Source organism: Theropithecus gelada, chromosome 2 (genome assembly GCF_003255815.1).
Source record: "Theropithecus gelada isolate Dixy chromosome 2, Tgel_1.0, whole genome shotgun sequence".
Classification (NCBI taxonomy): Eukaryota; Metazoa; Chordata; class Mammalia; order Primates; family Cercopithecidae; genus Theropithecus; species Theropithecus gelada.
The window spans coordinates 158,210,186-158,332,081 of NC_037669.1; the positions used below are offsets into that span (position 1 = coordinate 158,210,186).

General features: G+C 45.9%; 2 protein-coding genes across 5 annotated transcripts; one reads left to right on the plus strand and one right to left on the minus strand.

Annotated features, from left to right (window-relative positions):
* Positions 1–11,326: 11,326 nt before the first annotated feature.
* Positions 11,327–79,670, plus strand: RAB6B (RAB6B, member RAS oncogene family). Of its 4 annotated transcripts, none has more exons than XM_025374867.1 (9): positions 11,336–11,813; positions 21,554–21,684; positions 42,270–42,328; positions 62,240–62,293; positions 62,513–62,618; positions 64,326–64,437; positions 65,682–65,775; positions 69,241–69,307; positions 75,063–79,670. In XM_025374867.1, exons 2-9 carry the CDS (start codon positions 21,654–21,656, stop codon positions 75,125–75,127), a joined length of 588 nt encoding a protein of 195 aa, XP_025230652.1. In that variant the 5' UTR covers positions 11,336–11,813; positions 21,554–21,653; the 3' UTR covers positions 75,128–79,670. The 4 variants fall into 4 exon arrangements, with proteins under 4 accessions (XP_025230651.1, XP_025230655.1, XP_025230652.1 ...); XM_025374869.1 differs by having other exon boundaries at positions 21,554–21,648; XM_025374866.1 differs by lacking the exon at positions 21,554–21,684 and having other exon boundaries at positions 11,327–11,813.
* A 3,620-nt stretch (positions 79,671–83,290) lies between these two features.
* Positions 83,291–119,049, minus strand: SRPRB (SRP receptor subunit beta). The gene is made up of 8 exons (XM_025374865.1): positions 118,938–119,049; positions 98,563–98,888; positions 97,929–98,023; positions 96,788–96,865; positions 93,486–93,568; positions 89,291–89,427; positions 87,751–87,805; positions 83,291–85,208 (listed from the first exon to the last, which is right to left on the minus strand). Exons 2-8 carry the CDS (start codon positions 98,714–98,716, stop codon positions 84,995–84,997), a joined length of 816 nt encoding a protein of 271 aa, XP_025230650.1. The 5' UTR covers positions 98,717–98,888; positions 118,938–119,049; the 3' UTR covers positions 83,291–84,994.
* Between the last annotated feature and the right edge of the window lie 2,847 nt (positions 119,050–121,896).

The following is a 121,896-nucleotide window of genomic DNA, read 5'->3' on the forward strand; positions in this document are numbered from 1 at the left end:
GGGAGGCTGAGGCAGGAGAATGGCGTGAACCCGGGAGGCGGAGCTTGCAGTGAGCTGAGATCCGGCCATTGCACTCCAGCCTGGGTGGCAGAGCGAGACTCCGTCTCAAAAAAAAAAAAAAAATGCTCAATCCAATAGAAGGTAGAAATTGAGGAAGAAAGGAACAAAGAACAGATTAGACAAATGGGAAAAAAATAGCAATTGATAAATTTAATTAAAGCCAATACTATCAGTAATCACATTAAATGTAAATTTTTTTTTTTTTTTTTTTTTTGAGATGGAGTCTCGCTCTGTAGCCCAGGCTGGAGTGCAGTGGCCGGATCTCAGCTCACTGCAAGCTCCGCCTCCCGGGTTCACGCCATTCTCCTGCCTCAGCCTCCCGAGTAGCTGGGACTACAGGCGCCCGCCACCTTGCCCGGCTAGTTTTTTGTATTTCTTAGTAGAGACGGGGTTTCACCGTGTTAGCCAGGATGGTCTCGATCTCCTGACCTCGTGATCCACCCGTCTCGGCCTCCCAAAGTGCTGGGATTACAGGCTTGAGCCACCGCGCCCGGCCAAATGTAAATTTTTTAACCACTCTAATTGAAGGCAGATATTGTCTGTTTAGACAAAAAAAGCAAGACCCAAATATTCATATATACCACCTGCAAGAAACACGCTTTCAGGAAAAATATATAAATAGCTTAAAAAGGGAAAGATTGGAAAATATACTATACTAAAACTATAAAAAGTTAACTGTAGTGACTATATTTATATCAAAATGAAATTTTAAGGAAATAACATTACCAGAGATAAGAAGGGTCATTTTATAAGGATATTGGGGTCAATTTTAGGTATGAAGTGGGACTCAACTTCAGAGGGCTCAACACCGGACCAGATTGAGGACTAGCTAAAACACAACCCCGGTGAAAGCAGCTTTCAATCAGATCCACCCACCAGTGTGCCATGTCAATTTACTGTTGCCATGGCAACACCCGGGCGTTACCACCCCTTTCCATGGCACCCAGTGATTCAAAAGTTACTACCCCTTCCCTGCATAAACTACCCCTTAATCTGCATGCAATTTGGAATGGGTATAAATATGACTGCAAAACTGCCCTGAGCTGCTACTCTGCCTTTGGGACAGCACTGTTCTGCAGAAGCAATCATGGAGCTCTAACACCACTGGAGCTGTATCACTGCCTGTTCATCAAAGCTGTTTTCTTCTACCTTTGGCTTGCCCTTGAATTCTTTCCCGGGCAAAGCCAAGAACCCTCACGGGCTAAGCTCGCCTTTGGGGCTCTTCTGCCCTGCATCAAATTTATCAAGAGAGCATAAAAGTTCTATACTTTTATGCAGCTAATACCAAAGTTTCAAAGCACACAAAGCCAAAATTGATAGAACGGCAAGGAGAAATAGGCAAGTCCACAATGATAACTGGTGATTTCCAAATCCCTCTCTCAGTAAGTAATAAAAGTGGAAAATCAGTGAGAATATACAAGACTTAAACAATACAGTCAGCCAACTTGATCTAATTTATATTTGTATAACATTTCACCTAACAACAGCAGAATATACAGTCTATTCAAATGTACACAGAATATTTACCAAGATGGACCATATTCAGGGATATAAAACAAGCCTGAATAAATTTAAGGGATATAAATCACAAACTGTGGTGTCTGATCACAATGAAATAAAATCAGAATAACGAACTATTTCTTAACCATCTCCAAATACTTGTAAAATAAATAATACTGTTCTAAAAAGTAACCACCATAGATAGAAGAATAAATCAAAGTGAAATTTAGAAAAGATTGTGAACTGAATTAAAATGAAAACACAACATATTAAAACTGGTGAGATGCAGCTAAGACTTGGAATGCAATTTAGAGCAATAAATGTGTATATCAGAAAAGAAGGAAATTTTAAATCAATAAATCAGCCTCCACTATAAGAAAGTAGAAAAAGAAGAACAAATTAGACCCAGAGTAAAGAGAATAAAGGAAATAATAAAAACAAGAACACAAATCAATAAAAGAGAAAATAATAGAGAAAATCAATAAAACCAAAAGTTTATTCTTTGAGATAATCAGTAAAATCAGTAAACTTTTAGACAGAATGTTGAGGGAAAAAAAGAACAAATACACAACTTACCAATATCTGGAACAAGAGAAGTGATATCACTACAGGTTCTAGACATATTAAAATGATAATAAGGTAATATTTGAACAGCTATACATCAATAAATTATACAGCTTAAATAGACAAATCCCTTGATAGACACAAACTGCCAAGCGTACCTTAAGAAAATAATAGATAGGCCGGGCGCGGTGGCTCAAGCCTGTAATCCCAGCACTTTGGGAGGCCGAGACGGGCGGATCACGAGGTCAGGAGATTGAGACCATCCTGGCTAACACGGTGAAACCCCGTCTCTACTAAAAAATACAAAAAAAAACTAGCCGGGCGAGGTGGCGGGCGCCTGTAGTCCCAGCTACTCGGGAGGCTGAGGCAGGAGAATGGCGTAAACCCGGGAGGCGGAGCTTGCAGTGAGCTGAGATCCGGCCACTGCACTCCAGCCTGGGCGACAGAGCGAGACTCCGTCTCAAAAAAAAAAAAAAAAAAAAAAAAAAAGAAAATAATAGATAACCTAAAGAGTCTAATATCTATTGAAGAAATTTAACATATTTTTAAAAACCTTCCCACAAAGAAAAGAACCAAATAGCTTCCTTGGTCAATCCTACCAAACCTTTAGAAACAGTAATGCCAATTCTACACACTGTTTCAGAAAACTGATGAAACCATAACACTTCCCCGAAATGATTTGTGAGCAGAATATATTAAAGAATTCTCAGCTGGGCACAGTGAGTGGCTCACGCCTGTAATCCCAGCCCTTTGGGAGGCTGAGGTGGGCAGATGGCTGGAGCCCAGGAGTTTGAGACCAGTCTGGGCAACATAGCGAGATGCTGTCTCTACAAAAAATGTAAAAATTACCTCAGCATGGTGGCATGCACCTATAGTCCCAGCTAGTTGGGAGGTTGAGGTGGGGGGAATCACTTGAGCCTGGGAGGCAAAGGCTGTAGTGAGCCCAGATTGCACCACTGCGCTCCAGCTGGGAGACAAAGTGAGCTGGAAAAAAGCTAAAAAAAAAAAAAAAAAAAAAAGAATTTTCAAAACCAAACAATAAGAAAACAAATAACTAAAAAAGAATTGGCAAATGTTTAAACTGTAACTACAATCAAATAAGATATATAGATAGCTAATAAATATATGAAAAGATGCTTAATACCATTACTCATTGGGAAAATGTAATTTAAAAATCACAATAAGATACCACTATACATCTATTAGAATGACTAAAATTTTTAAAACTGATCATATGACATTATTGTATATGTAGAAAATCCAAAAGGAATCTATAGATAACCTACTATAATACATAAGTGAATTTAACATGATACTGGATAAGATCAATAAGATCAATCCATGATAAGGCCTCTACATAAAATTACAAAACATTATTAAAGATACAAATAAGTGGAAGCAAATACTGTGTTCATGGGTTGAGAAACTCAATATTGTAAAGATGTCAACTTTCCCCAATCTGATCCCTAGATTCCATGAAATTTCAATCAAAACCCTCTCAGAGGAGTCTGTAGTATGTGTGTATGTGTGTGACTTTGGAAATTGAGACTCTGTTTCACAAATGTATTTGGAAAATATAAAAAAGAAACAAGACAATTTTCGAAGATTAATTTACACTACTTACAACATAGCTATAGTAATTTAGAGAGTGTGGTGTTGGCCCAATGAAAGTGAAACAGACTTAACGGAAAAGAAGTCTGGAAACAGACCACTTATAGTCACTTGGTTTATGAAAAAGGTATGATTGCAGTACCTTTTGCAGAAAAGGACAATAAAAAGTTGATAAATGTCGCTGCATCAAGTAGATATCCTTATGGTAAAAAGTGGATCAATTTCAGGTGTTCTGTAACCTGAATATGAAAGGTAATACAATGTAACTTCTACTAAATGAAGTATAATATTTGCATGATCTTGGAGTGGGCAAAAGTTTTTTAAACAGGACACAAAAAGTCCTAACAATAAAGAAAACAATACATTTGACTACATTTAAAAAAGGATCTGTTCATGAAAAGATATCATTAAGAAAGTAAAAAGGCAATCCAGATTTAAAAAAGATTCTTGTCATACATATTATTAAAAATACCAGAAAACATAATGTACTCTGCATGCCAATAAGAAAAGACCAGAAAACCCAATAGAAAAATGGGAAAATACTTGAACAAACACTTCCTTACGAGAATATCTAAATGGATAATAAACATAAGATAAGGTGCTCAACACTACTAGTTGTCAGAGATATGCAGATAAGACTACTGTGAGATATCACTATAAATCTACCAAAATATCTAAAATTAAAAGACTGATAAAATAGCAAGTGTTGGGAAGGATATGAAACACTGGAACTCTTACATACAACTAATGCTTTATACGACCACTTTGGAAAGCTGGAAATACCTACTAAATCCGAAAAAATACATGCTTCAGCAACCCCACACTTAGGTGTACCCAGAAGAAACATGTACGTATGCTCACCAAAAACATGTATAAGATTTTCATAACAGCAAAATTTGTAATAACCAAACACTGGAAACAACCTAAATATTTTTCCACAGTAGAATGGACAAACAAACCGTGATGGATTCATACAATACAACACTATGCAGCAGTGAAAATGAATTTATTTTGGCTACATGCAATACTATGGCTGAATCTTACAAACCCAATACTGAACGAAAGAGATTCCAAAGAGAGTACATATTGTTTGACTCAACTCATCTAAAATTCAAATATGGGCAAAACCAATCTATGCTGATGTATCTGAAAAGTTATTTCCTTTGTGGAAAATGCAGTGTAATGACTGGGAGGGGTATGATGTGGAAAATGCAGTGTAATGACTGGGAGGGGTATTCTGGGGTATGGGTAACATTCTTTTTCTTGACGGGAGCAGTGGTTACAAGGATATGTTCTTTCATTCTATTGAAATTCATTAAGCTGTACACTTGTGATTTGTTGACTTCTATGCCTGTATGTTATGTTTAAATGTAAGTTTATATATAAATGTGCACATGGAAAGATGAAGTAGGGATACCCTTCTCTATTCCTCCTGTTAGGTATAACTGAGTACTCTGGATATTGTGAATAAAACAAACATAAGAAAACTCTGAAAGGTGGAGGAAAGAAGGAAGAACCAGTTAGAGACCCTGGGTCCCAAGGGATGAAGCAGTGATGAGCTTTTTGGGTTTTCTTTTTACTTCATATATATTTGGGTCTTGGAGCTGAAGAAGGTGGCAACCCAGACACATCAATAAGCACAGGCCCAAATCAAGCCCCAATAAAAGTTTGATCTCTCTAGTCAAAGGACCAGGAAGGGTTTGTTTTACTCCAGCCAAACACTACAGAAAAAACTGCGCTGTTCCCACCCCACACCTACCTAGTGAGCAAAGTCTATGTGATGAATATAGACTTCTAGCATCACCAGACTATATCAAGATGCCCCAACTCTTTGGCTGGGATGGGGGTATCACAGACGGTCAAAATGGGAGCCAGCACTTTTGCCTCCAGTGGGCAGTACCAAGGCCTCCCACCTGCAATGTCAGCGTAGACCATGTGGGGCGGTTGGACTTCCACCATCACCCCACAGTAATGATGACCAACAAATTTTTGACGAAGGTGCAAGAGAAATTCAATACAGAAAATAGAATCTTTTCAACAAATGGTGCTGTAGCAACTGGACATCCATGGGCAAAAACCCGAAAACAGACAACCAAAAAACCCTCCAGCCTAAGTCTTACACCTCATACAAATTTAACTCAAAATGGACCATGAACATAAATGGAAGACATAAAATTATTTTTAAATTTTTTTTCAAAAAACATAGGAACATATCTTTGGGACTTAGGGCTTAGTAAAGAGTTCTTAGACATGACACCAAAAGGCACAATTCATAAAAGAAAATACCATAAATTAGACTTCATCAAACTCAAAAACTTTTGCTTTGAAAGAGACCTTGTTAAATTGCTCAGAGTGGTGGCTCATGCCTGTAATCCCAGCACTTTGGGAGGCTGAGGTGATAGGGTTGCTTGAGGCCAGGAGTTCAAGACCAGCCTGGGTAACATAGCAAGACCTTGTCTTCATAAAAACAAAATTTAAAAATTAGCTGGGTGTGCTGGCGCACCTCTGTAGTCATAGCTACTTAAGAGGCTGAGGCAGGAGGATCACTTGAGCCTATGAGTTTGAGGTTGCAGGGAGCCATGATTGTGCCACTGCACTCCAGCAGAGTAGGAAAAAATATTTGTAAATCACATATCTGACAAAGAACTAGTATCTAGAATACATAAAGAACTCTCAAAACTTAACAGTAAAGAAAACAATCTAATTTAAAAATGGACAAAAGACATGAACAGACATTTCATTAAGAGGATATACAGATGGCAATTAAGCACATGAAAAGATGTTGAACATCATCAGTCATTGGAAATGTAGATTAAAACCACAGTGAGATATTATTACATTCCTCTCAGAAAGGCTTAAAATATTGACAACAGTAAATGCTGGTGAGGGTGAGAAGAGGCTGGATCACTCATCCATTGCTGGCGGGGAGTGGAAAGCGGTAGAGTCACTCTGGAAAAGTCTGGCAGTTCCTTTAAAAAACACACATGCATAGGACCCAGCAAGTGCACTCCTGGGCATTTATCCTGGAGAAATAAAAACTTCCTTTCACACACAAATCTCTACATAATAGTCCATAACAGCTTTATCTGTAATGGCCCCAAACTGGAAATAATTCAGATGCCTTTCCACAGGTGAGTGGTTAAACAAACTGTACATCCATACTATGGAATGCCATTCAGCAGTAACAGGGAGCTAACTACTGCTACAAACAATAACCTGGGTGAATCTCCATAGAATTATGTGAAAAAAATAGGACAGGCAGTGGAATAGTAACCAGCAGGGAAAATGAAAGAACTGCTGCTATGTGAATCAACAGATGGATCTCAGGAACATAATGTTAAGAAAAATGCAAGTCATAGGACAGAATATACAGTTTGAGACATTATATAAAATTCAAAAGATGTAAAACAAAAAAGTATTGTTGGAGGACACATCCAAATGTGATTAAAAAAACTCAAAGAAAAGCCACGGTTCTGTATTTCCAAGCTGGGGAGAGCGGGAGGGGCAGAAACACCTGAGGGCCTCAAAAGTACCGTAATATTTGAGTTCTCCAGCCAGGTGGAGTGAAAAAAATCACTCCCAAAGGGTGATATACTGTGTAATGCCACTTATATAAGATTCTCGAAATAACACATTTATTGAAATGAAGAGCAGATTAGTGGTTGCCAGAGGTTAGGAAGGGGTTGAGGGTGGGAGGAAAGTGGGCGTGGCTATAAAAGGGGAACATGAGGGCTCTTTGTATGTCAAGGCACAGAACAGAAATGTTCTGTACCTTGACTGTCTTAATGCCAGTATCTAGATTATGATATTGTAGTATATAGTTCTGCAAGATCTTACTCTTGGGGAAAACTAGATAAAGGATACACAGATCTGTCTTTTTTTTTTTTTTTCCTGTTGGTGAATCTACAACGATCTCAAAAAGTTTAATTTAAAAAAAAAAAAATATATATATATATATATATATATAAAACAGCAAAGGGCTGAGGAAAACCAAGATCTTGAAGAAAATGAAAAATATAGGCCGGGCGTGGTGGCTCAAGCCTGTAATCCCAGCACTTTGGGAGGCCGAGACGGGCGGATCACGAGGACAGGAGATCGAGACCATCCTGGCTAACACGGTGAAACCCCATCTCTACTAAAAAATACAAAAAACTAGCCGGGCGAGGTGGCGGGCGCCTGTAGTCCCAGCTACTTGGGAGGCTGAGGCAGGAGAATGGTGTGAACCCGGGAGGCGGAGCTTGCAGTGAGCCGAGATGATGCTGTAGTGCTATATGATCTGACGAATATCTTTGAAAAATGGTTTTGCACAAAATTAAACGTACACTTCTTTTTATACCACAATTTACCTGCTGACACATATCTTAGAAAAACTTCACAGGGGCATCAAGAAACATGGAAAGAATGTTGATAGCAGCATCGTTTGTTAATAGCAGAAACAAAACTGAGTGTATTTTCCAATGTTAATTTCCTGGTTTTACTAATTAATACGGTTATGTAAGATGTTATCACTGGGGTAGCTTGGTGCAGGATACATAGAAACTCCCTGTAGTGCTTTTTATAATCTCTATGTGAGATTATAAAAATTATTAAATACAATTATTTAAAATAAAAATTTTTAAAAAGGCCAGGCGTGGTGGCTCACACCTATAATCCCAGCACTTTGGGAGGCTGATGTGGGCGGATCATGAGGTTAAGAGATTGAGACCATCCTGGCCAACATGGTGAAACCTTGGCTCTACTAAAAATACAAAAATTAGCTGGACATGGTGGTGCATGGCTGTAGTACCAGCTACTCGGGAGGCTGAGGCAGGTGAATCGCTTGAACCCGGGAGGCAAAGGTTGCAGTGAGCCAAGATGGTGCCACTACACTCCAGCCTGGTGACAGATCAACACTCCATCTCAAAAATAATAAAAACACTAATAAAATAAAATAAAAATTTTAAATGACACATTTTACTGAAAATCATTTAAAAATTGGGGCATAAGTAGAATACTAACCAGCAGTGAAAATGAAAGAACTGCTGCTACATGAATTAACAAATGGATCTCAGAAACATGATGTTAATAAACATGCAAGTCAGGACAGAATACACAGTTTGATACCTTACATAAGATTCAAAAGATGCAAAACAAAACAAAGCATTGTGAAGGGCACATCCAAATGTGATAAAACTCAAAGAAAAGCCAAGATTCTGGATTTCCAAGTTGGGGAAGAGGAAGGAGAAGAAAACACCTGGGGACCTGAAAAGTACTGTAATATTTGAGCCTCCAGCTGTGTAGAGGGTAAATGGGCACTCATAGTGATGGGTTTTCTTTGTAACTTACATATACACAGCACATACTAAATAGGAAGATTTAAAGATTTTTTTAAAATGGAACACAAAGATGCTATTTGGAAGAAACTCTTTCTAGTGAGGTTGCCAAGCTGAGGTTCAGTGGCAACATCTTCCACTTGGAGAAAGCCTGTCTGCTCTAGGGCAGGTTAAGGACAAGACCCAAAATCAAGAGAGACAATCAATGATAGTTGGAGGAGAGAGACTTGGAGCAGAGCAAACTTGGAGTCTCTACGGCTCTCATTTCCACAGCATGATGACTGCATTCTGAGACAATGCCATTATCTGCTCCAGCTACATAAGCCAGCCCAGTAGTCGGAGTCGGGTTTTTGTCATTTGAACTGGCAGATTATGACAGAGTCCCCCAAGGTAAGCTGGACCATAGTTAGCCCAGCTGGACCTGGTAAGCATATGGGATGACTTGGAGGCTTAGAGGTGCCCAGAGGGGCCCTGCCCCAAACCTCCCTCCCCTACTGCCATACCACCTTACATATGCAGGACCAGATGATCAGAGGAGGTACAGGACTTGCCAAGGCTTACCCAAAAGATGCTGCCTTTTCTGACACACCTCAGCTGCTTTGTCTTGCCACCGATGATCTCCTCAGGTCAGGATGAGAAGGTACAGGGAGACAGCACCAGATGTTAGGAGAAGGTGCAGGTTGGAGGAGTGTTGCATGGCTGGGTACCTTGGCCAGTAGCTCCCTGGCCCTTCTTTGGAGGGATCACTTACAGAGACAGGACAGGCTGTGACTTGGGAGTCTCCTCTCCTTCTAGAGCTTTCTTCAGCCCTAAGCTGGATATGGTCTCCTAAGAGAGCAAGAGCCCCAAAGAAGTGGGTGGGCATCTGGAGGGTTACCCTGAGCCTGGTGCCAGCCACAATGGGGCAGATACTCTAGGTGATGACTTACAACCCTTGACGTTCCAAACTAAAGGTGATTATGAGAATAGGACAGTTATTTTGATTTGAGTTCTAGATGTTCATTGGAACATTCAACAACTATTTCTTAAAATCTGAGCTATGTCCTCGGGACAACTGCTTTTATGGAACTTGCGGGCAGGTTTTTAACAAGAAATAGAAGAGAGATTCGAGGTGAGCACACCAGGGAGACAGACAGGCTTGCCCAAGCAAGCCCCATCAGTCAAAAAGTGGGTAACAAGTGTCCGAGAAATCTGGAGATGAAGGTTGTGTCTCACTCCTCTTTCTCTTTATATAACACATGCGTGCACACACCATCGTGTTCACCAACATGCAGACTATTATCTCAAATAAATGCTCACTGAACAGCCATAAACCAACAAGACCGCGCTGTGGCAGAAGAGTAAGGGGCAGCTTTGTCAAACCTCAATTAACCAGCATGCCTTAGGCTCGGGCTGTCCTGGGAGTGTTTCTAGCGCTTGGCTTCTGCTCTTTGCTCTCACCCACTCACAGCTTGGTCTGCGTGCCTTGATGCACCAGGCGAGTAGAGGCCAAGGAGAGGTCACCCACGTGTCCTCAGAGAGCTCATTGTCCAGATACACGTAATTGCCAGGGTGGGCAGTGGCGCTGTCAGCCTGGCGACCCCAGGATCAAGAAACGCAGGGCACTGCACTGTCCTGGAGATAGTGGCACTGGCATTCAGAGTGTCACCGTTCCTTCTCTCCCATGGGGCAGGTTATGATTTAGCATAAAATGATCCAAATGAACAGCTGGTTTGAGGTAGGCGCGCCCTATATTGGCAGCTCTTCTCTCGCTGGCCAGGTCTGCGGGGGCACCCACAGACCCCACAAGAGGCCGCCCAAATAAACGGTCTAGGCCTCAAGAGGGGAGGGCGGGCTAGAAGCCACACGGGGCAAGAGTCGAGCTCCATCTGCGCCAAGTACGCCAGGTTTCCCTAGGTCTGCCCGCCCTGAAGCGCCTCGCCACACCCTGGCTCTCCCCCACCTTCGTTCCTTTCCGCCCTGTCGGACGACTGCGCTGTGCATCGGTGTCTCGCGAGGTGGAGGAAGGGACTGGCATCTAGGTTTAAAAGACCAGAAACAAATGTCCCCTGACAATTTCGTGTCATTTTCAGGATTCGAAAGAGGGGTGGAGTGAGAAAGACGCAGCGGGGCAGTGAGAGACTGTCCGACCCGGGGGCCTCTCAGGGGTACAGCGAGGAGGTTCTCTCCTGCCCGGGTGCGGGCTCGGGTGGGCGGGCGCACGCCCCCCAGCCCCGCAGCGCCGCGGGCCCCGCATGACATCAGAGGCTGGGGAGCGCGCAGAGCGCAGGCGCCGGCGGAGGAGGGAGGCGGGAGGGGGCCGACTGGCGCGGCTCTAGAGAGCGCTCCTCCGCCCCGCGCGCCGTCCCTGCGCGCCGTCCCTGCGCCCCGCTCCGCCCGCGCCTCTCTCCCAACGCCGCGCCTCGGGCGTAAAGAGCGCGCCCCTCGCACCGCAGCCAGTGCCGCCCGCAGCAGCCCAGCCCCAGCCTTCCTCCGCCTACTCCTCCCTCTCCTCCTCCGCCGCCGCCGCCACCGCCGCCGCCGGACACGCAGCCGCAGGCCGGGGCCGGGACGCAGCTGGGGAGTCAGGGACGCGCGCAGCCAGCCCTTCCCCCTCCGGCTCCCGCACCGCCGGCCGCCTCCCCTCGCCCTCCTCCTCTCCCCTCCCTGCTCCTTCGCTTTTTCCTCCTCCTCTCCCGGCCCCGGCTGCCAGCACCATGTCCGCAGGGGGAGATTTTGGGAATCCACTGAGAAAATTCAAGTTGGTGTTCCTAGGGGAGCAGAGCGGTAAGTACCCGGCTTAATCTCTTGGCTTGTTGCCGAGTCGACCCCCGCCGCCCAAGCGCCCACCCCATTGGGACCACCGGCCGCGGCTCGGAAAGGCCCCTCCGTGTCAGGATAGAGGAGAGGGACAGGGATGGGGAGGTCGGGGCCGGCTCGGGCGGGGTCGGACTGGGGAGGGGCCAAGGGTGAGGACGGAGGAGGTGCTGGCGCCCGGGGTGGAGGTGAGGGTGGGCTCTGGGTGGGGGGCCCGGGGTGCGGGTGCAGGTGCGGCGCCGCAGGGAGCTCGGAGGGCGGCGGCTGGCTCCGCCGCGCGGACCAGGGCGTGAAGGACCCGGGCTCGCTGGCTAGCTCACACTGCGGCACCGGCTGCGGGCGACCGCGCAGGTGGCTGGGTGCTGCCGGGGGTGGGGAGAGCGACGGGCGCCCCCCTTGGAGAACGAAGCGAAACTGGGGTCTGGCCGACCCCCACTCCGCTGCACTGGAGGGGGGTTCCCTGCGGACCCTGCCGGTAACCATGCGAAAGGGCACGTCCAGGCGCTGGGACAAATAGCCACCGGGGAGAAAAGACCGGCACCTGTCTCTGTTCCAAAGAGCGAGTGCAGGCCATGAGGGAACGGGGCGCCTACCTCCCCTATCTCACGTCCGACTGGGCACAGAAGGTTCTAGACCCGGTGCCCTTCGCCAGCGCTCGGTAGCCTCCTTGCTGTTCAGGGGTCTTGGCAATGACAGTGAAGGCTACCCCAACTCGAGGCGATTTGGGGAATGATACAGGGGCAGCTCACACCAAGAGGCTGTGAAGTCTGGCTCTGGGCAGAGAAAGGCCCAGGCGACACGCCCTGCCTTGCTTCCCAGCACTCCTCCTGAGAGCATCGGTGGATTCTTCCCACCCCCACCTCCCAGCTCACCGCCCTTCTTGGGGGAGGGGAGGTCACCGTGGCAGCCGGCCAGAGCTGGGGGAGGGGGAGACTGCTTCTCTGCTGCCTGGCTCCCTCCCCAGGAAAACATCTCTGAAAACCAGCTTGGTCCCGAGGCGGGAAGCCCAGATTGAAGAGCAGGGACCCCTCTGCCACCTGTAGGAAGGAGTGGCTTTCGGAGCATCCTTCCAGAGGCCTCTCGAATGGGGCTGCAGGGAGACAAACTGAGCTCTGGTCAGCTCTGCTCTGGGAGAAGGCTGTCCTTGCCGAGCAGGACCCCAGAAGGCTGTCCTTGTCGGGCAGGACCCCAGCTCTGGCTCTGCAGACCCTCTCTGACAAGGGGGTCCAAAAGAAAGGCAACTGTGGAAGGACTGGGTGGGCCATGAACAGTGCTACTGTGCTGTGTGTACATGAGGGTTATGGAGGTCATGTGACTGGCCCCTGTCTGCTGATGCTCATTGCCTGAGATGGATGATTCAGAGAAGGACGTTAGAAGGTAGTGTCCAGGCCCAATATGGAGATGGGTTTGGGGGCCAGGCTGGGTGTTTCAGAAGATCCTCTCAGCCAGCCAGCCAGCATTTGCCTTGGATTCTGATTGCCTGTTTTAGTAGATCCCAGTTTCATGGAGCTAACCATTCCCTGTGTCTGGAAGGGATTTTGGTGGTATTCACATCCCAGTGCTAGTCTCACCGGGCCTGGAGCCCTGGGAGATAACCTGTGGGGATCAGGCAGCCTGGGAGTTGAATTCTTAGCTGTGTTGCCTTTAGTAAAATTTGAGGCCTCTCTGTGACTCACTTTCTGTCTCTGAAAAATGGTTGAAGACAATTCTTTTACTTCTTCATGTTTCCTTAGTGCCTCTCAAAGTGCCTGGACCCTGGTAGGTTCTCAACAAACATTGATTGTTCTAAGTCTGCAAAAGCTTTAGAAAGGACTAGGAGTTTGGTGAATAAAGTGTCTCTGGTGAATTTGAGGGAACATCTGGGCTCCCTCAGAATTCCTGATGAACAGAGAGACCCCTGCTGGGCTCCACAGACCCCCTTTGCTCCCAGAAGCACAGAAATGATAGCTGAAGTCTAAGAAATGAACCCACCACTCTCCCACATGTTCAAATGGAAAGTCTGAGCCCCAGGGAACAGGGAGGCCTTGCCCAGAGTCCCATTGTGAGTTGCTAATACTTCTGGGCTGGAGCCTCACCTCTCGTTTCCAGTCCAATATTTTTCACTAGCGTGTCATTGTGAAGTAAGATGACCTTGAATTGGGGAAGCCAACAACTGGGGAGCCTCCCCAAGAGGGAGTTGGGTTGCTTCTGTACGGCCAGGCTTATAGCTGGGGCCTGTGACTGATAGGAATGCTGAGTAGTTGGTCAGGAGCAGGGTTGTGGGCCCTTGGAACATGGTCATTAGAGAATCACTGCTGTCAGCGAGATGGCTACTGGCATCTCACCTGGTGCCTTCTGTCAGGGAGTTCCAAGGCCCCGAAAAGCCTGTTTCCTGTTTCCACTTTGTTGCATCGTTAGTGGGTTGTTTTAGGTTTTACAGAGCTTTTGAGTTAGGTAGGGGACATGTGCGTCTCTAAGCCTCATGGGACGGGGAGTCACCTCCACAGCCGCTTCTTCCACCTTGCCTGCACAGTTTTGCATCTGTTGGTCATTTGTGCCAGCATTCTCTGCAGCCTGTGCAGTGGAGAGAGCCTCCTGAGGGCTGGCCCTCATGCTGGCCCTGGCTCTTTTTATATGACCTCAGAGTTCCTTTACCTTCTGTACATGGGGGACTTGGGCCCGCTGAGCTCAGCAGAATCTTTCAGAGCAACATGGGCTTGCCGATATGAGCCGAGTCCCCTGGAGATGGGCCAGGGGAAGGAGCTAGAGGGATGTGGCTTTATCTTATTTCCTGTGCCTAGCATAATGGTGGCTTTTCTCTAGGCTGGTGGGCAACGGCAGTGGATTTCCAAGAAGAGTGGCGTGCATGGACCAGGGGGTGGAGCACACCCTGGGCCAGATAATCCCGGGTGGACATCAGGTCTTTAAAGATATCAGGGAACTGGTTTAAATGGGAGGCCCTTGAGAAGCCGCTCTGGAGGAAATACCTCAAGCCGGTGAAAGAGCCCCCTCCTGGCAGCTGTCCCCCTGGCCCGTGGAAAATAGGCTGGGATTGTGGGGAGGGTGCTCTGGGTCCAGGGTGAGAGATTTCCTTGTGGCAGGGAGGCTGTGCAGTCCCACTGGTGCCAAATGGTTCTCTGGGCCACTGGATATGCCCTTTTGCTGATGGCAGTGGTAGGAGACATGGGGGGTGACATACATCAATCCCAACTGGGGCATTTGATGGCGTCCGAGAAGACAAGAAGGAGCAGGTGTCTGAGGAAGGAGAGTGGGCCTGTGGGACCCACATCTTCCTCCTAAGCTCTAATGGCATTCTGTCGGCTTTTAGGCCTCACTCGGTACATCTCAGTGTGTGTGGTGGGAAGGGAGGGTCAGGGATGTGTCTGTTATGCACTGTCTTCTGACCTCCCCTTCCCCAAGACTCTTCCAGCGAAAGCAGGAGGATTGGATGGAGATGTAAAAGCTCTCTCTGCTTTCCTAGCTGAGGCCAGCAGGCCAGTTTCTCGCTCTGACCAGCCACCTGCCTGCCCTGCCCCTGGCATTGTGCTGCTGGAGGTGCTGTCCATGTTGAGCATAATGTGAATAGCATTCCTTGGAGCTGTGCAATGAAGCGACCCTGCAGGCAGCTGCCTTTTTGTTGTTCTGTTGTTTAGTCATTTGTTCATGTATCCTTCCCTCCTGCTCCTTCTCTCTTCTGTCCTCCCTCTGTTACCTGTTTATTTATTTATTCTTTGAGCGTATTCCTGCCCTCCTGGAACTTCTAGTCCGCTGGGAACACAGACATTTGTGGATATAATTATAGTAAAGGTCTATGAGAGTCATGATGAGAGAAGAACAGCTGCTACTGGGGCCTAGAGCAGGGGCACCTGACCCGCCTCTGGGGGCTGCTGTCAGAGGCAGCTTCCGTAGGCTAGCAAGGGATGCTTCTATAGGCAGTAGGCTGCTACTACTTCGTCTTTGGGCTGTGTGTAGAAAGTAGGTCTTGGAACGAGCCCACCCTACCTCGAGGGCCTTGCCTGTTCTGTTCTGCTTTGTAGAAAGTACATGAGGTGGAGGTTCAGGAGGACAAGGGTGACTCTCAGGTATCTGGCTTGCTGGTACCGAGTAGGGGCTGTCCCTGCACTTTCAGCCCATTCCTCTGTGGTTAAGGGTTGATGATCATTCAGTGGCCCCCACTGCCTGGAAGGCTCACTCCTCTGCCCACAGCTTGACCCATCCTGACCCCTGCCCTCCCACTGGCCACACCATGGAACACCTGCCCTCCTGCAGGGAGCCCTTCATCGGCCTGGTAGATGTGCCAGCAGCCCCTCCTAGCAAGTTTCCTCCTCCCAGCAATTTCCAGACTTACCCGCTCTTAGGTGCTCACTTCCACTCCTGCTCCCCTGGGCTACCAGCTCGCCTGGCCACACATTGTGGCATAGCTTTGGTTTTCTCTGAACATTTCTTAAATACAATCATATGCTTCGCCATGACCTGTCTTCTGTTGTCTCTGTTAGCTAAGGATTTTAAAATGTTAACTTTTTCAGGTACAAAAACCGTAATTGAATTTTAAGCGTCTTCTGAGGACTATGTCTTAGTCATCATTTCACCCCTCCCCACCTGCAGGTGGTTTGTGCTTATTAAATCTCTTGATTTGAAAATGATGAGATTATCCTCGCTGTGTGAGATTTGCTGATGGCCCATCAGTAGATTAAAAGTGAAGGAAGTTGAGGTGGCTTTGAAATAGGATTCCTATTTCACATTCCTGACACCTGCTGCTTTTCAAGCCAGATTTTTTGACCAGCAATATCTAAGAATCTTTTCTGAAGGATTGACTCATTTAACCTTTTTTTTTTTTTTTTTTGAGATGGAGTCTTGCTCTGTGGCCCAGACTGGAGTGCAGTGGTGCAATCTCGGCTTGCTGCAACCTCTGCCTCCTGGGTTCAAGCGATTCTTGTGCCTCAGCCTCCCAAGTAGCTGGGACTACAGACCCACACCAATATGCCCGGCTAATTTTTGTATTTTTAGTAGAGATGGGGTTTCACCATGTTGGCCAGGCTGGTCTCGAACTTCTGACCTCAAGTGATCTGCCCACAGCCTCCCAGAGTGCTGGGTTTACAGGTGTGAGCCACAGCGCCCAGCTGGATCATTTAACCTTGGTCATGCCCACCTCACAGTTCATCTCAAAAAACCTGAAGTTCTTGGGGGCACTTCCTCATTCCTAGTGTCTGAAAAAATGCATGAGAACAATCAGACCACCAGAGGTGGAAAGGGACACACTAGACCTCAGCTTGCCAGAGCTCACTTTGAGATCTGGAAGAAATCACCCTGTTGCCCTGAGCCTTAGCTTCCTTCTCTTGATTTCTCTCCTCCCAATTTTTCTCCTTTCCTCAGTGGCTGGCGTAAGAAGGGGCACCGTTGTGGATGTTAGGTATAGACCCAGAACCTTTGCTTTTTTATTTGTTTAAAGAGATGTGCGTGAGTAGAGAGTCAGACAGACACCAGGATGAGAATTAACCTGGACTTGGTAGAAGAGGAAGGTGGCGCCTTTAATTTGATGATACATAGCAAGAGAACTTACCAGCAAAGAGAGAAACTCAGAATGTGTTCTGGCTGCATAGATGTAATAATAATTACTGTCTTTTGCATGATCTGATTATCATCATCATTTGCAGCCCCCAGATTATAATGAATCACATTAAATTATAACAAAATAAGGCTGGGCGCGGTGGTTCACGCCTGTAATCCCAGCACTTTGGGAGACCGAGGTGGCAAGGTGGGCAGATCACTTGAGGTCAGGAGTTCCAGACCAGCCTGGCCAACATGGTGAAATCCTGTCTCTACTAAGAAATACAAACATTAGCCGGGCATGGTGGTGCATGCCTATAATCCCAGCTACTTGAGAAGCTGAAGCAGGAGAATCGCTTGAACCTGGGAGGCGGAGGTTTCAGTGAGCCTAGATGGCACCACTGCAATCCACCCTGGGCAACAGAGCGAAACTCCGTCTCAAAATAAATAAATAAATAAATAAATATATATAAAAAAAACAAAACAACCTTATTGCCCTTTTGTTCCTGATTCTATCCCAAAAATCAGTCTATAAATATTTATCTTTATAGGTGTTGCCCCTACATTGCAAACTCACCGGGGACAGGCCCAAGGGTAGTAACATTTGTATCCCATCCAGGCTGTAGATTTCCCCTGTCCTCCCCACCCATGTCGTCCATTGTTGCCAAATGCATTAGCCATTGAATGTGTAGGGCTGTCTGGTTTCAGTGTGGATAATTTTGGGAAATTATTGGACAGAACCACTGGGGAAGGTAAGAGAAGGCTAGGCAGAACAGCAGAATTCGTAAACATTCGGGGTGGACTACCGGGAAAGCTGCCGGGCATTTTCTCTGCGTCTGCCATCCTTTTCCATTTCTCACCACAGGGAAGAGAAGCCAGGGGAGCTCTGGTTGAGGTTGCCAGGGAGAAGTACCAGACACGCCCTGAGATGGACAGCTTTTGTTAGGGCGGAAAGAGAGGCTGCCAGGAAATGGGGCTCCAAGCAGGGCCTGGGGACTGGAAGCCCCTGGGAACTTGGAATGGCAGGCCAGTCTTTGTTTCCTAGAACAAGGGAAGGAAAATGTGAAGACTCACAACTCCTAAGGACTCCTAGGATGTTCTTTACCATACCTTGGGGCTTGAGATTTCAAAATTGTTTTCATTATTTTCATAACTTTTGCCCAAACAAAGTAAGATCTTTTTTAAAAATATTGACTGATATACATAACTTAGCATTTTAATGAAGTGATTTATTTTTAGTAGAAAGACTTATTCTGATCTCTTGGTAACAAGGCCAGAGGGAGCCCAGGTGACCAGATCACATGCTCTGGGCCAGCCATCACCTGTCCCAAGGGGCTGACATACCTAAGGGACAGGTGCAAGTCCTGAGGAGGCAGATGATACCTCACCCCTGAGGGCAGAATAGACCTTTCAAAGCAAAGGTTACTTCCAGGAAACGCATAAAAAGAATGGCAGCCCGTGTCCTTCCTCACGTGAGTTCACTCACGTGGCATTTATTGAACATCCTCTCTGCCGGAGGCTCCACACAGGGCACTTTTTATCTTCCCAGCCACCCTGTGATGGATATGAGATCATCCCTGTTTTGTGGGTCAGGAGGCAGAGGCTCAGAGAGAGCTGGCCCTGCCGAAGGACTGTGAGTGTGGCAGAATTAGAATTCAGACCTAGGTCACTGTGAGAAACACAGTGGACTGTTGGACCTCTTGCCTTAAAGGCAGGCTCTGGCCCAGGACTGGAGTGGAGGAGACAGAAGAACACTGAGGTCTTCTGAACACGAGGTCTGCTGTGCATGACTTGTGGGGAGTGTTTGTGCCAAGCTCTTTGCTAAAGAGGAACCTGCGGGGCCCTAAGCAGGGAGGAGGGAAGCAGGGTCTCTGTGTGGGAGCTGCTGGAGCTGGTCTTGCACAGCAGGCACCCTGTTCTTCCATGGAATGAACTGTTTATTTGGGGTGCTTTGAAGGGAGTTGATAGAGCCTATGGGGGCAGCTAAATCCCCCCCAAGTCAGCCCTCAGCCCACTGCCATGGTTCTAGCTGAGAACTAATTACTAACCAGGGAAGAACCAATTAAACTAAATGGCTGGTTCCCACCTACTCTGGGGTAACCCTTTCCTGGCCACATCCTCCCTCCTGGCTTGGAGATACTAGGGCCCTGGAGACCCTGATTCTATCCCCGGTCTGCCACTGGCTGGCCGTATGTTGGATAAGCCCCAGCCCATCTCTGGCGTTTTCTGTGTATCCCCTCAAGGCTACTGGGCTGGGTGACCCCTTGGGCCAGTGGAGCTCTAACTCTGGTTCTGCAATTCAGTGCCAGCTCTGAGTATGAGGCCAAGCCAGTAACACTCCCAGCCTGGAGACAAGCATGCTGCTGGTGAGAGGGGCTGCAGGAGTGAGGTGTGGGATCAGGGGCTCTGCCGACTGTTGCCCCCAGAACTGCCCTGGGTCCCACATGCAGGATCCTCTCCAACCTACCACCTCCTCTCCTGGGAGGCCTTCCTGGCCCACCTACACCTTAGTGCAACCCGCCCTGGGGGCACAATGTGGGGGAGGGGCATGCTGGCTCCCCTCTCCTGATGATGTGCTTGGCTCTGGTTGCCAAGCAACAGGGATGGGGCTGTCCTGCACTTCTGCTTCCAGGAGGTGTTTCTTCCACACAGAGAGGAACCGTGATGAGGACGACAAGGCAGGTCACACATCCCAGGTGCTCCTAGCCCAGGGGCACCCCTTTCCACAGCCTGGTGGTAGGGGTAAGCTGGGAGGGCAGGGAAAGGGCAGAGCCAAGAGGGGTATATGGTGTCCCCAGCAGACCAAGGAGGGCTTGGAGACCCGGCTGCAGCTCCCACTCCTACCCCATCACCATAATGGTCCTCCTGCATCCTGAGCTTGCCCACCCTTCTGCTGAATGGATAGTGTTGGTATGCAGTGGCACCACCTGTGCTCATTTTCCTCACCTGTGCAGGAGGGTGATCATTACCTAGTTGGGGGTTCCAGGAAGATCAAGTGCATCTATACATGGCATGTGATTAAAGCTCACATGATAAACGCTCAGCTCGTTGTTAATGAAATAGTAACAGCAATCTCCATGTCCTCCCTCCTTGCAGAAGTAGGGTGCAAAGTTTTGAGAATTATTGATCATTTCTATATTGTGAACTGTGGGGTCCACATCCTCATGATCTGGCAGGAAGAGCTGCTCATCCCGTTTTATAAAGAAAGCGAAGGTCTGCCAGGTGAAGGCTTTTACACAGATGGCAGGACCCTTTGACTCCCTGGCCAGTGTTTTCCCCAGCTCCCCATCCCTGCTCAGAGACAGGCTGGCGAAAAGTGGGACAGACTCACCATGCCTGCTCGTCTGGGGCCACGAAAGCTGCTCAGGGGAAGAGCACTTCATCTTCACAGCTCTGTTACTTCCCCTAAGGAGCTCAGCCAGGGTGGACTATAAGGGCAGAGGCTTTGCAGCACTGGAGTTATATGCCTTCAGGCGTGTGAGGTCGGCAGTACTCGGCCCACAATAAGCAGGCAACAAATCTCAGCCAGTATTCAGATTAATATTACATACACAAGCAAGGCTGTGGGTGTGATGTGCTTGGAGGAGTCAGGGAAGGCTTTCCGGAGGAGGTTTTGCATAGTGAGCAGGAACTCACCAGCAAACAAGGGGAGGCATTGAGGGCAGAGGGCCTGGCCGTGCCCAGGCAGTGAAAGGCTTGGGGCTTCTGGGGAATCGGGTGTGGTTCAGGGTGGTGGGATTCTGGTGCAGGTGGGGAAATGGTGGTGGGAGGAGGAGTTGAGCCTAGAGGAGTCATTAGGGTCAGGCCCTGGAGGACCTCCCTGCAGGCAGTGGGGATCCACTGGAGAGTTTTGACCCAGAGGGACATGCCCATGGATTAGAAGGTGAAGGCAGAATGTGGTCTGATTGGAGGCAGCAGATCCAGGTGGCTGAACTATGTCAGAACAGAAACATTCCGAGGATGGAATTTATAGAGAGGGCTTGTAAACCTAAGCTTCCTTCCAGTTCTGAAGCTCAGCTCTACTGCAGATGTATATTTTCTTGATTCTTTCTCTTAGAGTGAGGCCTCAGGAACAATGAAGGATTGTAAGGGAGGGACTGTTGTCTCTCTCTGCAAGGCCACACTGTACCCAGATGGACCAAAGCTAGCCCATTTAAGCTCCCCTGTCCATCCTATCTCCACAGTGCCCTGGGTTCGCAGACAGCTGTGGCCTTCCATGGGTGTTCTGCGGGACTGTTGGCAGCCCTTCTGGACTCCTCCCCCTCTGCTACCTGCTCAGGTTGGATGTGGCATATGACTAGAAACTGGCCACTGGGTGTGTGAGCCCCCCTATCCTCTGGCCATTGGATGTGTGAGCCCCTGTCCTCTGGCTGTTGGGTGTGTGAGTCCCCCATCCTCTGGTAATTGGGTGTATGAGCCCCCGTCCTCTGGTAATTGGGTGTGTGAGCCCCTTGTCCTCTGGTCATTGGTGTGTGAATCCCCCGTTCTCTGGTCATTGGTGTGTGAATCCCCCGTCCTCTGGTTATTGGGATATGTGAGTCCCCCGTCCTCTGGTTATTGGGATATGTGAGCCCCCCGTCCTCTGGTTATTGGGATATATGAGCCCCCCGTCCTTTGGGCACTGGGTATGTGAGCCCCCCCATCCTCCGGTCATTAGTTATATGAGCCCCTCTGGCCCTGTTATGCAGCCTCCTGTCCCTCCCTGTCTCACTGGACTTCTCTTCTCGTGGACACTTGATCACTTCCTTTGCTTTCTTGGATATTTTCCCCTATGCCTGTCTGCTGGATTTCATCACCCCAGCAAGCTCCAGAGTCCCCTAGGACTTGAGAGAGAGCAGCATTGTAGAGGGGAGTGCCCCTTTCCATGCCTTGGAGAACAGAGACCTATCTTAAGCTGGCTGCACAAAAAGCTACGGCTGAAAGCCGGGGGGCCAGAGTGGAGGCAGGGACTGCCGTTTTGAACCCTCCCCTAACCCAGAGAGGGCAGCCTGTTCAGGCCAATTGGTGCAGACCCTTGCTCACGGGTCAGCTCGTGATCTACCCTAAGGCTTGAAACCCCACCTTCCAAAGGCCTGATGACTTTTGCTCCCTAACCTTCCTGTGCTTCTACACAGGCATTGCCCATTGGAGGTTACTGAGCACCACCTGGGTGTTCCTTTGCCAGTGCAGCTGGTGCATGGAGTAATCCTAATTTTGCAGCATCAGTGGTTATAGCATTTTTCAGTTACCACCCTTGGCCTCTTTGAGCAGTGCCAGGTTGTCTGTGAGTTCAGGGTGGGTAAAGAGAACTGCCCCCTCATCTTGGTGCTCAGCAGAGGTGGCTCTTCTGCCTGAAGCAGCTGGCCCAGAGAAAGACTGGTTTGGAAAGCTGGGCCACAAACAACTCAGCCCAGCTTTGACCTGTTCCACCCTCCTCTGGTCCCTCCATTTCTCCCAACCGTGGAGCAGGCAGGAGGAGAACCATTCTGGCTCAGGATTGGAGAGCAGCACCTTTGGCCTGTGCGCCAGAAACAAGTCCCTAGAGATAAGGAAAACCTTTCTCTCTGGGAGTGGCTGTGCTAATTCTGAGAAAGGAAGAGAAAATGTTCTCTTCTGACCTTGTTTGTGAGTGGGAGGAATAAACACTGCATAGACTAAACAGTAAGTGAGGCACTTAGAACGCGTTTCTTGTTTCTTTCCCCTGTCCAGTAAAGGGGGAGGGCTAAGAGGGCAAACAGGGGAAGCAAGGGGCACTGGAGAAGAGAGATCTACAGAAGTGCTGAGACCAAAGGGAGAGGCTCACAGACACTGCTTCCTACCAGACCTAGACGGGGGCTTGTTGGCTATGCACAGGGTCCTTGGGAGCCAGGGTAGGTCAAGCTCCAGGCGGGGTGCTGTCCATCCCAGGGTTCTGACCAAATTTAATTAAAGGTAATTAAAGGCTGGAGGTTCCCGTGGAGCCACTGATGAGTATGGGGGCACAGGACGATGTGACCAGTTCTGTGTTTGCGTGGAAGACAAGATGAGGAGCTCCAGCCCAGCAAAGCAGGGGGAATGAAAAGAGAGAAAGGCTCTTACCTTACCTTGGAGGTTGAGGGAGGGTTTTTTTCCAGCACACTGCCTCTGTGCTGCCAGCACTGGCTTTGAGGAGCAGACTGAGCTTTGTTCTTCCTCCCCAAGGCTGTCTGGCTCTGCCCCACCCTGCCCAGGGTCTGGGAACAGACCCTGAAGTTTCCAGACTGTCTCTGGGCTGCTGCGAGTAGAGTCAGGGCTTGGCACTGGGTAATCTTCGTCTGGTTCTGCACTTCTCAGAACAGAGAAAACCTCCAAGGGTTTCCTTAGGGGGAGAAACCACTCCCAAATTATCTTAGGGATATTAACAAATCCTACTTGTAGCACCAGGATCTGGAAATTCTCCCCTGATTCTGATTCATTAAATGCCCTCTCCGTCCCCTACATTCAACCCAAACACTGCGGCCTGCTGCCCAGATTAGAAGTGAACTGGAGACCTGAAGAGGTACCTAGCCTAGCTGCCTGACCCTGGCTCTCACCCGTCTTTATCAGAAGAGGATAGCATCCCAGATGTTGGGCCAGAAGAACTCAGCTCGTCTCCTGCCTCTGTCATGTAGCAAGAAGTCCACTCTTAGCTGGAGGTGTGGTCTGGGCAGCTGTGTCTGCTGGTCCTTCCACCTCTGCCTGGGGGAGGGCTGGGTGCAATGTGGGAGAACTGGATGGAGCAGCATGCAAATGCCCAGTGAAGTACACAGGCAGGACTCAGCCTCTGCCCCGGCCAGCTAGGAGCGCTTTAGTCTTAAGGCAGAGACCGGTGAGGTTTTCTTCCAGGTGATTAGCCGAGTTTGCCACAGTAGGAGAAAAGGCAGAGGTGTAGTAAAGAGTAAAGGCTGCATCTCTTAGGAACCTGACTGTGAGATGGTGTGGTAGACACAACCTAAGGTGACCCCAGGTGAGTCACACCCTTGCGCAGGCTCCTCTCCTGAGTGCTGATGGAATTTGTGACTTCCTTGTAGCAAATATAGTGTGGCAAAGGTGATGGGTGGCGTTCCTTTCATCAGTTTATGTGGCAGAGGTTCAAAGGTGATGGGATAGTCCCTCCCATGATTATGTTTCTTTATGAGACTCCTCTTGCTGGCCTTGAAGAAGTAAGCAGCTCTGCTGGGAGAGGGCCTGTGAGGGGGTCATGTGGCAGGGGATGTGGGTGGCCTTCAGGTAATAAGAGCAGCCCCTGGGGGAAAGTCCTACAACCACAAGGAACCAAATTCTGTCAACAAGCACACAAGCTTGGAAAATGACTCCCTGATCCAGAAAGAAATGTAGCCCAGCTGACACCTCGATTCCATCCTTGTTACATGCTGAGCAGAGGACCCAGTTAAGTCATGTTCAGACTCCTGACCCATGGAAACTGTGACATAATAAATGTATTAATATATTGTTTTAAGCCACTGAATTGCTGGTATTTGCGAATACAGATAACTAATACAGATGGGATGAAGATTTTAGAGGAAGGTGACACCTGAGATGGTCTCATTTTACACATAAGGAATTGGAGTGTCCAGGAGGAGCTGAGACCTGTCCCAGGTTAAGTAGCCAGCCTGGTCCAACCCATGAAGCACTCACTGGGGTCAGGCCCTGGTTCTTGATCTGCTATTGTTCTTTCTTCCTGTTCTGTCTTTGTGTTCTGAGTAAACCTTCTTTCTAGGCCTCATATTTTTCCTCTGTGGCATGCAGGGCTAGACCAGACATTCTGTAGGCCCTTCTTGTCATGACCTGGTTTTCTGGGGCTACTCTGATCATCTGTGATCCTTCTAGAAGCTGGGCTTCCAGACTTTAGTGTGGTTCACTCTCTGCTGCTCCTTGGCACTTCCCATGTTGTGTGTTTCCATTTGGGCCTCATGACATGGGTACACATTGGTAAGCCTTCTGGGCTCAGATTAGTGGCAAAAGCAGGTGTAAGAAGAGCAGTCTCTGAGATCTGCGCACCAAAAGAGATAGCGTCTGGCCCTGACCCTGGTGCTATAGATCCTGGGCAAGCGGCCCCTCTTCTGTGGCTGCTCTTCGCATCTCCTCTGACAAGATCAGCTACAGTCTCCTCTGTGGCTCGTCTGTGGTGCTGCTTTTGAGAAGGGCTAACCTTAGGGACCGAGAGCTTGCAGCATGGGGACGGGTGAGCCTGGCCACCATCTCCTTGCCCTGGTGCCCAAGCATCCAAGTCCAGGGGGGCATATGTGGACATTGACATAGCTCCCCTTGATCCATCCCCCAGCCTAGCCCTCTGGTGACCCTGATGCCTGACCAGCAGTCTCTGTCCTTAAGGGCTAGAGACACAGTGGGCCCCCTGGCCTGCTGGGTGGTCCTGTGCCTACTCCCAGGCCCAGGGTCCTTGGGATCTAACGTGCATTTTCCACCCCAGAGTCAGTGGTCTTCATCTCTAAACTTCACTGGGAAGGCCATCCCTACTCTCAAATCAATCCTGAGCAGGTGACATTGAGTCCTTCTAGGGACAGGAGGAGGGTTCTTTCTGTTGACTGAATGAGGAGGTCTAGAAATTCACTCTGCGCTTTGTGCTGCCCTCACCACCTGGCTCTGCAGGGGCAGGGGCAGAGGCTGGGCCTGTGCCCTCCTCCTTCTTGGCAAAGCAGAAAGGTTGAGCAGCAGTGAGCAGGCTGTGTGAGGGTGTATGGAAGGACAGGAAGAGAGGCTGGGGCTGCAGAAGTGCAGGGACAGCTCCCTATGTTCATGGAGACCACAGGACCTCCTGGGTTAGCAGGTCAGCACTACGGCTGCCAAGGCCAAGAGTTCTTCTGAGAAGGGGATGGGCATCTGGGATGATGCCTTGCCTACATCAGCCTGCAGTCTGGAGTCCTCCTTCCACTTGCCTGAGCAAGCTTGGTCTCATGGCCAGGCCACAGCTGTGTCATCATTGGTGGGGGTTATGGGCCCGTTGGCCTTGTCACAGGCCTCTGACTGGATCTCAGCTGACAACCTGGGAAACACAAGCTTTGCTCTCAGTACTCTGTCTACTCATTCTCCCTGCCTCAGCCTTCTTTTCCTATTACTGAGTCTTTTAACATCATCACTACCAGCAGTTAAGCCTTGAGTATCAAAGCATGTACATTACTTTGCCAAACTCCGTGCTGGTTGAATGGGCCAAGACTTCCTATCTGTTAAATAAGCTACCAAATTACATTAATACCAGCCTTGTCAAAGATCAGATGGTGGTGGGAATTTAACTTCCTCCTTCTCTACAACATACACATACTCACTATGAATTAATTCTTCACAGCACCCATGCAACTGCTCAAATGCACAGGCAGGATTGGCCTGTGTAGGGTCTGGCCAGAGTTGGGTTGAGCCTCAAACCAATTGAAATAGACTGTATTCTGCCTGCTCCAGTCTAGCTCTCCAGGGAAGCTATGGCAGAGGGTAACTGTGTATGCTAAGGATGTAGACTCCTGTTCTCTGAGCTCTAAGAGGAGGGAGTGTGGCTAGCGCTCAAAGCTAGCTGGTGCTGGTGCTAAGCTCTTAGGTTCAGGTGGAGAGATCCTGCTCCTTTTTGAAATTGCCAAGGGTATGTGAGAAGGCTCAGCAAGGCAGAGAGGATTCAGAACATGAGTGGGCTAACCACAGAGGTATACAGTCTATACAAGCTGTTTGGTCAGATCTCAGGTGGTTTTCAAGTAACCCTGAAGGTATTGCCCTTGACTGTCAGTCCTCATAGCTAAGACACCGGGGGAACTAGAGTTCTTACCCACACCAGGGCCTTTGGTGCCTGCTGAGTTGAGCAAGTACACATGTGTATATATGCGTACTTGCATTCTTGTCTGTGCATGTGCACACATGGTGGTTACACATGGACCCCGGCCACTGAATTGATTGAGCCAGGCTTTCTCTATCTCCTGGCCTGTGATTGGAGGCGCACATAGCCGTTCTGCAGTGCCCAGCTAAGTCCTAGTCCTTCGTGAATCCTGAGTTGATGCCAAGTACAGTTATATTCCAGTTCCTTAGGAAAATTTCATGCTGACCAGAATGTTTAATTAGTCAGAATAAGCCATTTTCTGAATGTGCCAGGAATCTAAGAAACATGGATGTGTGCACGTAATTAAAGTAATTACCATTTTTTCTTAAACTTTTTATTTTGACTGACGTTTAGGATTGGACAAAGACTTTACATATGCCTTTCACCCAGATACCCTGAATTTTAACTTGTTACTGCTTTCATAGAATTCATAACAATTCTGTGAGATAGGCATTTTTGTCCTTATTGGATGTAGGAAGAAAGCTGAGCCTCAGAGAGAATAGGAACTAACCCAAGATCACACAAGAAATGAGTGGCAGAGCCAGGATTAAAACCTAGGTCAGTCAGACTTTAGTGCACATGCTGACCACATGTGATCTAAGTGTGAATGTGCAGGTATACTGCTCCTTCTGCCCAAAGAGCTTTCTTTCTTGTATTATTGATGTGTTAGCAGTGAATTGTCTCAACATATGCCTTTATTTCACCTTCATTTTTGAATGATTTTTGCTAGGTATAGAATTCTATGTTGACAGTGTTTTTCTTTTAGTGTTTCAAAGGTGGTACTTCATTTTCTCCCAGTGTGTGTAGCATCTGACAGTGTAACAGATATTTCTCTATGTTTTCTTAGGTCTGTGATCTAATATATTGTTGTAATTTTGTTTAAATAGTCAGTTATCCTTTAAAGAGACTCAAATAATAAGAGAAAGATCTTACATACCCATGTAGTGACCATTTCCTGTGTTCATCATTCCATTGTATAAATCCGCATTTCCATCTGGTTTCATTTCACTTCTTCCTGAAGGACTTTCTTTAACATTTCTTGTTGAGAGGGTCTGCTGGTGATGAATTCTGTCAGCGTTTGTATGTTTGAAAAAGTCTTCATCTCACCTTTGCTTTCAAAAGATGTTGTCCCTGGACATAGAATTATAGGTTAACAGGTTTTTTTCTTTCAGTACTTTATAGATACTGCACCATTGTCTTCTTGCTTGCATTGTTTCTGAGGAGAAATCTACTGTCCTTTTTTTGTTTGTTTCTCTGTACATAATGTGTCTTTTTTTTCTCTGACTACTTTTATGATTTTTTTCTTTATCACTGACTATGCAATTTGACTATGATGTGCCTTGCTGTAGTTTCCTTTATGTTTCCTGTGCTTGGGGTTTTTGAATCTGTGGATGTCTAGTTTGCTTTAATTTTGGAGTATTTTCAGTCATTTCTTCAAGTATTTTTTCTGTCACTGCCTCTCCCTTCATCCTTTGAAGACTCCAATTACATGGATGTTAGACCACTTGACATTATCATGGAGCTTACTGGTGTTCTGATCATTTATTTTCATTCTTTTTTCACCATGTTTCACTTTAGGTAATTTTTATTACTGTCTTCAGGTTCATTGATCTTTTCTTCTGCAACATCTAAGCTGTCTAATCATGTCAGCCAGTAGTTGTTACCTCTGGAAGTTTGATTTGTGTCTTTGAAAGTCTATTTTTCTCCCCTGTGTAACTTCTTAAACATATTATACTATATGTTGTTATACTAAGATATAGCATATAACATATATACTATATATAATAACTAAGTTATATATAATATATAGTAACTAAGTTGTATATAATATAATATGTAACAGTTATATGTAAGAACTATTTCTTAATATCTTTATCTGCTAATTATAACATCTCTGTCAGTTTAGGGTTGGTTTCAGTTGATTGTTTTTTCTCCTCTTTATGAGTCTGTTTTCTTTTTTACATGCCTGATAATTTTTTATTGGATATCAGACATTGTGATTTTGCCATGTTGTGTGTGGATAGTTTTTCTATTCCCATAAATATTCTTAAGATTTGCTAGCTGTGGCCAGAGTAGGGCTCAGTATATGGCTAATTATTACCCACTATGAGGCCCCGCCCTTCTGAGAACTCTCCCCAGCATCCCGTGAATGATGAGACTTTCTGCTGTGGCTGCTGGGAATGAGCACTGTCTGCAGGCTGGTGTGGATGCCAAGCACTGTTTCCTCTAGTCCATTTGGGCAGTCTTTCCCCAGTCTCAAGTAGTTTCCTCATACACATTTGCTGATCAGTGCTCAGCTGAAGGCTTGAGGGAAACCCTGTGCAGGTCTCCGCAATTCCCTTTCTGCGCCTCCCTCCTCTCTGGTATTCCATCTTCTGAACTCTAGCTGCTGTGTTTTCTCTGAGCCTCAGCCCTATCCTCTCAACCTAGGGTGTCCACTGGGTTTCACCTGGGTCCCCACTCCCTGTGCTGTGGCCTGAAATTTTCTGAGGGCAGTAATCTGTGGGGCTCCCCTCCTTTGTTTCGTGTATCTCAGGGGTCATCATTGCCTAATATCCAATGACTTGAAAATTGTTGTTTCATGTACCTTGTCTGTCTTTTGGTCGTTTCAGGTTAGAGGCTAAATCTGGTCCCTGTTACTCCATTTTGACCAGAGCTAAAGTCTTGGGACTTTTGTTTTATTGTGTATTCATTTGTTTGTAGGGAACATCAGTCTGGGCAGGCAGTGTTGTGTGGTCTGGTTTATCAGCCTTGATTTTCATCTGGGATGTTCATCCAGTTGACTGTATAAATGTGTAGACTTCCCCTTTAAGTGGCAACAAAATTTCTGCACTCCAGACTCTTTTTGAGAACTTTCTGCTGCCCAGCTCTTATAAAAAGCTCAATATTGGCAATTGATGTAGTTTAATCTCCTGAACACTGTGAATCTTACTGTCGGTCGTGCTTCTTTTTTTCCCCTTTGGCTTCCGGAGAGCTTAGACAATTTCTTAGTCTAACTTCAATAATTAGGGAAGATTTTTCAAGATTTTTTTTTGTAAGCAAATTTTTGGTCTAGCTTTCTCTTTTTAGCTTACATAACTTTTGCCTTATATTTTATCTCTCTCGGCATTTGTAGTTGTGAATAAGAGAGAGAAACTGTCTCTATCCAGCAGATTTGAGCAAACAGTGAATGTATTAGAGGAATGATTGGGAAGTTCATAGAATCCGTGGGAGGGTCAGAGGTCTGGGCTTGGAGCAGCAGCCCGAGTCATATAGAACTGGTCCAGGGGAAGACGCAGCTCCTATGATGGGTTCTGGCAGGTGCCATTGTTGAAACGCACATCATGGCTGCCCCTGAATTTAGAATCCAGAGGAATTCTCTGTCTCACCAGATTCATGTCAGTTGAGTCTGGTAGTCTTGCGTGAACATCTGTTGGGAGAAGGCTCAGTTATGTGCCTACAAAATAGCTGTAAAGGAGGCTTCTACACTGGGGAGAATGGTTTTGGACCTCCCCAAACACAGTAGGGGTATTCAGAGGGACTAGGAGGCTATTCATTGTTTTGATATATAGCTACTTTATTCTGATACTATTTTAAATAATTATGTTTTCAAATCTTATTTTCATGAGTCATAAGTACAAGTACTCCTTGTGCACAGTAGTTGCATTCCAGATAGCACTGCCTCTCCCTCCACACCAGTGCATTCGGTTCGCCTCTGCCTGATTTTGAAGCTGGGGTTGACTCTTGGCTCCAACATTTCTTGGGGTAAGGTAATGGGATGCATTCTGTGGGCAGCGTAGCCCAAGTCATTAGTCCTCACAGCAGACTTGACTGTAGCAGGTAGGGAAATGGATTGTCCCTAGTGCCCTGAGCATCTGCTTCAGGCTGGGGGCAAGAGGAAATCTCAAGTCAGGTATGGACTCTCAGTTTAGAAGCCCCAGGACCGGGATGATTTGCAGTGTCCTGAGAGCTCCGGAGGCTCTGCGGGAGGATGGAAGGACTGAGGCCAAGACTGATGTGCAGGCTGGGCCTGGGGGCTTTGGAACGTGAAGAAGAAAAGCTGGAAATTTCAAGTATACATTATTATTAATTGGAGTCACCGTGCTGTATAGTGGGTCTCCAGAACTTACTTCTCTTATAACTGCAAATTTGCACTCTTTAATCAGCATTTCCCCACCTCTGACCCCTGGTAACCACCCTTCTACCCTCTGTTTGTATGAGTTCTACTTTTTTAGTTTCCACATATAAGTGAGATAATGCAGTATTTGTCTTTCTGTATCTTGTCGAGTAGATCTTAAGTATTCTTATCACACACATACCTACAAACATGTAATTATGTGAAGCAATTAATATGTTAATTAGCTTGATTGTGGTGATCATTTCACAATGTATATATAGTCATGTGCTGCATAGCAGTGTTTTGGTTAATGACAGACCACATATATGAAGGTCGTCCCATAAGATTATAATGGAGCTCAAAAATTCCTATTTTTGCCTATTCCTATTCCAAAGATTGCCTATGCTATACTTTATGTTGTTATTTTAGAATGTACACCTTCTACTTGTTTTTTTTGAAAAAGGTAACTGTAACACAGCCTCAGGCAGGTCCTTCAGGAGGAATTCCAGAAAGCAGTATTGTTATCACAGGAAATGACAGTGCCATGTGTGTTACTGCCCCTGAAGACCTTCTGGTGGGAGACGTGGAGGTGGAAGACGGCGATGTTGGTGATCCCGACCCCATGTAGGCCTAGGCTAATGTGTATGCTTGTCTCTTAGTTTTTAACAAAAACGTTTAAAAAGTAAAAAAAAAAAATTTAATAGACAAAAACATATAGAATAAGGATACAAAGAAATAATTTTTGTATAGCTGTACAATGTATGTATTTTAAGCTAAGTGTTATTACAAAAGAGTCAAAATGTTAAAACAAATTAAAAAGTTTATAAAGTAAAAAAGTTGTAGTGAGCTAAGTTTATTATTAAAGAAAGAAAAAATTATTAAATAGATTTAGTGTAGCCTAAATATATAGTATTTATAAAGTCTATTGCTGTGTGATGTCATAGGCCTTCACATTTACTCACCACTCACTGACTTGCTCACCCAGAACAGCTTCCAGTCCTATGGCTCTATTCACTTTTTATGTTTTATACCGTACTTTTACTGTACCTTTGCTGTTTAAATATGTTTGGATACACAAATACCACTGAGTTACAACTGTCTACAGTACTCACTGCGATAATGTGCTGTGCAGGTTTGCAGCCTAGAAGCAGTAGGGTACCATTATAGCCTAGGTGTGTAGTAGGCTGTACCATCTAGGTTTGGGAAGCATACTTTATGATGTTTACACTACGGCAGAATCACCTAATGATGCATTTCTCAGAACTTATCCCTGTCATTAAGCAAAGCATGACTATAGATAGATAGATAGATAGATAGATAGATAGATAGATAAGCCTTGAACAGGATGGGTTTGAACTATGCATATCCACTTAAAGGTAGATATTTTTCAATAAAATTCACACCAGTGTGCCTTCCTGTTCTGCCTCCCTGTCCACCTCTTCACCTCTTCTCTGCCATTTTTGAGACAGCAAGACCAACCCTTTCCCGTCCTCCTTCTCTTCAGCCTATTCAACGTAAAGACGACAAAGATGAAGACCTTTATGATGATCCACTTTCACTTAATGAACAGTAAATCTATTTTCTCTTCCCTATGATTTTCATAACATTCTCTTTTCTCTAACTTGTTTATTATAAGAATATATAATATGTATAACACATAGCTTATTTTAAGAATAGAGTATATAATACATACAACACACAAAATACCTGTTAATCAACGTTTATGTTATCAGGAAGGCTTTGGTCAACAGTAGCCTATTATAATAGTTAATTTTTGGGGGACTCAAAAGTCATATGAGGATTTTTGACTATGCAGGGTATCAGTGCCCAAACTCTTGCCTTCTTCAAGGGTCACCTCTCTATATATTAAAACATCACATTTTACACCTTGAATATATACATTTTTTGTTTATTGATTGTACCTCAATAAACCTTGGGGTGGAGGCAGGAAGAGAGGAAGCTAGAGAGAAAAGAAGAAAACCAAAGATGATAGCACCTTGTGCAGGGCAGGAGAGGGGGCTGAGCCCTCCTCTGTGGCAGCCAGGGCTTTGGTCGGGTCCCTGAGGATGGGGCCTCTCCCAGCCCAGCTGTGCTGGCAGCATGTTTCTCTGGAATTTGCCTCTTTGCATTAAAGGTGGAGCCTCTGGGGGAAAAAAGCAGGAGGAGGTCCAGGGTGTTGGTATAGGAAGGAAAACTGAGACTAATATCTTACATTCTCCAGCCAGTCATCATGTGGAGCCCCAGCAGACTGTCATGTCCCCGGCAACCACAGAGCTGCTGAAGGTGTTCAGGAGGAGCTGGAGGACCAGCCATCCTGGGAACACTCCTGTCTAGAATCTTAGTTTTCCTGATCACAAGGGACCTTTATTTTGCCTTTCCTTTTTCTGCCCTTGTCAATGTACTGTTATGTACATTGACATATGTGGATGGGATCCTTTAGGATGGGATCCCATAACTGTTATGTGGATGGGATCCTTTAGGATGTACTCGCCCTGTTCCTTCTTGCTGTGATGTGCAGGCTTACTGGGCCCCCTGAGCTTGGATAGAGGAGATGGGGTGGGTGCAGGATAGTGAGATGGGGCACTCAGTGGGGAAGTGAGAGGGTCAGGCATCGGTCTGCCTCCTCGCTGGTGCCGGAGAAGGGCCTGGGCCATACCAGCCTGCGCCAGTGTCTGGCTGACCCCTCCCTCCCTCACCTTATTTCGACTCCTCCCTCCCCTCTACCGTCCCCTTTCCATCTTCTCTGGATCCCTGGGTGAGGCCCAGGCGGCTGAGCGTCCTCTAGCAGAGGGAATTAACACACTTAATTAAAGTGTCCAATGAAGAGCTTTACATATTTCTTAATTACCATCTGAGTCTTTTGGGGGATGGTTTGAAATGGGATTTTTCACGTGTTTCCTCATTTAGCCTACGGTGAACCAGCCAGCCCCTCAGGGCTCTAGTAGGAGCTGCCAAAGATGCATGCCCAGTTTGGGGCTGCCTTTTGGAGCCCAGGGTGGCAGGGTGGGGTGTGGAACGGGGAGCCTGGCTCCCAAGCTTACCCACCTTTGAGGAAGAATGGGGCTACACTCTCTGTTTGGTGAAAACAGAGCCAAAGGAAACAAGGTTGACGGATATAGCTGGTGTCTCTAACTGTTTCGCTTGTCACCACAGGGCCTGGGGGCCGCACCTCACAGTCAGGCCAGGAGTGGTAGACTATGAGCAGAGGTTACAAGGATGGTGGAGGCCTCCCCACAAGGGCCCTGTGCAGCAGGGATGTGAGTAGCCTGGCCTCTTTCCCAGCTGCAGGACAAGAGCCAAGTCCCTCTACAGGTCCTTCTCAGCATTTATACCAGCAATTCCCACTTCTGTTCTAGAAACTGAGCTGATGGGATGACTGAGTCAGCCAGGTCTCTGCTAGGACTGGGTTACTGGTCTGCACAATGAGGAAGCAGATTTGCCTTTTCAGCCCTCAGGACCACCTTCTGGCAGCTGCAGACATTATCTGAAATGGGCCTGGCTGCTGGGGGCTGGGGGCCAGGGATGCAGAGGTTCTCTCCCTGGCATAGCGACTGTTTTCCTGAAAACACAGGCATCTGAGAGGTGGGCAGCCCACCAAGGTGGCCTAGAAATGGCAGTGAGTTATGCCACATCTGTCCTGCCTGCCATCTCCTCCCAGAACTCCTGGGGCCCTAGGCCCTGAGCCCAGCTCTGTGAACCCCAGGAGGATCAGGATCCCACTGTTTGGCCAGGAGCTCTGAGGAGCTGGTGTGTGTGGTAAGTGTGGATGCACAGCCAAGAGCAGATTGTGGGCCAGGGTTCTGGCTTGGCTCTGCGAGGGGCTAGCTAGTGGGTGGTGCACCTTCTGCCAGGTCCTGGCAAACCCTCCATGCAGTCTCTGGCTAAAGTCTGTGCTCTGCCTCCCGCTGTTCCCAGTTTCTGGCCCTTACAGCAGCCTCACCACCCACATCCACACCCGCTGTGGAGGCAACAGGGAGGAGAGCTGTCCTTCGTGGAGGGAGGCAGTGTCAGTGGAGGAGTCTGGGGACTTACCGCCCACTCAGCTTTCAGCCTGTGATGTGGGCACAAGACAAGACCAGAAGTCCTCATAGCCACGGACCCCGAAGCCCTGGGTGGATTTGGCATCACGTGGCAGCAGTGGAGAAATGTGGGCAAATGATTTTAAGCAAAGGAATCTCAGCCTCACACGACTGTGGTTTCATTCAGTTCCTCCCCCAGGAATGTCATTCCCTGTGACCCCCTCATCTCCATCAATCAAGGCTCAGCCCAAATGGTACTTCTTTCAAGAGGTTACTGTGATTTTCCCAGCAGAGTGGCCTTTCCTTGTATGGGCCTCTCAGGAGACCCTTCCCATATTGCCTGGCATTTTAGTATTTGGATCTGTGTCTCACTTCACCACTGGATATGGATTGCTTGAGGCCAGAGGTGCATCTGCTTTGTCACTACAAATTCTGTGCCCTGCGCAGGACTGGTACACAATGAGCCCCAGTGGATGTTTGCTGAATGGCTGGAGAGGCCTCACTGGCCTCTGCAACTACCTAGAAACCACCATAATGTACAAGAATCTGTTTACCTGGGACCTGCCAGTGAGATGGGGGCCTGGGGCCCATGGTGGGCACTGATGGAGTGAATGGCCCCCATAGGTGAGGTCCAGGTAGGCAGTGGTAGCTGATTGTGAAGGGCCAGCATGTGGTGCACCCTGCATTGGTGGGATTTCTAGGGTACATGGGACCAAGCTCCTCTGGACATCCCCATGGGTGTGCAAGACCCCTGGGACAGTAGTTCTCACTAGGGTAAGAAAACTGTTTCATGCTGATGCCAATAGTGAAAAATAAGCTTACATCTTTAGCTCAGGAGATTGAGTGATTATTGTTAATTGCTTTTTCTGAATGCAGTGTTGGCATTTGTGCTTTTGATCTGACAATTATGAAGAAGGCTTTTATGAGTGACCTGAATCCAAGGTGATTGCTTGGTGTTTTTCCTTGCCCAGTTGGCTTGGGCTCAGGGACTAGCTCTAGCATCTAATGGCCACGAACCCAGGTTGCAGGGAAGAGTTCTGGGCTCCTCTCTGAATCTGACCAGTCACTGGTCCTGTCCCCTGCTCTCCTCCCCATTTTCTCCAGCCCCACCACCTCTGCATTGTTCACTGAGATCCTCCATCTCTGGCAAGATTTCTGCCCCCAGTTCGGCTTCCGTAGGCCATTCTGTAGCAGAGTGTCCCCACCCAAATCTTACCTTGAATTGTAATCCCCATAATCCCGTCAAGGACGGGACCAGCTGGAGGTGATTGGATCATGGGGGCAGTTTCCCCCATGCCGTTCTTGTGATAGTGAGGTCTCATGAGATCTGATGGTTTTATAAGCATCTGACATTTCCCCTGCTTGCACTCACTCCATCCCGCTGCCCTGTGAAGAAGGTGCCTGTTTCTCCTTTGCCTTCTGCCACGATTGTAAGTTTCCTGAGGCTTTCCCAGCAATGGGGAACTGTGAGTCAATTAAACCTGTTTCCTTTATAAATGACCCAGTCTCGTGTATTTCTTCATAGCAGTGTGAGAATGGACTAACAAGTTTTCTTCTTTTTAAAGCACAAGTCTATTGCTCTGATTACCTAATGCTGTGTAACAAACCACCCCAAAACTTAGTGGCTCAAGACCGTAAGAATATTTACATTGCTCACGAATTTGTAGTTTGAGTAGGACCTGGTAGGGAGGTTGTGGCTTTGTTCCATGCAGCATTGAAGGCGACTTGAAGTCTGCCGGCAGGAGTCACCTGAAGGCTCACTCACTCACAGGTCTACTGGTTGCTGTTGGCCGGGGCCCCAGTTGGTTGCTGCATGCGTGTCTTCCTCCTGTAGGCTTTCTTGGGCTTCCTCACAGCATGGTAGCTGGGTTGCAGGGCTGGCTTCCAGAGTGTGTGAGTGTGAACGCGCTCCAGGCAGAAGCTGTGCTGTTCTTTCTAAGCTAGCCTTGGGATTCCCACAGGGCCATTTCTGCTGTAGTCACAGGCCTGCCCATATTCACCCCATAATGGAATGTCAGAGTTGGATTGTAAGAAGAGCACATGGGGTGGGAATATTTTATGAGCTCACTATGGAAATTATGAACTGCCACACCTGTTCACACCATCCTTCTGCTGAAGATCCTTTCTGAAGCTCCCACTGCCTTTGGGCTAGAATCCGCGCTTCTCCATGTGGCTGACATGGCCTGTGCCGTCTGGCCCCTGCCCCTGCCTTCGTGCTTCTGTCTGCTCCTCCCTCCCTCCACAACTGGCCCCAGAGATGAGTTTGGCTTAAATCAACCTGACAGCCACATGGAGCTTCCATGAACAGTGTTTGCCGCTCACTCCTCCCCACACACTGTGTCTGGCTCCACTTGCCCTGAGATGAACCTCAGGCTGAGGGACCTCCAAGTGTTTCCCCCATAGCAACCTAGCCTGTTGCCTCCTGTGTCTTCTCACGAGCGTTTTCTCTCCCTGCCTCTGTGCCTTTGCGCACACTGTTCCCTCTGTCTGGAATTCCCCTTCACCCCCACCCACAGCCTTCCCCAGCCCCACGGCTGCCCTGCCTCCTCCTTGCAGCCATCCAGACTGCCCGGCCACTTGCACCCCTGCCTTTGGGATCTGCCGCTTTGCTGCTGTCAGACCTTTACATAAACCAGCACAGCAGAGTGGATGAGGCATCGATTCTGGCTCTGTGCTCCTATTCCAGCTCCACCACTTCCCAGCTCTGTGACCTTGGAATAATAACTAACTCATTGGATCGTGATGAGGATTAAATAAGAGAACCTAAATAAAGTTCCAAATTCTCGTCTGCTGCCAAATAGAGGCCCAGTAAGAGTTTGAGTTTCCTCTCCTTCTTTCTAGCATCTCCTGGTAAATGCTCAGTAATGAATTTTCTCACCCTCATTTGGTTGAAAAAGGAGAAATGCATCTCCCTGCTTAATCATGTGGGACTAAACTACCAGAAGATTACAAGAATATTGCTGAGCCATGAGCAGAGAGAAAATAAAAAAGCTCAATAATGATTTGCCTGCTTATTTTTAATAAAACCTGCCAGTGGAGCTGAATCTTTGTCCTCAGGAAAAGCTCCACTTTGCTGCAGTGGTGTCCGAGAACTGCGGTAGAAGCACGGCGGTGTGACCTTGAGAACAGAGCTGGCGGAAGGACAGCTCCCACAGAAGCTCTGGCAGCTGTTGCGAGGCAGGGGGACACAGGAGGAGCTCCTGGCTCTTCCACCTGCCCGCCTGCAGGGCTGCTGGGATGCCCTGTGCTACTGCTCTTCTCAGGCTGAGTGGGAGTACCCGGTCAGGTGGCTAGGGATGGGTACTGCCCACCCTTTATGGTTGGGGGACTGAGAAAGTAGCCAGGTAGATGCAGTGTGCAAGCTCTCCATTTGCAGGTTCCAGCACCTTCCACCCTGGGCAGTTGTTGAGGGCAGATGTGGGCTGAGGGAAGGGGTCTTTGCCCTTTAGAGGGGAGAGGAGCTTAGTGCAGGGCAACCCCTTACCCACTCAGCTCCTTTATGTGATACCATGGGCAGAGGCTGGGCAGAAATGGACAAGAGGAGCTCCTTTTACTAAGCTCTGCCTCAGGTCTGCGGACGCTTCCCCAGAGACAAAGCATGGAGGTCAAGGGTCTTGGATACCACTGCAGGGGTATAACACATTACCCTGGCTGGTGTGATGAGAACATGGGTCGTCTTAGCGGGCTCTGAGGTGGGGAAGAAGGCTTCAGCTCCGAGAAATGAGAAAAACAAGCTTAGAGGAATAGCGTAAAGTCATTGCCTTTTGCATCAAAGCAAGAATGAGTCCCTCATCCGTTTCAAGCCTGAGTTGGGGTGCTGGGCCCCAGATGTTAAAATTCTCACTTTGCGAGCCCTCCTTGTGCCCGACAGAGCACCTCCAGGGCACCTCAGTGACCAGTTTCTGACCTTTCAAATTGGATCAAGCCCCTCCCAAGTAGAGAAAGGCCCCCAGTTCCAGACTTGGCCTGGGACGGGCTGTTCCCTGGAGTGCCACAGCAATGGCAATAATGGCCTGGCAGAATCCTGAACCCAGCATGACCTATCAAGGAGTACCCGGATAAGAACTGAGCACCTGATCAGGCAGCCACATCCCAGCCCCACTCAGCTCTGACCCTGGGGCAGGCGCTGTCACCTTATTGCCCGTTGTGTGAAGTGCGCATGACATTAGTGCCACCCAGAGTTGAGGGCTGGGAGGTGTGGTGCCGGGTGTTGCTGCAAGCTTCGATGGGCAGGTGCCACGTCTCCTCTGTTTACTGTTCTCATGTCAATTCTGTGCCTGACTCAGCTCCTACTGTGTGCCTGGAACATGCTCTGTAAATGCTGGGGTAATGTGTTGCGTATTATGGTCCTATTTTCTGTGCATTCCCCCATAGAAAATATTGGCACTGGCCAGGACCCCACACCTAAAAGCTCCTCCTGCACAGTCCCAGTAAAAAACTTTTGGGGGATGTTTTCCTGCCACCTAGACCTGTGAGCCGGTACTAATTCACTGCCAGTGGCTGGTATCTCAAGGAGGGGCACCTTGGCATTGGACGGTGTTGCAGGGATTTCCAAGTTCTCAGCTACTCCATGAACTTCCTGTGCCCTTAGTGGCTTTTTGGAGATTCTGCTTTCTCTCCTCTCTGTGCTTGGAGGCCCCAGGGAGGAACCTACCGGGAGAAGAGGCTCAGTATCTTCCCGTCCATCTCCCCACCCTGATCCCTGATGCACGCCCCTTTCCCTAAGGTGCAAGATGCAGGGCGTCGCTGCCTAGGGAAGTGACCAGCGCACCCCGGGATGCCTCTCTTCCTGAGGAGGCAGTAACTTTCCACGGCCTCTCAAAAAGGAGGATGCCTTGTTCTCCCCAGTTGCATCTGCCTCTTGCTAGCTCAGGGTTGCCCCACTTTTCCCTCTGTGGTGCTCAGCCAAGTGCCTGTGGCTTCATGGCCTCAGAGCTGATCCTCCAGGTGTGGGAGGCCCCCTACTTCTCACCTTCATGTGAAATTTAAGGGGAGATTGAAAGCAGTCAGAATGCTCTTTATAGCCTCATTTCTATCAGAAGTGTAAAAGACTGCTTCCAGGTATAATTAGAAGAGATCCTGGGCACATTTCTGCTCACCCCAGAAATGTTCTTTTAAAAATGGGGCTGTTCTGACACCAGCTGGTACCCTACAATTCACTTCTGGCACTGACTACCCAGGGTTGGCATGGTGGTCAGTATTCTCCAACAAGGGCAGACTCCTGACCTGGCAGAATCCTGAACCCAGCATGACCTATCAAGGAAGACCTGGATAGGAACTGAGCACCTGGTCAGGCAGCCACATCCCAGCCCCACTCAGCTCCGACCCTGGGCCAGGAGCTGCCACCTAATTGCCCATTGTGTGAAATGGGGATGACTTGAGTGCCGCCCAGAGTTGAGGGCTGGGGTGGTGGTGATACATATATTTTTTCCATCTGATACTCCGGAAACTGCCTTACCTAGCTCAGTTACCTGCTGCCTCCTTCCACTTTAAAACATTTCCCATGTGCCTTGTAATTTTTACCTGATTTAGTTCTTACTACAGCCCCCTCAAGTCTTCATTGTTAATATATCCGTTTTTAAATGAGGAACTGAGGTCCTGGGATGGGGATCACCTCAAGGTGACACAGCTGAAAAGTACCCCAGTAGGATTTCAATCCAGCTAACCAAATTTGGGTTAAAGATGGGGTCTTCCGAGTTCACCCCAAACACAGTGAGTCAGATGCTCCTTCTGAGTAGATGATCATCTTTCCCCTAGCACATGCTGGCGGCTGGGAGCTAACTGCACTTGTCTGTTACGTGGTGCACCGTTGAGGCTTCAAAGCTGGTAAAGGGCCTTTGCCAAGGGGTCCTGTTGGCTTGTCCTGCTCCCTCCAGGGAGTGACCAGCCGCCCCACCAGGCACAGCTTACGAATATCCTGCCAGCCTGGGAAATGGGAGGGCGAGGGCGCTTTTGCTTTGTCTGCCAGCGTTACCTGTCCTCCTGCAGCCCAGTGCAGAGAGGGCTCTGAGCCAGCACAGCTGGACAGATTCCTCACTGAGCCTCCCAGGGCCATGGCGCAGACATGATGGTATAGTACAGAGAAGCACCGTGCAGGGCCTGTCCTAATGAATGTCCCTTGACTGCCCTCTTCTCCCACTCTAGATGGTTAGAAATGCAGCAGCTGACATTTCTGTCACTGCCAGGCCCCAGGGGAGCCGCCCAGGGTGAGGTCAAAAGCCAAATTCTACAGTCTGGGAAATTAGCAGCATTTGTAGGATTCCCAAGAGACATCCTGGTTTCTCTCAGCCTTGCCAGTGGTTCTCAGTTGCGGTGTCACTGCCCCTACAGGGCATTTGCAGATGTGTGAGTGAGTCCACAGTTGTCACAATGACTGCGGATCGATCCTCCTGGCATTTGCCCAGCGGGGTTCCAGGTATACTAACCATCCTGCAATGAGCAGGACGGTCAGGTACACAAAGAATAGTCCTGTCCATGAGAGACACTGGGAAATGACATTTGCCTCCCCGCCCTTGGTTCCTTAGAAAACCACTGTCCCCACCAATCTTCAGGCTGAATTAACAGGAAATAAAGGGCAGGTTTCCATCCCAGTGTATGACCAACAACCAAGTGTACGTGGGCAAGTACGAGAGGAGCCTCCTGTTTCGCGTCACTTACCCTGATTCTTCATAGATGGTTCTTGCATCAGCTGGGTTCTCCTGGGTCAAGGAAGACCTGGATTTGGGTAGTGGAAATTCATGGGGCAGTGGGACACCTCCTCCTTGGCAGCAGCCTGGTGCCTGGCAGGAATAGCTCTCAGCCCACCTGGGATAGAGACTCGGTGGCCACACCACGGGGTCCTTGGCAGGGACCTATCTCCCACTTCTGTATTTCTGCAACTCGGCCTTTCCTCTGTGCTTTTTGGTTTTATCTGTTTTCTTCAAATGCAGTGTGTTTAGAAGAGCCTAGCTCAGATGCCGTGACTGAAAACCTCTCTCCTTGTTGTTTTGCAGTCGGGAAGACGTCTCTGATTACGAGGTTCATGTACGACAGCTTCGACAACACATACCAGGTGAGGTCCTGGGTGCTCACCCTCCATATCACCTGGCAGCAGCCGGCCTCTCTTTGAAACTTGCTGAGCTGGGGTGGGAGTGGAATGGCCCTGGGTTCCCAGGGTGTCATTTCGCTATGGAGGAGCTTCCCACCTCTATACTGGCCCCATCCCTGTAAAGAGCTTGAGCCCTTCTGAAAATCCATACCTTGGTAAAGGAAACATTTTCCAGAGGAAAATTCTAAAAATAGAGAGAGTCTGTGTTCTCTTGTTCCTCACAGGCAGATCCAAACCATGATAGTGTTTGGTTATTCAGGGGAGTCATCATGTGGAAGAGGAACAAGATGAAAATTGAGAGAGGTGAAAATGAGAGTGTTAGGCGAGCTTGCATCTCATGCATGGTTGTAATGGTTGTGTTTGCTGGGACCTCCTCTTCCGCTCCCTGCCCCCTACACGCACACACGCACACACACACAGATGCATGCGCACGCACACACACACGCACACACGCACGCGCACACACACATGCACACACACACGCACACACACATGCATGTGCACGCACACACGTGCACACACGCACGCACACACACATGCGCACACATGCACGCACGCCCACACACGCACACACGTGCGCGCGCATACACACATGGTTGCTGAGGCACTTCCTTCCTTGGAGAGGCTGGTGTGATGAGCTTGCCCTGCCCTACATGGGCAGGAGGCTGGATGCAGTGACCTCTGCAGCTCCTGGCCCTGGAGGGGTAGTCTGGGATCAACCAGAGGCCCAGAGGTGGTTCCAGGTGCCCTGAAGGCCAAGGTCTTGGGGGTTAATACCATGTCACTTTCCTGGCACCCTGGTGAGTAGGGAGGTTTGTGCAAGTAAAGTGAATTTTCCATGCAACTATAGCTTTTTGCAAAAGGCACCAAACGTAATCATTTCAACTCTTTTAAGGAAAAAAGGTGCTGTTTTCTTCCTTAGATAGAGACAAATGATAATGCATTTTTCTACACCAGTGGATTCTGTGAGATACTAATTCCAAGAGGTGTTGGTAGGTGTGGGGCGGGTAGGTTCAGAGCTTGTACAGATTTAGGGAACACTGGGCGAACAAAAGTAAATCTGCTGTGCTGCAGGGCTTCTCAGAGCCTGACTCTATCAGTGGATGGTTTTGATTTATTGAAAGAGAGATATAGTGTGTAGGATCTCCCAGGTGTATTTGATCATGGAATCCCTTGGTCATCGAGTTCTCAAAGGACAAATATTTATAGAACACACCAGGGACTGCTCTTCTAAGATGTCCCTCCGCCTTTCTGGATTTACAGAGTATGTGGAGCACAGCTCACTACAGATTGCAGCTCTGTGTCTACTTTTTAGTCTGTCTGTCTCCCTCTGGACCAATTATCCTCCTTGCCTTAAATACAGCCCCTCTGTCCACCTCTCTCTAATCTTTACTCTTTCTCTCCTGTGGTCTCAATTTTTACTTTACCTCTGCTTCTGCTTTGCTGTGGTCTGAAATACTGGCTAGCCCATGGACTTGGTGGAACTGACCATAGGAATTGACAGAGGCTCTGGGAGAGGGGCCCTGGCTGATGTGCACAGCCTCAGGCATGGACTGTGGGATGTTCACCTTGGTCACACTTTGTCTTTGTTGTATCCTCTCTGGGCCAGGGCTTTGTAGCACCAAGCCTGTCCTCCTAATGAGGGGAGTTCTACTGGATCGGTTTGAATTCAAGATGACAGCTGCAGCATACTTAGTTCTGAAGTCTGACTTGGTATTCATTTATTTTTGTGCATGCATGTGTGTATGTGAATGATCTCATATATTATTTGGATTTTTTACTATTAAGTTACTTATGCCTCTTGTTAGTGTCCCCTTGAAAACAGTGAGACGGTTGGTTGGTTGGTGTTCTTGGCAGTGGTGGGTGACAAAGGCCTCCTCCCAGGCCTGTGCAGTGGGTCCTGTCAGTGTGGATCAAAGCCTCAACTACTCCCCATATCATTCAGGGTCCTCAAAATCATGCCCTACCTCCACGTTCAGTGTCGTCTCCCATTGCCTGCTGCTTGTCCCTCATCCTGTGGTCTAGCCGACTTCCCTGCTCCTGCTGCTCTTGGAGTGACACTGTTATGCTTCCGCATCTTGGCTCATGTCATTGTCTCTGCCGGAATGCCTTTTCCTCTCTTCTCTGCTGCGAGAATTCTCTGGATGCATCAAGGCCCGGAGCACATGTTTGGTCTGAGTGGTGAGGCCCTTTCATCCTCTGTCCCCTCCATGACCGTCTCTCCTATAGCATCATCCTCAGGGCTGGTTTAGCCTCTCAGCTGTGCAGTAGCTCCTGTGTGCTTCTGGCTCTGGGCTGGGCTCTGCGCTTGGCTGAGGCCAGGACCCTCGGACCCACCACTGCATTCATGAGTCTAGCACAGGCCTGACCATACTTGGAGTCACCAGTGCCTGCTGGCACAAAAAAAAAAGCATGGAGAGTTGGCCTCGGGTTTTAGACCCATCAGATCAAGAGGCCCCAAGGACCCAATGTGGTGACAAGACGGAGAGAAACCTCAGAGAGGACTGCCCTCCCCATCCCAGGCTTTCTCTTTTTTTTTTCAGTATTGCAGCAGGTGGAATTCCTTTCCCAGTGCCCTTAAAAATGATAATTAGGCTGGGAGACCAGGGCTCCAATTCTGTGCATACAGAGGCTCATTTCAATGAAATCTGTGGAGATGGAGAGGGGGAAATGTTATTTTGTTTGTTTTTCCTAATGTGGTGGCAGAGGCATTTGAGAAGTAGACAAGATCCCAGGGTCTTTGGGGGCTCAGCAGACCTCACCCCAAGTTGTGCCCCTGCACAGCAATCACTCCTCACCACCCCTTCAGATACCCTTCCAGCTGTACAACCTGGCAGAGCTGCCTTGCCTTGATTGACTGAGGTGCCCAGACAGTTCCTAGAATGGGATCTATCCCTCCTTCCCTCTTTCCCTCCCACGCTGTCTGTCTCTGGCCCCACTACTCCCCTCTCGTCCACTCATTCTGACAAAAGATGTTTGTCAAGTGCCTACTCTATGTTTGGAGAGGCAGAAGAAAGTGGCCTGGCCACAGAATCTGGCCCTGCCTTCAGCCAGGGCATGGAGGGCTGGGAGGGGGGTGTCTAACCCTATCCTCAGTGACAGCTGCTGAGTTCTCCCTCGGTCTAAAGCTGAGCATGCAGGAGACCTTGAGGGGCTGGCATGAGGACCTGGGTGTGTGGCGCTGGGTTCTACAGACCTCTCAAGACTTTTCGTCTACCTGATAGGCCCCGTGAGATGCCCCAGGGGAGCAGGTCTTCCACCTCCTCTTGCCTCACACTTACCTCCTTACCCCCAAACACACACACACACACACACACACACGCATGCACACACATGTTCTCATAACACATGTACTCTCTGGCCTCTCAACACCCTGCCCATCACCCCCCATCTAAATCCACTCACTTGAAGAAGTAAAAAAACAAGAGTCACAGCCGGATGAAATTCATGTCTGCAGTGGTTCTCATATAGAACCCCAACTAAGTAAGTACTTTCCAAATTTATGATAGAAAAAAACCTTCCAGTATGTGCACTGTGATGAGACTTGGCTGTCTTTGGGGCCAGCCCCGCTTCCTCTTCTGCAGGCCAAATGAAACACACCTGCAGGCCTGGTCTGTGAGCCACCTGTGTGAAACCTGCACTCACGCCGCCGTGGAAGGATTCAGTCTCTGCAGGCGGCTGCTAGGGATGGAGGGGGAGGACTTGGTAGCAGCACTCTTCTGGGGTCTCTCATGGGCCCCCATCACTCCTGGCTGCCTGTTAGCATTGCCTTTTGGGAGATTCAAGGGCTGGCTCGGGCATTAGCATGCTTAAAGCCTCAGCAGTGATTGTGAAGCACTTAGAGCCCACTGGCACGTCCCTGGGCCTCACACTATGGCACAAATTAGGAAACCACTGACCTAATGGGCTGTCCCTGGGAGCAGGTCCCTGGCCTGCCAGAGCTCACTCAGCTGCTCTCAGGACACACTGACAGCGTGGAGGAGCATTTCTGGAGGCCTATGAAGCTTTACCTGCGCCGGGTCCCTTCCTAGGTCCCACAGAACCGTTGGGAACAGAGTGGCTGCCTCCTCGCCCTCCCAGGCCAAGGGGTTGCCTGAGATGTTCTGGCCTCACAGGTGATCCTCACTTCATTCCTGCCGCTCTGCCGTGAGGCTTTCTTCTCTCTCCTCCTGGGGCTGCCTTAACAAATTGCGCAGAGGGACCTTAAACAACAGACGTTTATTTTCTTACCATTCTGGAGGCTGAAGTCCAAAATCAAGGCACGGAGGGCCTTGTTCTCTGAAGGCGCTGGGAGAGAATCCTTTTCTCCCAGTGCCTCTGGGCCTTCCTCGGCAAGTGGCTGCATCACTCCACTCTCCGCCTCTGTCTTCAGCAGGCCTCCTGTCTCTTTCTGTCCTCGCCTTATCTTATGAGGACACCCGTCATTGGATTTAAGGACCCACCCTAAATTCTGGATGATTTTTCATCTCAAGATCCTTAACTAATCGCATCTTCAAAACTGCAATTTTCAAATAAGCTCATATTCTGAAGTTCCAAGTGGACATGAATTTGGGGATGGATACCCTTCAACTCACTCCAAAATCCTAGCACCTCCCAGTCTGATCCCAGTGGGGTCTGGACCTTCTGGCCTGTTCCTCAGCTTGAGCGCCTCACCGCATCCCCCAGCATAGCCCCTGCAGGCTCCCAGCCCCTCGGGCCCTTCACGTGCCTTCTGCCCACCATCTTGACCTGGTGAGGCCATTTCCCCCAGGATCCTATCTTGGCAGCATGTCTTTTTATTCTCACAAAGTGTCTCCAGATTATTTCTTTGTGTAACATTTGTAAGTTGATTTAATGAAATAAGTATGAGTGTTTCCTGGGGCCTGGCCATTGTGTCTGCAGGCCACTTATCTGGCTGCTCAGCCCAGAAACCAGCACCTGCCCCTCCCCAGTGATCTTGCCCTTCTAAGAGGAGCCGAGGCACATCCACACGCAGCACATCCCAACTGCTTAGGGAGGGGGCAAACAGGAGAGGTCACGGTGCATGGAAGGCTATGCTTTATTCAACATGGTATTTGGTGCTCTGCCATCTCTTTCCAGGTCAGCGCATTCTCAGGTGGCCCTGCGTGTTGCCAGCCTTGAGCAGCATGACCTTAACAAACAGAGACTCAGGCCTAAAAAGCCCCCGCACTGCCTTTGCTGGTGTGAGTGAGGTAGGGCCCAATGAGGAAAACAGACCTTGAGCGGGGGTCAAGCCAGAGTTCCCTGTGGACAGACACCCACACACTCACAGACACTGGACCCTGACACCCACGCCCAACCCAGGAATAGAAAACGGGCGTGAAAAGAGACACCTGTAGGACTTTGGGCAAGATTCTGAGGTTGCTAAGCACTTTCTTCTTGGTGTAATTTTCCATCATCTAGACTTTAAGACCTATATAAGCTATGGTTTAAATACAAATTTACAGCCGAGGGTGGGGGTTCATATCTGTAATCCCAGCACTTTGGGAGGCCAAGGCCAGAGGATTGCTTGAGGCCAAGAATTCCAGACCAGCCTGGTCAACATAATGAGGCCCCGTTTTTATAATTTTTAAAAAAATTAGTTGTATATAGTGGCATGAGCCTGTGGTTCCAGCTACTCAGGAGGCTGAGATGGGAGGATTGCTTGAGCCTGTGAGGTCAAGGCTGCAGTGAGCCATGATCATGCCACCGCACTCCAGCCTGGGTGACAGAGCAAGACCCTGTTTCAATCAGTCAATCAATTCATAAATATATACATACATATTTGCCACATTTCTGCCTCTAAAGTAGGCCACTGGTCTAGATGATACAGGGGTTAAATTCCATCTGATTAATTTCCAGGATAAAACAATGCAGTACTAAGAGGCTGGAAAGCTCGGTGTGTTGAGGTGGAGGGAGGGCAGTAGTGGGGCCTGTGAGTGGGCTGTTGGCAGGGCTGCATTTTGACTTTCATGAGCCTCAGGCATTTCGCTTCATGGGCCCTAACATGGGCTGAATTGTGTCTCCTCAAAGTTCCTGTGTCGAAGTCCTGGCCCCAAGTATCGCGGAATGGGACTGTAAATCAAGATAGGGTCTCTACAGAAGGAAAATGAGATTATTAGGGTGGCCCTAGTTCAATATGACTGGTGTCCTTAGAAGAAGAGGAAATGAGGACATTGACATTCACAGAGAAAGACAGCGTGAGGACACAGGACGGGACAGCCATCTGTAAGCCAGGGAGGGCCTCGGAAGAAGCCAACTGTGTCTACACCTCAGTCTCGGATTCCAGCCTCCAGAGCTGTGAGGAAATGACTCTGTCGTTGAAGCTATCCAGTCTGCGGTACTTTGTTATGGCAGACCTAGGAAATGAATACAGGTTTCTTCCTTTAAAAAATGTTAAGAATTATATTTTTACAGCTACATTGGTATAGAGATGAATGTAATTCAGACTGGATTCATTATAATTATAGTCATTTCTTCTTCTGATTTTAAGATAAATTAAAATGGAAACATTCTCCTTGGCCCTTACATGTCTTGTGGGCACTGGGCTCTGTGCCCCTCATGCCTGATGGGTGAGTTGGCCCCAGTGACTGGGACTGTGGAAAGCCCAAGAGTGAGTTGGGATCCCTGGGTAGGAAGGGTGCGCCACGGAGGGCTCCTGACCCAGACACTGACGGGATCAAAGATACAGAGTTTGTGGCAGGCAGAGCTGGAGGGACTGGGCCGGGACCAGGGGTGGCAGCTGAGGCGGGACACACAAAGACTCAGATACAGCTGTGTGTGGAAGGGCAGGGAGGGAGGGCAGGGGCGAGGGAGGAACCATGCAGCGCTGTGTGGGAGGTAAGCGAGGGGCCTAGGAGAGACAGCACAGGAAGTGGAAGGGGCCAGCGAACAGTGTGTCTGTGGGTTACATACAGAAGAGGAAGAGGCCTGAATGTGCCCCAGGTTTCTGTCTGGACATGCTGGAAGAATATTGATGCTATTGACACAAAGAAAAAGGAAGAGTCCAGTGGGAAGTAATGATCAAACAGCCAAAATGCTTGAAAATGGCTGTTCTCTGAGGCCAGCCTGTGGGAGACTGGGCAAATCTAGATTCCTAAAGCCCTAAAACTGGGTGTGTTTTTCTCTAACGGAATGTAGAACGGAGGCAGAGTGCCAGAAGAAGGGGCCTTTTACCCACAGAATCTAAAATGCCATGTGTCCCCAGCACCCGGGGGAGATGGGGACAGGATCTTCTACCCTGGTAGAGGTGGTCAGAGTGAGGGCACACGCCGAGGAGAAGGATTCAGCATGTCCCCTATGCCTCAGTCCCTTTTTTTTTCTTTTCCCTTCGAAAAGAGGCCTGGGTTTAAGCCCCATGTTCAAGTCCCACTTCACTGGGAGACCTGGGCCAAGCTTTTCAGTTTCTTAGTATTACTTTTTTTTTTTTTTTAACCTGGAAATTATTCAGATGGAATTTAGGCCCTCTATCACCTAAACCAGTGGCCTTCAACTTTGGAAGTAGGAATGTAATTAATTTGTATTTAAACTATGGCTCACAGAGGTATTAAAGTCGAGGTGGTAGAAAATTATGGGCCAAAACCACTGTTGATACAAATGTGCATTACTCTACAGAAAGAATGATGGCAACCCTGCAACAAACCAAGATGATAATGATAAAGTGAAACAAATGATAACTTTCCGCAGTGTCCTGACCATCCCTGCATGTGCACTTGTGCTGTGCTTTGCTGCTCTGCCAAATGATGCTTGACCCCATTGACTTCGGGCAGAGCGCTGGACTGTAGTCCTCGGTTAACCCTAGCAACATGAGGATATTTTTTGTATTAATAGAGTGGAGTTTCATTTTTTGCAGCCATTATGTTCTGGGGTCACAATATGAGTTGACACTCTTATGTCATGAAATCTGAATGCCAATCACTCTGGCAAGATGACCCTGCCTCAGAAACCCACTGGGGCGCTGCAGGTCATCCAGGTGTTCCCTCTGGACATTGACCTGGCAAAAGATACTCTAGGTGTTGGACTTCTGAGGGCATCTAAGAACTTACTTATGGTAACCTACAAAATGAATTAGGAAAGATGACTAAAGCCTGAAGCAGAGATCTGCATCCTGAGTCCATTCCACTTATTAAATGTATCAGGAGCTAGTGGTGGGCTCACCCAGTACCCATTGGCAACCTCCCACTCCCTCGCTTGACTACTTTAGACTGTAAAAGCTAAACTTGGCTTTCCCAGCCTCTCTAGAGGCGAAGGGTAATGGTGTGACTCCATTCTGGCCAATAAGACACAAGCAGCAGTCTGCTTGGGGGGAAGGATTCCAGGGAAGCTCTTGCTTACTTTTTCTGCCTTGAAAGTGGATGTGATGTCTGGAGCAGCAACAGACAGTCTGCACAAAGATGAGAACCCATGGGCCATGACAGCAGAACAGAATAGGCAGTAGTCCAGGGGCCTGATGTACCACCATTCAGTGTGCCAACCACACTGCCCAGGCTCTAACATCCTTTCTTTCTCTGCCTCCTCTCCTGTGCCCTCCTGTCCACTTCTTTGTCAGCACATGCAAATTAGAAATGTCGCCTTCTAGTATGGAAGGCTGATGAACAGTGGCATAAATGAAGGAGAGTTTTAATTTTGTAGGCGCAAGAGGTCATGTGGTTGGCACACTGAGTGGTGCTACCATCACGCCCCTGGACTATTGCTTTTTCCATTCTGGCGTCATGGCCTGTGGGTTCTCATCTTCGTGCGGGCTGGCTGTTGCTGCTCCAGACATCACATCCACTTTCAAGGCAGAAAACGCAAGAGCTTCCCTGGAATCCCTCCCGCTCCAGCAGACTGTTTCCTGTGTCTTATTGGCCAGAATGGAGTCACACCATTACCCTTCGCCTCTAGAGAGGCTGGGAAAGCCAAGTTTAGCTTTTACAGTCTAAAGTAGTCAAGCGAGGGAGTGGGAGGTTGCCAATGGGTACTGGGTGAGCCCACCACTAGCTCCTGATACATTTAATAAGTGGAATGGACTCAGGATGCAGATCTCTGCTTCAGGCTTTAGTCATCTTTCCCAATTCATTTTGTAGGTTACCATAAGTAAGTTCTTAGATGCCCTCAGAAGTCCAACACCTAGAGTATCTTTTGCTGTAAGATAAAGCAAAAGGGGAGGGGAGGGCTGGCACACATGGATCCGTTTGTCACCCTTTGGGAGGCCTCTCAGGGAGCTTCAGGCCACACAACCTTCACATATGAGTGACTTTTGAAGGGACCCACTGATATTGATGAAATTTAACCTTTTTTAAAGTTTGAAGGTATGTGTTGTTTTCAAACCACAGTCAGGAAATAAAAGAGCAGTCACATATTTAAATTGGGTGGTGACTAAAGTACAAGCCACTCTCCATTGGGTGAAACGTGGCCTCCAGGACCAGACAGACTTTGAAACTGAGGTGTCTGGAAGAATGCAGGTAACTGTACTGTGGCCTTCTGAGCCCAAATCCCCTCCCCCAGGGCGCATTACTGCGCTTCTGGCAAGGACATGCCCAGCCTATTTGCCAGAGACTGCTGTCTCATCTCTCCAAAGCACCCACTTGCCAGTCTGGATGCTGAAGTTTCAGCAGGCTCATTTGCAAGCTAATTTGCATGACTTTACCCTGATACTTTAATCTAATGGTTAGTGGTGCAGAACACAAACAGCAACTTCATTGTCAAAGGCTTGTCATGCCCAGCTGCTTTCTGCCACTTATGGATGCTTCCCCAGCCCTGGGCCCAGGCCTGGCCAAGGCTAAAAGAAGACGCACATACATGCCTTTTCATTATTTCTCTTCCTGAGAAGAGAATCTTGAGTCAATTTATGCAAATTACCATGCAGATTTCCATTGCAGACTTTATTACTGTGTCTTGTCAGAATGTGGATATAAAACTGTATTTCATAATAAATGCACATAGCAAAGAAGACTTCAACAAGTGCCTCCAGAAACCTCTCCTTCCTCCGGGATCAGCTGGGCCAGTGGAAGCTTCTGTGCAGAAGGAAGCGTGTAATGTACTGTCATTCTGCACTGTATGTCTGAACCCCTGTAGATACTGTTTAATACCACGTTCAGAAGAAGATAAATGTGGATGCAGCTATGAAATCCATACTCATAAGGTTCCTCACATTTTGCATAAAATGAAGTGCCTGCCATTTCTCATATACAGTGCTATTTGTAAGCACAAAGATATTAAAGGAATAAATAAGCATTGCCAGGTTTGGAGCCGTCTAATCCCAGCAGCGTGCAGCTCAGCCTTCTCAGAGGACATGGTGCAGTGCAGGAGGTGCACCCAGCACAGCCGAGGAGGTTCATAGGGATTGTGGACTGGCTGGCAGGAGACTCCCCAAGGACAGGCCTGCTGCTCATGTTGTCATGATATCCTGTGCTTACATCCCTGTAAAATAGTTACCAGCAAAAATAATTTGCTTCGTACCTCACAAGAGAAAATGAAGTTCAGAGAAAGAATGCTTTGACCAAGAGACTCCACGGCAAGCTAGAAGAGGGAAGTACTCTCCTTTCGAACCCACCTCTCTGAAGGTCAGCCGTTCCTGAAGCTCTGGGAATACTCAGTTATTGGGATGTTTATAGGGATTGCAACCACAGAGGTTCCTAGGGCAAAGAGTTTTAGTTTCTCTGTTGAGATTTTTAAATCTGTGCCTTTATTATGAGCTTATTTTTATATTTGAGCAGTTATATGAGCTATTTTTAAATACTTACCTGCTATTTTCAACATCTGGTACCTCAGAGTTAGTCTCCATTTAATCTCTTTTTTCTTGAATATGGCTCACATTTTCTTCTTAATTCATATGACTAGTAATTTTGGGTTATACATTATGTTAAAACTGTGGATTCTATTTGGTCCTGTGAAGAGTGTTCTTGGTTTTAGTGGGCAGCTAAATTGTCTGGACCCAGATTCTCAATTCTCCCCACTGTGGTAGGCAGCAACTGAAAGTTATGTTCAGATTTTTTTGTTTGCCTGTTTTGTTTTGTTTTCAGTCTTAGGTAGGCTGTTGCTTAGGGTCTGCTGGGGTCAGTCAGAGATTTGGGTAGCATTTATATGCAGAATTTGGGGTCACCTCTCTGTATCTATGTCACTTCCAGGATTTTCCACACTTTCTGGCTGCTGTAGTAGCTTTGCGGATTGTTCTCAAATTTCTCAACCAGTAAAACTGTCTGTGCCTTATTTGAGGCAATAGATGATGTCAAAGAGCTAGAAATTTTCTGGTAACTGAGGCCCAGCCAAGGCCCTCTTAAAAGTTCTTGTTTTGGCTGGGCACGGTGGCTCAAGCCTGTAATCCCAGCACTTTGGGAGGCCAAGACGGGCGGATCACGAGGTCAGGAGATCGAGACCATCCTGGCTAACCCGGTGAAACCCCATCTCTACTAAGAAATACAAAAAACTAGCCGGGCGAGGTGGCGGGCGCCTGTAGTCCCAGCTACTCTGGAGGCTGAGGCAGGAGAATGGTGTAAACCCAGGAGGCAGAGCTTGCAGTGAGCTGAGATCCGGCCACCGCACTCCAGCCTGGGCAACAGAGTGAGACTCCGTCTCAAAAAAAAAAAAAACGAAAAAAAAAAGTTCTTGTTTCTATTCTGTCCTTAGAGAGCTGACTTTTCTCTTCTGGCAAATGAACTTCATCTTAAGTGGGCGCTGCTGAACTATTATGGCTGATGACCATAAGATTATGACAGTAGGTAGCCAGATAGTATGTGACCCCCAGGAATATTCAGTGACAGCTTCAGGGCACATGACAGGTTCAGAAATGAAGGGATTTCAGGAAGGAGAGGGAGTACAACTGAATAGTCAAGAGCAGGGACTTTGCACTCAGGGAAACTGATACTGACACCACTGACTGTGTGACCTTGGTTCTGAGTAAGCCTTGCTTGCTTCTGTGAATAGCACCTTCTCATGCATAAGCATCTCCCTCTTGTCTCTCACCCCGTACAGGGCATCTGCCACTCCTGGACATCACAACCTTCCCAGACTCTGATTACAACAGAAGGCAGTTTGCAAACTTTACTGCACAAATGAGTTATCTGAGGGCTTGTCTGGAATTCTGATTCCCAGAGATTGTGATTCTGTCTGTCTGAGTGGAGCTCAGGAACCTACATGTTAAACGCTCCTGATGTGATTCTGATGCAAGTGACTCATGGGCTACATACTGAGAATCATTGAATCACTGGCCAGTGGGAGAGATTGATCAGTATGAGATCTTTCCAGTTTAACAGAGAAAGTGTTAAATGAGGGGCCCTGGACCAACCTGAGGGCCCAGAAAATGATTTGTAGAAGAGCTGAATCTTGAATTCCGGATAAGTATAAACCATGTGGAAGAGCATTCCAGAGGAGGGAACAGTATTAGAAAAGGCCCAGATACACAAAGGAACTTGTTTGTGAGGAGTTCTGTATAGAATATTATTTCTAAAGTATAAAGTGCGGGCTGGGCAAGGAGGGAATGAGTCCATAGAATGCCAGGGACAGGCCCTGAACAGCATTATAGGCCAGCTTGAAGTGTTCGAGCTATTTCTTAGAGGCAGTAGAGAGTGATATGATCATATTAATATTTCAGAAAAATAACCCTGTGCAATGGTTTCAATGTCACCATCAAAACTCATATTGAAATTTAATTGCCATTGTGATGGTATTAAGAGGTGATCCTAGAAGGATGCAGCTACTTAAAAAAAAAAAAAAGGTGGAGCCTTTAAGTGGTGATTAGGTAATGAGGGCTTCACCCTCATGAATGGATTAATGCAGTTATTGCAGCAGTGGGTTGATTACCATGGGAGTTTGGGCCCCTTTTTCTCTCTGTGTTCACTTTCCCTTCCACCTTCTGACATGGGGTGGCACAGCACAAAGGCCCTCCCCAGATACCAGTGCCATGTTCTTGGACTTACCAGCTTCCAGAATTGTGATAAGTAAATTTCTTTTTAAAATACATTATCCAGGGAGGCTGAGGCAGGAGAATGATGTGAACCTGGGAAGCGGAGCTTGCAGTGAGCCAAGATCGTGCCACAGCACTCCAGTCTGGGAGACACAGCGAGACTCCGTCTCAAAAAAAAATAATAATAATAATAAAATAAATTATCCAGTCTGTGGTATTCTGTTACAGCAGCAGAAAATGGACTAAGACATCCTGCCTGCTACATGAAAGATTAATTACAGTGGAAAGCATGAGGGATAGTCAGGAAGCTGTTGGTGTTATTTAGGTAAAAGAAGTTCAGTGTCTAAACTAGGGCAGTGGGGTTGGGGATGGAGAAAAAGAGAGCTGAGTGAGAGCCCTTAGGAGGCCAAGTAACCAGTTCAGTATTCATTTGATGTGAGGGAACAGACAGCAAGTAAAGAGGAGCAACTCAGGAGGGCTTTCAAGGTTCCAGAGATATGGGCGCCCTGGGTGGTCAAGGTGCCATTTATTGAAATAGGAAAAATAGCAGAAGCAGGTTTGGAGGAAGATGATAGGCTCTTTTGAGAACATACTATATTTAGTCAACTGTCTAGTGGATAATTAAATGGGATTTGTAGTAAGTAGCTGGATGCATAGATTTGGGGCTCAGAATAGGGGTAAGGCCTGGGTTATAGATTGGGAACTGATCAGTATATCATAGTGAAGCATCGAGAGTAAATGAGTTCCCCCTGAAACAAAACAGTAGGAAATGCCAACATTTTAGGAAAAGAGAGGTAGAAGATCCTACAAGAGAACAATAAGGAACAGCAATTAGAGAGACAGGGAAAGCCAGAAACAAGTAAAGTCATGGAAAGCAAAGAAGAAACAAATGCCATAGAAGAGGAATGGTCAGCAGGGTCAAGTGTGTTGAGTCTGGCCTATACAGTGTCCTCGTGATTTGGTGATGAAATGGCAACTGATGACCATAGCAAGAGCTATGAGCAGAGGGACAGAAACCAGAGTGACCTAGCTGGGAAATGGGTGGGCATAGAGGAAATGGATACAGTGGGTTTGAAGTCCTTTTCCAAGAAGCGCATTGAGAAGAGGTGAGAGATCAGCAGATGACTAGAGAGCAACTTAGTGAAAATGAGGGATTTTTCCACTCAAAGATGTGAGAATCTTGAGAATGTTTTTTTGGATGAAAGGAAAGAGTGAGTAGAGAATGAGACATTGAGATACAGAAGATAAAGGAGATGGCTGAGAAAGCATCATCCAGAGAAGACCAGGGCCAAAAGGGCCTAGGAAGAGGCTTTCTTTAAACAGGAGAAATAACAAATACTCAGAGCCTGGAGGCGTGTGGGGATAAGTCTGGACATACGTAGACAACTTTGCAAATACCTTTTGAGTCTTGACTGCAGTCTCAGCTGTGGACATTTGACAAGTCACTTACCATCTCCTGTATTCTGTTTTCTTAGCAGTGACACAGAATACAGAAGAGCCTAACTCATCACACAGATTTATTGTCCAGATGAAATTAAGTAATGTATCTAAAGCAGTTAGTACAAGAGCTGGGAAATGATGAAGTGCTGAGATGTTTAGTTGTTGTTACTGTGGATGTCATTGTTACTGTGATAGGAAGCAATCAAGGACAAGTAGCATGTTTTTATATTTGCCCATAGATTTGCCATTTCTAGTGCACTTGTATTCCAGCCTTAAAGATTCTAATTTCCGTCTACAAAATTTCTCTTTAGCCTAAAGCATCTCTTACAATGAGTGCATGCTGGTGACAAATTATGTGACTTTCCCTTATGTGAAAATGTTTATGTTTTGTCTTCATTTTTGAAGAAAATTTTCACCAGCTATAGAATTCTAGGCTGACAGGGTTTTTGTGTGTGTGTCTTGTTTTATTTTTTAAGCAGTTTAGAGATGTTATTCCCTTGTCTTCTGTCTTCCATTATTTATGATGATAAATCAACTCTAATTCTTACCATTGTTGCCTTGTATGTAACGTGTTGTTCTGTTTTCTGGCTGCTATTACGGTTTTCTATTTTTTTATTTTCAGCAATTTGACTATGACATACCTTGGTTTAGTTTTTTACAGATTTACCCTGTTTTAGGTTCACTGAACTTCTTGGAACTGTGGGTTGATGTTTCTAATTAACTTGGGGGAAATTGGGGCTATTCTCAAGATGTTTTTTGCTTGCATCTGTTCTGCTGTCCTTCTGAGACTCTAGTTCCATTTTTTATTTTATTATTTTTTGGGGGACAGAGTCTTGCTCTGTTGCCCAGGCTGGAGTGCAGTGGTGCGATGTCAGCTCACTGCAACCTCTGCCTCCCAGATTCAAATGAGTCTCCTGCCTCATCCTCCTAAGTAGCTGGGATTACAGGCGCCCGCCAAGATACCTGGCTAATTTTTATATTTTTAGTAGAGATGGGGTTTCACTGTGTTGGGCAGGCTGGTCTCAAACTCCTGACTTCAGGTGATCTGCTTGCCTCGGCCTCCCAGAGTGCTAGGATTTAGGCATGAGTCACCATGCCCGGCCTCTAATTGCATTTATATCAGCTCACTTCATATTGTCCTAGGAGTGCTTGAAGCTCTCTTTATTTTTATTGCATCATTTTTCTCTCTGTGCTTCAGTTTGAGCAATTTATTTTGGCCTGTCTTCAGGTTCACTGAGCTTTCCTCTGCAGTGTCCTAGCTACTGTTGTTTAAATCCAATACATTTTTATTTCAGATATTATAATTTTTAGTGTTAGAAGTTCCATTTTGTTTTTAGAATTTTCATAAATCTCTTGACAGTCACCCATTGTTTATTTTTAATTTTTTTTACATATTTATAAGACTTTTAAAGTCTTTGTCTACTAATTCAACATTTGGGTCGTGTAGGGGTCTGTTGAGCTTTTTCCCTTGATTATGGCTTGAATTTTCTGTTTCTTCACATTTCTAGTCCTTTTTTATTATACAGTGGACCTCATGAATAATAAGTTATAGTCCTGGATTTTGTTACCTTCCTCTGAAGAGTATTGTTTTATTTTAATAGGCAATTAAATGATGGGCAGTTAATATTTTTTAGGGAATGGTTAGTTATCATGTATGGACCTTGTTAAGACAGATGTCTTCATCCATTCAGCTTGCTATAACAAAATAGACTGGGTAATGTATAAGCAATTGACATTTATTGCTCACAATTCAGGAGTCTGGGATTTCCTTCCAAGATCAAGCCTCCAGCAGATTCTGCATCTGGTGAGGACTTGCTTTCTGCTTCAAAAATGTCACCTTTATGCTGTGTCCTCCGTGGTGGAAGGGACGAACACTGTGTCCTCACACGGCAGAGGGGAGCCAGGGCACTCCCTTAAGCCTCTTTTATAAGGGTTCTAATCCTATTCAAGAAGTCAGAGTCCTCATGACTTAATCATTTCCACAAAGGATGTGCCTTTTAATACTGTCACATTGAGGATTAAGTTTCAGCATTTGAATTTGAGGTTCCAGGGGACACATTCAGACCATAGCAATAGATTTATTTTGGTTTTCTCTTAGTCCTCTGGTGTAACCCTCAGTCCTGAGATGATCTTGTTCCTCCCAAAGCCAGCCTTTCTGGTGTTTCAGTGGAGTCTGAGGTGTTTTTGAAATTCTTTTAATTTGGTGGGACTGGGGAGTTTCTTCAGGAGGCAAATTGATTTAATGTAGAATCTACCTAGTTCTCTTCCATTCCTTCAGCGATTGTAACCTCTGAGTACGTTTTTGTTTTGTTTTGTTTTGTTTTTTTCTTCTGAGCCAGAGTCTTGCTCTGTTGACCAACCTGGAGTACAGTAGTGTCATCATGTCTCACTGCACCCTCAGCCCCACCAGCCTCAAGCAATTCTTCCCCCTCAGCCTCACAAGTAGCTGGGACTACAGGTGGGCACCCCTGCACCTGATTAATTTTTATTTTTTATTTTTTATAGAGGCAGAGTCTCACTATATTACACAGGCTGCTCTCAAACTCCTGGGTTCAAGTGATCCTTATGCCTTGGCCTTTCAAAGTGCTGGGATTATAGGCATGAGCCACTGCACCCTGCCTCGTCCTGCTTTTGATCATTCTTCAGTGCTTGCAAATTGTTATTTCTTGTATTTTTCCAGATATTAAAATAGTTTTCTGTGCGAGGGTTTGTTTGATACAAGCCACTCAGCCATTATTGAAAGCAAAACTTAGGAATATGTTTTTGAGCAGAGCTGAGGGCTCAGTTACACCCAGAGACAATGCCTATGCTTTGGCGCCATCTCCACAACTATGGAAGTTCTTCAGTGGCTCAGTGGCCTGGTCAGATGGAGAGTGTGGCTAGAACAGGTCTGAGAGAGTGGACAGTTAAGGGACCAGAGGTTTCTCTGATGGGGAAGCTGGAAGTGGGAATTAAGAGAGAGCTGGATAAAATGGGATGTTGGCCTCATTCAGTTTCCTCGTTGCTGCCTCTGGTCAAGCTGTTATGGTATGTGAGAGAAAGTATATGGATGTTCAGTAATGGTGTTTATGATTGTGGAGGCCACTGGGTTGAGCTTTGCTGGGACTTCATCCAAGTAGCACAATTCCTTGTTTCATTTGGTGACTTCTCTGCCCTTCATGGAAGCAGAAGTGCCTTGTGACATGTGAGGTGTGATGGGATTGTCATCATTACAGTTATCAGTAGCATTACCATTGGGTGCCTACCTTTGAGGGATACATTTCTCCGTGGTTCTTTGCTTGTCAGTTAGGCTATAGTTAGGCTATGTTAACAGAAACCCAAAATGACAGTGGCTTAAACAAAATAGAACAATTGAGCAGTCCAGCGCTGCTGAAGTAGCTCCTCAGGGTCAGGGAGTCAGGCTTTGTTGATGTCATCACTCCTCTGTCATCCTCATCTGGATGGGCCACTATGACTCATCCCCACCGGACAGTGGGAAAGGGAGCAGCTGTGGGTACTCCTTGCCCACAGAGGACCTGTCCCCAAATATGCCTGCATCACCTTCACATCCCATTAACCAGAACGTAGCCACCCAGCTGCAAAGAAGGCTGGGAAATATGGTCTTTATTTGGGGCAGCCCTGAGTCCATCTGCACACCCAGAATTCTGTTACTATAGAAAGGGAGACTACATACTGGGGACAACCAGCGGTCCCTGCCACCAGACCTAAGCTCATGCACCTGGTTTTCTTTCAAGGGTGACTCTACAAAAGGAGCATGTCACTCCTGGGGAACCTGTTGAGCACTGAGGAGTTGAGAGACTTCTACCTGCTATGCACATTTCTCCATAAGGGAATCAGAAGACAAGGATTGTCAATCTAACATACACCTGTGAAGGAAAAAGTCTGCATCCACAAGCACTGGTCATTGCAGATTTGTCCCTCGGTGGCTACAATATGCGAAGCTGGGCTGGAAAGAGCCCAGGTGCTGCCGAGGTTGCAGCTCTGATCTTCCCAGCCCTGCTCCTGATGAGTGAAGTCACACTAGGCATGTCCTTTAACCCTCTTGGTCTGTTCTTTCATCGCCAAAGTAAGGGATTGATTGGGTTGTATCTAAGGTGCTTGTCTAGTGCCCTCATTCTAGCATCATATGCTCCAGAACATAGAATCACTCTCCATATCTTTGTGTTATGAAGCAAGCTTCCAGGAGGATGCAGCCACCCTCAGTCCTTTGTGGAACGATTTAGGAGTATGACTATGTAAGCATGTACACTTGTACACAGACATTGGTGCACACCTTTGCATTTAGCCTGGGGGGCCTGGAGACATGACCTTTTCTATTTTCTTGGGCTTCCTTGGGCTTCCTTTGTTTTTTGCAGTCGAAAATCATAGCATTCCATACAATTAAACTTATTTATTAAACTTTATTTCAAAGGACTTTTCCTAATTTTAGAACTGTTATATGTTCATTGTGGAAAGTAGAGAAAAGTGTAATGAAGGAAACAAAATGCACTGTCACTATTCAGACTGTGATGCTATTAACGTTTTAGCAGATTCCCTTCACTTCATTGTTGAAGAAAACATGAAAAATACTCATAGATCTACTTGAGTTAATCTAATTGGGATCACTCACCACATGATGTTTTATAACCTGGTTTTTTTTTTAACTGGATGACCATTTCCCCAAAACCTTAAATATGTTTTCAAGAATGTGATTGTTAACAGCTGCCAAGGATTCTAATCACATGGATGTACCACACTATGCTTATTCAGTGCCTTGGACATTTGGGCTGTGTCAAAGTCTTTGTTATTATTGATTACATAGCAATGATATCTCCATCTTACATTGACAGCATCTCAGTCCTACTGACAGGTACTGGGTGCATGTGAGGCCCAGAGAAGTTGGTGGCCTGCCCAAGGACACACAGAATCCTGGCCATCTGGCCACAAGACTGGCTGCCTCTCACAGGTGCCAGGGCAGAAGAGGCATAGGTGTGGCACAGGGGAGCTGGTGACAGCTTCCAACGTTTTGGCTTGAGAAGAAAAGAGCCAGTGGGGCCTCCCAGCGAGAGGTCACTCTGGGTGGTCTGCAGTGCCCGCACCTGAGAAAAGCCATGCTGCTGTTTGCCCCCACACAGCAGCAAGCTGCCTCCTCCCACCCTCCCGAGGCCAGTGTTGAGCCCAGGGCCATGCTTTAGGGCAGCGGGAAGAGGCTTTGGAAGCTGCAGATTAGGCCGTGAGGGGAACAAGGCAGGGAGCCCAGGTGGGGAGGGCAGGATATGTGTGTTGAGTGGCCTGAGTGGCCTTGCTCCTGGGGCGGCCTCCTCACCACGGTGCTTTCACTGCTCCCGAAGCACTTTCCCTCTCCAGAGAGGATCTCGCCCTATAAAGGCCACCCCCATCTTTCCTCAGCTTGATCCCTCAGTAAGAGGGCTGCTGAGTAGTGGGTGGAGGGGCAGGGAGGACAGAGGATGGCCACGTTAGACCTGACATGGACGTCCCCTCTTGCTGGTTACGCCACCACCTGCGGTCACCAGGCTTTTGCCCCTTTGCATGAGACCTTTTGGTTTTGACTGTTCTGTGCTTTTCTCTAACAGGCAACCATTGGGATTGACTTCTTGTCAAAAACCATGTACTTGGAGGACCGCACGGTGAGCACCTAATATTAGGACTGGGAGTGACAGGGAGGGTTCCTTTGGGCTTATCCCCTAGGATCTTTAGCTGGTCACCACTGAGAGCCCCTGCCGACACTGGGGACTGGAGCTGGTGCTGCCAGCATTGCAGAGCCTGGCTCTCCCAGTTCCCCGGACCAGGAGGACCTCACTGCCCCACTGACCTGTCTGCCTGTGGTCCTACCCTCCCTGAGACAGGTGCGACTGCAGCTCTGGGACACAGCTGGTCAGGAGAGGTTCCGCAGCCTGATCCCCAGCTACATCCGGGACTCCACAGTGGCTGTGGTGGTGTACGACATCACAAGTGAGTGAGCGTCTGCGCCTAAGGGAGGGTGGCTCATTGGGGGTTCCAGGGCCCAGGTGTGACTGTGGCCAGGCCTGTGTGTATGCGTGTGTGTGTATGCATGTTTGTGCACATGCATCTGTGTGCACACGTGTGTGCGATTGCTCCCTAAATGGAGAAAGGCAGGGAGCAGTGCTGAGTTGCCTTTGAACACCAACATGTTTTCCACTGCCCCCCACCCTCCTGCAACAGGCAGGGGTTTACAGGGCGAGGTTGGCCCTGCTCAGAGCAGGGGCCAGCATGTGGTATGAGCAGATGCTCACAAGGTTGGCCCTGCTCCAGCCTCTCTGCACCCTCCCTCTCCCTGGCTGTCAGAAAGCTCCCTAAGGAGCTACTTCTGTATGTGTGTCACCATGGGAGAAGACGCTGGTCCCTAGGTCAACCTCGGCCCAGCAGCTGTGGGTGCAGGACTCCCTGGGAAGGTAGGCCAAGGGGGTCTGGAAGCGCAGTAGACTGGTAATCCTTCTCCAGCACCGTGGCTCTTCAGGCCAGAACAGGTGTTCTTAACAGGACTGCACAGCCTCGAGGGCGCACAGAGCCAGAGGTGGGGGTGGGGGCGGGGGCGGGGGCGGGGGCGGGGGTGGGGGCCAATGCAGAAGCCAGACCTGCAAGGCTGCTGTAATGGAAGACACCTGATAAGCCCTCAGGGCTGTGGTTACCGTGAAGTGGGCGGATGCCCTAGGTGCTGTCCACAGCCCTAAAATCACACAAGGAAGCATGTGTGACCTCATGCTGGTGCATGCCCCCACCACCCATCCTGCTGCCCTGGCTCTGCCCGCCCCCTCTGTCCACCCCTCTTCTGACCACAGGCCCCATCCACACCTGAGTGCAGGTGGGAGCTGGGCCCATAAGGGCCTGAGTTCACATGGCCTGAGGCGCATCGGAAGGGATACCAGGCTGTGTGAAACTGAGGCTTCTGAGGACAGCTGCCTCCCCTCCCCTTGGGTGTGCAGGCTGCAGAGTGGTGGGCTTTGCTTTAGAGCTGCTCTGCCCTGCAAGGCTTGTCATGGCAGCTGAGGGAGGTCAGGCTGCCAAGAAGTGGCCTTGTCTCTCCTGGATTTTTGAGTGCACCTGGCTCCCCTGACTAGTCCTGGGGCCACCTTTCCCCTCCTCTCACCTGCAGAGCCTGAGGGTTCTCTTCAGAAATCCCTCTGGCCTTCCCCTAACTATCCTGAGCTCCCCTGGTGGGGAGGCCACTCAGTAGGGTCCTTCCTTCCCTAGAGGCTTCTGTGTCCTCCTCTGCCCACCCCTCACTGTTTCCCAACTTGCCAAGTTGTGTGTGTGTGTGTGTGTGTATATGCACACACGTGTGACCCAGTTCTCACACTCCACTCTGAATCCCCAGAGTCAGGTCTGACTCTCAGGCGGGCCCCTAAAGCCACTATTTCATGTAGCAAATCATGACACCATGATCTTCCAGATGGGGTGATTCCTCCCCCACAAAGGGCGGCTAAACAGTGCAAGCGGCTCCCAGGGCTGCAGGGCAGGGCCCGGTTCCCTCTGAAAGGCCCTACCCGGCTCATCTGTGTTGACTGAGCTCGCACCCCTCCCTAGGTATCTGAGGGCACATGCTCACCCTCCCGCCTGCTCCTGGCTCACACATCCCCTTCCCATCTCCTGCTGGTGGCTGGCCCTGGCTTTCAGTTTTTCCTCACTTTCTGCCTCCAGATCTCAACTCCTTCCAACAGACCTCTAAGTGGATCGACGACGTCAGGACAGAGAGGGGCAGTGATGTTATCATCATGCTGGTGGGCAACAAGACGGACCTGGCTGATAAGAGGTAGGTGCAAAGGGCACACAGGTGCAGGGTACCACCCTCCACTCCTCTCCAGCTGCTCCTGGACAGGGAGCTCTGGGATGCGTGGGTGGTGTGTCTGTGCTTCTGACCATGCATCCGGAAAAGGTCCCTTGAGACACTAGGAGCTTTGAGAACACCTGGTAGACTCTCACCCCTGGGTGTCTCATCTGTGAAGCCCTGTCTTCCACCACCAGGCAGGGGCAGGGCACTCCTCCATGTGCTGTCTACACAGAACCCTGTGCACCTGGCTTGGCCCAGCAGTGCATGGTCTAAGACCCTGCCATGGCCACAGCACTGCCCCAGACACAGCAGTTCCCTAAGCCCCAGTGTGTGTACTGCGAACTGTCTGTGCCTGTGAAGTGTCTGCACCAGTGTGCATGGGGGTGTGAACACCCTGGGCCCTAGGTGTGAGCATGCAGAGCATTCAGACCGCAAACCTATAGCTGTAGCCTGCTTAGCCTGGTTTGTGGCTGCGTCTGGCATGAAGCTTTCTCTGAAGAGTCTCCTCCACGCTGCCCTCCATGCACAGGGAGAACTGAGGTGCCATGTGTGTACGCTGTCCACTTGTTTCACGTGACCCTGACTTGGGCAGATAAAGTGACAGGCCATGGACTCCAGCAAGCAGTGCAGGCTTCCTGCAGTGTCCCTTGACCACCTGAGGAATCATCTGAATTAGAGCCTGCTTTACTAGAGTTCTGTCCTTAAAGTAAGGAAAACTGGGCTCAAATCCCAGTACAAAGGGCACCCAGGCCCTTCATACCCTCACCCACTTCTGCCTGCCCCATCATGGAGCCCTCTCTGCTAAGCAGCTTTGTGGCCCCGGGGGAGACACTTTTAGCATTAGTGTTCTCATACGGAAAATGCGACTAATAGCACCACCCAGAGTGGACTGTGTGGCTTGAATCTCTTCACAAGCACAAGCTCTGCAGTAATTACTACTGGGAAAGGCAGGCGTGGGGCATCCCTACCCCAGGGCCTGCTTTGAAGCTGAGAAGACACGAAGGAAGGAGTGGGGGAAGGGGATAGTGTCCTGCTGTTCCCTGGTGCCCGCTTTGTGCTAGAGACTATGGTTGGTGCCCAGGAGGGACCCCTGGGATCAGAGCCTGTCTTCAGGGCTGACCAAGGGCCTGGTGGGCTCCCTCTGCCATGCTGGGCGGGTCCCTCCTCATCTCTGCCAGGGGCTGCTCCTCTGCTGAACTGATTTCCCCCCTTCCCTTCATCTCTAGGCAGATAACCATCGAGGAGGGGGAGCAGCGCGCCAAAGAACTGAGCGTCATGTTCATTGAGACCAGCGCGAAGACTGGCTACAATGTGAAGCAGGTGAGGACACACCTGGCACCGGGCCTGGCATGGTGTGTTCCTGTGGTCAGCCTCAGGCTCAGACCTGCCTTGCCCTGAGGGGCTGGTGGCAGGGTTGGGGCAGCCAACCAGAACACCCATAGATGCGCCCAGGGCGGGGAGAGCTAATTTCCGGAGCTGGTAAAGCCCAAGAGAGGGAGGGAGCACTCCAGGCATGGCGACTGGAGAATGTAAGTCACCAGCCACCATAGCAGTGGCCAATCACAGCCCGTGTAGCAGTCCCTAAGAGTGTCCAGCCACCAGCTTCCAGGTGGCTGAGGGAAGCAGTGGTTCCCTAGCCCCTCACCCCACCTTGGATGACGCGTGCAGGAAAATTCAATCCGATCAGCATTTGGGGTTCATGCCTTGCTCTTAGCAAGTGCTTAGGGCTGTGGAGGGCAACTCAGGCCTGGAAAAAAGAGCCCACCATGGTGTGGCTGGAACTCACAGGAGGGCGAGGCAGTGGAGTTAGGGCCGAGCCTTGCAGCATGAGGGCCCCTGAGTGGTCCATGGATGGAATTTAGCAGGTCAGCAGACAGGGCTGGAAAACATTGCACCTTTTATCTTCACTAACCACTAACCCGTCCATAGCACTGAAGGATTTCTGTTTGTCCTTCAATGATTAATGTAGGCAATGACGCTCAGTCGTATTAGTGGTGCCTATGGCTTTACCACCAGTAGAAATCACAGATGCCTTCCCATCACCTCATAGTGTTGCAGATATCTTGAACTTTACATGCGTCAGTGTTTCAGTGTCACAGTAGTTATTAGATCTCTTACTAGTTCTCACTGTTCAATGTGTTCATAAGGAAGCACGAATGTCGATGAGGTGTATTCCAGTACTCAGTAGTTCCCTTTATCATCCTATGTCATTGATTTCACATACTTCAAAGGAGTCCATGGGCTTCACCAGAGTGCCAGAGCGGTCCTTGGCTCACAGAAAGGTTGAGAACTCCTGCCACTGGGGATGCGAATAGGACTTGGAGAGGTGGTGAGGAGGGAGGGCATGCCAAGCAGGGGAGCAGCACAGGTGTGGCTGCAGGGTGCCCGAGGTGTGGGGAGGGGACTCTGGATGAGGAGTGTGGTTGGCCTGGCGTTCGCTTCTGCCCTGCCCCCCGCATTGCTGGGAACCCTCGGCAAGCTGTGTATGCAGCACTGGCCTTTTGGATGCAGTGATGGTTTGCCCCGTGCAAACAGTGCTGGTGGCAATGGGGAGGGTGGGCTGGCAGAGCGACAAGAAGAGACAGAGTGGAAGGGACACTGTGTGACACTGGGGGCCCCAAAGCTCCAGGACTCAGCACCCCACCCTAACTGGAGTGCCCTCAGCAGGGCTCCATTCACTCCCATCTGTTCCCAGCCTCCCTTGGTGTGGGGCTGAAGCTGCCATGGTCCTTCCTGCTCCCGGGGGCCGTGGAGGAGAGACTGGGCTGCTGCTCTTTGGGAGCACTAAAGTAATGGGAAGCAGGGAAGCAGAGGGAGGGCAGCACCAGCAGGTCCATAGGGCAGGTAGCATCTGCCTCAGCAGTCAGGTCAGGGAGGCACTGATGCCCCCACCCCCAGAGTACTCTGGAACCCACGCAGTGGTTTAGCAGGAGTTAAATGCGGTCCGTTTCGGACCCTACGTGGCTCAGAGGAGTCTCCATGCAGTGCAGACTCCTGGATTTAAATGTGAGCATATCCACTCACAGAAACCCGTACCTGACCCTAGAGCACCCTTCAAAATCCCTAGTGGCATTTTGGCCACTAGTCGAGGCTGTGACCGTTTTGAGAGCCAGACAGGCAGATAGGAGCCGCCCAGGGCCAATGCCATGAAGGAAAGCTCAGGAAGGATGGCCCAGGTCCTTTGTCCCCTTGCCTACTAATAGCTACCCTACTGCAGAGCCTCCTCTGCAGCCCGCCCACAAGGCTCTCACACCGTGCTGGGCCCACCAGCAGCTTCCCGCCTTGGGCCCTCACAGCCTTTAGCCCCGTCACTCAGCCCGGGTGCTCAGTTGGGGCTGGGCTCTGGGGTGAGGCCATGAATAAGACTCACCCTGTCTTCAGAGAGCTCATGCAGTGGAGGGCATGAGCCCAGAGCCCACCCAGCTCCTGTAATTTGTATTTGTGAGGAGAGCAGGGAGTGCTCCTGGGTTAGTCCTATCAGGCTACTGTAACAAATCACTATAGGTGGGGTAGCGTATAAACAACAGAAATGTATTGCTCACAGCTCTGGAGGCTGGGAACTCCACAGTCAAGGTGCAGGCAGATTCAAAGTCTGGTGAGGGCCCATTTCCTCCTAGATGGCACCTTCCTGCTGCATCCTCACAATGTGGAAGCGGCAGACAGGCTCCCTCGGCCTCTTTCCTAAGGGTGCTCATCCCGTTCATGAGGGCTCTACCCTGCTGACTGAGCACCTCCTAAAGCCCCACCTCTTTATACTGTCACATTGGAGATTCTGTTTCAACATGGGAATTTGCAGGGGGACCAGCATTTAGAGCATAGCAGTTCAGAGTCTTCTGTGCCTCATACTTCTGCCTTGTACTTGTCACCTCCAAGATTCCATCTCTGCCCTCACCCTACCTGTCCCCTGCAACCCACGCCTGCCCCAACACACGCGCGCGCGCGCACACACACACACACACAGAAAACCCACATGTACGCAGACACGCACCTTACCAAGGAGACACTATAGACACATTCCCCCCACATTTACACAAACAAGCACACAAAGGTACCACACATTCACACACACCACACATTCTCCTGTATGTTTACACAGACACACATGCACCTACCCACACCCATCACTCACAACACACACATTCTCCACGCAGTCCTACAGATAAAACCCATACACTGTACACACACTCCCACACACAATCAACAACTCACACTCCACATCCAAACAAGCCCACAAGATTGTGTTCACACTCCTGCATCCCTCGCGCTCTCAGAGAAGCCTCACCGCTGTGCCCATGTGGCCCGGGCCCTGCTGTTCGCTGCCGTGGCGCTGGACCTGCAGGCCTCCCTGAGCAGAGTCATTCGTCTCAAGGTCATATCAGTTCCCCACACCTGGTCCCCATGAAGGCTGTGTGCAGAAACCCACCTTAAGGCCTGTCACCTGGAGGCCCAAACCATTTTCTGCACCAGAGGAGGTCCTTTGCAGTCACTGCCATGATGTAAGCTTACCCCAATGACGTTGTGGCCAGTCTGCTTGGGCAAGAGTCCGCAGCTTTGTTCCTTCCATGAGCTACTGAGGCCTGCCCAGACCTGATGCTGTGAGAGGCACTGCAGGTAGGGGAGAGAGAATGTAGGCACAGCCCCTGCCTTTGAGGGCACCGTCCACTGGGCGGATGAGAGAGTAAAGCTGCAGGTTGGGAGGGGAAGAGGGGAGAGGGTACAGGCGCAGTGAGGAGCAGAGGGGAGGGCCAGGGTTGGGGTTCAGGCTGCATTTCTTCATCTTTCCAGCTTTTTCGACGTGTGGCATCGGCTCTACCTGGAATGGAGAATGTCCAGGAGAAAAGCAAAGAAGGAAGTATCCTTTTCCTTTGACAAGTAAGTGAAAAGATGTATAGGAGCCATTTATTCACTTGCAGTGGACAGACACTCGCCCAGTCCCTGCCCGGCCTTCCCTGGTCTGCCGCGAATGGCACAGGGCCTCCTCTAGACAGGATGCAGCTGAACCCCATGGTGTGGAGCCCCATCTGGCTCTAACCATCTACTGCTTCTTCCAGAATAGCAAAGGGGTGTGCACAGAGTGATGCTGTGGGGTGGGGAGAGAGAAACAGCGACTGCCCCTCTTTACAGTGAGCATGGGTGTGGGTTTCATGAACACAGGCAGAGTCTCCGCTGCAGGGAAGGCTCTGTCACTGAGGATATGATCTCAACATGGTTCAGTCTACTCGAGACAGCTACCCCCTTCAGACAGATGCCCCCTCTTTGTCCCGCCTGCCTTCTCTGCCCAGCCCTGAACAGCTCCTGAGGCTCCCCACCAATCTGTGGGACAGTTGCACATCACCCACTGACCAGCCCCAACCTGAAGAGACACCTAGATGCTGAAACGGAGGTTCAGAGAGGTAGTCTGGTTTGCCCAGTGTCACACAGCAGTTACAGAGTTAGGATTCACACTCAGGCTTGCTTCCTCCATATCCAGCCCTATTCCATGTGCGACACTGTCTCTCTAAGGGCATTTGAGAGGATCAGATGAAAACTGTTTCAGCAGGGGAAGGCATTGCCCACACCTGGGCCTCCCCTGCACCTAGTCAGATGTCCCCGCCTGATTAAGCCACCAGAAACCAGGCATGCAGATCCCTGGCTGGCATCCTTTAGAATGGACCTGTCCCTATGCAGCAGCTCTCTAGCATCCCCCGCTGATCCCACAGGCCTCTGAGGGTAGACATCCCTGGCAGATCAGAGAAGGGCACTTGGAAGATGGAAGGGCACCTTCGGGCTGATAAGAATAAAAAGCGAGAGGAGCACACAGCTTAATGTTGGAGGCCTGATGGAGCTGCTGGGGCAGGGCGGGCAGGACACTGTGAGTCTCAGGGCTGCAGCAAGGGGGAGCCTGACACAGGCCTGGAGGGAAGCTGGGCCTCTCCAGTCTTCCTCAAGGAGCTCTCTGAGCAGACTCGAGACCCTTCCCCCGGGCGGGGGCAGCGGGCAGGAAGGCTCACCAAGGAGCAGGTGCCCCAGCAATCCCATGGTCTGTGTGTCACCAGAGGACAAGCAGTGGCCGAGAGGAGGAGGTTTGAGGAGTATCTTCTGGTTGGTCAGTTATAAGACTCCAATCACAGATGAGGAAACTGAGGCTCAGAAACTTGACTAGGGCACCCCACGGCTCTCAGTAGCAGAGCCAGGCTCCAGAGCTCAGGAGAGAGCCCCCATGAAGTCACCTGTCACATGGGACTCCTTTGAGGTTCCAGGAACATACAGAAGCCAACCTGAAGGGCAACCATAGGAGCAGGACCAAGGGAGAGGGGCAGACAAGGTGTAGGCGATCTCCGCTGTGCCTGCCGACGAGGGGAAGGGTTGCAGTGCCCGCTCTCCATCCCACCAGCTCCCAAGGTGCGGCACACTGGCCAGGGTGAGTGGTGATCACTTCATTCACATTCTCCCAGAGTCGCGCTGTTCAGGGCTCCAGGCTGGGCCCACAATCAGGTCAGACTGGGCTGAGTGCAGGTGACAGCGAGCTCATCATGGTCCTGGTATGCCTAGCGTTTCATCCAGCTACCACTGACCTTTGGGCCCCTTGGGAGAAAGGATACAGGGCAGGTTGCAAACAGACTGCACAGAGCGATGTGGCGTGTGTCCCTTTTTCTAGCTGTGGGGTCCCCTCATCTGGGTAGATGTACCCCCATCCTCTCACTTCTGCCCAGGAGCCAGCTTGCTGGGCTTCTCACGAGGCAGGTGCTGGAGCGGCCACCAGAGGTCCCAGAGGGACCAGGCAGAGGCAGCTGTCACTCTGCTTCATTGGGGGTGGGGTGCTGGCATTTCTGCTTACTCACAGTCCAAATCCAGGTGTTTTGAAGGTGGGTGCTTTGGGGTCATGTTCATAATTGTGTTCAACATTGAGAGCAGACACACAGAGGCACTGCTTTCTGGCGCTGTATAAACTGTTCACACTTGGCCTCACCTGCTCGGCTCAGGGCTTGGTGAACATGTGGCTTGAGGCTTCCATCTGCTGCTTGCAGGTCCAGATGGGGGGCTGCTGCACCTATTCTTCACATTCAAGACAGGAGGCCCCGTCAGGGCCGCTCTGGCCAATACTTCTGCCCAGCAGCACCCTCCACTGGTCTGCTCTCTCAGCAAAGTAGGGGCCAAGGGGCCACCAAATGGTAGAGCCATAAGCCCCTTACTGCTTCTTCATACACAACCCCCCAACCCCCACTTTCTGCTCAAATACAGTATGCCTCCATAGCATGGGTCCTGAACTCTTTCTGAAAAGGCTGGCTTATGCAAAGGAACAGCAATAGTGTGGGCACTTCATGAAGTGGCTCTAAGCAGGTGAGGACAGTGACACCCCAAACCAGATAGAGCATGCCCAAGGCCTCCCAGCTCCTTAATTCAGAGCTGGAACCACATCCCAATGATTGGATTCCACAGCCCTGTGGCACTCTCTGGTGGGGCTGTGGTGTGCTTTGACATTCCAGATACGGAGAGGATTGCGCTGCGGTAGAGTCAGGGGCGCTGGGACTGCGGGAGCATACCCAGCAGTAGGGGGTAAGTTTGTAACAGGCTGTCTGGACCTACCCATCACTGTTCCAGGAACCATGGAGAAGGGACAGTGGGCAGTGATTGTGGCCCACGATGGGCCACACTTGACCCAGAGGGAAGAGGTGGGTGTGCTGTGGCCATGCCTGCCGGAAAGGCACATACCAAACCTCTTGAGGCTTATGAGAAGCCGTGAGTTTCCCCTTCTGGCGCATTATTTAGACATGGGTCCAGTCATTCTTCCCTATCCTCTCCATCATCAGCAAGCGGCTCCTGAGCACTGCATTTCAGCAGCATGTGCCGTAACAAGGAAGGAGGTGACATTAAACGAGAGCCTGTGTGAAAGCTCCTAGCGGAAGAGCTGGGCCTGTGCTCTCCAATTCTGCAGCCACATGTGGCTGTTCTGACTTCCATTAGTTAAAATGCAGTTGAATTGAAAGTTCATTTCCTCACTTGCACTAGCATCCTTTCAAGTGGCCAGTTGCCCATGTTGCTAATGGTGACATCTTGGACAGTGCAGATATAGAATATTTCCATCATCGGAGAAAGTTCTTTGGACAGGGCTGTTCGGGGAGTATCAGTAGAATTGGTTTCCTGGATGTCTGTGTGTTGGAACTCTCCAAAGAACTTGTTAAAAACACACATCTGGGGCCCATCGCTGCATCTACCAAGGTAGGACCCAGCGAGACATTTTTAACAAATATCCCAGAAAATTTTGATGCAATCCATTTGAGAACTACTGCTGTGCAGTGTACAAAAGAATTGTGACTCAAATTGCACGTGAGATTTTTTTAGTGGTAGTAGGTGACTTCAATACTGGGCAGAACGTCGTGCTGTAACAGTGGCCAAGCTTTAAGCTAGACTACTGGTTCTCAACCAGGACTGATAGCCCTTCCCTCCCCTCCTCACAGGGGACATTTGGCAATGTCTTCAGACGTTTTGGCTCGCCATAAATTGGGGGAGGGGGAATGGGGTTTAACTGGCATCTCATAGATAGTGGTCAGGGATGCTTCTGATCGTCCTACGTTTACAGGAACCCCTCATAACATGGAATTGTCTGGCCCAAAATGTCAGTAGTGTTGAGCCTGAGAAGCCGGTCCACAAGGGGCTTAGCACAGCCAGGTCATTGAAAGTAGAAGGCTGCGGTCAAGGATAGCCTTGGGTTTGTACCTGGGCACCTCCGCTTCCCAGTTGGAAGGTGGCTCTTACTCCCCACTGCACGAGGTCTATTGTGGAAGTGAGGGAGCGCATTTATAGTGCTCAGCACAGAGCAAGTGCTCAGCAGGAGAGGCCACTAACGCGTGCACCCTGGACCAAGGAGTGAGGACATTTTTAGAGGTGGAAATGGGGAGGAAGGCTGGGTGTCGGGGAGGGAGCATCACTTCTAGAAGAAAAGAACAGCATGAACAAAGGAAAGAAGGAAAGCATAGGACATGTTTAAAGTGCGGAAAATCTGGTGGGTGGAGCCTTGGTATGTGATAGAGGGAAGGGGATGAACTCGCGTCAACAGGTGGTTGGGGTGACCTTAAATGGGGAGGCCTTAAATGCCAGAGTGAGAAATCCATGGACGCTTTGTTTCTGTAGCAGAGTGTGACATGATTGTCACCAGAGCTGACTTTGGGAAGCCACTATGCTGAGAGAGAACTGGCTGGGCTCAGAGGGGCACTCAGAGAAGACCAGGAGACCTCAAGGAGGCCTGTGCCCAGGCCAGCAATACAGAAGGGGATCGCGCTGCTGGCATGGGCCATAGAACTGCAGCTGGGAGAAACAGCAGGGCATTCCTGGCAGTGGGTTTGCCAAAAAATGATAGGCGGTAGAGAAGTAGGTTGCTTGACTGGAGTAGAGAGAACAAAAGGTGGGCTGCAGTGGGCAGTGGGAAGGAAGGCACTGGCTTATTATCTATTTACTTATTTATTTATACACTGCCATGGTATAAGATACATATACCTACGTACACACAAGATAAAGGTGTATGTGTATGTGTGTACGCACACACACAGGGAGAATAAAGGTAGGAAAAGCAAAGAAAAGTCAGAGATAAAGTCATACTCAAAATATATGCCATGGCTGCATGGTTGTTAGAGGTGGCCAAAAAGTTGGCTCTAAGCATTCTCACAGCCAAGACAATGAAAGAAAATGTGAACTTCAGGAGAAGCATGGCTTTTCATAATACTTAAACCAAAAGAACCTCTCCTGTTGTCCTCAAATAGGAGCCACAAAAGCATCCTAGGATGCCAGCAAGAAGTTCCAAAACAGTGCTTCTTATACCACCACACCCCACACACCCCTGTCTCAGGGCAGTCGTCTACAGCCGGCACCAAAGCCCTGTCCAGGAAGAGCAATTCTGTGAGGTATCGAAGGACCTGATCCTCAGCTCTAATTATGTCCGGTTTGATGCAAGGCTAAAACCTCAAACACAGTGTTGGTTTTGAGCCTGATGAGGAAGGCAGAGGGCCAGCCTGGCTGTGTGTTTGGAACCAGTCCCTCTGGTGGTTCTGGTAAGTGCTTCTCTAGCCCACAGCCCCTGAGTGGAAAGGGCTGGCGAGGGGGCTGTGCTTAGGCCCCATGGATGTGGCTTCTCATAATACCCATCCTCAGGATCTAAGTGATGTGTTCTGACTAAAGTTTGAGGGTTTTCCTCTTGCTGCCAATTAGGCAAGGCCCACATACCCCTGTGCTTTGAGATGTGAACCCAGTGGGCTCTTCATCTCCATTGCACTTTGAGTGGGGCTGACAGGTAACCGGGCTGAGGCCAGGGCTGGGAGCTGGCGTTTGAGCACTGGTCAAGGGAAGGCTTCTGGGAAAGGGACTCCCTGGCCTTGGTATGGATGGTGATCCCACAGCCCAGGCAAGACAAGCTTTGCTTGGGTGGACAGGCGCTAGGGGAAATGGATGGGTGACGGGAAGAGGAGGCAAGGTGGGAGTTGGTATTGCATCCTTCCTAGCCCAGCCAAACCAAGAGCCAAGTCCCTAGGTATTTGCAGAGAAACAGAGCAGTAGCTGAAGGGTACAGTGCACAGGGCTGAGTGGGGTGGCAGCTTCTCCAGGAGAGTCATCTTCCTTAGCCCGTCCCCCTGCAGTGATCGACATCAAGCTGGACAAACCCCAGGAGCCCCCGGCCAGCGAGGGCGGCTGCTCCTGCTAATGCAGAGCCGACCTGCGGCTTCCCATGACACTCCTTGCTTGTTGTGTTGCTTCCTATTGGCTAGCTTCCTAAGGGGGGAGGGAACCGAGTTATCAAGATGGGAGGATTTTTCTTTTCTCTCTGTCTCTAGGAGTAGGGTGGGATGGGGAGGGAGGCTGGGCATCAGGGATCACATCACTCTTAACAGCTGTTACTTAAACAACTATTTTTTGGTTTGGTTGTAATATATTGTACTTTATTAAGATTGCCAAAAACTGTTAAAATTTAAAAAAAATTTAAATCATGTGTATACAATTTTTTGCCAGATAAAAATGTAGTCATTTTTATTTGAAAGATGTGCTTTTTGTTTTTGTATATTTGTAAACTTATAGAGAACCTTTCCACACACCTCCTCCTTCCTGTTCTCTTTGAACCTTTCATCACCTCTGCCTTCCTCCCATCCCCAGCCCAATAAATTAAAACAATTAACTGAGCAACTTAATTAGGCTTCAGTCTGGGGCCATCTGGCCCCACTCTCCAGGCCCTACTCCGTTTAAATCAAACATTGGTTGAACACATCAGCCTCTGAAAAGGTAGCTCTGACTCTGTCCTTCCATGGCCAGAGTGGGTCATCAACCTTGTGTGGAGCTGAGACCAAGGCCTGGGGGCTCTAGGCAGCCCGGCAACAGCCCCCAGGGGAACTGCTCCCACCTCTCTTTCTCCTTCCCTGAAAAGCCTTGAAGGGGGTTGAGGGTACAGGCAACCTTGTGTTCTCTCTCTGTGCCCTCAGGGACTGGCAGAGCAAGAGGCCATCAGAAGGATGGGGTGCTGTTGGCAATTGCAGCTGCGTGGTGCATGGTTTATAGACTGGGGTGCCATGTGTAGTTCTGAAAATATTTTAACCAGCCCACCCAGCAGTCAGTACACATGCCTGGGCCAAGTCTAAGAAACTCTGTGTGATGTTGGGCAGCGTGCCATCCTGAAGCCTTCCTCCTGGATGTCAGGGAAGCTGGAGCCTGTACCAGCCGGAGTTGATCCTCTGTGATTGGGGAGGTAGGGGTGTTGTCTGCAGAACCACCACCTGGAAAGATCCATGTTCTTAGAGCCTCAGCTGCTAATACTGTTGAGTGCTTTCTGGAAAAGCTGATTTGTTGCTGTTTTTACCCACTGGCATGGCACAGTTGAAGTCTTTGTGGACATATCTTTCTGGCTACTGCGGCTGCGCTGTGGTCATCTGAGGGTATAGTTCAGGTGGGGTCTCCAGAAGGCTGCCCAGGGCACTAGGACTTGCCCCCAGAGAGCCATCTCTTCCATTTTTGATTCATTCCTGAGAGTGGTTTAGTCCTGAGAACCTGCAGAGTCTCTGAAGAGAACTCTCTCTTCCCACTAAGTGATATAACCTACTTGGCCAGCATTCCAAATAGACTCAGACTTACTGCCCTGAGCCTGCACAGAGCCAGGTGCAATGGGCAGTGAGTCTGGCCAAAATGTAAACCCCACCCTCCCTGCTGTCATTGGCTCTCCCTCCAGGCTGCTGCTGGGCATGTCATAGATGGGATGAATGACCATCTGGGGTATGGTGGGCTGAACTCCACAAGGTTGTTGGAATGAATTTTGAAACTTCTCAGAAATTAATCTGAAATGGCAGGCAGTAAGTGTAGCAGAATCTGGCAGGACTGATATCTGTGCAGTGGGCCTGCCACACACCCTCTGCCTAGGAGGCTGTATGCCACAGCTCATCTCTAGCAAGGAATTTATCTTCAGGTGAAGAAGAGAGGAAGCAGGATCCCACTGAACACCTCTTGCAGAAGGCAAGGACCAATGTTTGAATGTGTTTCAGATGTCATGTGTTTAGTTTTTATATGTGTGTACATAATTATGTATAGAGATAGACTTGTGTATACACCTTCCACAAACACATCCTCACGGAGATACATGTGCTCAATGTATATTCTTGTTTCTCCTGCTCTCAAGTTGGAACTTGCATTGTGATAAGTTTTGGAAATTCAAAAGTACTGCAATGTGTTGAAATAAGAAATACTTAATATTGTCAAATAACTTGTGATTGTCTTGCCATCAATAAAATAATGCATAGTTGTGTTAAACTACAGGCAAACATAGCCCACAGGAATATCTCCACCATTTCTCTATGTACTTTATATGCACGGGTGTGCATGCCTGTGTGGGCCATTGTCCCCCCACCATGGGCACACCCCCAAGTGGTGCTTGTTGGAAGAGTGCTTACTTACCTCGAGAGAATTTACAGGAGTCCACATGACAGCGTCCTGCCTGGTTGGCAGTGAGGGCCATCACCTGTGGCCTCTGAGACCGCCCCATTTACAGGGATCTGCACTGGGTCTCAGTGAATGAACATATGGTAGATTTTTATTTTCTTGGCACTAAAGATTAGCTTTTTTAAAAAAACATCCTATGAAACAGTAGAAACTCAGTTCCCTTCTCATGGGCACACACATCCAAGGCACCATGGACTGTTTTTCCATCCTGGCCTAGAGGAGCAGTAAAAGATAGCATTTGGTTTGACATGGCCTTAGTGAGTCCTGCCTTTCCTAGCATGCACACAACATCCTCTCTTTGAGTTTGGGTTCTCCCCAGCCCCTTGGCCTCTGAGGCTGAGGGTGGCTTCCTCCTGTCCTCCCATCTCAGCAGTTCCATGACGCTCCCTTCCGCAGGTACGGTTTCTGCCCCTCCATTCCTGGGGTGTGGAAAGGCAGCCAGACCTCTTTTTCAGAAGTTGTTGGTTCCCTGATTTTTGTCTTGAGCAGGCACCATCCTTGTCCCCTTGCTTGCAGGTCGAATTGGCACAGAGTTAAGGTTCCATAATAAACTGTTAGGTGCTCTTGAAGAAGATGTCATGGCATCACCTTAGCACCCCAGCAAGAGCATTGCATCTTTGCTGAATCCAGATGAGTTAGCAGAGGGCAAAGTGGAGGATTCATTTGAGGAAGTGTTCTCAGTTGAGCAGTTCAGTCCCTCTCCCCAAAGACTAGACCTGACCTGGCAGATTAGCAGGATCCTCTTCTTTTGGCCTTTTTTGGGATGATGGGAGGGGGGTAAATCTCAAAAGCTATCAACAAAGCTCCTGTTCTGCAGGCATCAGGAAAATTAAGTGTAAGATGGAAAAAGCAAACAGCCTATTTACAAGTGGAAACACGTTGGTTCTGATCACTCCTAACTTGCTGGGTGATCATACATACATCATCATGAAGGTGTGACATCAGAATCATGAGCACCATGGCTGCAGTTGTCTGATCCAAGGCTAGTTGGCTTGGTAGCTGTTGGCAGCAGTTTCCCTGGGTCAGAGGCCTCCTTGCTATCTATCGCTGCTCTCTTCTTCTTGTCATCCTTAAACATTCAGTCACGTTCCCAGGTCTGCGGGGAGCAATGGCCAGACCAGTTTCAGTGTCTCTGGCAACAGAAACAAGGATTGAAATGGTGGTAGTTAAGAGTGCAGACACATCTGGGGTGCAATGTCTCCATCATCCTGGTGGCTAGCCAGTGCTGGGAGGCCCTGCCCGGGGGTACCAGTTGTGACAGTAAAGGGATGGCCCTCCTGGCTTCGGCGTCCTGCAGGTAGAGCAGCCTCGTTCCTTCACAAGATGGAAGGCAGGTGAGGATTGTCAGGAAGAGATGGGACTAGGTAGCCGAGGACGGTGAGGCGTGTCTGAGCCACGTGAGGGGCAGCTGAACAGAAGGATGTCTGTGTGCATCAACCGAGCAGATTGTGTGCCCACTCGTTTCCGAACTACCTCTCCCCAAAGAACGTGAGGCATTGTCACCTTGTTACAGCTATGTGAAGCAGAGCTCTCACAACTCTTCCTATCTACAGGCAGGAAAACCAGGATGGAGAAGGGCGAGTTGCTTATTAGGATAGGAGTGATCAGAACCAGTGAAGTTTCCATTTTTCATCCATTGCTGCCCTGTGTGTGAACAAATGTGACTCCATATTTATTATACAGCAAGGACTGCTGTGCGTGGGTGTGTTCCTCAGACCATCTCTACTCTTTGGTTAGGACACTAGGTTCTTCCCAGCATATGAGTGAGAATATCAGTGGCATTTTGGGCTCCTCTACTGCACAAGGGCCAGTCCCCAAGTCTACTCTGATTGTCACGGGCACCCACACAGATCAGGACACCCTTTGAATTTTTGTTTGACATGAACTATTTAGGTGTTCCAAAACCTTGGGATCTCAATGTGCAAACTCCTTGGACTCCAGACCCCTGTCTGGTTGGCACTCCCAGAAGCATGTGGTTTCGTCAGGAAATCCTTGCAGCAGGGGTTTAGATGGTTCCTTCAGGAGGTGGGAAGCCTCCGTAGCATCGAAGGCCAGCCTGCATCTCGCGGTGTGTGTCCACTTCTCCCCTCACTTTCCCCTCACCCATCCCTTTAAAGTGATTGGCTGTGAGGAGCACAGAGGGTGGCAATTCCATCTGTTATGGGCTCAGAAGACATAGCCGCCATGTTGATTTCACATTAAACTGTGTAAAATGTGGAAAAGACTCAGCATGTTGGTCAAACAATAAACTGTCCTAATTCTCAAAACAACGCTTCTGGTCTGTGTTTAAGTGGTGCAGTCATAAATGGGGGGTTCAAAAACAAGAGTTCCTCAAGTGTGTGCTCCACAAAGTCCCTCTTCTCATGCCTGGGTGGTATGTCCACTACCTAAAGCCCTTTGCCGCTTTGCTTCTTCCTTCTACTGGTGGAGCTGGGCTGTCCACCAACTCCAAAGGGGGAAAGGTGGGACACACTCATGAGAGTAAATCCACACACATTCCCCTAATCTCCATTCTGCTGAAAGGCTGATGGGAAGGGAGCCTCCAGGCAGAACTGAGAGTCAGGGGTACCGTATCTTCCTTCATCCCCACTCTCTGCTTGCCATGGCTCGGGGATTAGGAAGCGGGGAGAGGGTACAGGGACTGGATCTCTTATGCTTCTGGTGATTTTCAGAAAGCCATTTAAAGGCAAGAACTTAAGGTGAACTATAATGACCTTTGACAACATCCAGCTGCCATATTCCATCCCCAGCCCCACCCCACACCAGTTAGGAACATCCCTGAGCGGCCCCTCCAGGTCTCAGTTATCTCCAGACTAAAAGATGCTCAGAAAGCCAGCATCGTTCTGGGACTAATCCAAAGAGGAACAAAAGCCAAGATTAGGTGAATTGCACTAGCCTGGGAATCTCACTCTTCTTCAAGTCCAACTTCACTAATTACCTCCCTTTTAAAGCTTCTAAAGGTTCCAGAACACCCTCCAATCTGCTGCCACCTCAAGGAAGCCATCTTTAATTAGAAGAGACAAGAAGTAGATGTCCCTGTCTACTAAGCCTTACTTTTTCTGGCTGCCAGTTGTAAAATGTGAGGCAGAGTAGGTACAGGGGATGTGGCAAGACAGAGGGCTGAGGGCCAGTGAGTAGGTACTTGCATGGGCCAGACTAAGGCTTGAGCGAAGTGGTTCCGAGACAAGCAGTCATTCCCCAATAATTTATGGTGACACGACTTCACACTACAGGGAAGCGAGTAGTCTCACTGGAGACAGCATTCACACTCAGCTGTCCAGCAGTTCCTGCCTTTGGCAGACTAAGGAAGTGCTGTTGGGATTCCTCAGCCATGGATGGGACGATGGCAGAGCTGTGGTGAAGGTCCTGCCTAGAGTGCACGGTGTGGCATTCAGCGACACTGCTCAGCATGGTTCTCCTCATCAGTGTACAAGAGTGGAGGTCACTGTGTGCTAAACTCAAATTAAAAAAAAAAAAAATTTTTTTTGAAACAAAATGATTTCAATACTTGAAACACAGGCTGGGCACAGTGGCTTATGCCTGTAATCCCAGCACTTTGGGAGGCCAAAGTGGACAGATCATGGAGGCCAGGAGTTTGAGAACAGACTGGCCAACATGGTGAAACCCCATTGCTACTAATACTACTAAAAATTATCCAGGCATGGTGCCACACGCCTGTAATTCCAGCTACTAGGGGAGGCTGAGGCAGAAGAATCATTTGAACCCGGGAGGCAGAGGTTGCAGTGAGCTGAGACAGCACCACTGCACTCCAGCCTGGGCGACAGAGTGAGACTGTCTCAACAGAACAAAACAAAAAAACCCTTGAAACAATATTCAAGTCAACAGAACATGGCCATGTGCCTCACACATAAGCATCATGGGAACACTAGCATTTCAGAGGCCAATGGAAAAGTGGCAGTTCTGTTGGGGCTGCATGGCTGGCAGCCGACCACATGCCCACACAGCACTTAGGAGTCAAGTGCAGCCGTGATGGAGCTCACACTACTGAGAGAGTAGGGAAACCACACTGAAAGGGCACATTTCTTTTTTTTTTTTTTTTTTTTTGAGACGGAGTCTCGCTGTGTCACCCAGGCTGGAGTGCAGTGGCGCGATCTCGGCTCACTGCAAGCTCCGCCTCCCGGGTTTATGCCATTCTCCTGCCTCAGCCTCCGAGTAGCTGGGACTACAGGCGCCCGCCACCACGCCCGGCTAGTTTTTTGTATTTTTAGTACAGACGGGGTTTCACCATGTTAGCCAGGATGGTCTCGATCTCCTGACCTCGTGATCCACCCGCCTCGGCCTCCCAAAGTGCTGGGATTACAGGGTTGAGCCACCGCGCCCGGCCAAGGGCACATTTCTTAACCTCAGAACCGGGCCACCAGCCTCTAAAGCAGGAATTGTGTTTTTTTAGCATTTCCATGGTCTGCTGCAAGGCGTAGCATTTACCCAATGGATAAATGTGTACAAGGCTCTTGTGAGCTTTATGGTTGAAGGTAAGTGGGATTGTTTTCCTGCACATTTAAATGAAGGTAGGTGTGGTGATCACCTTTCCTTAAATGTGTGAAGGGATGCGATAAAGAGAGAGGCATCTTAATTGCCACTGATGGCCTTCAGGTGAGGACAGGCATGAGCCCACTGAAGCTTTGACAATTGTACTGAACCCAAAACTTCAAAAACAAGAAAAAGCAGAGACTGGCTGAAATGATCTAAATCAACAGAGCATGGTCAGTGCTTCATACAAGGCAGGACCACAGGGGAACACTGACAGCCCAGGAGGCGCTGAGACAGAGGCAGTGGGAAGAAGTGACAGACCCCAGGGACTCCCCACCACCAGCAGCTGCTATTGATTAGGAACCCCCAGTGGACTGTCAGGCACCTGGTAGTGGAGAGGTTACCAAGGCCCGGGCTGGAGAGGAGCCAAAGGAAGAAACAGTGCAGTGCCTAGACCCCTCTGGGTCTGTCCACGTCCATACCCACTGGGAGATTCCATTCCAGAAGTGGACATATTCACCAACAGAGTGCCCAGGGCTCACTCATCACAGCTGCTCCCTCCACAACAGCATCTCACCTCAGCTTTAGCAGGGAACAAGGTCATTTGCATTAGGCAGCTGCTGTCCTAGGAGGTCTCGGTGTCCACACACTTCCACGTTCCTAAGGTGTTTCAAGCTCAAATGTCTCATCTGTGTCATACACTGGTGCCTAGGCGGCCCGTCTCCATGACCTGATATCCATCCTTCTACTCTGGCCACACCTGCCCATCTCACAAAATGGGCCTACTTTAGCAGAATGCCTTCAGGGCCATAAGAGGGCACCACCTGAGTGGAGAGAGCACATTTGACCTCCCATCAAAAGCCTTCCCAGTTCCCAAGGACTAGTCACTATGACCTCATCCTGGCCCAAAGCCACAAGAACGGAATGCCTGCAGGAGCAAGAAGCAAGGTCAGAGTTCCCACGCCTGCCAACTCGACCCTGTTAGAAAAACTCGCAGGGTGTGTGCCCCAAGAGACTTTAAAAACAACATTAAAGGTACATGTGACACTCCAGGCCAGATCATCTCTTGGGGTGCACAGGAGCCCCATGACTGATAAAAGACTGGTTAAACATGCAGATTGCTGAGGCAATACCAGACTTGCTATTGAATCAAGTTGTCTAAGAGTAGGTCCTCAGATCAGTTTAACAAGCATTGCAAGTAATTCTGACGCCCACTAACATTTGAGACCACTAGTGGTTCTAGATAGAATTTTCCTTTTCTGGAAGACCTTCTTTAGGTCTTGAATCAAATTCAAACTTGCACCCCTTCTTCAGTCACTTTTTCTGGTGTGCTGCTTCCTCCAATGAAGTAAAATATTAACCAGAAAAAAAGAAGAGGCTGAGAGGGACACATGCCTGTTAACAGAAGCATCAAGCCACTGACTTTTATTCCCATGAGCTCCTACTATGATTACGTAAGCATGTCACATTCATTGCTCTTACCTACTTCCTAAGTTACTACTTGCCTAATAAGGAAAAGGGCAAGAAATAGAGTCCAAAAGACACTAAGAACACTAGCAGCAGCTTTCAAGTAAGGACTCGGTCAGGGTCTCACGACTTCTCCATTTCGTGTTTCATTTACATTGTCTTCGTGCTCCAGCAGCAAGGCTGACACATGCTTTGGGGTGGGAGCCTGGAGTATTTCTGCCAGATGGTTTGAGGTGACGTGTACTCGCAGAGCCCAAGTGACCCACCAGAAGGGACGTGTGAGACAGCAGGCAGAGGCTGTACATGGACGATCACACTCCCTCAGATGGCATCAGCCCCATGCTTTATCCTTTGACTCCCCCTGATCCTCAAGGCCAAGTGGGGTGCCCCTGCTGAATGCTCCAGAGAACTGCGGGCCTCTCCTACCATGGCTCTTAATGCACTGTTCCATAACTGGCTTCTCACCTGGACACAGCCACCCTGCTCTCCTTGTAAGCTTTAGTTGGGCTTGTCCTTGAGTGTGTGAGGTAGGAATAGGAGAGTGTGTTCCTGTGTATGTTGCAATCTTTAGGCTCAGGAAACAAGGAGTTAGGCCGGAATCCTGACATGTGCACTCATTGGTACTCACCATTCCATTCTATTTAATTGCTTTGAGCCAGACAGCCTGTTTTCTTTACCACAAAATATACTAATCATTTTTAAAAGCCTCAGGTTTAAGAAGACAGCAAAGAACATCACTTCAAAAGGCAACCTTTTTTTTTTTTGGCATCAATGAATATGCACTTTAGAAATTTACAGAGAACTTTTTTCACTTTGTATTTGCTCCACAGCATTCTAGCCAAGAGTACAAAATAGGAGATCTTCAAGCAGCACATGAAGATGGCCCAGGAGCCTTCGGCCATCCAGAGAAGCAGAGCAGCACCTAAATCTCCATACACTTCCCAGTATAACTACTAAGAACACACTAGACCCTTGGCATTAGGGGATTTATCACGTCCAGTTCTGTTATCTGGGAATGACTCCAAGGGTTTGTGACAAGCTTTTGAAACATAAGTGCTAAGACTGGAGTGTGGACAAGTCTAATGAAGAACAGACCCACTGTCTGCTTGGCTCTGCTATTTTGTACTTGTCTTCACATGCGGGGAAACTTCGTTAACTGTGCCCACAAATCAGAGAAATTCGCAAAGGACTAGACAATGTTTTGCCTGTGAACGTCAGAGGCAACTGGAAATCAACTAGCTTCATACACAGGCAGGTTTGTTTCCAGGAGAAAGGGACCAAAGCATAGAAGGAGAAGATAAGAAAACTTTTCAGGTGATGGCCATATCTCATCATATCCTCTCTGTGTGGAGTCTGCTTGTCACAAAAACCTTGACCCTACATCAAGTTAAACCTTAACAAAGGGAAGATACAGGCATCAAATAAAAGGTACTTACTTGTTTGAAAGGCAGCCATAAGGGAGAAATGAACTTAAAAAAAAAAAAATTCCAAGCTGGTTTCAACAGTACTTTGTTTCAACAAGGAAATGTTTCTAACCACATTTTGTACCCCTTCCTTATCAACTCCAGACTACCACAGCCCATTTTCCAAAACTGTGTATCACACACATCCGGGTCTTGTGCTTTGGAGCTGCCTCTCAGGCAATTTTAGCCAGCCATTTCTCCAAGTCCTGGATGTCAGCAGAGCCCGCATCCCCTCTTCCACCCTTGGCACTGCACTCCAAGAACTCCACTTTGAGGGCCAACTGTGAGAATTCAAACTCTTTGCCTTTCTTCCCCAGCTGAGCAGGGGCAGTGCTGGAACTGTCCAGTGTGCTAGGGGCAGCAGAACGGGTAACTCGTAAGGTGTTGCTGTGGGGCAAAAGGAAACAAGTCAGGAGGCAATATTTTTATACAGCAATTAAATCATATTAGTTTCTAAACATTTCAGCACTCATTTAAAACTTAACCATAGAATTGCCAATTATGCTATTAAGATTGCTGAATAATCCTTTGCATTTATAAGTCCCTCTCTTGGACAGAGAGGTGAGGTAGGTTAGTGGGGGAGGGGGTTGGACGTCACAGGGCTAGAGGGCAGGTCAGCAGTGGACCAGGTCACACCAACTTTCTTCCAGCCCAGGGCCTCCTTCTAAGAGGATCTCCTGAATGATGCTATTTAAAAATATATTTTTAAAATACATGCTATAAGTGTTATGAAAACATAAGTTTCTGAAAGTTAAGTGTGGGTAGATAGGGTATGTATTTTTATCTTGAGTCTATTTGGATATGGAGTTTAGAAATCCACAAACTCCAGATGCTCATATCTAACTGGGGCACAATCACTATTACCCAACCTCTTTAACCACCAAAACTTCCCAATGTAAGTCCCCTTACTGCCACCTGCTGGTCCTAATAAAGGGTGCATAAGCAACACTCATTTGCCGGCCTCCCCTTCCCTTTCTGCTATCCAGAAGCAGGAATGCATGCTGCCAATCTTCTTTCTTACAAAATAAAGCATTTCTTGTTCTGTGAAGTTGCTTCAAAATTAGTGAAGAATCCACAGACAAAACTAAGCAATACCTTGTTTAGGAACGAACACACACACACACAAACTATAGAAGTATTTTTAAAAAATAATACAAAACTGGATATTGCTAACCTCCTGAGGGAAAAGCTTTTGGGGAGAAAAATGGGCCTTCTAGGCATGGTGGTGAGTACATAGGTACTCATTTTAATATTTTTTAAGCTTAATGCCTGTGAGTTTTATATGTAAGATATTTTACAATAAAAAATTTTTAAGGAAAAAAAGTATGTATTCAGCTTTTGCCATAAGGCCATGTAAATATAGTATACCTTGCTATTCAGAGACTATGAAATGCCTCAAAGCTAACAGGACCTAATTCTCATAAATCTGAAATTAAACTAAAATTAGTCAGATTCCTAGTTTTAACTGATGTTAACCTTTACAACTTTTCAACATTTCGTTTCACTGCCTTTTAATAAAGCATTGCCTTCTGTATTGTTTTTCTCTAAGTCTACAGAGTGAAAAGCAAACAGCCTATGGAAAATGTGTTTTAACCAGGGGAAGACTTGGACTGTACTGTTAAAAATAACCAAAGACTGATTCACAAATAACATTATGACAGCTTTGGCTTCCCCAAAACAATTCCCAACGATTGCAAGAGAATTTTTAGAAAAAACCCAACCATCGAATTGTTCCAATGTCCCTATTAACCTAACGGCAAGCAATAGATACAATCCAAGAGAGTGAGCATCAAGAGCCCAGGACAGGGTGATAAACTCGCAGCTCCAGAGGGAAAGGAACCACTGAAAATGGCATAGGCAGGGCCGGCAGAATTGTTCTGCAAAGAGCCAAAAATTAAATATTTTGTCACATATTTTTCCTGTTTTCTACCTGCCCTTTAAAAATGTCGATTTACTCTTGGCTTGCAAGCCCAGGCAGGAGTTTGCCAATGCCCGAAGCTGACTAGATTCTACTAGACTCTAAGCTCCTGAGTACAGGAACACATTTCCTCCTACAGCTGCTCCCGACTGCAGGCTTGGCATCTACTAGATGCACTACAGGTGCTTCTTAAATGAATAAGGGAGTCAGTAAATCACAGTGAGGAGCCAAGATTCTAAAAGTTGAATTTGTACAGTTTTTCCTCATCAGATCCTTTTCAAGGCCTTACACAAAAGCAATAAGAAAACATAACTTGCTTTACTATAAATGTTGATCATTTCTTCTAAGCCAGCTTTTGGCTAGCTCTTACAAACTGGCATAACACAGAAGACGTGCTAGATGCCTTAAAATTCAAAAGCTCAATTTATAAACTTTGAAACACTCAAAGCAGGATATATAATATTGCCAAGTACTTTAATAATCTAAGAAGCTACAATATAGTATCAAAGACTTGCAGTCTTCCTCGGTGTTCTGTTCTTATTCTGTCAATAATAATTTCCAAAGTGGCTTTTAAATGTTTTAATTTCTTTTTTCCTGATTCTCAGTTTTTATTTTTTTATTATTTACATGCATCCTTAAATACCACTTCACATGCATTATTGAGTGGTGAACAAACACTTCCACTCACTGAAATAACACCGTTCTCAAGTTGGCATGTAAAATTTTTTAGCTTCTAAAACCTTTCAACTATAAATGATTTAGTAACAATGGTAAAATAAATTGAGTTTATGGTTTCAAAAAAATCTTCCCATGAAATTGTAAAATATAAGCATCCCAGTAAGTTTCTGTGATTCCATTATTTTGTAAATTATTTAACAAATATGTATCACACTAATCTTCAGTGTATAATTGTGATAATCACATACAACCAAACAAAAGAAACGTGCATATGCTGCTTACAGTCTAAGTGTTAAGATATATAATTAACCAACAGGCCTCTTTCACACTTACAGTTCTTTCTCCAGCTGCTGCTGAATTAACTTTGCTGATTTTGCCATTGCAATATCTGTAAAGAAATAAAGACACTGTTGTAGTTTAAATGAGAATGGGTTTTTTCCCAAGACTTCTTACACAAAAGGAAAATTCCTACTTAAACCAGTAAGTTTCTTTCCTCTTTTTTAAAAAAAAAATACCTTTTTTACTAGTTCCTTCTCTATCAAAGTAAGCTTTATACTTGCACTAGGGGCTTTCCCAAGATAATGCTTATAAACATATTATGCTGGTGACCCTAACACTAACTTTAGCTTTCACCAAAGTTCTTCGCACCTTACCGACCTTTCAATTCAATGCACATATAAGTTTAGTCAGTTTAACAGAAAGAAAACCTAACAGTGCTGTGATTGTGAGAAGTGCCTTCACACACCAAAAGACAATGCCCTACCTGTCATTTAAAAGTAAACTTAGCATGTTTCCAGTTGATACTAAGATGATACGTTTAAAGCATTAAGTGTACTAAAGGTAAGAAACAAGTCCTGGTTTGGCACAAAGCTCATGGCAAATAAACAATAACTCCCTTCCTTATACTCAATCAGAGAAATAAAGAGGTCAGGTAATGATGCTAATAACTGCATTCCTGATAAGGCATTATCAATATTAACTGGTCACTTCTGAGAAATGCCTTGGACTCATCATAGAATCAGAATTTCAGATCTGAAAGAGACCTGAAGAGATCCACCAGTCTATCTTATTGTACAGGTCACTGAACTGAAGCCCAGTTTTATTGGGGATTACTGGAAAGTTTTCAGTGGTTATCAGGTTAAAAGAAAACAACTTCAGCAAACTCCCCTTGATAAAATGTGCTGCTGACCTGTGGTTTGGCTGGGCGTGGTGGCTCATGCCTGTAATCCCAGCACTTTGGGAGGCCGAGGCGGGCAGATCACAAGGTCAGGAGATCGAGACCATCCTGGCTAACACGGTGAAACCCCGTCTCTACTAAAATACAAAAAATTAGCCAGGCGCAGTTGTGGGTGCCTGTAGTCCCAGCTACTCGGGAGGCTGAGGCAGGAGAATGGCGTGAACCCGGAAGGCAGAGTTTGCAGTGAGCCAAGACTGTGCCACTGTACTCCAACCTGAGTGACAGAACGAGACTCCGTCTCAAAAAAAAAAAAGGAAACAAATGTGCTGTACAGTAAACTTGTTAAACTTGTTTGAAAGCAGAGACTCCCTCCTTCAAAACTGTGCATCTGATATCACATATTGTCAATCTGATGAACTTAACTTGGTAAGGTAAAATAATTTATAATTGGAAAAAACACCGTATCAAAGAAAAATCAGTTAGCAGTCTCTTGGTTGTCATTCCTTGGTCTTCTGGTTAGAAGACTGGTGAAAAGGCAGGAGTAGAAATAAATTTTAAGATTAAAAATCCTTCAATTTATAGTTCTTTATAGCAATTATCTCTCATCCTCAATAATAACAACTGTAAATAATGGAAATAATTCTTAGTAGCAGCAATCCCCAAAAAACTCATTATTGCAAGAAAACATAACGGCACCTTGCTTATTGCAGGCTATTAAGAATGATGGTGTGTTCTTCAGACCCATACTGTCAATGAGGACTTGATACAAAAACTCAGCCACATCTTTCACCTCTCGCTGGAATGCTGCACTATCCACAACAAACACAATAGCCCTGGTGGAAGAAAAAAAGAAAAACTGGCACGTGAACATGTAACAGGACATCATTATCTTGAAAAACTATCCTGAATTTCTTCAAAGTCAGTCTTGGTGATTAACACTCAGCAGACACACATGCAGGTCTGTGCATATGTTATCATACAACACAAATCCTCATTTAACAAGGAACTATTGAGTGCTACTGTGTGTCAATGACTGAAGCTGAAAAAAGACAGTAAGAAATGATTTGTCCTCCAAGACAAATCATCATATAGAGAACCATATGAAAAATGCCAAGACAGAATTATGCACACGTGTAACAGGAATAAAGAGAAAGATCATTTAAATGAGACCAGGTCAAAGGTAACTTTAAGGAGAACGTAACAGTTGAGTTGAATTTTAGACCAAAAATTGGGACACAGACTGTCTGGAAAGTACAGGTTGAGTATCCCCAATCCAAAAATCCAAAATCTAAAATCTAAAACATTTCTGGTTCCAAGCATTATGGATAAGGGATACTCAGTCTACAGTATGTTCAAGGCACAAATACATGAAACAAATTCCCTGGGGAAGCCAAGGTAAGCTGGTACACGGGGAGATGGGGAAATGAAGGAGAACCGAGTCAGACAGCGAAGCGTGACACGATGACCTGTGGAGTTCATGCTTTTCTGTCTTATGAAGAATACTGGTGCGTAAATGGAAGACAAAGCAATCTTAGAGGGCGCTTGAACTAGAAGCACAGTGACCAGGTAGGGCGTCACTTAACGCAGCCATAGTGGGACTCCTCATGTGACAGAAAAAAAGAAATATCAAAGCTAAAGTGCAGCAGCCCAGGGAAACGGTAGACAACAGGTCTTAGGGGGCCGGGTGTGGTACCTCACGCCTGTAATCTCAGCATTTGGGGGGCTGAGACAGGCGGATCACTTGAGGTCAGGAGTTTGAGACGAGTCTGGGCAGCATGAAGAAACCCAATCTCTACTAAAAATATAACAATTAGCCAGATACGGTGGTGGGAGCCTGTAATCCCAGCTACTTGAGAGGCTGAGACAGATGAGTTACTTGAACCCAGAAGGCAAAGGTTGCAGTGAACGGAGATCACGCCACTACACTCCAGCCTGGGCGACAAAGCGAGACTCCATCTCAAAAAAAACAACAAAATACCAGCCTTATGGGCAAGGGTTTGAATGCCCAGGTGGAGATAAGAGACATGCAATGGCCAACACGCAGCTAGGGAGCTAGAACCGAATGCCCTGTACAAAGCCTACAACTTAAAATAGTCTCAGGGAGGTCGGGGCTTGCAAAAAAAGTTCCCTTAGAAACACCAGGCCTCCACTGCCTCCCACAGATACAGGGTATGAATTTATACTCTCCAGGTATAAGACCCGCAAGGGGAAAGGTTTACGTAAAAATTGGGCCAGACTTATTGAAGCCCTATGGCCCCAACAGAAGGAATTATGAACTGCTTACGGAGCAAGGCTTTCATATCCTACAGGATTAAAGAAGACCAACCACAATATCAACGATGTGTCACTCTTGAAGAAAGGTTCTGGATCAAAAATTACAAGGCACAGAAGAAAATAATTATGAGGGAGAATAACTGGCACCCCAAAGAGAATAATCAGCACCCCAAAACTAGGATAATAAAGCTATCTATCTATAAAGTAAATGTTTAAAATTACTTAAGAAAATACTACAAACTACAATAAAGAATAGAATAATATAAAAAGAAACAGGCTGGTTTGAAAAGGTAAATATTTTAGACAAATACAGTAAATGATATTAATAAATCAACGGAAAAGTTAAGCAGAGATTATGCTCAGCTGAAAAGAATGTAATAAACTAGAAAACAAATCTGAGGGAATCTTACAATAAGTGAGGTAGAAAGATTTGTAAGATATGATAGAGAGGAAATAAGAAAGGCAAAATAATAAGGTTCAATAACATTCATAAGATTTCCAGAGCGTGAGAAATGATAATGGGGGAAACAGCACTACCTGGAGAAACGATGGTGAGAATATTCCAAAACTGAGGAGAATCTTTGGTCTGGAACAGCACACCCGAATTCCAAGAATGATAAAGCTAAATCCATCCTTAAACAGAAGAAAATCTATCCCTGGATAGGTCAAATCAGGCAGACTTACTACAGTGAGATGACAATTAGACTGACTGGCAACAGCATTCTCATCTGCAACAGATGAATGATGTCAGGAGTCATGCGGCTGCCACCCAGGACTCTGCACTCAGCTAAAACAGTCATTCCAAAATGCGGGCCAAACAGAGTTACAAATGAACAAAGACTGAAAACATTTGACTACTCATCACCCTCTCTGGAAACACTTCTAAAAGATATACTCAGTGAGAGAAAACTGAATCTAAAGGGAAGAAGTGAAAGTCAAGAAGCAATGGGGAGCAAAAAACCATAAACATAACATCCTGGTAATTCTTATCACTGAATGTAACAGAAAAAAAAAGTATGGTTGGGGGTTAAAAAGGAACATAAATAAAAGGAAGATGTGAGGAAGATCAAAGTTGGAGTGTTTCAGGTTCAGGAAAAGGAAACTGCTATTATTGGTTTCAGACACTCAAATAAGCAATGTTTAAAAAGTGGGGGAGGGGACGACGATAAGAACAGCAATAGCATATGTTCAAATCAGGAGAGGGAAAATAGCCACGAGGGAAACCTGGCAAAGCAAGACAGCAGAATTAAAAAAAGTCACATACCAATATAGTAAATGTCTTTTCAACTTGCATGTATCATTATTATAATGTATTTGAACTAAGTTTTATCTTCATATTTTGCATGTTTTATTTACCCAAAATACATGAATCACAGAGTAGTTATACTGCAAATCATAAAATATTTAGAACTGGCAATAGAAAAAGAAAAAAAATTAATTGGAAATAAAAACCCAATTATGGCAAAATTTACCAGTTCTAGATTTGTCTCAATTATCCAAGGAATAAAAATCACATTCTTATCTGTGACAAATTGTTCATCACCACCATCTTGTGGGCAAAGATGCAATAATGAAATTTCAGTCTAGCCATCTTCAATAAAAGGCAAAGAATCAACTACTTCATTCCATCAAAACTAAAATGCTGCCAATTAAAAGACATTATTTTAGGGACTGCTAAGAGAAAATATTGCCAATTAAACTATGACACCATCAACTGTAAGATATATTCCAAATTCAGAGATAATAAAATGTGTCTTCAAATCAGTGAAATGTGGCATCTGATTTTCCTCTTCAGTTTTTATTAATGTTAGAGACCAAAAAAGAAGCATCTGAAACTGCAGCATAAGACTTTTAGGGAAGAACTTAAGAATCAATAACACCAGGGCACACACTAAAAGAAATATGGAAATACTGTTCTGTACTTCTTGAAACATCAATTTTAGGTTTTGAGAATATATATGGGCTGGGTGCAGTGGTTCACGCCTGTAATCCCAACACTTTGGGAGGCCAAGGCCAGTGGAGCTCGAGACCAGCCTGGCCAACATGGTGAAACCCCGTTTCCACTAAAAATATAAAAAATTAGCAGGGTGTGGTGGCGTGTGCCTGTAATCCCAGCTACTCAGTAGGCTGAGGCAGGAGAATCGCTTGAACCCAGGAGGTGGAAGTTGCAGTGAGCCAAGATAACACCACTGCACTTCAGCCAGGGCGACAGAATGAGACTCTGTCTCAAAAAAAACCAAAAACTATATATAAATGATGTTGGCATTTAATAACTTCTAGGATTCAGCCCAGCTTTAAAATTCTTTTTTCAGATTTTAATAGTCATATACATTATTAAATTCATCTTCAGAATAAATGCAAACATTTAGTAACAATGACAAGGGTTAACATTTCCTAAACACTAAAAAACACTTTTTAAGCATTTTAATCCCATAAAATCCTCATAATCCAGGTGAAGGTGGACTTGCAAGCCAGAACTGGCTGACCCCAAGGTCACCTCAAGGCCTACCAAAGGATACCAAGCTGCCTCCCAAACACCACCAGAGCAAATCACATGAGTGGCTTTGATATACAGATACAGACCTAAACAAGCCCATTTCACTTCTTTCCTTCTTACCTGGCTGAAGACTTAAACCGCTCTAAGAACTGAAGCCTCAAACTCTCATGGCCGGGGAGGTCAATCAAGGTCAGACTATTGCCCTGGGGATGGCAGCAATAGCATTAATGTTTTCAGTAGAGTTCCACGTTCACAGTATAAACCTTTAGTATCATATTTTGGCTACCAGACTGGTACCTAATCAATTAATCAAACAAATGTTCACAGAGCATCTTCTACTCATAAAACACTAGTCAACGTTCTGGGGATGTAACAGTGGCCAAAGACACAGTTCCTGGTCTAGCAAAATTTATGAGAAAGGTGAACATAAAGTAAAATTACACATAAATATAAAATGGGAACGTTGATAAATGTTCTGAGGGTACAGGAGAAGCCTGTCTGGGGGTGTCAGGGAAGCATGATCTACCTGAGTCAGCTTGGGAGATAAACCAGTGTGAGTACAGCAAAGTAGGAGTACAGTATGAATATAAGCAAAAATGTGAAAACAGTAACAAATACTCATAAACTAATAATGTAATATAAGAACTTACAATTTTTCATAGAGCTTATTACTCTTACTGGGATCTCCAATCTTTATAACAAAGTACACTTTAATCATTTCCACGCTTAATCTAATTTTTAAAATATTTATCTTCCAGACACATAATTTATTTGTTCCAACTCGATCAGTATTTGTGTCAATTCTGGAGCCCCTATTGAGCAAATCTGTGATGCACCCTAGTAAGCTCTATTCACCATTCCAGGCCGCCATTCTTGAATATAAGGTCAAGGCCTGGAATGGGAATAGAGCTTATATTCAGTGCAATTGTGGCTGTGCTCAACAATAAGACTCTCAGATGTGGCCTGGTACATGCAGCAGACCCACTGATCATTTCTTAGATGTTCTATGTTATCCACAGCCAACCATACCCACAGTTCAGAAGCAGACAATCTGTACAGGTTTAACACAATTCCAGCTGGGTTTATTATGACCTTACCTTTCACATAGCCTGTGCATTTCTTTATAGACAAATATAAATGTTTTTTATTAGACCCTCTCTTTTTTTTTAAGTACTGTTAAGAGTCTGGAGACCCCAGGTTGGGACTTATTGCTCCATTTCAAAAGCAACACTACACCACATACCCTAAGCAATTCGGAAGATACATTACTAGGTACATTATTGTCTAAAGAGATGAGATCGAAAACGTAAGGGGGTAGGAGGAAGAGTGAAGAAGGAAGGGAAAAATGCTCTAAATATTCAGTAGAAATAGAGATAGAATAGAAATATAGACTAACAGAAGCTACATATGTAATTCTAAATATTCCAGTAACCATAATAAAAAAGTAAAAAGAGATTGGTAAAATTAATTTTAATAGTTATTTAATCTAATATATCCAAAATATTACCTTTTAACATGTAATGAAAAAAAGAAAGTATTAATGATACTTTACATTCTTTTTTTCCATACTAAGTCTTCAAGATCTGGTGTGTACTTCACATTTATAGCATGCCTCAATTTGGACTAGTCCTAGTTTATAGCTCAACAGTCACATGTGGCCATTGGCTACATATTAGAAGGTACAGATCTAAAGCATATCCTGGAATATCCTACGTTAAAAATCTAGTGCAGGTACCAGATGACCTTCCAAACCTGGAATTTCAAAATCTGAATCCTTGGGAGTTTAGAAAGGTCTGGGCCACAAAGAGTGTCATCATTGAAAAATATATATATCTCTCTCTAAGATATTTACAAATATGTCCCTTTATCTTTCTTTACAATCTTTAATTCTGGAGGCCTGAGAAAGGGGAAAGAAGACAAAGAGAAGAAGAAAAGGTCTCAAATCACAATTCTAATTCATCCATCTATCCATCCACCCACACCCTCCAACCAGCCCTCACTCCACTCACTCACCAAAACTTATTACATGGCTGGGCGCAGTGGCTCACGCCTGTAATCCCAGCACTTTGGGAGGCCGAGGTGGGAGGATCACTTGAGGTCAGGAGTTCAAGACCAGCCTGGCCAACATGGTGAAACCCCATCTCTACTAAAAATACAAAAATTAGCCAGGCATGATGGTGGGTGCCTATAATCCCAGCTACTCAGGAGGCTGAGGCAGGAGAATCGCTTCAACTCCGAAGGCAGAGGTTGCAGTAAGCTAAGATCATGCCACTGCACTCCAGCCTGGGCAACACAGTGAGACTGTTTCTCAAAAACAAGCAAATAAACAAACAAACTTATTACGCATTACAATTCGTTTGGTCTCGCTCTATCGCCCAGGCTGGAGTGCAGTGGCACAATCTTGGTTCACTGCAACCTTCACCACCCGGGTTCAAGTGATTCTCATGCCTCTGCCTCCCGAGTAGCTGGGATTACAGGCACCCGCCACCATACCAGGCTGATTTTTGCATTTTTAGTAGAGACGGGATTTAATTATGTTGGCCAGGCTGGTCTTGAACTCCTGACCTCAAGTGATCTGCCTGCCTCGGCCTCCCAAAGTGCTGGGATTACAGGCATGAGCCACCAAGCCAGGACCCGTGATTCCTTATATTTGAAATATACTCCTATATACTCTGCAAGATATCCATTGCAGCACTGCTTGTAAAAACAAAGGTTATGATAACAAAACTAAATATCTATTAACACGGTCCTGATTAAGTAAGAATTTAATTGTGTGGTATAGCAACAGAGTGGAGTACTATGCAGCTCATAAACCAACCAGGTGGTACTACGTATACAAATATAGGAGAATAAGAAAAGCCCAAATCGTATCAGCTGTATGAAAAAAAATAATGGGCAGAACAGTATTTAAAAAGAAAAAACAATAAAGGATATACAGACATGTTTATATATGCACAGAACATCTGGAAGGCTACACACAAAAAAAGTAAGTTACTGCTTCTAAGGAGAAGACGGGGTAGTGGGGAACGGAAAGGAAAAATTACTTTTCACCAAATATCCTTTCTAACCTTTTGAATTTTTGTACCACGTGCATGTATTACCTATTCAAAACATAAAAGGTTTAATGCCCACTCTTAAGAACTCACTGTAAAGTTGGAAAGAAGACACAGAAACAAAAAATAAGAATAAAATGTGATATAACATTACTGTACATTAAGGTACAACAATGCAGAGGAGGGCATGATTAAATCTACTGTACAGATTGTCAAGAGCAGAATTTGTCACAAAGAATATGTTTCTCCATAAAAATAAGCTACAAATGGTACTTACATCCTCAGATGAACTCATCCTAAAAATGTCCTTAACTGACACATCACAGTAAAGTAAGACTGTCAGACTCCAAAACTCCACAAACATCTTACCCTGTTATTGTTGACTCTGTATACAGCGGAGCTGTCAGTAATGGAAGTCTGAGTGTCTCTGTAAAGGCCTGTTAACAACTGTAAAAAAAACAAGATGGGAGATATTCAACATTTTAATAGCAAACCAAAATTGAGTTATATTATTCTAAGTCTCCCAGGTGTAAGGTTAAGTAAATGAATGCTGCTTGCAATAGGTGAAAAAGACCATATTAATATTTTTTACCTGTAGAAAAAAAAATCTAATTAATTGCAAATTTTACTCCTTAATGGTATAAAAACAACATTATTCTCAAAAGACAGTTAGTGGCCAAATTTCCCAATCTTTTGTAAAGATTTTTAACCATCAAAAATGATTTGAAGCCTGGGCAATGTGGCGAAATCTCATCTCTACAAAAAATATAAAAAATTAGACGGGCTTAGTGTCGCACGCCTGTAGTCCCAGCTACTCGGAGGCTGAGGTGGGAGAATCATCTGAGTCCCAGAAGTCAAGGCTGCAATGAGCGGAGATCTCGCCACTGTACCCCCGCCTGGGCATTGGAGCGAGACCCTGCCTCAAAAAAAAAAAAAAAAAAAAAAAAAAAAGATTTGAGCTATTTCTTGAATGGAAGGGAAATTATGCTCTCAGAAAGAAAAGTTAAAAAGCAGAAAACCTCTCCTATTCACCATGTTAAAACACACTGTTAAAAATACTAAATGTATTAAAAATAAATATTAGTAAAAAGAAGCTAACTAGCCCACTATGTCAAAGAAGGATCATCCTGTGAAAAAGTGTCTTTGATAAACTCTCATAAGAATTTGTTAACCAAGGAATGATAAACTGTAGACCACTGGCTTCTGTGCTTTCTGCTATTCTGGAATGAAACTAATTAAATAAAACCCTTAAATGTGATAAAGACTAAACATCAGCATCTGGCAAGGGCAAAAAAAAAAAGAAAGAAAAAAGAGGAAAAATGATCAACATTTCTCAATTATGGGTTTCTAAGAGTCTTTCTGTTCTCCCAAGTAAGTCAAGTAAATTTGGTAACTCTCAAATTTACCAGCATCAGCTTCTTTTACAAAATAAACCATGAGATGACAGGAATACCGGGATGCTATACAATTTTCTATTAAGCTTAACAGGGGTGTAAATGAAATCATTTACCCTGACAAAGAGCAACGTTTTCCCGGAGTCACAAAGGCCAACAAGAAGAACAGCTCTCTGACTGCTCCTTCTGCTCCGGATTAACTTCCAGAAGACTGTGGAATAGAAAGAAAAACAACAGAAATTACGCCTTGGCAATCAGTATATGTGCATGGCTGGGGTGGGGAAATTCACAAAGTCTGTGATGAAACACCTCATTCACCTGGAACTGACTTTTATCATAATGGTTACTATTGCTGTTGTTAGGGGCCCACTGAGCCGGGCGTGTCAACTGTCAACTTTTCTTTGCACTCCTTACTCTGACTGGGGACTCAAGTGCGATCTCACTACCTTGGTATAGGCTGAAAGTTGCTGTCAGGACCCTGAATCCTTGCACTGAGACAGCGGAAGGTGGGGAATAGCGCACTCAAGCATGACAGGGAAGATGACGAAGAGCAATCCGCGCCCCAAAGACCAGGATGTAACTCCGGGGGTCGCCCGGGATCTCCCTTAACGCCCCGCTGCTGCCGCTGCTTCAGGCGAGAGGGTGGGGTGTAGACTGGGTGGGTCTCACCCTCCTGATGCCCTCAAGGCGCTCTCTCAGCCCGGACCTCTGCCCGCCCCGAACCCGCCATAACCACCGGCCGCCTTTTACCTAGCGTCAGCAGCACCGCAAGAACTGCCACCACTACTGACAACAGCGTTGGGTCCGTTTGCTGCAGCTCCTGCCGCAAGGAGTCCAGGTAGGGCTGGAAGGTGCCCCCAGCACCGCCGCCATCTGCCACCCGGCGCAAGTCCGCGGAAGCCATGGTTGAGACACGTGGTCTCTGGTACCGCAAAAGGGACGTGGCCCTGCACTCTGCGCAGGCGCAGGGAGCAGAGCCTCACGCGAATGGTGGTTCCTAAGCCTTAGTCTCTCCCTCAGCCGCGGTGATCCCCAAGTGCCTGATGGGAGTTGTAGTTCTCTGGTACTCAGTCCTCCTGCAGAACGACAGGGGCAGACAGGTTATTGGTCGAGGGTCACACACATCTTTGAAGATACGAGTCAGTCGTCGTCACGTACGTTATGGCTGTTGAAAGAATGATGAAATCAATAAAATGAATGACTCCCGAAACTACCACTGAGGATTTCCTGACCGTCGCTAAGTGACGTGAGACTTGTGAAGAACTCAAGCATCCTACAAACATTTAATCTGAATTTAATGTGGCAAGGGATGTGCCAGATGGATGCGCGGAGCGATGCGGGAATACATAATGGGACGCAGAGTCCATCATGAGTTCAGAGAAAAGCTTCTGGAAATTCGAACTGAGTCCTGAAGAACGAGTTAGCATGTGCGAGTGGTTAAAGGAAAAAGAGGTGCTATGCAGAAGAAAATGAGTATAAGAAATGATGTGCGTGGGAAAGCTAACTAATTCAGTGCCCCTACACTGTCAATCTAGGGCTGCAAACTCAAACGTCTGCATTAAAGGAAGCAACTAGGAAAATCAACGCCCAGGAGAGCTGGGGCTGTTGAAAACTGCAGAGGTTATTTCTGCTGAAAGTGGGGCCGACCCTATTCAGCCAGGTAGGTGTTGTGGGACCTAGGTGGCCAGTTCTTCCAGTTTTCAAGAGAAGCAATAAAGGCAGGTTTTTATGGGAAGTTTTCCACTTTTGAAATTTTGGTAGGTAATTGAAAGCATTCAAAAACTTGTGGCCCAAATAAAACACCAAAAGTGGCCAACCTCGAGGGTCCCAGTTCACAGTCTCTGTCATTAAACAGGTTGTCATTGTTTTAAAATGTACACATGATTTAATTTAATTGTATGACTGAGTAGAGACATGAAGATGTCAGTGTCACTGAAAGATTGAAAAAAGTTACTACAGTTCCACATTGCCATTGAAAAAGTTGTCAGAATCAAAATGGAGTCACTTTATTTATTTATTTATTTAAATCAGAAAAATGGAGCTGGTGAAAGGCCGTGGAGGGAGGGTTCTCATGCACTAATGCCTGATGACAAAAACTGTCACAGAAGACTGCAAAAACCACAACCGTGCACAAAGGGCATCGCAACCTTACACACAAAAAATATGTCTGTGAGGACAGCTACCCAGCAACTGCCTGTCCAGCCTATTACTGATGCTATCCTTGCTGTTTGATCCTTGTAGCCGAGGATAATTATCTCAAAACAGTTATGGAATCTGACTCATTTTTTCTTTAAAAATCTTTGTCTTCCTTTACACCTCCCTGAATGTGCACATAGTTGAAATGGCATACATATTCCCACTGCAATGCCTACTCGTGAATAAATGTTATTTTCTTTTAGAGCCTCCCTCTCTGCTTGTCATTTAGCTTGATAACACTCAGGGCCACACAAAACCTCAACGTGCACAGGGACAAGGAAAAAGAGAGGAACTGGCATTGGACCTGGTGACTCACAGCTATTAATCCCAGCACTTTGGGAGGCCAAGGCAGGAGGATTACTTGAGGCCAAGAATTCAAGACCAGCCTGGGCAACATAGTGAGACCCTGTCTCTGCAAAAAAAACCATTTTTTTAATTAAAAAATAATTAGCCAGGCATGGTGGCATATGCCTGCAGTCCCAGCTACTTGGGAGACTGAGGCAGGAGCATTTGAGCTCAGGAATTCCAGGTTACTGTGAGCTGTGATCACATGCCACTACACTCCAGCCTGGGCAACAAAGCTAGACCCTGCCTCCAAAAAAGAAAAAAAGAGAGGAACTGGGACTCTGCCTTTATTACTAATGTGTCAGCAAGTAGCTAGATAGAGACATTTTTGATTGGGCAAGAAGTGAAACACAGATGTTAAGGGTTGTGTTAGGAAGCTTTGTAGTATGATTTAGGCACACCCTCAAAAGCCAGGCCACAGGGGAAATGTAAACAATGTTGGCTGTTAGTTTGGCCTGGTGATGAATGGATGCCAAATCATCAATTATAAAATCTATAAATATTGATTAGAGCAGTCATTTAAGTAGGAGTGACAGGAGATGAAGCTAGAAAGATTGGCAGGAATCAGACCAGAAGGGATTTTGTGTGCTATGTTGAGGATTTTAGAGTTTATCCAGAATGCAGTAAGAAGTTTCATTTGGGGTGATATAGATAATTGGCAGATCTATGGAGAACTAACACTTGAGAGAGAGAAAAAAAAAACAACTTCAGGCAGAGAGACCAGCTGAGAGCATTTAGGTAAAAGATGCAGTATTTAGGCAAAGGATGCTCAGAATCTAATACAGAGACAGAAATAGGTATGAAAATGAGGGCACAAATTTGAGAGATGTCTGAGAGTTAAAATACATAGGATGTGATTAGTTGGATATTGTGAATTAAATAAAAGGAATGTTATCAAGGCTGCATCCTAGGTGGTGGGTGTGGGTGACTAGGAAGATGAGAAAGCCATTAAATGAATTAGGGACCTCAATGGTAGGGGGCTTGGGGCTGTGGATCCAATGTAAGAGTAGCCAGAATGAAAACTGTCTCTTTTCTATATGTTGCGTTTCAGGTGCTTCTGGGAAATCTAAAAACTTATGTCAAGCAAGTGATGAGTAAACATAAAGTTCCACAAGTATACACTAGGTTTTCATTTGGGAGTCAGGAATAAATAAGTGGTCATTAAAATCATGGAGAGCATGAAGAATGAGGAAAGGAACCCACAAAAAAGCCTAGGAAGGAAGAGTCAGTGGCACAGGAGTGAAACAGACATGTCCTATAAGTAGTCAGTAGCATCTTCTGTAGCAGAGAGACTCCTTTGACGAGGCTTTGAATGAGTCTGAGCTCAAGGGGATAAGCAAGAGATGGGGGAGTGTGGGGATGGAAGCAAGACTATGGTGTATGGGGAAGACAGTGGGGCATGAAGATAGTTTCTAATGTTAATGAGCACTTCCTGGTGCCAAGCATCATTCCAAATACTTTTAGTTTTTTTTTTTTTTTTCAGGCAGAGTCTCACTCTGTTGCTGAGGCTGGAGTGCAGTGATGATATGGCTCACGCCTGGAACTCCTGGGCTCAAGTGATCCTCCTGCTTCAGCCTCCCAAATAGCTGGGACTACAGGCACGAACACCATGCCCAGGTAGTTTTTTTATTTTTATTTTTGTAGAGACACAGTCTCTCTCTGCTGCCCAGGCTGGTCTTGAGCTCCTGGGCTCAAGCGATCCTCCTGCTTCAGCTCCCAAAGTGGTGGGATTACAGGCATGAGCCACCACACCCTGCCTAATGTATTAATTTGTTTAATTTTCACACTGACTCATTTTCTAACTTTACAGAGGGGAAACTGAAGCAGGGTTGAGTAACCTCCCTAAGGATATATAGTAATGAGCAGGCCTGGGACTTCATCCCAGGCAATGGGCTTCTATCTACTTAACTGTATGCTTTAACACAGTAGGATTCATTTTCAAGGCATTTTTATTGATAAAGGTAGGTGATAGGAACTCCAGATCAAGGAAGGATGGTTAAGATGTGAGGCTTAAGTAAGTAAACCAACTACTTTATTTTAAATTACCAATTTCAAAACTATCAGAACTGGCGGCAGTCATGCCACATTCCATTTCTCTTATTTCTTATGGTCCTAACCCCTGCTCTGTATTCACCACTCAAAACACACATACACACACACACCCCTTGTATAATATAATCACTGATTCCTCTTTAGAAAAATCACTGGATATTACCATTAGACCTCCTGACTGGGGACTGAAGATGCAGGGAAGAAGGAAGGGCCAGACACAGAGAGTTCCAACCGTAACTGTCTTAACTCTCTGAGGATATTCGGTCAGAGCTATGTGAATGGAAGAGGGCTGCCGCGGTGGTGAAGTTGGGAAAGGAAGAAAGAAGGTTTAAGAAAACAGACTTTTTTTCTTCAGTATGTTTCCTGGGCAGAAGAAATGTGCACAACTCCCACACTCAGAGAGAAGTGAGCACCCCCATTCTCAGGAATGAGCAGCAGGGGTGAGATTAGCTGCTTCCCTGTACTCACCCATCTTCATCAGGAGCTCTGTGGGCACAGATGCAAAGGAAAGACATGCGATGCTGACTGCTGCCCACTGGTAAGTTGTTAGTTCTTGATTCCACTAGCAGATGGAGAGTGACAATGAAACCAGTATAGTCAGGGAATTTTTTCCTTCTCTTCCATAAACTAAAATGTCCCACTCACCAGACACCTTCTTCCATCTGCTCCCCAAAGCTCCAATGTACAATGGAACATACCTCAGACCTAGGGATACCAATCATGGGATTCCCCTGCTATGGCTTTAAAAAAAATGTTTAGAGGATTTTTAAAAACAGAATTTAACACATGCTTATTACATTAAAAACTCAAGCAATAATGAAAGCCACAGATCACCTCCATTTTTCTACCTATAATATCTGATAAATAATATTTCAGACATTCCTCTGTACATATGTACTAATAAGAAGGCTGTATGGATAAGAGCAGTAAATACAAATGAACACATTATTTTTAAAGAGATTATAGTATGCACCTCTGTATTCCTGGTCCCTGAACAGTGCCTGGCTCATGGGAGGCACTGGTCAACTGTTGAATGAATGAGCCCAGGCCTACTGTGTCCACTGCCGTACCCCAGGCTCCTGTCTGACACCCTCCTGGTTCACATCCCTGCTTTAGCGGGTTTGAGGATGTGTCACCCTAGCCTAACAAATTTAATTTCTAATTTTAGCTTCTTCGAAAGTGGGATCTGCTGGTAAGAATAATTACATTTGAAGGCCAGGCATGGTGGCTCATGCCTGTAATCCCAGCACTTTGGGAGGCTGAGGTGGGCAGATCACAAGGTCAGGAGATCAAGACCATCCTGGCTAACACGGTGAAACCCCGTCTCTACTAAAAATACAAAAAATTAACCAGGCATGGTGGTGGGCACCTGTAGTCCCAGCTACTTGGGAGGCTGAGGCAGGAGAATGGCATGAACCCGGGAGGCAGAGCTTGCAGTGAGCTGAGATCGCGCCACTGCATTCCAGCCTGGGCGACAGAGTGAGACTCTGTCTGAAAATAATAATAATAATAATAATTACATTTAAATAGAGGCACCATTTAGGATTTTCTCTAACATCATTCAATATTCTTAGTCAGATACAAGTAGGATCAGTCGCCCACATCCATCAATCACACTTTGTCCAGACATCTGGCCAGACAGCTTGGGCAGCTCCCTCCTGTCTCTTAAAGGACAGAAGGGGAGAAAGGTGAGTCTACTGGAAATACCAGAGGTCCTGACAAAGAGCTTCACTTCAGAGCTGACCTGCTCACTTGATTGCACCATATCTAAGCTTATTCAGCTCTCTGATACTGTGGACAGTCCCACAGCATACATTGTAACAATGTAATCATCCATTCTTCAGGTGTAGGCATAGGGAGGATCTGGCTCTATACCAAAACTGCTGGCTCTTAGCAGGCACCCACTTTGCACTTATTTAAATGCCTTGATCTTGGAAGGAAACACCTGGAGGTCCTGGGCGGTCCCTATCTGCTGATGGAGCAGCACAGTGTGAACAAATGATGCCTTATCCTTTTGAGACCAAGGAGGAGGATTTAAGGCCAGGCCAGATTACAGCCCTGAGCCTCAGTCACAGGCAGCCTGGTACTACAGAGGAACCGTGCCACACTTCCAGGTTCTCTCCTGGGGGAAGAAGGAAAATGGTGTCAGCCACAGCTGTCCTGGCTTTACTCAAAGCATGCTGTCATTACTGCTCACTGGCATGTGGAAGTACACATGCTGGTGTTACAGTGATGTAGACGAGAAGAGCCACCATGGTGTTCTACAAGAGAACATTCCACTCACTTCTGTTCATCCTTCCCAGCCTTTTCCACCCAATGGCACTTTTTCCTTCACATTCAAGTATAACTTTTTGTCTGTTAAACACAGAAGGGGCCTCTTCTACTTTAAATCCTTCCTGATATTAACAGAATCTAGCTGGGACCTTTGTAGAATTATCTGGGCATACTTTCCTTAGACCTTAAAATACACAATTGCATAATACCAGGAATTGCAAAATTCAGATTATTTTACTATTTAACTTCTCCCTGAGAGCCACTTGAAAAAAGTAATTGAGGTAATAGATCTTCATTTTGAGAAGTTGAATGGTATATAAAAATGCAAAATTAAAATGATTATTTTCCAAGGCTACTGCTTATATGTAACTGTCCTTTCACACACACGCAAGCATATATGTTCATGATTTTTATTCAAATATATGATTATATACCATACATCTGATTATGAAACTTGTTTTACTGAACCTCCTTTCCCCAGCAGTTCATATAGCTCTACTGCACTCTCTGTAAATGCTGCGGGGTAGGTATCCCAGTGTTGAGATACGTCCTAAATTACTCTGGTCCTCTAATGATGGAAATTTAGGATTTCATATTTTTTTTACCTTATTATAAACACTCTGTGAGAGTACTTCCGTGGGATATATTTGTAGAAGTGCAATCGAGAATAAAGGACATATGCATTTGAAGGATAATAGATTTGGCGAAACGTCCCTCTAGGGAAAGATTTCTCCAATCTAGAGTCACATCAAAAGTAGTAACAGTAATCGTTTTCTCTGTTCCTTTCCCACCTCTGCATGTTAGCAGTTTTTTAACTTTAGCTGATCTAAAAAAAAATGCATGTTCTCATGTATTCTATTTCTTTAATTATGAGTGAGTCGCTTCCTATTTTAGATGTGTGTTGGTTCTATGTATGTTATCTAGTAACTGTCTCTAGTATTTTTTGCCTGTTATCACAATGTTCATCTCTTTTTTAAGGTTTTTAAAATATCCTTTATTTTTTAAAAGCTAACATGTGCATTTTAGGAAACTGGAAAACACATGAAGCAAAGAGCAAAGTCATCCACAATCACAGGCAGTTTACAGTTTGACTTGTCCTTCTAGGTCCTGTGTGTGTATACACACAACATCCAAATTTATGGGATTCAGATCATGCAATTTTATGTGTCATGCTTTTTTACACATAATGAATATTTACCAATTCAAAATCCTAAAGCTATATGAGCATTTTGATAGTCAAGAAAACACTAACCAACTCAATCTATTAAGAAAAAATATAATCCTGCCTTTCTTGGGACAAAAATTTTATAAAAGACAAAAATGGCATCACACCTCTAGATAAAAGCATTGGCAGAGTTCCAATTAAAATACTGCATTCCCTTAATGTTCAATTTAAAATGAAACATAAAGCAACAGAATACACTAAGAATGTTTCTAAGAGAATTCATTAGCAGATCTATACCATTAAAATATTAGCAAGAAGGTATATTTTCATTGAATTACTTAATGTATTCCTATGGTACAGCCAAAAGAGATGCACATACACATCAGTGGCCATCATCAAAATGTAAATGTATATCTGCATATATCTCTCCCCCCTTTATACTTCCTTTTGCCCCCCTGCTGCCAACCTAATGAACAAGTCCTGATATACACTGCTCAGTGGTGGTTTAACAATTCCATGTCCAACATGCATCTTTTCTATCAATTATAAAGAAAATATATTTACAAATTGGCTAATTCACTAGCTCTATTTTTAATCATACATTGTCACCTCAGGACATTCATAAAAGTTAGGTGTTCCAAAAAATAAACTCTGTCCACAATAAACGCGGGCACTTTACTAAAATGCTGACAGACCTATGGCTGTCATCTCAAACTATCTTCTGGATATGGAGATACTAGTGAAAAGCCCTTCCCTTCACCCTTCCTCTTCTCCCTCTTCTCCCATGCCAGTGACTAAGTACAGGACTATGTCTAGCTCCAAGAGGTGGATTAACAAAGGTTACTCCCAGAAGACAGGTCTTCCTAAAAACTAACAAAAGGACATTTATAAAGGGATATTTTACTACCTCTACTTTTAAACTACCTTAAGCATTAAGACTTGTTTATTCTTTAAAACACATCAATATTAACTAAAATTCACATACAGAACAATGGCTAGACCATCTGAACTAATCTAACTCACGGGCCTAGAACCCTTCTCCCTGCATACTTCCTCCTCCTCCCGCCTGCTGCCACCCAATGAACAGTCAGCATCAAGTTTAAAAATTCCATTCTCAAATGCAACCAGTCCTAGGAAATAACCACCACCACAAAAATGCATAAAAGGTGTTACTTTAGCCCTCTATTTTTAATCTATATTGTGCAATTTTAAACATCTAGAAAGACTAGGAGTTTTAAATAGGACTTGAGTTTTCCACTTTATACACAGTAGCACTGAATAAATGGTGCACATACAAAGCACAGACTATAATTTGAATGTGTCTTCTAAATAGGAACATGGCCTAGAACCCTTCCCCTTCCTACCTCTATCAACCCAGTGGACAGGTATAAACATCTCTAATACTTAGAGGGAATTTTAACAATTCTACTTTTGAAATGTTTTTAAGAACAATCTTTCCTATGAATTTTAACATAAAGTGTACTCAATGTATTAGTTTACTAACTCTAGTTTTGTTATATGCTGGCAACCTCTTTAACATCCAGAAAGACTAGATATTATAAATTAGGACACCATCCAATGTTATGCGATTGGGATCATACAGTATGTATCACGCTTTTTCACACATCATGAATATTTACCAATTCAAAATCCCGAAGCTATGTAAATGTTTGTTTATATACACAGCAAAGTAAAAGGAAATGCAGATATAAGGGACAATAGTCAATTCTGTCATACTGTAAACACACTGGTATAAAGCCCTTTGCACTTTCTTCTGCTCCTTCCTCCCTGAATCAGCATAAATATAATGTGAAGTGGTTTGATCAATTTCTAAAAGACAATTATTTCATATGAATCAAAAGGGTATCTACAAAATGTGTTATTTACTACCTCTACTTTTAACATACTTTGTGCACTTCTAAACCTCTAGAAGACTAGATGTTTCAAATAAGGACTTAATTTTGTCCACTATATGCATAGTAGTGTTACCACTGGAGGGTGTCCAGGTTCTTGGCTTCTTGAACAAATAATTGGACAAAATGCACAAAGCAAGGAAAGAATGAAGCAACAAAAGCAAAGATTTATTGAAAACGAAAGTACACTCCACAGGGTGGCAGAGGGCCTGAGCATAGGGGCTCAATAGCCCAGTTACAGAATTTTCTGGGGTTTAAATACCCTCTAGAGGTTTCCATTGGTTACTCAGGGTATGCCCTATGTAAATAGAGAAGGCATTTCCCATGATAGCTGAAGTGTTTCCATTTTATTTAGTTCTAGGAAGTCAGCATGCCTCTGCCATATATTCCCTGCCTCCAGACCCTATTCTTCTGCCTCATTTCCTCCAGAGATGTGATCCCCATAAATCTTTATGGGAGGTGAAGGGGCCGATGGTCTTTCTCCTGTAACTGCTGCATGCTGGCTTGAGGTGTAGTCCCTACCTATTGAGGCTCACGGAACTCCTACCCTGCTCTGTCCACCTCCCTGATGGCCAGGGGTGGTGGAACCGGCTGGAACTTTTGTTGTATGATGATCTGAAGCTTTATGGTCTTTTGGCAAGAGGAAATGAATTCGGTTAAAAGATTTAATGGGAACTTCAGAGGGTGGATACATATGCTATCAGGAATGTTTGTTATAGAGATTTGTAGGAGAAAAACAAAACCTGGCTTGTGGTCTGTTTTAGGATCTATGTGTTTGCTTAAGGTCTTAGCATAGGTGACTCCATTTTGGTTTGGTTTAGTCTGTTGGGGCCTAGCGCATGAGCTCAGTCCAAAAAAAATGGCCTCCCATAATTTTGTTTAAAAAATTTCCCTTTTTTGGTCAGGTTCTCACTTAACTGAGAGTGTGACCAAAACTTAGGGCCTTACTTAGCACCACTCTCAGTTACCAATATTTTGGGTTTTTGGTCTCAGCACATCATTCATAGGTTACAGTGTCCTCATGGTCGCACATTTCTTTCAGTTCCTGTCATTCCAGTTTAAGAGAGACCATTTGACATTCTAGAGATGGCTGTATGCAAACATTTAAAACCTTTGAGAGAATATGGCACACTAGGGAGACTATTATTATGACTATCAGGAGGATAATACCAAAGTTGCGAGTACGCTCCTTATCCAGGGTCCCCATAAACCAAACCTCCTAAACTCAAATAGATGAAAGAATGAGCTAGATAAAGAGTGTACTCACTTAACTAAGCAGTCTCTTCATTATTTTGCTACAACCGAATCTCGGTAATACCTGATGTTTTCTCCATAGGCCTTGAGTGCCAGCAGCTGCACAGATACTCTTCTGTTTAGCCAATTCTATTATTTAGCATAACTTTCTTAAGAGAATTTAGTCTATTATGCAACCATAACCTTTATAGTAAACTGCTATAGAGCCTATTATGAGGAATACATTTCTAATCATTGCGTCTTTTATTCCAAATCATGGAAAAGGGACCTAAAGCTGGCCGCCAAGTTCTTCACAAATAAAAGTGTACCCCATAAGTGTACACAACAGATCCCTTTTCCACTTCTATTTTTCATAGAGGCATAAGCAAGGAAAAAATATTCAAAGATAAGAGTCTCATGATAATAGAGAAGTCTTGATTCATGATCTTGGGAAAAGCTGTTCACATCAAGGATGCCATCTTCTTCTTCGAGAGAAGCTTCCCTGGTTAGCCTTGCCTTAAGGATTCCAATGGGTGTACAGTTCCAAGAGTGTGGAGGCACTCTTCTCAGTTGTGAGATCATGAACCCAAAGTTCAAGGTCCAGAAGTTTTGCTGTAGTGTGGATGGCAAGGACAGTCTTTATCTGATGTTCTCAGAAGATCCAATCTTCGCGTTCTAGGTTGTGAAGGAGTTGATTGTCCTTAGTGAACCATAAAAAGCTGTCTTTACCTTGTGAAAATACATGGTGGCATAATAACTCAGTGTTATAACATCAGCCCTCTTGCATGGGAAAGCTTTTATACAACCAGAAAACATGCACTGAAAATAACAATTGAATGAAATCCCTCTATAAAATGTTTAAATGGCCCATCAGGTGACTGGATGTACCTGAAACTTTTATTGTTTTCCCAGGAATATGGGACCAAACATTTGTTATAAACTATTTTAGCAATTTATAAGTCACCACATCAATATATTCAATTTGGATCATTTTATCTTTTCCATGATGAGTCATGTAATGCCGAAATTTTACTAACAAAAGCTTTAAGGACTGAGGAAGGAAAAGGTGGCCATCCTGGTTCTCCATGAGTTCATGCTTAATTAACATTAGACTTATATCCTCTTGAATACCAGTTGTTTCCCCAAATTAGGTGCATAACACCGATAACTGATAGGTTATCATAGGTATTTTGATTTAGATGATGGAATGTATTCAAATTGTATATCTAAACAGTTTCAGTATCAGCTAATTTAGCATGAAAATCTGGCAAAGAATTTTCTTGGTATTTAATTAATTTTTGTTCTAGTTGGATTAGCAGTTTTATAACCCAGTCAGTCTTTTCATTAAAGTTCCAGCAATTCTTACCCAGTTCAAATGACATGATTCTAAACTTATTAGAAACCTGTATTCAAGAGTGCTTTTTAGAGTCCCTTCCAATCTTTTATGAATCTCCTAAAAGACACCATATTCTAGGACTTCGCATGTTTGCGAAGTTTTCAGAAACTGCATCAGTATTAAGCAATTAATTGTGGAAATGACTTTAAATAGTTATAGTTAAAAACATAACTGACAAGAAAATTTGGTTATTTCTGTGGTCTACATAATTATGATTGATAGCATATACTCAGACATATTAGAATTTTAGAAATCTCATACAATTTTGGAACATATATTAATATTATTCACTAAAATATAATCTGAAGAAGATTAATTTTTTTTTTATTTTTGACATTGCTTCCCATGTAACTAAACATGCCAAATAATTCTGTTTACCTCTCTTTTGGATGCTTCAGGGGCCCTATGCAGCATCTCAAAGTTAGAAGTTAGAAAAAACAATTCTGAAGCTGAAATTTGATTTTGGGAAGCCTATTAAGTATGTTAAAAGATTTAAAACACTCGATATTATGAAATAGAATTCCAGGTTACCATAGTCATTCATTTAGCAAAATGATGACTCAAAAATGTGTTAAAAGGCAAAAACCTTTACTTGTTGATAGAGGGAAGACTTACTTTCCAAACAATCTGTCTCTTGTCTTTCCCTTCCTTTTTTTTGGTGTGTGTGTTGGGGGGGGGGGTAGTTTATTCAAAAGGCAAGCAAAAATCTTTCATCATCTTTTAATATTGCATGAAAATCTTGTTCAAGAGAGAAAGTCAAATTTCACCTTTGTGTTAGTGTACTATTAATGTCAGCCCCAATTTTTAAGAAAACCTTGTAGACATATCTTTCCAATCTTAATTGGTTTGACCATAAGGTGAGATTCTCATAAACCTTATATAACCCTTTAGAAATTTTTGTTAAAGAGCAGATCAGTGCTTTAAGAAAACCTTGTTTGTGCTTTTATTTTGATGTTCAATTTATGGAAAAACCAGAAAATACCCCTTTAAATTTAGTCAATATGTTCACACATATAATTTTTTACAATATTAATTTTTATAAATCTTCCACAACTCATTCAAACTTTTAGCTTTGTCTGAACTTAAAACAATCCTTTAACCCTTTAGGCAAAAAAACAAAATCTACATTCCCACACCTTGTTATAATCTTTCACTGAAAATGCATTCACTTTTCTTACATACCCTGCATGTAAAACTGTTGCTTCAGTAGTCTCATGTGTTACGATGTTAACTCTTAGCGAGTTTTACTTTTGGTGAAAACCTTAGTAAGTTCAGGATTTTAATTATATATTAGGTGTGGAGTCTAGGACCCAGACAGAAGTACACATAAGGTCTGACTCTTTCCAGCATCTACCTAGCTGTAAAGCAGGCAAGTTGTACAGTTAAGAGTCATAGTGGCATTTTATGAAGCAGTTAGGAGTCTTAATCACCGTTAAATTGTATATTTCTTGCATACATTCTCTTTTGTAAATTATTTCATGACTTACACAGACCATCTATGACATGCTTGGACTTTCTAACTTGTCCTAAACATCCCTCTTTTTTAACAACCACTTATTTTACTTTAGGACAAGAATTTATGATATAAAATCCTTTCTTATATAAAATCTCCTTTCTTTATAACTTTCTTTGCATAGCTAGGGGGCATAGCTAATTCTATTTGTCCCCAGGCCTTATCTAGAATCTAATGCTCCAAAATAAATTGAGCAATTCTTAAAAGTCAAAGTAGCAGCTTATGACCTTAAAGCATTTCACAAACCGAATATCTGACCTGCATAATTTAGACTAAATATTTGCATTTTGAAGATATTTTTATTTTACCAATAATATTTAAGACTATCTTTATTTCCCAAAGATTACTTAAGTCACATGAGGTAAATAAAAGGCATTACATTTTTTACTTTTCTGACAAAATATTTGATATAAGCTCTTATTATTATTAAACCAATTAATTGATACTCTTTTATAGTACACACACAGCACATATAAATACACAGACAGAAGATAAAGGATTCATTCCCTAAGCCAGGAATTGAACCCTAAATCCAGGCTGCCATTGTGAAAAGAGAAAGCATGGCCACATGGTTACAAGGTCAAGCTCCCAAAGACATGACTGATCAGTCTGCTGGGATGTCTTGAACAGCAGGCCTATGGGGTCCTAAGCACACATTTTATTCTAAGGTACCCCTCTTTATGACAGAACAATACAGAAAGACACAAAGCACACCAGATTCACTACAGTTTAAGACCAGCCTCAGAATTCTCTTTTTGTATTAATCAAAACTTTACAGAGGAGATAAACAGTGACTTTTACCATTCATTTAACCAGTTTGCACAGAGAGACAGAGACCAGAGTCTGGCTGGTAAGAAATTCTTACCCTTTTGCCAGTATGCCATGTTTCTGGGTTCTGTCTCCCAAAGTGGCCCTAGGAACCCTGCTTGACTATATGCAAACAAACACATTGCCATGAATTAAGAATATTCACAGATAGTTTATGAATTTTGGAGAAAACGGGCAGAGAGAGAAATATGACTCAAATTCTGTTTATGAAAATATACTCAACACATTCAAATTATCAGGAAGCCTAAAATCCAACAAGTTAGTTAAAGGTTAAAAAGCTAGTGTGCTCCATCAATTCCTTGCAGCCTGACAAAGGTAGCCTAGGAATTCCAGATAAATGGAACAAATGATGACTTGCTAGAAATGCACAGGGAACAAAATAACTATTCACAGAACCAAATAAAAGCCTTCCACTAGAAATTTTAAAAATATATATATATATATGTGGTTTTATATATGCATACACAAGCAAAGCCGGAGGAGAATAAATAGCAAACAAATGAAAATTAGAAGCAAAAACAAATAGGAACCCAACCCTAAATTTTTCCTTCTCAATCTACCCTGGAGGCTACAGTGTTTACCCAGGGCCCCCCAAAACCCACATAATGAATGTTTTATTCCTGATACACAATTCAGTATCCTTAAGTTCATCAATATCACCATACATCCTGTGCAATCAAGAAATACACTCTAGGCCCATAGCCAATAAGTACTCCAGTTCCAGCACTGTCCACACAAAGCAGTAAACAGTGTGAAGCAATGCAAGCATATATGTGAAATTTGGCTTCACACTAAATCCAGCTTCATGCTTAACTGTATTACAAAGGAATTGCCAAACTGCCAATGCATTTATTTACAATGCTTATTTTACTTTAATCAGGACTAAGAGCTTTAACTATGAAAATGTTAATTAGCCAAATGTCTCCAATTCTCTATCAGGTTTTAAAGAATATTTTATTATCTCAACTTTTTCCACATCTTTCTCCTCTACTTACTGGTTCCTTAATACGTTGTTTCATAAGTAACCTGTAATTTGAACTAACTTTTAGGTAACTTCTAAATTAGACAAAATTATTCTTTTTCTCACTAATAACACAACTTTTCTGGCATGTTTTGTATACAGAATTATGTATCAACTAGAATTCTTATCCTTAGTAACCTAAAACTTCAGTGAAACACTAAAAAGCAAGAAATCCTGAACTATCAGATACAGGAATTTATAGATAAGAACAATTCCACAATTTTAGAAACATATTTCCCCATATCACAACCTTTCTCAATTGGAAATGGCCCAGATATTAAATGAGTATCAAAAATAATTTTAAGACTTTACACAAAACCTAAAACATTTGTCCCATTCACTGTACTCAATTCTTTCACTTTTAACAGTTTATCTAGATTACCTCTGTAAACTGAGATATTAGACACTATCATTTAAAGTCAGTTATTTCCTTGTTAACCACGTTTTGAATAGCCAGTGAATATCGGGTGCTCACTTAAACCTAAGTAAGAGCCTCAAAGTTAAATCCATAGGTATTTTTGCCAGTCACCCAGAAGATTTAGCTAACATTAAATTATGCCCATTTGTCAAAAAAAAAAAAGAAAAAGACACACAAACCAAGATCATTTTGTTTTGGCTGGGTTTATAGTTTTATAACCCTCTATGCCAAACCCTAACACCTCAAAATATCTAAGAGAGACAAATATAAAATCCAGACAAAAATGTATGCTGACAATTCTGAAGGCATTTCTATTTTTACTTTACCAATAATTTTAAAACTAGCTTGGTTAGGAAAGTTATACTTAAGTCACGTGAACTTGAAAATTGCTTAGACTTATTTACTTAATTTATGAGTGCTCTCTTACTTATAAGCCAAGACATAACATATAACAAGTGTGCATATAAATAAACACATCTAGACATGTATATACACGCACAAATGAAGATTCAATAGCTTTTACCTTGGAACCCTAACCATTAGATAGTAATACAAGCTTGCCAATTTTACTCCGTTTACCCAATAAGTAATCCAATGAAGGCTGTGAACCATTATGTCAGGTAAAGCAATTTCCATGGCAGTTTGATTTTTAAAGGCCAAACCTCCCCAGACTCGAAAGAACACTGGGGTCAAACAGCACCAAAGGAGAATACCACATACTAACTAGGCCTGCCCCTGCTTAGAACAGCAGCACCAAAGCCTGTATACATGTAACTGCATCCCACTTTCCCATTCAACAGCAAATGCCAGATTCCAAACCATATTGGGGCCAAACAGTATTGCAACTGCAAGAGAAAATTCTAAGGAGGGTTTAGTACTAGTCCTTAGAACTGCTGCCAAGGGCATCCCCTTTGGAGAGGCTGAGGTCTGGAGGATCCCCTGGGGAACCCCCTTTGGGGTCCAGTCTCAAGAGTGTCAGGCATCTCTGACCTTAGGTGGGCACCAGTGCCGCTTTGCATGTTTTCACTCCAGAGGCAATGGCCTATTGTGAGCTTTCCTTTGGTTCCTGGGTGTAATCACTAACGATTAGCATCTTTATAATTTGATACGGCCATGCTATCCCATGCTTCCTGTTCCACTAGAGTGATAGCCATGAACTGTAATGACAGGAGCTGGAAGCTGGGTAGGCTTCTTTTGTCCTCAGCCAGTCAAGTAGGGTAAGGGAAGAAGTTAGCCTAGAAAAGAAGGTTTCCGTCGCCTGAAACATGTGCAAGTTCGCCCTGAGCTGCAAGTTTGCCCTGAGCTGCGCCATACGTAGGAATCAGGGACCACAACCAGAACAGATAGAAAAAAGTCCTTCAGGGTGGCCCCACCCAGAAACCTACAGTTGCCTCCGTGTTTAGGTGCTGCCCACCAAGGGTCCCAAGTTGGAAAGGAAAAGAGAGAGGGAGGGAGAGATTCTCCTGTATGGAGTGGAAAGGAAAAGATGAAAAATCCCAAACTTTGGGCTTACCTCCTGGCTGGCTTGCCAAAATACGTTACCAGTGGAAGGTGTCTGGGTTCTGGGCATATTGAACCAAGAATTGGACAAAACACACAAAGCAAAGAAAGAATGAAGCAACAAAAGCAGAGATTTATGCAATGAAAGTATGTTCCACAGGGTGGGAGAAGGCCTGCACTTAGAGGCTCAAGAGTCCAGTTACAGAATTTTCTAGGGTTTAAATACCCTCTCAAGGTTTCCATTGGTTACTTGGTATACACCCGATGTAAATGAAGAGGATGAAATAAAGTTACAAAGTCGTTTACTTGGTATACACCCTATGTAAATAGACAGGATGAAATAAAACAGTCATTTACTCTGTGTATGCCCAATGTAAATGGAAAGTATATTTCCTCTGATAGCTGATGTGTTTCCATTTCATTTAGTTCTAGGAAGTCTGCACGAATCTGCTTTATGTTTCCTGCCTCCAGACCCTATTCTCCTGCCTCAGTAGGGTTGAATGAACTACACACATGGTTGTATCTTGAAGTGTTTTCTAAATAGGAACATTCTGATCTAGAATCCTTCATTTCTTCCAACTCCTCTGCACCACCAACCTGGTGGATATGGGCCATGTGTCACTTAGAGTTGATGTTATCATTTCACTTCCAAAAGTCCTTTTCAGAAGATAGTCTTTTTATAAACTTTAACACAAAGTGTACACAAATGTGTTAGTTTACTATTTTTGTCATACATTGGCAACCTCTTTAATATCTAGAGAGTGGATATTTTTAAATTAGGACTCATTTGTCCAGTATATAACACAATATATAGTATAGCAAAGTTACATGCAATGCATTTAACATATAGGGCAATGGATAAACTGAAATTTTCTAGTACAAAATAGCAAAACACTTTTTGTAATTTCTTCTCTCTCACCTTCCTCAACTGAATGAGCAAGTAACATGGTTCACAGAGGTGATTTAACAATCCCACTTTCAAACACAGTATTTCCCATCAGTTTTTAAAAGCTATTTACAAAAAGTGTTATTATACTATTTCTACTTTTAAATATATCAAGCATTTCTAACTATCCAGAAAGACCAGATATTTCATATAACTTTCCACTGTGTACATAGCATCGTAAAATAAAATTGCACATGTAACAATGGCTATAATCTGAGGTATCTTCTAAATATGACAGTTTTGACCTTGAACCAGTCCTTCCTCATTTCCTTCTCTCTGTCTTCAATCCGGTGGACAGGTACAGGCATTTGTAATGCTTAGAGATGGCTGAACAAATTAATACCCAAAAATCATTTACAGAAGACAAGCTTTCCTATTAATTTCAACACCAAGTGTACAAAAAGTGCTAATTTTACTAGATACTTTGTCATACACTGGCAACTTCTTAAACATCTAGAGACAGAATGTTGCAAAGTTAGGACTCATTTGTCCATTATGTACTTTACAGACACAGCAAAACAAAATGCACAAAACATACAGAAAAATGGCGAGTGAAATTTCCAAGTATGAACACACTAGCCTATTACCTTTGGCGATTTCTTCCCTCCCATTTCTAAACCATTAAACAAGTATAGACAGTACTACACTGCTCACAGAGGTGGCTTCACAATTCCACTTCCAAAAGATAGCATTTCCTAAGAATTTTAGCAAAAAGATATTTACAAGGTGATATTTTACTACCTCTACACTTAACATATGTTAGGCAATTCTGAACATCTACATAGACAAGATGTTTCAGGTAAGAAGTTAATTTGTCCACTATATGCACAGAAGTCTTGAATAAAGTGAACACATGTAAAAACAGTTATGACTGAGTCTTCCAAATATGAACATTCTGGCCTACACCTTCCCATCTCCATCAACCCACTGAGCAATAATGCTCAAATTTTCAGAAGACAGTCTTTCCTGGGAATATTAAAACGAAATGCACAAAATATATTAGTTTACTAACTCTACTTTTGTCATACACTGGCAACCTCTTTAACATCTAGAAAGACTAGATGTTGTAAAGTCAGGACTCATTTGTCCTTTATATACACAATATACCCAGATAAGTAAAACAAAATGCCCAGACATGAGACAATGTTTAACCTTGCCTCACTATAAGCACATTGGCACTTCCTTTCCTCTCTCCTCCCCTGAAGCAGTGCACACAGGTGCACTTTGGGCTTACCTCCATGTAACATTTGGTAAGCCCAAATGTCTTTGGGCTTACAAAAGGTGTTTTGCTATTGTGTACTAGAAAATTTCAGTTTATCCATTGCCCTATATGTTAAATGCACTGCATGTAACTTTGCTATACTATATATTGTGTTACATACTGGACAAATGAGTCCTAATTTAAAAATATTAACAGGTGGTTTGGCCAATCCCCCCCTCCACCAAAACAACATTACATATGAATTTTAACAAAAAGATTTACAAAATGTGTTATTTTACTACCTCTAATTTTAACATAGGCATTTCAAAACATCTAGAAAGAGTATAGTTCAAAAAATACTTAATATTGTCAACTACATATATAGTGAGAAATAAAATGCACACACAGAACAATGGTTGGAATATGAAAATGTCTTCTAAATATGACTAGTGTGGCACAGAACTGTCCTATCTTCCTTCTCAGGTCTTCTGCCCCATATCCTCTAACCCAGTGGTCCCCAAACTCTTTGGCACCAGGGACTGGTTTCAGGGAAGGCAAATTTTCCATGGAAGGTAGGGGCATGGTTTCAGGATGAAACTGTTCCACCTCAGATCATCAGGCATTATTAGAGTCTCATAAGGAGCATGCAACCTAGATCCAGGGGTTGGGGACTCCTGCTCTAACCCACTTAATAAATGTGGATGTGTGGCTCCTGCTGTCACTTCCAGAGGTGGTCTAACAACTTCATTGCAAAAAGTCATCTCCAGAAGCCATTTATGTCCTGTTATTATTATTATTATTTTTAACAAATGGGAATTTACAAGATGTGTGATTTTCTAACTCTCATAAGTCGCAACCTCTTTACACCTAGAAGGGCTCGAGGTAGCAAATGTTTTCTTTTAAAAGACTGGGGGGAAGCTGAGAGCAGCTTTTTCATAGGATACACACGGGCCTTCTATAAACAGCCAATAATCGTCCCAAAGGTTGGTGGGCCTTTCCGATGGGCCTAATGGCGCCAAGTTATTCTTCCACTTCTGTTTTCCGGCACCAGCGTCTGGGAGAAGGAAAACCAGCTGGGCGATGGCCGCTAACCCTTCCACCCCTCATTGCCAGACTCCCCTCACCTTCTGGGCCCATTAAGGACTTTGTCGGTTGTCCTCAGGACTAGGTGAGTGTCGCCCACTTGGGACACTGCGGCCACCCGAGTATCCGGATCTGCGCGGCTCCACGGCCTACAGGGGCAGCTGAGCCTGCGCGTAGACCCGCTTTCCTGGCCCTCCGCACCCTCTAGTGGCCTCCGCGGCGTTGGGGCCGCCTCCCTGCTTCCCGCCCTGCCACACCTGCTGCCACCCAGGGCTCTGCGTCCAGGCGGCTCGGCGGAAGCTTCGTCTGAGCCTGGCAAGGTTGGGCGGGGAGACCCGGCAGCCGGCCGGTCGGGTGGGGAAAAGCGGTTCGCCGCTGCTTCAAGAAATGGGCCCGGCGGGACAGCCACGGCCAGGGCTCTGGATTCCACAGGGCGGAGGGCCTGGAGGGCCCCGCAGAGCTGGCCGCGCTCCCTTCTCAAATTCTGTTCGTCTTTTTATACTGATTTCAAAATATGGATTAGCCCTTTGTTCTTTCTTAAAAATCTTCACATTTTATTTGTTTTTGTCTTACAGGACTTCTGAATTTTGTATGATCTGAAATTAATATTTTCCTTAATTGCTACTAGGTTTGTGGAATGTTAGAAAATCTTCCCAAGTACTTACTGTATAAGAAATATGTTAACATAATAATGTTTTTATGGTTTTAATTTTATATTTAAACCTTTAATACGTTTTGAAAGTTTTTACTTTAACCAGTGAGTTAGAGGTCCACGAGATTTTCTTCTGTGCCAAAATTTTCAGCCGCTTTGCATCTAAGCACTTTAATGAGTAGCCTGTCTATCCCCCCAGAGTATAATGCCAGCTTTATCATGTACTAAATTCTCATTTGCATTTAATATCTGGAACTTTTATTCTGCTTCATTATTTCCATGTGACTACCACCCTTTCCAGTCATCATTATACATTTCATTTTTTAAAATAAGCTTCGTTGAATATATTTAAGGTCTACAACATGTTATGAGATACCTATGTAGTTAAAAATAAGAAAAGATCGGCCAGGTGCGGTGGCTCACACCTGTAATCCCAGCACTTTGGGAGGCCGAGATGGGTGGATCACGAGATCAGGAGATCGAGACCATCCTGACTAACACGGTGAAACCCTGTCTCTACTAAAAATACAAAAATTAGCCGGGCGCGGTGGCGGGCGCCTGTAGTCCCAGCTACTCGGGAGGCTGAGGCAGGAGAATGGCGTGAACCTGGGAGGCGGAGCTTGCAGTGAGTGGAGATCGCGCCACTGCACTCCAGCCTGGGCGACAGAGAGAGACTCCGTCTCAAAAAAATAAATAAATAAATCAAATAAATAAAAAAGATTACTACAGTGAAGCAAGGAATCCCAAATAAAGTAGAATTTATTACCTATACTGGGTCCTTGTGTTGTACATTAGATCTCTAGCATGTTTATCATACATATCTGCTACTCGGTTTTGTTTCGTTTGAGGCGGGGGTCTCCTGTCCCCAGGCTGGAGTGCAGTGGCACTATCAAATCCCTGCTCACTGCAGCCTGGACCTCCGAGGCTCAATCCATCCTCCTGAGTAGCTGGGACTGCAGGCGGGCACCACCAGGCCTCGCTAATTGTGTGTGTGTGTGTGTGTGTGTGTGTGTGTGTGTGTGTGTGTGTTTTGTTGTTGTTGTTCGCAGAGATGGGGTTTTGTCATGTTGCCCAGGCTGGTCTCAAACTCCTGGGCTCAAGCAATCCGCCCACCTCTGCCTCCCAAAGTCCTGGGATTACAGGACTGAGCTACTGCGCCTAGCCCTCCTGTCTGCTGCTTTGTATCCTCTGACCTACATCTCTCCACCCTCCACCTCAGGTTTTGTTATCTCTGTATACCTGTATTTGAATGTTTTCTTTAGATTCCCCATATGAGTGAAATCATGTAATACTTTTCTTTCTGTGTCTGCCTTATTTCACTTAATGCCCTCCAGTTTCATCCATGTTGTGGCAAATGGCAAGATATTCTTTCTGGGATGAATAATATTCCATGATATATATATATTATGGTTTCAAGCTTATATTTAATATATTTTATTATTTGGTTCTCATGGATTTCCTAGGTGTATAATCACTTACAAATAAAAGTAATTTTGGCATTTCTTTAATCCTGATATATATATATATATATATATATATATATGATGGAATATTATATATGTATTTTACATATATATATCAATTTCTTTATCCATTCATTTTTCAACAAGCATTTAGGTTGTTTCCCTGTATTGGCTGCAATACTACAATGAACATAGGATCGTAGATATCTATACAAGGTGGTTATCTCATTTTCTTTGGGTATATCCCCTAAAGAGGGATTGTTGGGTCATATGTAGCTCTGTTTTCAGTTTATTTAGAAAGCTCTGTACTGTTTTCCACAATGGCTATACAGTCTCACCAACAATGCACAAAGGTTCTCTGTTCTCTTCACCCTTATCCACATTTATTATTACTATTTTTTGACTTTTTGATAATAGTCATCCTAGTATTATCTAGTATCTCATAATGGTTTCAGTTCACATTTCCCTTGTGATTAGTGATGTTGAATACCTTTTCATATCCATCTTGGCCATTTTTCTTCTTGGAGAAATGTCTTTTCAGATGTTTGCCTATTTTTAAATGGGATCATTTGTTTTCCTGCTATTGAGTTGTATGAGTTCTTTATCAATTTTATGTATCTTATTAGATATATAGTTTGCAAATATTTTTTCCAATCCATAGGTTGCCATTTCATTTTGTTGCTTGTTTGCTATGCAGAAGCTTTTCAGCTTGGTGTAGTCCCATTTATTCGTTTTTGCCTTTGTGGCCTGGGCTTTTGATGTGATAGCCAAAAAATCATTGCTAAGGCCAAGGTTCAGGAGCTTATCATACATTTTAATAGCCGGAAGAGCTCATCCACTCTCATTATTTTTTTCTCAGAATTTTTCTTATCTGTCTCACTTTCA

Coding starts and splice junctions, on each gene's coding strand:
- RAB6B (XM_025374866.1), top strand. CDS start 11,744: ATGTCCGCAGGGGGAGATTTTGGGAATCCACTGAGAAAATTCAAGTTG. Junction 11,814..42,269: donor GTTCCTAGGGGAGCAGAGCG/GTAAGTACCCGG, acceptor GTTGTTTTGCAG/TCGGGAAGACGTCTCTGATT. Junction 65,776..69,240: donor CTGGCTACAATGTGAAGCAG/GTGAGGACACAC, acceptor TCATCTTTCCAG/CTTTTTCGACGTGTGGCATC.
- SRPRB (XM_025374865.1), bottom strand. CDS start 98,716: ATGGCTTCCGCGGACTTGCGCCGGGTGGCAGATGGCGGCGGTGCTGGG. Junction 98,024..98,562: donor TGCGGTGCTGCTGACGCTAG/GTAAAAGGCGGC, acceptor TCTATTCCACAG/TCTTCTGGAAGTTAATCCGG. Junction 85,209..87,750: donor CAGCAGCTGGAGAAAGAACT/GTAAGTGTGAAA, acceptor TTTGCCCCACAG/CAACACCTTACGAGTTACCC.